We start from the raw sequence: 116,161 nt of genomic DNA on the forward strand, positions 1-116,161 counted from the left end.
TCACTCGCTCATTTACACCTAGGAACAATTTGGACCGGCCAATTCACTTAAAATGCATGTTTTTTTGGAAAGTGGGAGGAAACCGGAGTGCCCGGAGGAAACCCCCGCAAGCACGGGGAGAACATACAAACTCCGCACAGGAAGTCTGGAGCTGGATTTGAACCCACGCATGAGGTTCCCATGACATGAACTGTGCCGCACACGTGCCAACCACTGCGCCGCCGTGCTGCCCAGGTAGAATAATACATTTTCTTATTCAAATTATGAATTGATAATATACTGATTAAAGGGATAACCACCAACCTGTCTTTTTTCATTTTCTCCTTTTACACTTCCTTTTTTTCTTAACTTCTTTACACAACATCATAATTCGTAATATAATACATGAAAGCAAGGGAGCCGTCTGAGAGTTTAATGAGTTGAGCCGAAAAAGCCGGTTCTCTAAAAAGAGACGGACTTCCTTTCACTACACAACTACCACATGAAATCCCAGGCTGCAGACGCATGCGCACAGTAGCATCAAACCGCACGCTTCCTTTGCAACGAAAAAAAACGATACCGAGATAGGGGCTACTGCGGCGAACTCGTTTAACTTGATTGATTTGCCGTTTCGTGATAGTCGGTGTATACCGGATAGTACCCATCATTGACAAATTTGCATGTTTCCGTACGGATTTTCTTGTACGTCTTACACGTCTTAAAATTCAGGTTGACAGGTATGCATTAATTTTCTAGTCCGGTCCTAATGAGAAGTTCTTTTCCACCATGTGTCCTCCGAGCTACAAAGACTTTGAAACCCTGGTCTAAAATACTCTCTGCTTTACTCTATGCAGGATATTTACATTGCATGACAGCCTTTAAGTAAGCTTCATTTGCAGAGTGGTCCAAACATGTCTACCACCATGCGATAACCTTACTACCAAAAAGCAAAACACTTAGGTACCGTATATAGTTTACGTCCCCCGGGGAAGCCAACGTGGGTAATGTGTGTAATGTTGCGGGTGTGTGTGCCCAGAGCACATTCACGGAGCAGCAAGACGGGCGATTCCTGCTCAGAAGGGGAAAGATGAGGCCGGCGTCGGACAAACAAACACTGAGTCCCGTACGCCAGCTCAAAATCTGCAGGGAATGGTTTTGGAAACTGCTCCCGCACATCATGTTGTGCCTGTCGCTGGTGGTTTACGCATTGCTCGGTGCGTTTCTGTTCTCCTACGTGGAAGGGAGAGCAATCCCGGACAAACGGGAATACCGAGACTTCTTGGGAGACGTTATCCGGCTTGTGCAGAATCTCACCGGTACGTTTGATGAATTCTGTTTATCTGTTTGTTTGACCCTCTGGGTATTATTTCATAGCACTTTTTTATGCTGTAATCCCTGATACGCAATCCTTTTATAGTCATAACCCACAGAGTAGGAACTGAGGCTGCAACAACAAATCGATAACATTAATTTGAAATTAATTGATCCATTAAAATGTGGACTGAGCAATTCGGAAAAACACTGGACTATGTGTAGTGTGAAATGTAAGATCAAAACATCAAACAAACAACAACATTCCAGTTGTATCCAGCAACTCTGTTTGACCCTCACCCCCCTCATCATCATGCACCCCCCTCCCCCGGAGGAAAACAAAGCCTACTTACAACAAAGTCAGTTAGTTCTTTGTTCCTTTATCTCTTTGTTTCCTTATCCTCACTGTAAATGTGGAACTGGAGTCGTCCAATTTCGTTGTCACAGCATATTCCATGTTGTAACAATGACAATAAAGGCATATTCTATTCTATTATATTCTATTATTAAAAGTGTCATCATCAATATGTTGTATTCCAAGATTTATGCGCTGCTTAGCACGTTAGTTCAATGCAAGTAAGTATGCGTTGAATTTCATTATTATGTTGAGGGGAACATGCTTGTAGTACGATTGTGATCCAGCAGAGGGAAATTTGAGACCACATTTTGTTGAGTGACGTCCTCTTGAGCTGGTGAAGAACTTGCAGTAGCGGTTTTAAAAGGCCTTGAGACATCATCCATCCATTATCTGTTCTGCTTATCCTCAGTAGGGTCGCGGGGTTGCTGGAGCCAATCCCAGTGGGTAATGGGCAGGGGGCACCCTAAACTGGTTGCCAGCCAGTCGCGGGGCACACAGAGACAGACAACTCACTCACTCATTCATACCTAGGGACAATTTGGACCGGCCAATTTACCTGACATGCATGTTTTTGGAATGTGGGAGTGCCCGAAGGAAACTCACGCAAGCACGGGGAGAACATGCAAACTGCACTCAGGAGGTTCAATCTAATGACCTCAGAACTGTGCACAGACCACAAATTATTGGAAACCACAGAATACTATGACACCAGCCCCTGATCTAAAACCTACATGAGGGAAAGGAAAAACTCAAAAACTTTAGCATGATGAAAGTCAAATCAAGTCATGTTTATTTGTGGCGCCCTTAATCACAAGGAGTCTCAAAGGGCTGCAGAGACCACAGACTATTGCAAACTCCAGACTATTATGACACCATCCCCTGATCTAAAACCTACATGAGGACAAGGAAAAACTCAAAAACCTCAACATGAGGACAGTCAAGTCATGTTTATTTGTGACGCCCTTAATCACAAGGAGTCTCAAATGGCTGCACAGACCACAGACTATTGCAAACTCCAGACTATTATGACACCATCCCCTGATCTAAAACCTACATGAGGGAAAGGAAAAACTCAAAAACCTCAACATGAGGACAGTCAAGTCATGTTTATTTGTGACGCCCTTAATCACAAGGAGTCTCAAATGGCTGCACAGACCACAGACTATTGCAAACTACAGACTATTATGACACCATCCCCTGATCTAAAACCTACATGAGGGCAAGGAAAAACTCTAAAACCTCAACATGAGGACAGTCAAGTCATGTTTATTTGTGACGCCCTTAATCACAAGGAGTCTCAAATGGCTGCACAGACCACAGACTATTGCAAACTACAGACTATTATGACACCATCCCCTGATCTAAAACCTACATGAGGGAAAGGAAAAACTCAAAAACCTCAACATGAGGACAGTCAAGTCATGTTTATTTGTGACGCCCTTAATCACAAGGAGTCTCAAATGGCTGCACAGACCACAGACTATTGCAAACTACAGACTATTATGACACCATCCCCTGATCTAAAACCTACATGAGGGCAAGGAAAAACTCAAAAACCTCAACATGAGGACAGTCAAGTCATGTTTATTTGTGACGCCCTTAATCACAAGGAGTCTCAAATGGCTGCACAGACCACAGACTATTGCAAACTACAGACTATTATGACACCATCCCCTGATCTAAAACCTACATGAGGGCAAGGAAAAACTCAAAAACCTCAACATGAGGACAGTCAAGTCATGTTTATTTGTGACGCCCTTAATCACAAGGAGTCTCAAATGGCTGCACAGACCACAGACTATTGCAAACTACAGACTATTATGACACCATCCCCTGATCTAAAACCTACATGAGGGCAAGGAAAAACTCAAAAACCTCAACATGAGGACAGTCAAGTCATGTTTATTTGTGACGCCCTTAATCACAAGGAGTCTCAAATGGCTGCACAGACCACAGACTATTGCAAACTACAGACTATTATGACACCATCCCCTGATCTAAAACCTACATGAGGGCAAGGAAAAACTCAAAAACCTCAACATGAGGAAAATGAAGAAACCTTGAGAAGGGACTGCACATAATCCCCCTTCCAGGATCACCAGGCTGCAGCAGATGTTGCAATAACAAATAATAAACAGATATTGTCAACATAAAAGATAGGTTATCCATATGCTGTAGAATAGAAGTGTGTTTCATGAACCTCACCTAAAGGGAGCTGACATAATCTAATCATCCAACATCTTGCTGCTACGGATCTCAAAGTCTGTGCAAATAAACTTTGGTATTTTGTATTTTCCCTTGGACTTTTTAAGCACGTTTTTGGTTACACTACACCACACAGCAACTACTAGTGGTTCAAACTATACTTTTATTTTTCATTATCTAAGAACACAAAAGACATACACGCCTAATGTGTTGCGCGTCTCGAACAGCATTGCTAAACGTAAGATAAAAGCTCAATGGCGTGGTGGGGGGAAAAAAATGTAGGCTCTTTGAACTCAGCTGAGCATTGTTGATACATGAAAAATATTCTACTTTCAACTATTTAAGCACCTGTTATAACTATGTAGTTACTCTGTTATTACTATGTTATTACCAGGTTAATTATTAGAAGTAGGGTTAAATAGACTCAGTCAACCTCTAAGCAAATAATTGGTACTGGAAAATCACAATGATACAGCAATGGTGAGCTTTTATCAGAACAGGTCTGCAAGTACCTCAGCTGTCCTTAGGGGGTAGTCTGGTGCCTGCGGGCTCCACCTTGGAGACCCCTGCTTTAGAATGTGGGGAAGTCTAACTTTATGGGCCACAGAAAGAATCTTCTTTTTTGGTGCTTTTGTGGGTTCAGAGTATTTTGTTAAACATGGTAGCCTTTAGAGCAGGGATGTCAAACTCAATTGCACAAGGGGCCAAAATTCAAAACACACTTAAGGTCGCGGGCCAACCAGGATAAACATTTATTGAACACACTTAAACTGAATGTTTTTAGAACATAAATATGAATAAAACAGACAATATTAAATTCAAACCTTAAATCACTTATACAGTATTTATTATTTTGCTGTAAATAAAAATATCTTGTTAAATTATACAACTTAGAACTTAACTGAAACAACTTAACATTAAAATAACATTCAAATTCCTTTGCTCCTATGTCAAAAAAAGATTTTGCTCTCCTTAATATATCTCCTGTCAAAAGTAGAAATATGAAAATGCTACACAAATGATTTTGTAAAAACGTCACAGCATTCTGCAAACAGGGAGCCTGATGCGCTTACCTTTAGCGCAGACGGAGTAGGGCGAGAGATGGGAGGGAGTGCTTGCACTTTTTGCATAGCTCCACCCATCCCTCCCACTCACCCAATCAAATAACTTCTCTTCCGGTGTTTTGCCGTATTTACAATTTGTTCCGTGGATTCATCAAAAAGTATCTGAACACTGAACACAGATTATATAGTGAGCTTTTATATAAAGGATTCTTTAGCGTTGTACAGCCAAAACTAGGTTTTTTTTGTGTGACACCTTGACTGTAAATTGTAGTGAAAACGCGCCCTATATATTCGGAAAAGTACTACATTGTGATTCAGCTTTGGTTTGGCTTTGCATGTATCCGAACAGGATCAATGGCTCAAGTTTTGAACGAGATGGAGAAATTGTGCATGCAATTCAATTTGTCTCTGAGCCATAGGTACTCATAGAAAGACCCATATCTGGCTCGCGGGGCCATAGGTTCCCGACCCCTGGTATATAGTATAGTATACGTCATATATAAGGGAATAGGTACAGTGACTAAGTCGTCAGAATATGATGTCCAGGGACAACTACTTAGATTGCACAATTATTGACACCCAGGAAGACACAAGCAGAAAAGGGGCGGGGTGACTCTTTAGCCAATCGGGACGCAGAACACAAAGCGAGATGATAATCCGAGAAAAGTAAACCTGCAATTCAGGGATTACCGTATCAAAAACTTCACTGATTGTTTAATCCCCCCTCCCCTTACTCAATCGATCTTAACTTTAGTGTGTTTAACTCTAGATAACTCAATGCACGCCAATCGAAGCATCATTGAAGAATTGGATCTTAAAATGAAGAAGGGTTTTCAGACCATATGGCTCCAAGATCCTGGCAGCTGGACCTTCTTTGGATCTATGTTTTTTGTGTGCACGGTCTTCACGACGGTTGGTGAGTGTTTGTTGAGTGAGTCACGGCGAAATAACTTGCCTGAAATAATCCCTGAAATAATCCCTGAAATAGAAATGCGTGTTCAAGGTTAAGAGCAGTCCCTCTGATTTTGGAAAACTCCAGATCTTTATGACATAGTGTGGCATTCTACAATGTTTGAATGATTTGAAGGTATTTTTTTTCAGCTCAGTTCAAGAAAAACTATACATTTATTATAATGGTATTAGAATTATGATATTACCATAAAAGCAACAGAAGATCAACCTATATACAGTATTAGGGGAGGGAAGACGTTTTGAGTCACGCCCACATTTGGTAGAGTGGAGGAAAAAAATTGTGATTTGCTAATTCAACGACTTGATTTGATACTATGGAAATGCCTGACAAAAATTATACAAATTTATGAGTAAATGTACATGCATTGTATTTTCGATTTTGTCTTTAATAGACCATTTCATCAAATTGGTGTAGAATCTGTCACAGTTGCCATGGCGCCCAATTGGCCCCACCCGTGTGGCGCCTACTGCGACTCGTTGACAGATTGGCTTTCCATCTAGTTAAGCTCAGTGCTATAACTCTTCTTTTGTCAGTCCGTCAACGAACCTCTGCCCTGCAAGATGTGGGTTTTGACTCTGTCCTGTTTCCTGTTGGTATTTTCTGTCTAGTATAGGTTCCGGTTTACTTTGTCCTGTTTAATATCGGTTTCCAGTTTCGTTCCCGTCTAGTTTGTCCTGTTTAATTTCAATATCCTGTTTTGATATCAATCCTGTCTGTCCCGTCCTGTCCGGTATCGACCCCATCTGTCCGATATCTGCTCGGGCAATTGGTATCGATCTCATCGGCCTCTGGCTTCCTGTCATTCCACGCCAGACTGCAGCCTAACGTGCATGACTCCCCATTTCCCGTAAAATAAAAGGCTTGTGTGAGAAACGTCATGCGTTTGGGTCCTGATCCTGTTCCGGTTCTTGACAGAATCAAATCAAAGTAATATATTATATGCCAATTTTTAAGCACTAAATTTTTCTAATATGCATTAAAAAGGTCAAAATGAAAAGTTATTTACATTTGCTTGATATTTATTAAATATCTTAAATCTGTGATAAAAAAAAAACCAAGAATAAACAGGTATCAAACAGGCATGAACAGGTTTTCAACAAGGGTAAACAACAATCTGGCAAAGGGCAGTTCCAAAAGGCGCGTTTAAGTACCCATAGGAGTAATCAGAAAATGCAGGTCAGCCAGTGTCAAGGGGCGGGGCCAGCTGGGCGCCATGACAACCGTGCAGGACATGACATAATGGTAGTAATAAGAGACAATGGGTTGCAATCAACACATTAAGAAAATCTGGAGAGAGAATTTTTTTTTTTTTACACAAATACAAAGTCTAAGTCATATTTGAAAAAAACTATTCAAAAATGAGAGTAAACAGATGCAGGAATCCCCTGATGTTTTCTACAATAAACAGTTTAGTGATAATAGATACTGTTCATTGTGGAACAAGGGAGAAGCGAGCTAAGGAAATGTTATCACAAACAAAATAAATAACTAGCATAGAGCGCCTCTCATAAGTGGGAGGCAGCTGCTTTCAGATAGTTGAAATATCTGAGGAGACAAACGTGCCCTCAGCACAAGAAGCCTAATAAAGGCAATGGGAGGTGAGGCTTGGTCAGTAAAGGAAAATGAATTTCATGTCAGTGACATTTACTCCGAATGTTGCTACACTTTTAGCGCATGTATGGACAATTAATACGTTAATTAGGATTTCAATCAATGTACCGTATTTTTACGACTATAAGGCGCACCTAAAAGCCTTTATTTTTTTCAAAAGCTGACCATGCGCCTTATAATACAGTGCGCCTTATATATGGATCAATATTAAGTCGCAAAGTCTTGCAACTAAGGCAAGCAGCCGCCGACTCGATTTTCCCCCGAACGCCAAGTAGTCCGCGGTGTATGCTGGGATTTACTTACCGGCGTTTCATTTCCTAACCAATGTGTCAATCATCATTTGAATCAGTCACTATTGGCTAAAGTTATTCGGAGGTAAAGGGGGCGGATCCTTTTTATCATTTACAGGCTCGCATAGGCTAAAGGGGCGAAACAAAGCCTGCAATTGGCCGAAAAAGATGAGTGTGAATCACACGTTGGGTTGCACTACGGCATAGAGAAAACGTTTTTTACTAGTCTGTATTTGTAAATATTTTACTCTCCTGGATTTACTACACTCACGGTTGTAAGAAGACCATGGTTACGTATCATTATTGAACGTGATGGCTGCAAGAGAACTTTGGTGAGCTATGCGGCTTTATATTTTCCCGGTATCTTGTTTTAGAACGATCTTGATGTTTATGTGATGAGTCTATTTTGAAACTAAATTCAATTCAAAGTGTTTATTGTCATATGCACAATTAAGAACCCCGTTTCCCTGCACAATCAAATTCTTATTTTTCTGTCCACACAGTTGCCAGCGAAAAAGAAAATAGAAACTAAGGAATGGTTGGCATTTCTTGAATCCCAAGACTTTAACCTTCCGAATGATATTTGAAACGATGCACCGCATCCGCACGTATCCACGACACGTATTTGCTTCTTTGCAAGATTTGGAAATGTTAAGGGGGTAATCAGTTGGACTGAACTATCTGACTGTTTTGTCCACATTCCTATTGTAGCGCCTTATCATCCGGTGCGCCTTATGTATGGAAAATATAGGACCAAAAACTATTTTCAGGGGGTGCGCCCTATAACCCGGTGCGCCTTATAGTCGTGAAAATACGGTTATAGTTTAAAGAAACGTCCTCTTTCTTGCAGTTTCTGCTTCCTGTGGGATATATGAGCGCTTTAATTGTCGGAATGCCACAGGAGTCTGTTATATCTGTCGGTGGAAAAGCGATGGATTAAGTGAGCTAGCTAATGGCTAATGGTCCGCAACTCAAAGAGGAAAAGGAAAAAGCTTTTACATCGCCGCAAAATGCTTATGAGAGGTTATTAGAGGATGAAAATGTCTTTCCTTCCTGTGTCAATGTTACGGATATTATTTTGGTTTTCACGAATAACACTTGTGCAGTCAAAACCACAGATAATTGACTTCTGTTTGAAATCGGAGGAGATAAATCTATGCGTTGGAATCTTTAGGTTTCTCTCTCTCTCTCTTTCTCTATCTTTCTCTTTATCTCTCTCTCTATCTATCTATCTATACGGAAACTATATTCCCTTATTGGGAGTTGGTTAATAATAATAAATAAATACACACACACAATTACCAAATATTAATTTTCCCCTTCATCAGCAGAGGCCCAACAGTATACACTGGTTTACCCCCTCCGCATCATATATATATATATATATATATATATATATATATATATATATATATATATATATATATATATATATATATATATATATATTACAGTGGTACCTGGCTACTTCGTGGTTCGACGTTCGCGGATTCAGAGCTTCGCGGTCTGTAATGGTAAAAAAAAGTTTTTTTTTTTTTTTTTGAAGGGGTCTCGCTACTTCGCAGATTTTCACTTTTTGCGGGTGGTTTTGCTCCCCATCCAACGGGTCTAAAAAATAATAATAATAAAAAAAAATAATAATAATAATATATATATATTTTTTTTTTTGAAGGGGCGTTGCTACTTCGCAGATTTTCACTTTTTGCGGGTGGTTTTGGTCCCCATTAACCGAGGCTGAAAAAATAATAAATAAATAAATAAATAAATAAAAAAATTTTTTTGAAGGTGCGCTGCTACTTCGCGGATTTTCACTTATCGCGGGTGGTTTTGGTCCCCATTAACCGGGATAACCGAGGTCTTACTGTATTTTTATATATATATATATATATATATATATATATATATATATATATATATATATATATACATAGGACTATAGCTTCCGTAGATAGATAGATAGATAGATAGATAGATAGATAGATAGATAGATAGATAGATAGATAGATAGATAGATAGATAGATAGATAGATAGATAGATAGATAGATAAAGAGAAAGATACTAAGTACTGCTTCGTATTTCAGCTTTGGTTTGGCTTTGCGTGTATCTGAACGGGATCTATAGCTCAAATTTTGAACGAGATGGAGAAAATTTGCATGCAATTAAAATCGTCTCTGAGCCATAGGTACTCATAGAAAGAGCCATATCTGGCTCGCGAGCCATAGGTTCCCGACCCCTGGTATACAGTATAGTATACGTCATAAATGAAAATGAATGACTAAAACGGCAGAATATGATCTCCAGGGATCAGACAGCGTTGTTCATATTGACGGGCCATTAATAACAATAGTGTCAATTGGTCTTGCGGTCCGGATATGATTACCGTATTTTCCGCACTATAAGGCGCACCTAAAAGCCTTTATTTTTTTCAATAGCTGACCATGCGCCTTATAATACAGTGCGCCTTATATAGGGATCAATATTAAGTCGCAAAATCTCGCAACTAAGGCAAGTAGCCGCCGACTAGATTTTCCCCCGAACGCCAAGTAGTCCGCGGTGTATGCTGGGATTTATTTACCGGCGTTTCATTGGCTAACCAATGTGTCAATCATCATTTGAATCGATCACGATTGGCTAAAGTTATTCGGAGGTAAAGGGGGCGGATCTTTTTATCATTTACAGCAGGGGTGTCAAACTCATTTTAGCTCGGGGGCCACACGATAGAACATACATTCTCTCGGGGGCCGGACTAGTATATTAGAGAAAAAGAAAAAGAGAAAGAAATAAGACAAAAGCGAAGGAGAAAAAAAGAGAGAGGGTGGTGCAATGAAAGAGAGAAAGGGAGAAAGAGGGATAAAAGAGGGAGGGAGAATGTGAGAAACAAAAACGATATAAAGACAAATAGTGAGAGAGGGGGAAAGAAAGAGAAAAAGAATGATATCCAAAAAGAAATAGAAAGAGAGAAAGAGTAAAGGAGAGAAAAGAGAAGGAGAGAAAGAGAGAATGGGAGAAGGAGAGAAAGGGAAAGCAGGAGAGAGCAAAAGAGAGAAAAGGAAAAATGGAAATGAGAGCAAAACAAGGTAAAAAGACACAGAGAGAGAAAGAGACACAGAAAGTGAAAGAAAAAGAGACACAGAGAGTGAGAGAAAAGGGAAAGAAGTTAGAAAGAGCGAGAGAGAGAAAGCGAGAGAGAGAGAGAGAGAGAGAAAGAAATACAAGTACACCTGGCTTTGGCAACATCAAGTGGACATATTTAGACCTGCAGCTCGTTTTTCTCTTGCGCTTCTTTGAGCGTTGTCTCGCGGGCCGGATTCAATCCCTTGGCGTGCCTGATCTGGCCCCCGGGCCGCATGTTTGATACCCCTGATCTACAGGCATAGGCTAAAGGGGCGAAACAAAGCTTGCAATTGGCCGAAAAAGATGAATGTGAATAGCTTTTGGTTGTCTACGGCATAGAGTAAACATGATTTACCATTCTGTATTTGTAAATATTTTACTCTCCTGGATTTACTACACTCACGGATATAAGAGGACCATGGTTGCACATTATTATTGAACGCAACAACTTCGGTGAGCTACTCCGGCTATATATTTTCCCAGTATCTTGTTTCAGAGTGATCTCGATGTTTCTGTGATGGGTCTTTTTTTAAATTCAACTCAATTCCAAGTGTTTATTGTCATATGCACAGTAAAGTTGCGAGCGAAAAAGAAAATAGAAACTAAGGAATGGTTGGCATTTCTTGAATCCCAAGACTTTAACCTTCTGAATAATATTTGGAACGATCCTCACGTGTCTACGACACGTATTTGCTTCTTTGCAAGCTTTCGGAATGTTAAGGGGGTAAGAAGTTGGACTGAACTATCTGACTGTTTTGTCCACGTTCCCATTGTAGCGCCTTATAATCCGGTGCGCCTTATGTATGGAAGATATAGGACCAAAAGCTATTTTTTGGGGGGTGCGCCCTATAACCCGGTGCGCCCTATAGTGCGGAAAATACGGTACAAGGCGGGCCGGGAGTTTGACACATGTGCACTAAATGTCAATTTTCTATATTCTTTGCAGGCTACGGAGCCATATATCCAGTCACGCTACCAGGCAAGGTTCTCTGTGTCTTGTATGCTATGGTGGGCATTCCACTCATGCTTTTAGTGATGCTTGATATTGGAGACTTCCTTGCAACACTGCTGACGCGGGCATATGTTCATCTCCACGCGTTCTTCAAAGTACTTTACTCACACCGCTGCTCCTGGCTGAGGGCCCACAGGAGAGTCAGGGAACCCGACCATCAGACCCCGGAAGACGGAACCACCGTTTCCAGCCGCGACGTCGTCCTTCGCCGACAACTCAGCATCCGGCAAGTGTTGCAGAGTCAAGTCAACGTGATGTCCAATTCCATGACGCTCCAGAAAAATCGAGAGATATTTGAGAAGATTCTCACCAAAGAGAACTTCCTACGCAAGGGCCCTCTACTCCGGAGCGTGTCCTGCCCAGAACTGGATCAAATGCCGCCATTGCCGAAAGGATTTGCTATTTGGGACTTTACGGGAATTGGAGACACCATGGAAATGCTGAATGTACCGTTCGTGCTTATTCTTTTCATCGTGTTTGCTTATATTCTTCTGGGAGGTTTGGTTCTTCCCGTGTGGGAAACAGAAATGAAGGGATTTGACCCGTACTACTTTTGTTTTATCACACTCACCACGATTGGTTTTGGAGACATTGTGCCTCACCATCCCAAGTTCTTCATGCTCACCTCACTTTTTATCATTTCCGGCATGGCTGTCATGTCCATGGCGTTTAAGCTTAGCCAGACAAGGCTGGTCAACGGCTACCAACTCTGTATTAAGGCAATAAGCATCGGAAACAGTAATAAAGACAAAAAGTTCTAAAGTTCTATGGTGTTTAAATGTCGGGAGATAGACAGCCCTCGTTGGGTTGCACTACGGCATAGAGAAAACGTTTTTTACTAGTCTGTATTTGTAAATATATTACACGGTTGGATTTACTACACTCACGGTTGTAAGAGGACCATGGTTACGTATCATTATTGAACGTGATGGCTGCAAGAGAACTTTGGTGAGCTATGTGGCTTTATATTTTCCCGGTATCCATTTCTTTTTATCTCCTGATAAATGTTATCGCATAATATTAACATTTTGGGGGGCTTATTGAGTCTGTTGTAAGATACAGAACTGTACTTAATCACATTTTTTTGTGGAAGTAAAATGTTGGCAACAAGATTCACTTGATATCATTGGAAATGATTTGAATGCAACACAAACTTTTTCTTCTTTTTACCCTGTTTTTTTCTACTTTTTAAAAAATTCCTTTTATAAAAGTCTCATTGTGTTTATTTTTTTACTTTTTTCTTTTTGTTCTCTGGTTCGCGCCTCGGCCGAGTCATACCTAAGACTTATAACATTGGTAAAAATGGCGGCGCCCTCTGTTGGCTGCGGCTGCATCGACTCGCTACAACGGGTCAGGTGTATCGACATTTCGTTCTGTGTACATTGTTACAAAGAATGACAATACAAAGGAAATTATTATTATTATTATTATTATTTACTTTTTTTCCTACGTTTCTTTCTTTTCTTTTTTTCTGGCTTTTTTTCGAAATTTTTCCTTCTTTTTTTCTCTTCCTTTTGTTTCTTTTTTCTCAGCTTTTCACTACTTTTTCATTTTGGTATTTTTGTCTTTTTTGTTCCATTCCCCCCTTCCTTTAAGTCATTTTGTGCATAATTTTACATAATATTTGGTCATGTTGGGATTAAAGAAGCAAAAACAACCCAAAGAGCCGTTTAGGACCCGAAAGAGCCGGTTCCTTTTAGTGAGCCGAGCAGAAGAAGCCGGTTCCCCGACAAACTCTACTGACTTTACTCAACTTCGTTCTCCTTCGACTCGATTTCAAAATACCGCATTTAGGACACGGGAACCCGTGTATTTTTACCTTCGTGCACTGTAACTTTGACTTAAGTCGCTTCTTAATTTGTAATTTTGAGCCCTCATTTTTGTGCGCTGACGATCTCTTCTTAAGCGGTCAGCGTCCAGAGAAGGAGGTCAGACTGTACTTCTGTGTTCCTGTGTGTTTGGCCAGAATACCAAGTACCAAAGACTAATCTCCTGTTTTGATTCCTGCCTTCGGTTCCGACCGGTTTCTGCCCCGCGTTTACGATCTACTCTCCTGCCCTGGCCATTCGACCTGCCCGCTAAGACGTATTGATTCTGCCTACCCGTGACGGAACTGCCGTTCCGTCCAACGCTGCTAGCTACCGACTACCATCGGCTTCCAAAGCCAGCTCTGTCAGCTCAATCCAATAAAGATTCCTTTAAAACGAACGCGATTGAGTCCGAGATTCCATTCTGGGTCGTGACATTAACTCTAGAATTACGAGATCTGGCCTGTGGAGAAAAATACACTTTCATCTCTGCTGTGTTAGATTAGATTAGATTAGATTAGATTAGATTAGATTAGATTAGATTAGATTAGATTAGATTAGATTAGATTAGATTAGATTAGATTAGATTAGATTAGGTAGGTAGGTAGGTAGGTAGGTAGGTAGGTAGGTAGGTAGATAGATAGATAGATAGATAGATAGATAGATAGATAGATAGATAGATAGATAGATAGATAGATAGATAGATAGATAGATAGATAGATAGATAGATAGATAGATAGATAGATAGATAGATAGATAGATAGATAGATAGATAGATAGATAGATAGATAGATAGATAGATAGATAGATAGATAGATAGATAGATAGATAGATAGAATTCTATCTATCTATCCATCCATTTTTTTGCAGTAGGTTTTTACTCCCCTTCTGAAACAGATAATACTCATTTCCATGGTTAACAGTAGCAGGAGAAGACTCTTGGTCTTACTCAGATACAGCACCTTCATCTGGTTGCCGTTGGTTTTCGGTGAACTGCGTCATCTTGCGCTTCCGGGATAAGACGAACTTTGGCAATGACAGGCAGCAGTTTTTGTGTGACAATACTAACATTAGTTCCTAGTACAGTGGAACCTCGGTTCTCGACCATAATCCGTTCCAGAACCCTGTTCGAAAACCGATTTGTTCAATCACCGAAATCGTTTTTCCCATTAAAAGTAATGTAAAATCGTTTTAATCCGTTCCAACAACCGGAATGTTTACCACGAACGTAAACATGAAGCTAACCCAGGCTAATCGTACGTTCGCGTTAGCCTTCCGTACAAAAGATTACGCTGACATGAACGTGTAAAAATTTAAAAAATCAGGTCGTTTACACGTCATTTAGCACCCGGGTCTCCACAAAAAGTGGCTAGCGCTTCATTGGAAAGGGAGCTCCGTTCCAACACCCTGAATGTTTTACGTAAACAAAGCAAACCCAGGCTAATCGTACATTCGCGTTATCTTTCGTACGGAAGATTACGCTAACATGAATGTGTAAAAATAAAAAAAAGGATTATGAATAGGATTCAAAACTTGCGGCAGTTGCTTGATTATAGCGCTAACTTCCTTAGCCGCATCACTCGATTTCACGGCCTCCTTATTCTTTACTATCGTACCGATAGTAGATTTAGCCACGCTGTATTCACTAGCAAGATCGGAAATTCGTACACCTCTTTCATATTTAGCTATTATCTCTTTCTTAAAGGCAATAGTTACGAACAACTTGTCTTTTTTCACCTGTCCTGCTTGCACCGACCTTCTTCGGAGGCATAATTAGGGGCTAAAACACCCGTACGCCGCTCAGCATCGCACCCTAGCGTACCGGCGTTCGAACTCCGATTTTTTTGACCGAGCAGCGAAGTAAGAATTTCTCGAAATTTCTGGGTCGAACACCGATTTGTCCGAACTGAGAGGCGTTCGAAAACCGAGGTTCCACTGTATACTGTACTGCAAAAGCTTGCAGATACAGTACTTCCAATAAAGAAAAATGCAGCGGAGGCAAAATTAACCCAACAAGTGGGCACAGAGCGGAAATATCACATATGAATAATTTACATTGAATTCATATTTTTATTTTGCACCCCTGTTTTCATTGCTCGCAATTACAAATAATGCACTCCCTGGGACTTGCTCTCCCTTGAATTTCACGTTTTGTTCTTTCTGTTGTCATTTTCTGTGTTTCGGGGCTTTCATTGTCTTGAACAGGGGTGTCAAAGAGGCGGCCCGCAGGCCCGATCAGGCCCGCAAAGGGATTGAATCCGGCCCGCGAGACCGTGCTGAAGGAAGCGCAAGAGAAAAATGAGCTGCAGGTTGAAATATGTCCAGGTGCCTCTTACAAACACTGTAGTTGTATTTCTCTTTCTCTCTCTCTCTCTCTCCCTCTCTCTCATCCTCCTTTTTTCTCTCACTCTCTATCTCTCTCTTTTTCACTCTCCCTGTCTCTCTTTTTCTCTTTCTTTGTTCCTCTTTGTCTCTTTATGTCACTGTGTCTTTTTACCTTCTTTTGCTCTTTTCCTTTTTTTCCTTTTCTCTCTCTATCTCTTGGTTTCCCCTTCTTTCTTTCTGTCAGGGATAGACATTATTAAAACTATTTAGTGGCTATATTTGCACAGATAAAATACATGTATATAGTTTAATTCGACATGATGGTGGGAGCAAAGAACTCACGTCCTTCTTGGCTGAGGTCCCGAACAGAGAGAGGAAGTGTTTATTAACGTCAGAGGAATCAGTACAGACAAGAACACGATTTCAAAATAAAAGAAGATTGATAAAAGTACAAGAGATATGATTACACTCATTGTTGAAACGTTACTTTATGTGTGTGTTTGTATGAGAAACATTGTTTTTATATTTAGTAATATAAAAACAAGCTAATTACCTTGAGAAAGAAAATCAAGAGATTTACATTGAAAACCTGACACTTTCTACACTCTCACTTTCTCTCCTCATTCTCTCCTTTTCTTTTTCTATTTTTTGGGGGATTTCTTTCTTTCTCTCTCTTTCTTTTTCCCTCTCACTATTTCTCTTTTAGTCTCTTTTGTTTTTCACGTTTTTGCTCTCTCTTTCCTCTTTCTCTCTTTCCTTGTCCCACACTCTCTCTTTTTCTTTCTCCTATTTCTTTCTCTCTTTTTCTGTCTTTTTTCTTTCTCCTCAATCTAGTAGTCCGGCCCCCGAGCGAATGTTTGTTCTATCGTGTGGCCCCCGAGCTAAAATGAGTTTGACACCCCCTGGTCTTGAAGATATGATGTCATAACGAGTTCTTGGGAGTAAATAAGAGCACTCCCAACTTTTACAGCTTTGTCACATTCTTGAGACCGACAACTCACTCGTTCATTCACACCTAGGGGAGAACGGGGAGAACATGCAAACAACCTTGCTCACAACAGTATGCAATTGGGGATAATGAATCACACCCACTCGAGTGCAGTTCATTTCAGGTCGGAATAACGGGAAGAAATAGCCACTAGGCCCGACAACAATGTACTCTGTCGGTCCCTACTTACAATATGTGATCAAGACATTCTTGACAACTCACTCGCTCATTCACACCTAGGGGAGAACGGGGAGAACATGCAAACAACCTTGCTCACAACAATATGCAATTGGGGATAATGAATCACACCCACTCGAGTGCAGTTCATTTCAGGTCGGAATAACGGGAAGAAATAGCCACTAGGCCCGACAAGAATGTACTCTGTCGGTCCCTACTTACAATATGCGATCAAGACATTCTTGAGACCGACAACTCACTCGCTCATTCACACCTAGGGGAGAACGGGGAGAACATGCAAACTCCACACGGGGAGGCTAGACTTGAACCCTGGGGCCTTGCACTATGGGGCTGTGCGCTAACCACCCATCCGCCGTGCCGCCCTCTCACCAAAATAACTGATAAAAATTGTTCTTTTATTTACTTATATTCAAATTTTAACCGTGGCATTCATATTTTACAGAAATGTAATGCCAATGGTTTCCTGCAGGGACCTAATATATTATTTTGTCTTTATTCCGATATGTAAAAAATACTATGGAAATACTACTTGTTTTTACCACTTGTGAGGCTCCTTCATAAGGTTTCTTATTTTCCTCGTGCAGATGTTTTGAGTTTTTCCTTGCCCGCATGTTGGTTTAAGATCAGGGGATGGTGTCATTGTAATCCTGTGCAGTCCTCTGAGACATTTTGTGATTAAGGGCTATACAAATAAATGTGACTTGACTTGACTACAAAAATACTACTACAGTAATACTATGATACCAAAATACTACTACAGGATATTACTAGAAAAATACAACTACAGAAATAAAAATACCAAGGAATACTACAGATACTAGTATGGACATACTTCAATTATACTTCTACAGAAATGCTACAAATGCTAAGTAATACTATAATACAAAATACTGCCACTATCAGGAGACCAGAACAGACCAGGAAACCCCAGAGCATTCGTTTCAGTTCTTTATTTAAGGAAGCGTTCAGGGCTTGCGGGAGACGTGATGGCCGTCAGACGTCAGCAGCGGAGCCGGAGAGATAGCTTCGGATCAAGTGGCCAATCGGAATGCGGAAGTCAGGCAGGTCGAGTTTACCGGGGCTGGAGAGGAGATCGAAGCGTGGGACGGAAACAGGTCGGATTGGAGGCAGGCAGAAACAGGTAAGCAGAGTTCTTTGACGAACGGGAAATCAGGAGAGTCACACAGAGTTACCAAAGTACACTCTGACGAGGAGGTCTGGGCGCAGCGTGCTTAAGAGCGAAGTGCCATCCAATCAGAAGGCACCCACATGATTGCTCCAGGTAAACAGAGTTAGTAATCATGACAGCCACATAAATAATACAACAGAAACACAACAAAAACAACTCATGGTATATAGTAAGGGGTCTGCATTTATAGAGCGCTTTCCAAGTCACTGAAAAGCTTCCAAACTGCTTTACATTGTGCTTCACACTTACCCATTCACACACACACTCACACACCGATAGCGGCGTCAGCCTTGCAAGGAGACTATCTGCATATGGCGGCATTGGGGGTTCAGTGTCTTGCTCAAGGACATTTTGACATTTAACTCAGAGGAGCCGAGGCTCCGACCTCTCTTTACAGTAATACTACAAAAATACTACGAAAATTCTACTATGGAAATTGTACAGAAATACTATTACAGAAATACTGCAAAAATACTATAAAAATAGAAGTACAGTAATGTAACAAAAATACAGAAATACTACAAAAATGTGACTGCAGAATTTCTACAAAAATACTGAAAAAAAGAAAACTACTGTCATACTACAAAACTAATTTTCACAAGCGGTTCTAGGAATCAAATGAACGGCACCATTTCAAGACAGAGGAGTATTTCCGACACTTTACTCTGATTTATTTTTTATTTTTTTTAAATCTAACGTTTTTTGTTTTAAGCCCATCCTATCTTTTTTTAAGAAACATAGAAAAAATACTATAAATTCTGGGGGTGTTTAGGTTGATTTTGGGGGCTCACGTCTCGCTCCAAAACACCAAAGACGGGAAAATATTCAACACATTTGTTGCAGTAACAGTGTATTACCGCACGATGGCAGTGCAACAAATGGGAAGTGACGGGCCATAATCGACAAGTAAGGGAGAGTTACGCCATGGCGAGAAGATTCTAACAAAAATCTACAAAAGAAACAAAATCATAATGTCTGATAAATTTGCAGTCCTTAAACCCTAGGACATCCCCAGATTTTCAGTTTCATATTCTATTTAGGACACACACTCGTTGTCCTTTTTTGCCCTATTCAAGACAATTATATGACTAGTCGATGTATCATAAAAATACAACTTTTTTATTGATTAAGATTTCCTCGGAGAATCAAAATAATACGAGTATTTACAAGGAACCTCTAAAATATAAATGCTTTTTGAAAGCCCAATGTGAGTTTATAGGGCTAACTCAATTTTAACCTCCCTTAAAGCAACACTCAAACTGAAGGATTAGAATACAATGATTTTTTTTTCAGGTTACACAATTCTTTGCTCTCTGAGATACTAAATCATAAATTAAGTATATGTACTTTTATTTTTGAATGCAAGTATTCAAAAAGGCTTAAGTAATCCCCCTTTATGAAAGAAATAGTCTAAGCAACGAGGAACAAAATACTGGATGGTTTGACTTACTGTTAGCTTGCTAATGCTATCGCTAATTCTATCGTTTGGGGCTGAGGTGTGCGGCAAATCAGAGTCCTTAGTCTCACTATCGCCCTCTCTCTTGAGGCAAAATAATTGCGTGCCTCACTCTGCATCTGCTTAGCACAGTAGTGTGTTAAATACTGCTCCTTTAGAATAAAAGTATCAATAAATAGGTAATCCTCCATTTTGAAAATAAAAAGTCCAATAACCGAGAACAAATGTACTGGATGGTTTGACTAACTGTTAGCTTGCTAATGCTATGGGCTGAAGTGAACGGTCTTTTGTCAAGAAGCTGAACAGGATCAGGACCCAAACGCGTGACATTCTTACACAAGCCTTTTATTTTACGGGAAATGGGGAGTCATGCACGTTAGGCAGCGGTCTGGTGTGGAGAGACAGGAAGCCAGAGACCGACGAGATCCAATTGCCCAAGTTGATATCGGACATATGGGGTTGATACCGGACAGGACGGGACAGACAGGATAGATAATAAATTGGGATAGCGAAAATAAACAGGAGAAGCTAGACGAGAACGAAAACTGGAGAAAATGATAAATAGGACAAAAATAGACAGAAACAAAACTGGAAACCGAAATTAAACAGGACAAAATATACCGGACAGGAAAGACCAACAGGAACAGGACCGACTGGAAACCCACGTCTTGCGGGGCAGAAGTTTGTTGACGGGCTGACAGAGGAAGCGTGACAGGACTGGGTTTAAATAGCAGGGAAGCCAATCTGTCAACGAGCCGCAGCTGGTGCCACACGGGCGGGGCCAATTGGGCGCCATGGCAACCGTGACATCTTTAGTCTATCCATCGCCCTCTCTCTTGAGGCAACAGGATTGCGTGCCTCACTCTGCATCTGCTCAGCATAGTAGTATGTTAAATACTGCTCCTTTAGAATAAAAGTATCAATAAATAGCTTATCCTCCATTATGAAAAAAGTCCATTAAATAACAAATAGTTTCTTTTGTCTTTTATTAGCATATTTGGTATTGGAGTAATCCAAAAGTCATTGAAAGTAATCCAGTTAAAGTAACCCTACCCAACCCTGCGTAGAGGCAATACTTGGTCTCCTCACTATCTCTTTGTCATGTGCGCAAGGGAGGGGAGAGTTTAAGATCATGCGACTGATAATGTGACTCTATAAAAAAATCGAATCGGGCTTCTGAATTTGAGTTGGTACAGTTCATCGAGTTTTGTTCTGAATGTTTCTGTCTCACTGATGTGTGTATATCATCGTATAACCGCCATGGTTATTGGGGCACCACTTCCTGTGGTGTGTCTTGGGCAAGTACAGCCTGGTGGCGCCTATCCCTCTCCAGGCCGTTTTTTGGGAGCAGGGGCTTGTTCCACCACATGAAACAGTACTGGTTTGTATGTTTACCAGTAGTAGTAGGAGAAGTCTCCTGATCTGACTCAGATACAGCACCTTCATCCGGTCGCTGTTGTTTTTGGATGTAAAGCATCATCTCGCTCTTCAGAGATGAGCAGGACCTCGGCATGAAGGGGCAGCGTTGTGTGACGATACTGATGGTAGATCTTAAATTAAGGGTGAAAAACTATTTTGTCTGGAAATTTTGAATTTCACATCGTCCTCGTGGGGATTTTTCTAGCTTTAATTTTGAAAATCGTTAGGATTGAAACAAATTATTCTTTACTGCAATCAGTGAATGAATTTGCTTCTAGGTGTTGCTTGTGCTCCACTATACCAGTATATCTCTTTTTTCTGACTGACGCTAGAATTTTCCACACTGATAAGAAATTAAATTACGTAATTACTTTGAGTTATTTGAGTTCTGATATGAATTACTAATCCCAAGAAAATGGATTCAATGAACCAGGCCGATGGAAATAGCACACACGATTTATTAACAAAAATAATCAATGATGGGAGAAAAAGGGGAGAGGAAGGCGCAGGATTTTATGGAAGTTTTCGATTGCTGAAAGTCTGGAAGTTACTAGCACAAAAATTAATTTTCCCGCTATAATGCTAGTCGATTTAGGGAGATTCCTTTTTACAGAAAAAAAACACTCATTCCCAAGAACCAGCAAACATGGTGTTAAATCTGAAACCGTCCTTTTACTTGTTGTTGTGAAGAGATTTGGTATCGTGCACGCCTGCACGGCCTCTTTGCGCGGCCGTCGTCCGAGACGAACCAGCCAGGCAGAAGGAAAGAGGGCTAGCTATGGATCAGCTACTCCTTTTGTATGGACCAGAGAAGCTTGACCAGATCCATCTTCTTTGGGCGTGGTCTTAGATATCTGATACTCGCAGTATCGTGTGACGGTGTTTGAAATTGCTAAACTTGTTAGAAAGCCAAAAAGTGAGAAATATGCGTCACGTTCTGTCCCTCCAATCGACATAATTATGTAAGGTGACAACATTATTTAATCGATACATTTCCTTCTATGTTTAAATTACATTCAAAACTTCATGTTATCAGATTTAATTATGGTACATGGTAAATTAGTATGTCCGGGAACAGTCCAAAAGGGGACACAGTCGTATTTAGCGTTGTATCACTTCTTGCCTTTTATATTTTTGTTAAAAAATGAACTTTGTGGCAATGCTATTCCCTCATTTGCTTTCGTGACACATTTCCGGCACAGGTAGTACATGTCTTTAATTCAAGGTAATTTATTGTAAACAAATCCATTACATCCAATCTTTTAAGTCGCAGCAAAGAAAATGATAAAATAATCACCCACAAGTAAAATTAAAACTGCCAATCTTAAAACTTAAATCCTCATTAAAGCACCTGTGCATAGTGCTTGCTTGTAATATCCCTTATATTCACAAGCCAGAGACGGCGACAGGACCCAATAGCGTTCGTTTAACTCAGTTTTATCGAAAAAGAGAGCAGTGCTTGGTTTTACGATCCAATGATCGTCAGACACGGGTAGCTGAAGGCAGGAACGCGGAAGTGGCACTTCCATGTCGAGCGGGGATAGTCGGGGGTGGCAGGAAAGCTGGTCGGTAGCCGGGACAGGACAGCAAGGGCGGTAATTGAGTCGAAAACGGGTGGCCAACAGGTATCAGGCAGGAGAAAACCGGGCAGGAAAATGTCGGAAGGTATGGAGCTTGCCTAGCTGGGAGCATAGGTTTGCAAACGGTCTGACCCTGGTAACAGGGAGCCGGGGGGTTTAAAAAGTGGCAGGGAGCACCGCCAGTCTGTACTTGCCCAAGACACGCTGCAGGAAATGGTGCCTCTATGACCCTAGTGGTTGCGGGATCCAACCAACCACCCGACCAACCGACCAACCAACCAACCAACCAGAGCATCCACAATAGATTAAATCTTAGTAAAGGACAAAAGTCTCTTAATAATCATTTTATAATCATACATCATTCATGTTTTATGATCTTACATCGTCGAATCCTAAGTGGTTGTGGGATCCAACCGACAAACCAACCGACCAACCAACCGACCGACCGACCGACCTACCGACCTACCGACCTACCGACCAACCGACCAACCGACCAACCGACCGACCAACCGACCAACCGACCAACCAACCGACCAACCAACTGACCAACCGACCAACCGACCGACCAACCGACCAACCGACCGACCAACCGACCAACCAACCGACCAACCGACCAACCGACCAACCAACCAACCAACCGACCGACCGACCGACCAACCAACCGACCAACCGACCAACCGACCAACCGACCAACCGACCAACCGACCAACCAACCAACCGACCAACCGACCAACCAACCAACCAACCAACCAGAGCCTCCACAATGGATTAAATCTTAGTAAAGAAAATGCTAAATGGCAAATGGTCTTCATTTCTATAGCGCTTTTCAAGTCAACGAAGACCTCCCAAAGCGCTTCACAATGTACTTCACACTTACCCATTCACACACACACTCACACACCAATGGGGGCCATGCAGCCATGCAAGGCGCCGACCTGCTTATTGGAGGCATTAGGTATTCAGTGTCTTACCCAAGGACACCTCGACATATAACACGGAGGAGCCGGGAATCGAACCTGCGATCTCTTGATCCCAAGACGCACGCTCTAAAGTCTCTTAATAATCATTTTATAATCATACATCATTCAAGTTTTATGATCTTACATCGTCGAATCCTAATTCAACTGCGAGCCTATGAGAAGACCCTCATCCCCCCAGCTAAGGCACACATTTTAATACCATCGATTTATCAGCCTATATGTTTTCTACCATGAGTTTGACACCCCCTGATTTCAACGATGACGACTTCCAAGTCTGTTGCTGTTTTATCTAAGTCACCATCAATCCCTGGCATATCAGCCCAAGTGATTTTTCCATTCTGCCGTGCAGCCAAACCCTCACGTGCTTTTCCTCGTGACGTCATCAAGCAGTAGAAAGCTGCCTCGCATCCGCCGCCGCGCGCTCCTGCAGGAAAGCTGCAGCTGACCTCTTTGCATCTCAGGTAAGGCGAAAGGAAACTTCTTTCTCTCTTTTTCCTTCTTTAAGAGGAAAAAAATAAACGATTTCTGTGTGTGCACAGGAGCACGTGGCAGCCATTCATTGCGGTGTTTTGACGGAATTAACAGCATGGGGGGACTGGACGCCTTCCGTCAATTGAATTTCCTCAACTGGCTGAGAGAGGAGAGACAATCGAGGAAACTTATTCTCTTTATTGTTTTTGTGGCTCTTTTGTTGGATAATATGCTGCTGACTGTGGTCGGTAGGTGCAAACCTTTCTTGACACTTTTTTTTTTAATCTCTTGTTTGGTTAGTGGGTGCAACAGGTGGTCGCAGTTCCGAAAGCATTGCTTTTAGACTTTAAAATTATTTTTTTAATCACCTTATTAAGCATAAATAAATACCAAGGATACATTCAGTATTATGACTAATATTTTCCTTTTTTTCTACCGGTGAATATATTTCATTAAAATAGAATAGAATAGTCAATAAAACTACTGATTACAACGTATTGTGCATGGTTTACAACGAAATCGGGATAAACATGTAATTAAAACTTTAAAAATAGAAATAAGATAATTAAAATAAAATAGATTAGCTAAAAGGTAATATTTACAGGGTAGTGATTATAGACTGGACTAAATTAAATGTGCTTCAGAACAGAATAGAAAATAATAGAATAGAATAGAATAGAAAAGAACAGAATAGAATAGAATAGAACACAACACAACACAACAGAAAAGAAAAGAAAATAACAGAACAGAATAGAAAATAACAGAGCAGAACAGAACAGAACAAATTAGAATAGAATAGAATAGAATAGAACAGAATAGTCAATAAAACTATTGCTTACAACGTAGTGTGCATTGTTTACAACAAGATTAGACGTGGCCCTCCAGGATACACATGTAATAAAGACTTAAAATATAGAATTAAGATAATTAAAATAAGATAAATAAGGTAAAAAGGTACAAAGGTAATATTTACATGGTAGTGATTAAAGACTGGACTAAATTGAATGTGCTTCAGATTAGAATAGAAACGAATAGAATAGAAACGAATAGAATAGAAACGAATAGAATAGAATAGAATAGAATAGAATAGAATAGAATAGAATAGAATAGAATAGAATAGAATAGAACAGAACACAACAGAACAGAAAAGAAAAGGAAGTAACAGAACAGAACAGAATAGAAAATAACAGCAAAACAGAACAGAACAGAACAGAACAAATTAGAATGGAATAGAATAGAAAAGAATAGAATAGTATAGTATAGAATAGAACAGAACAGAACAGAACAGAACAGAACAGAACAGAACAGAATAGAATAGAACACAACACAATAGAACAGAAAAGAAAAGGAAATAACAGAACAGAATAGAAAATAACAGAGCAAAACAGAACAGAACAGAACAAATTAGAATAGAATAGAATAGAATAGAATAGAAAATAATAGAATAGTATAGTATAGAACAGAACAGAACAGAACAGAACAGAACAGAATAGAATAGAATACAATAGAATAGAATAGAACACAACACAACACAACACAACACAACAGAAAAGAAAAGGAAATAACAGAACAGAACAGAATAGAAAATAACAGAGCAGAACAAAACAGAACAAATTAGAATCGAATAGAATAGAATAGAATAGAATAGAACAGAACAGAACAGAACAGAATAGAATAGAGTGGAATAGAACAGAACAGAACAGAACATAATAGAATAGAATAGAATAGAACAGAAAAGAAAAGACAAGAAAATAAAAGAAAAGAAAAGAAAAGAAAAGAAGAGAACAGAATAGAATAGAATAGAATAGAATAGAAAAGAACAGAATAGTCTATAAAGCTAACAATTACAACATTGTGTCCATTGTTTACAACAAGATTAGACGTGGCCCTCCAGGATAAACATGTAAGAAAGACTTAAAAGATTAAAACAGGATAATTAAAACAAGATAGATAGGTTATTTATATAGTAGTTATTGTATACTGGCCTTAAATAGTGCAATGTAAATAATTATTTGCAAACATAACAACAGTATATTGACACTATGAAATATGTGCCATTTTTTTCCCCCTTTACGACAAAATTTAGTGTTAATTCAGCGTACGTGTAGTCGCATGCATTTGTATGCATATTTTTTGCCGTGCCTGAAACAATTCATTCGGTTGGCTATGTGTGAACGTGCATATTGATTTAGATATTACATTGATTTTGATATTTTATGTATATGAAGAGATCAATAGAAATGCCTTTTGCTGAAAACAATATATTTTGGGGACTTTTATGTATCAGACATAGTAATAAAGACTTTATTTTTGGAAATAAAATGTCTGTCCAAATTATATATAACCACCACAAAAATGAGTTGACCCGCAAACTTGATCCACGAAAAAAAATGTTCGGGGCAAGACTTTGTTAAGATAATTTAGAATTTTTTTAGAAGAATAAATCCTTTATCTGATGACATTGATTATATTAATATTTCTTCATCATGCAACATTAAAAGTATCAATTATGTTGAGAATTTTCAAATAAATTGACAGGTGATAATCTGTAATCCGTCTGTGGTCAGTAATCCCTGATGTCTCCGTTTAAAAGCAGCCCTGTTTAAAAGAAAATATTTAAAATGAGTCGGATTAGTGGACAGGCCGGGTCATTTTCTCATTTTAGGTACTATTTTTTCAGGATTTTTAAATTAAATTTTTATCATACTGTAAAATGTAAAAGCAAGTTAATGTCAAGAACCGGAACAGGATCAGGACCCAGACGCGTGATGTTCTCACACAAGCCTTTTATTTTACGGGAAATGGGGAGTCATGCACGTTAGGCAGCGGTCTGGCGTGGAAAGACAGGAAGCCAGAGGCCGACGAGATGGATACCAATTGTCCGAGCAGATATCGGACGGATGGGGTCGATACCGGACAGGACGGGGCAGACAGGAATGATAATGGAACAGCATATCGAAAAAATAGGACAAACTAGACTGGAACGAAAACCGGAGAGGATAACAAACAGGAAAAAAATAGACTGGAACGAAACTGGAAACCGATATTTAACAGGACAAAATAAACGGGAACAATACCGGACAGAAAATACCAACAAGAAAACAGGACCGAGTCAGAAACCACGTCTTGCGAGGCAGAGGTCCGTTGACGGACTGACAAATGAAAATTGAGAGCTTAAAAAGACGGAAAGCCAATCCGTCAATGAGCCGCAGCTGGCGCCACACGGGCGGGGCCAATTGGGAGCCATGGCAACCGTGACATTTAAAAGTATATAAAAATAAACAACCGGACTATAAGGTGCACTTTCAAATAGAGTCTTTAATGATATATTTTTCATATATAAGACGCACCGGAGTATTAAGGCGCATGTAATTAAAACTACTGTAAGAACCAGGGTAAAAAAGAATGGGGAAATAACTTTATAAGCCGCACCTAAATATAAGATGCACTTTTGAATTTGCCTATATTAGGTGCGCCCTGTAGCCATAGTCAATAATTCTTGAATTATAGTTTTTACTGTTATACTATGAAATGAGTCGAAAATATATTCAAAAAAGAAGGATCTTGAAACGACTACAACAATTTTTAATTTTACTGTAAAAGCAAGTTTAAATATTCAGTTAATCAGTAGGGCCGCGGGGGAGCCGGAGCCCATCACAGTATTATTGTGTGGTACTGGTACCGAGGTGACCGGGTAATACTATCAGCCACCGAGCGGTACCATTGTATTTACACATCTCTCCAACAGGGGGCGCTCGGCTCAACACAGATTATATACTGCCCGAAGATAGTTGGGATGGGCTCCAGCACCCCCGTGACCCTACTGAAGATAAGCGGTGCACATAATGGATGGATAGATGGAAAAACATCTTGTGACTTGAAGTTTTGTTATTAAAATTGATCAGCCGTTTTTGGCACGGCGGCTGTGTGTTTAGCGCGCAGCCCCGCGGTGCGGAGGCTCAGGGTTCAAGTCCAGCTCTCACAGCCTCCCCGTGTGGAGTTTGCATGTTCTCTCCGTGCCTACGTGGGTTTCCTTAGGTTATTCTGGTTTCCTCCCACATTCCCAAATACATCTGTCAGGTTAATGGTTCGGTCCAGATTTTCCCTACTTGTGTATGAGCGAGTAAATGGTTGTGTGGAGTTTGCATGTTCTCCCCATGCTTGCGTGGGCTTCCTCTCACATTCCCAAAAACATGCACGTCAGGCTAATTTGCTGGTCCAAATTGTCCCTAGTTTGCATGAGTGACTGAGTTGTCTGTCTCTGTATGCCCTGCGACTGGCTGGCAACCAGTTCAGGGTGCCCACTGCCCACTGTACAAAGATAGCTGGGATGGACTCCAGCACCCCCGGGACCCTACTGAGGATAAGCGGTGCAGATAATGGATGGATGGATGGAAAAACATCTTGTGACTTGAAGTTTTTTTATTAAAATTGATCAGTCGTTTTTGGCACGGCGGCTGTGTGTTTAGCGCGCAGCCCCACGGTGCGGAGGTTCAGAGTTCAAGTCCAGCTCTCACAACCTCCCTGTTTGGAGTTTGCATGTTCTTCCCGTGCCTGAGTTGGTTTCCTCCTGGCACTCTGGTTTCCTCCCACATTCTCCAAAACATCTGTGTCAGGTTAATTGGCCCAGATTTTCCCTAGTTGTGTATGAGAGAGTGAATGGTTGTGTGGAGTTTGCATGTTCTCCCCATGCCTGCGTAGGTTTCCTTTCACACTCCCAAAAACATGCACGTCAGGTTAATTGGGCGATCCAAATTGTCCCTAGTTTGCATGAGCGACTGAGTTGTCTGTCTCTGGAACTGGCTGGCAACCAGTTCAGGGTGCCCACTGCCTACTGCACAAAGATAGCTGGGATGGACTCCAGCACCCCCGGGACCCTACTGAGGATAAGCACTGCAGATAATGGATTGATTACCATTTAAGTCTGCAAAATAGTAGCATCCAATGCCAATATTTTGACCTGAAATGGAAGTTATTATCCTTTCTCTGGTTCTACAAAGATCACAATTCGAGTGTTTGTAGCTTTGTATCATTACGAGTGTAACAAAAAAGCACTCTTCCCCCAGAGCAAGATATCATTTATGACGTTTCCCTCCATCCATTTATGTATCTCTTTGATGTCGGCATCATCGACAACAGCCGCCTTTGTCTTGTCTGTGGTGGTCTGGTGCTGTTTGATTTCACCTTCCCTCCCCTCTCCGTCTAAATAAAGTTGCTTTTCCTGGCACTGGCATGGCCTCGGGGGGCTGAGGGTGCTGGACTGAACAACCCCGCTCCTTCGCATGTCGTTTCTCCTTCACGTCTCGTCCTGCTTCCTTGTCGATATAACATACCTGTCGCGCTCCAGGGCTCCATGCCCTTACAAACTGTCGTTTTTTCCCTTACAAAATACAAAATAATCTTACGCCATATTTTTTTTTTTCAAACGTGTTTATTTATGTAGTTTAACATTTAATATTGTACATGTGTTTCGTTATATCATCTCATCTCATCTATTCTCACCGCTTATCCTCAGTAGGGTCGCGGGGGTGGTGGAGCCCATCCCAGCAATCATCGGGCAGTGGGCAGGGGACACCCTGAACTGGTTGCCAGCCAATCGCAGGGCACACGGGGACACACAACTCGCTCGCTCATTCACACCTAGGGACAATTTGGACCGGCCAATCCACCTGAAATGCATGTTTTTGGAATGTGGGAGGAAACCGGAGTGCCTGGAGGAAACCCACAAAAGCACGGGGAGAACATACAAACTCCCCACAGGAAGTCGTAGCTGGATTTGAACCCAGACAGGAGGTTCCCAAGACCTTAGAACTGTGCCGCACACGCGCTAACCACAAACCTGTCTTTTTTAGTTTTCTCCTTTTATACTTCCTTTTTTTCTTAACTTCCTTATACAACCTAATAATTCGCAATATGGGCTCCAACCCCCCCGCGACCCTAATAAGGATAAGCGGTACGGCTAATGAGATGAGATGAGATAATGCATTAAAGCAAGTGAGCCATTTGAGAGCCGGCTCTCTTGAATGAGTTGAGCCAAAAAAGCCGGTTCTCTAAAAAGAGACGGACTTCCTTTCACTACACAACTACCACGGAATGATGCATGATGGGAAATCCCCAGGCGGCAGACGCATGCGCAACCGCTCGCTTCGTTTGCAACGGAAAAAAACGATACCGAGACAGAGGCTACCGCGGCGAACTGTTTTGACTCGATTGATTTGCCGTTTCGGGAAAGTCGGTCATAATTTACAAATTTGCGTTTTTCCGTACAGATTTTTTTCCTACACATCTTAAAATAATAATAAACGTACTTTGTACGGCAAAAACGTACAGGTTGACAGGTATGATATAAGCAAAAACACAATAAACAGAGAGACGATAGCTAATGCTTGAACGTGCTGGAAATGTCAGGTCATGAAATTACTGGATCTACCTGATCTTGTAACTCTGCATAATTGTGTCATCACCAGAACAAAAACAGGACCCACTTGGGTGTGTTTCTCTTAATTTTATCAGGAAAGGGTAGTATACACGATTCGTAGATCGTTGATCGTGGGGAGCAGGTTATGGTATTTCCGTGGCGAGCAAAGGCAGTGTCGAGAGCGGGGAAAAACAGATCGATGGCCGGGACGGGGGAGCAAAAACATAGTCGAGTTCAGAAAAGGGTTCTGGGCCGGGAATCAAACAGGAATCAGGAAAGGAAACAGTCAGGGTCGGAAGGCTTGCCTAGAGTGAGCTGAGGTTCGCAGACGGACTGACAACCGGTAACTCCCTTTCTGTGCTAATTTTTCAAAATATAAGGAAAAAACGTTATGATTGGAGTAGACGCCAATCCATGATTTCAGTTGTGCTGTGGACAAAATCCTTATATTTATTCTGGTTTCATTATTTGCTAAGTATTTCAATAAGATAACTTAATGATATATCGAAACTGTCAGGACCAGAACGAAGAGAGGACCCACTTGCCTGTCTTTTTTCATTTTCTCCTTTTATACTTCATTTTTTTCTTAACTTCTTTAGACAACAACTATAATGATTCGTAATATAATGCATCAAGGCAAGTGAGCCGTTTGAGAGCCGGCTCAAATTAATGAGTTGAGCTGAAATGGCCGGTTCTCTAAAAAGAGACGGACTTCCTTTCATTACATAACTACCCCATGAAATCTGAGGCGGCAGATGCAAGCGCACAGTAGCATCAAACTGCTCGCTTCATTTGCAAAGAAAAAAAAACATACAGAGATAGAGGCTTCCGCGGCGAACTCGTTTGACTTGATTTGCCGTTTCGTGATAGTCGGTGGATACCGAATGGTACCCATCATTGACAAATTTGCCTTTTTCTGTACAGATTTTCTCGTACGTCGTACACGTCTTAAAACGCATGATAAACGTACTTTGTACGGCAAAAACGTACAGGTTGACAGGTATGGTGACAGGTGTGCAGATATTGGGCAAATACAGTATGTGGCGCCCTCTGGGGGAAGGTGGCGTACCAAATCATGACATTGGCTTTGTTGTTGTTGTGTTTTAACATGTAAAGGATTAAGTCATGATCAAATTTATTTGCAAAAAAAATGTTTTGGGAGAATCACTACTTCAATCTACAGAGGTGGACTGTTTGTCTTTCTTTAGAACGGCATCCATCTTCATCCCCGTGAGATCCTACCTGATTCGTTTTCATCTTGTGATGCTCGTTTGTGCCCAACAGTACCCATTATCCCCAGCTACCTTTACACCATGGACGAATCTGCTGACGGGACGTCCAATATCACCTCACCCTCGCTGCAGACTCCTCCGGGATCCTTCGACACCATCGTCTCTTTGTACGACAACTCGATGAGATCGTCGGGTTCCAACGTTACGGCCACGCCTACGTGGACGGCGCCGACTTCCGGCGCCAAACTGCAAAACTCCTCGGATTGCCCGCTTTCAACCGGAAAGTTGATCAACGAGAACGTCAAAGTCGGGTTGCTGTTCGCCTCCAAGGCGACCGTGCAGCTGCTGACAAATCCATTTATCGGCCCGCTCACCAACAGGTGAGTTCTCTGGTTTGGCCTTGATGCATTTGTTGTGGTAATTCGCTATCGTGGGGCTTTGATCTTTCTGCCATCAAAGGCGTCAGCAGTGTTCATTTTACCTCTGAAAAGTGATGGGTCCCGGCGACTCGCATGCTCAAAAATCTAGGGGTCCCAACCAATGTTCCCTGTAATTTTCCAGGGGTCTGAGCGTTCACACAAAGTCGGTGAGCAACGCTTGAAACAACAGTGAGCCACCATAATCCCAAGTGTGGCAAGATAATTCATTATCAAACATGTCCAAAACTTGACTTTAAGTTACATTTTGCTGAGTTTCCGGGAATGCAAAATTATTTTTCTCTTTTGAATGAATTGACTCATGTACGATTGCAAAGGTTGTACGGCCTACAAACGTCGTTTGTTCTTACAATTCTTTCACAAGATATCCATTTCTTTTTATTTCCTGACATATTTTGTCGCATAATATTAACATTTTTGGGGGCTTATTGAGCCGGCTGTAAGATAGAGAACTGTACTTAATCACATTTTTAGTGGAAGTACAATGTTGGCATCATGATTCACTTGATATAATTGGAAATTATTTGAAAGCAACACAAACTTTTTCTACTTTTTTCTGTTTTTTTTCTCCTTTTTTTAATTCCTTTAAAAAAATCTCATTGTGTTTATTTTTTCCGAGCTGTTACTTTTTTATTTTTGTTCTCCATTTACTTTTTTCCTACGTTTCTTTCTTTTCTTTTTTTCTGTTTTTTTTTCTGAATTTTTCCTTAATTTATTCTCTTCCTTTTGTTTCTTTTTTTCTTAGCTTTTCACTACTTTTTCATTTTGGTATTTTTTTCTTTTTTGTTGTATTCCCCCCTTTCCTTGAAGTCATTTTGTGCATAATTTTACATATTTGGTCATGTTAAGATGAAAGAAGCAAAAACAACCTTTAGGACCCGAAAGAGCCGGTTCCTTTTAGTGAGCCGAGCCGAAGAAGCCGGTTCTCGACCAACTCTACTAACTTTACTTAACTTCGTTCTAGTTCGACTCGATTTCAAAATACCGCATTTAGGACACAACGTCAGGGGAACCCGTGTATTTTTACCTTCATGGACTGTAACTTTGACTTAAGTCGCTTCTTAATTTGTAATCTTGAGCCCTGATTTTTGTGCGCTGGCTAGATTTTCTTGTGCGCTGAGAATTTGCGAGCAGTGCGCAATTGCGCACCCGCGCAGCTTAGAGGGAACACTGGTCCCAACAAGTCAAGTCAAGTCAAATTTATTTATATAGCCCTTAATCACAAAAATGTCTCAAAGGACTGCACAGGATTACAGTTACAAAATTACACAATTACCTGATCTTAAACTAGCAAACCAGCATGCGGGCAAGGAAAAACTCAAAAACCTCAGTGTGAGGAGAAAAGAGAAACCTTGAGAAAGGACCTCACACGTGGTAATCCCCCTTCCAGGATTGAACAGGGTGAATTACAATTAGCATTACTGTACACAGAATAGTAAACACTAGGTAAGATGTTGAAAATGTCCGGAAAGAGCATGACATCAACGACGACGCCAGCTGGTAAATGCAGGGGTTGACATGCTGCAGGTCAGACCCCGGTCCGCTGACCCATCCCAAATCATCCTTCTCCTTCGTATCAGCCAGGCAGGCCTCAGAAAAAGACAGGACAAAACAGAATACGAGGTGGGCATCAATCATATGCTTTGGAATAGAAGTGTGTCTTAAGCCTCAATTTAAAAACTTCCGTTGAGGTTGCAGATCTTATCTCCAGAGGCAGGGCGTTCCACAACACCGGGGCCCGGATGGAGAACGCTCTCGAGCCCGCAGACTTCTTGGCTCTCGGAATCACAAGTACACCGGCATTTTCCGAGCGCAGACTCCGTGCAGGAACATAGGGGGAAATCAAATTAGAGAGATAAGAGGGTGCAAGCCCATGCAAACATTTATATGTTAATAAGAGAACCTTAAAGTCACATCTTAAGTGGACTGGGAGCCAGTGCAAGTTGGCCAATACAGGTGTAATATGCTCAAACTTTTTAGTCTTAGTCAAAAGTCTAGCTGCCGCATTCTGAACCAGCTGCAAACTTTTAATGCTAGACATCGGGAGACCAGAAAGCAATACATTACAGTAATCAAGCCGAGAAGTAATAAACGCATGAATTAAAATCTCTGCATCTGATTGGGACAGCATTGAACGAATCTTCGCAATATTACGGAGGTGGTAGAAAGCTATTCTAGTAATATTTTTCACATGTAACTGAAACGACAGATTAGGATCAAATATAACACCTAGATTTTTGACCGAGTCACTATGGGTGATATTACATTTGTCTAGGTTCAGGGTAATGTTTGAAAACAAATGACGACAGTGAGCTGGACCAATAATCAACATTTCAGTTTTTTCTGGGTTAAGGCGTAAAAAATTATTTGACATCCATCTTTGAATCTCAGTAAGGCAATCCTCCAGATTACTAAAACTTAAATGTCCAGTTTTTTCCAGTGGCACATACAGTTGAGTGTCATCTGCATAGCAATGGAAACTAATATTTTACTTGCGGATAATGTCACCAAGCGGGATCATATAAATACTAAAAAGAAGGGGGCCAAGTACAGAGCCTTGAGGAACACCACAAGGGACATTAGATTGTTTAGAGGTCATATTGCCATAGTTAACACATTGCATCCTGTCTGACAGGTAGGACCTAAACCACGACAACAGAGATCTATGGGTCCCCAAAATTTAGTGTTATCGAGGTTAAATTGTAAATCGGCAAAAAATATATAAAATAAATCTATACATTCATTCAGTTTTAATCATCACAGTTTATTGGTAATACAAATCAGTTATCACTTCAGATTTTCATTTCACAATATTGTAAATTATACAAAAAAATATTGCTGAAATATTAGTCTATATATTCATGGAGTTTTAATCATCACAGTTAATTGGTAATACAAAGCAGTTATCACTTATTTTTCAGTTCATATATTCTTCGTGGTTTGATGTCACGCCACAGTTGTAATGCCTTCTCAAGATCCAATCCATTATTATCCTCCTCATAGCGTAACCAGGAATAAAATTAAGTCCATTTTTGCAGAAAAGTCCGTATCTTGCTTAGGAGTATTATTTTGTTTATTTTCTTTCGTCGAGTCGTTCGCTTCAACACACGTGTTTTCCTTGCCTCCGCGATCTTCCGAAGAATTTCTCGGCCGTTTTTTCCTCTGAAATTAATGCCGTCGTTATCACTTTCTGCATTATGTTTCGACTTATTACTGACACCAAGAAATTACCAATTTTGTGTTGATTTTCACCTTCACTCGACGACAAGCACCACATCAATGACGTAATCTCGAAGCAACGAGATCTCGTTGGCCGAGATCGGCGTGCAGACGAAAACTTGAACCGCGAAACCAAAACAACAATGATGGATCTGCTTGACGAAAAGTTTGGAGTGCGGTAAATCTTTGTTACAAATAAAAGTAATCGGGTAATAATGGCAATTTTGTGTCGGAAAAGTTGCTTCGACACTATGAGAACACTGGGCGTCAGGCATGCTATAAAAAGAGGCTAACTGCTAGTTAGTGTGTAAAATATTTTATGGAGGAATATTTGAATTAGAATACAACAGTATTTACCATAGTATATGATGTAATCCTTTGCTACCTTGCTCATAACCCTTGTGCTCTGTTAGGGTCTCCAGTGACCCGTTTTAAGGTTATAAATTGTAATAACCGATGTGTCTCAGGGGGCATCAAATCAAATGATATGGGGATATAATATGATGTATTTACAGGAATATATGGTTATGTTTGTTGGTTGTTGGATCCTTTAACCACTAGGGCAGTAGGGCCACCATTTTCTGTGGTGTGTCTTGGGCAAGTATAGCCGGGTCACAACCATCCTTCTCCAGGCCAATATGTTTTCACCCGGTCTCGAACCTGGTACCCTTCGCATGTCAGGAGACCAGAGAGTACGATATTATTTCTCAAGGTTTCTCAATTTTCTTCATGCTGAGGTTTTTGAGTTTTTCCTTGCTCTCGTGTAGGTTTTAGATCAGGGGATGGTGTAATAATAGTCTGTAGTCTGCAATAGTCTGTGGTCTGTGCAGCCCTTTGAGACTCCTTGTGATCAAGGGCTATACAAATAAGCATGACTTGACTTGACTTGAATTTCCTCATGCTAAGGTTTTTGAGTTTTTCCTTGCTCTCGTGTAGGTTTTAGTTCAGGGGATGGTGTAATAATAGTCTGTAGTTTGCAATAGTCTGTGGTCTGTGCAGCCCTTTGAGACTCCTTGTGATAAAGGGCTGTACAAATAAGCATGACTTGACTTGACTTGAATTTCCTCATGCTAAGGTTTTTGAGTTTTTCCTTGCACTCGTGTAGGTTTCAGATCAGGGGATTGTGTAACAATAGTCTGTAGTCTGTAATAGTATGTAGTCTGCGCAGCCGTTTCAGACTCCTTGGGATTAAGGGCGTCACAATTAAACATGACTTGACTTGACTGTCCTCATGTTGAGGTTTTTGAGTTTTTCCTTGTCCTCATGTAGGTTTTAGATCAGGGGATGGTGTATTAATAGTCTGTAGTCTGCAATGGTCTGTGGTCTGTGCAGCCCTTTGAGACTCCTTGTGATAAAGGGTGTCACAAATAAGCACAACTTGACTTGACTCGAATTCCCTCATGCTAAAGTTTTTGAGTTTTTCCTTGCCTTAATGTAGGTTTCAGATCAGGGGATGGTGTAACAATAGCCTGTGGCCTCTAATAGTCTGTGATCTGTGCAGCCCTTTAAGACTCCTTGTGACTAAACATGACTTAACTTGAGGAGTGGCCAAGAACGTCTCGTTTGCCCACACGTTTCACTGTGTTCAGGTTTGTTCGAGTTCTGGTGTTTTTGTTCAAACAACGCAGCAAAAATGACTCAAATTTTCGTATTGAACACCGATTTGTTTGAATATAGTCATTGAATACTGAAGCCTCACTATAGTATTAAAAAAATAACATAGCTTAGCGTTGTTATCAATTACTGATGATTGTGTTGTGTTTTTATGTTGGTCTTGAGAAAGATGGGTGCCACCAGGCTGTTTTGCCCAAGGCACACCACAGGAATATAAGGTATCCAACCAACCAACCATGTACCAAGCAATGTGTTTCTATTCTAGATAGATAGATAGATAGATAGATAGATAGATAGATAGATAGAGCGAGAGAGAGAGAGAGAGAGAGAGAGAGAGAGAGATAGATAGATATAGATATAGATATAGATATAGATATAGAGAGAGATAGATAGATAGAGAGAGAGAGAGAGAGAGAGAGAGAGAGAGAGAGAGAGAGAGAGAGAGAGAGAGAGAGAGAGAGAGAGAGAGAGAGAGAGAGAGAGAGAGAGAGAGAGAGAGAGAGAGAGAGAGAGAGAGAGAGATAGATAGATAGATAGATAGATAGATAGATAGATAGATAGATAGATAGATAGATGGATGGATGGATGGATGGATGGATGGATAGATAGTTAGATAGATAGATACTTTATTCTATAAAATTTATTAAAAAGTGACTATATTCCAGAAAGTTGCTCAGCACCGATTGTATAAAAGATGATGGCGATTGTTTTATTTTTTTGGTAGAACACTTTTTCAAACCAGAATACTGCAAAATGTGAACAAAGGGACAAGAAAATCATAATTTCATGTGATGGAGTATGACAAAGCCCACAGTTGACAGTGACAAGCCGTCTCTGAGAACCACAGTTTCAAAAAAAAAGGGGGTCTAATCGAATCCCACGCCCAGTATGTACTCTGAGCAGTGATGTAGTGTGTTTTTATTCGTATCTGGGATCTGAAAATGTGAAAAATGTTTCTTGAATCATGTCAAACAGAGCAGAATTCCTGATTATACGCATTTAAATCGCATTATGTTTGGGTAAATCCCTTGTTTTTACGCATGGGCTGCTACACAATGGGTGGGACAACTCTAGTGGCTTGAATGTGCAAGAGTCATGAAGAAACATGGAAAGCCCAAATTTAGATTTGTACAAATCCCGGAAGAATGATCACAACCCGTTTTTTTAAACACATCCAACTAGCGATTGTGTTTTTGTGAGTACGCTAAAGTTATTGGCATGCTCCTGCAAGGTAGTATTTAGTGTCTCAGCGGCACCCTCAGAATGGGTGTAAGTGACACCAAGAACGCCGCTATTACCTGTGCATAGTCACCTTCACACATGACCAAGGACAGCAGGCCAAATCGAGCAAGTTGTCGAAAAAGAAAATGCTATGTACCAGGAATATAAACGCTTTGAGAGTGTAGCTATGCTTTAAAAAGGTTTATATTTCATCAGAATACACACACATATATATATATATATATATATATATATATATATATATATATATATATATATATATATATATATATATATATATATATATATATATATATATATATATATGTTTTAATTAGAGAGAGAGAGAGAGACATAGAGAGATGGAGAGGGACAAAGAGAGACAGAGACAAATAGTTAGAGATAAAGACATACAGAGACAGTGAGAGATAGAGAGAGACAAAGAGAGACAGAGGCAGTGAAAGATGGAGACGGAGAGGGACAGAGAGAGTGCCAGATGGAGAGAGACAGAGATTGTGAGAGGTATGGACAGAAAGAGACAGAGAGAGACCAACAGAGACAGTGAAAGATAGAGAGAGACAGAGACAGACAGAGACAGTGACAAATGGAGAAAAACAAAGAGAGACAGAGACAGTGAGAGATAGAGAGAGATAGACAGGGACAGAGAGATGGAGAGGGACAGAGACAGATAGAGAGAGATAGAGACATACAGAGACAGTGAGAGATAGAGAGAGACAAAGAGAGACAGAGGCAGTGAGATATGGAGACGGAGAGGGACAGAGAGAGTGCCAGATGGAGAGAGACAGAGATAGTGAGAGGTATGGACAGAAAGAGACAGAGAGAGACCGACAGAGACAGTGAAAGATAGAGACAGACAGAGACAGTGACAAATGGAGAAAAACAAAGAGAGACAGAGACAGTGAGAGATAGAGAGAGACAGACAGGGACAGAGAGATGGAGAGGGACAGAGACATATAGAGAGAGATAGAGACATACAGAGACAGTGAGAGATAGAGAGATACCAAGATAAAAAGAGACAGAGAAAGATGCAGAGGGACAGAGAGAGAGACAGAGACGGATAGTGAGGGATAGAGAGAGACAAAGGCAGTGAGAGATGGAGACAGAGAGGGACAGAGAGAGTGACAGATGGAGAGAGACAGAGATAGTGAAAGATAAGGACAGAAAAAGACAGAGAGAGACCAACAGAGACAGTGAAAGACAGAGACAGATGGAGGAAGACAAAGAGAGACAGAGATAGTGAGGGATAGAGACAGACAGAGAAAGTAAGAGATATAGAGAGACCGAGAGACAGAGGGAGACAGAGAAAGTTAAAGATAGAGACAGAAAGAGAGAGACAGAGACAGTGAAAGATAGAGACAGACAGAGACAGTGAAAGACAGAGACAGACAGAGACAGACAGAGACAGTGAAAGATAGAGACAGAGAGAGACAGTGATATATATAGAGAGACAGAGACAGACAGAGTCGATAAAACAAGAAATGAGAAACAAACCTGATGCGACAATGGCAACGAACCAACAACGTCCAATCAATATAAAGGAGCAGGTAAGACACAGGTGGGCGCTCTTCAGCCACTCCTCCCAGATTTGGCTTCCTCAAGTGTGGAAATGGAATGCCAGATTCTGACATATGTATTATTAGGAGCATTATTGTTAATATCATTATAATTATAATTCTTATTTTTACAAATTGAAATAATTAATATAGCCATGATAATAATGAAAGTGATAACAAATGCAGTATATTCAATTCATTATAATTTTACTAATAATAAGAAGAATGATAACAATAATTATAATAACATATACTGAAATATTGTACCATTAGTACATAAAATTACCTTCTCTCTTATAAAAAAGTTATTTTGATCGTTAAATGGCTACTAAGAGACAACTGATACTAGTTTTGGTCAGAAGTAGTTTCGATATCTTTAAAAAGGCTGGCAACAAAAAGGATACTGAAACCTGGTATCGGTTCTCACTTATGCCAAATAATAATCGTTTTTTTATTATTATGGAGTGGAGTTATTTATATGAGACATTTTATATATATATATCCATTTTTAATCCGTTTTCCCTCACACTTATTAGTTTTGAAAATCACTTAATCGACTTGATCCACTTTTAGATTATATGAAATCTTTTGTATGAATCTGAATTTAGTTCATGGATCATTTTAAATCCTTTTTAAAAATGAATACATATAGTATAGGTCTCTAATTTGAAGATTGGATTTGAAAAAAACAACAACAATTTGTATCTGTCACGGTTGCCATGGCACCCAATTGGCCCCGCCTGTGTGTCACGGTTGCCATGGGGCCCAATTAGCCCCGCCCGTGTGGCGCCAGGTGCAGCTTGTTGATGGATTGGCTCCCTGTCGGTATATAAACACTGTCCTGTCAGTCTCCTTTTGTCGGTCTGTCTGCGAATCTATGTTTTTACACGGCAAGCCCTCTTTCGCCTGTCCTGTGTTTTAGCTCTTGTTTTTCTCCCGCTACGATCTGTTTAATCTCGACCACGTCCGTTCTCACGTCCCGAATTACGACCCGTTTTGATCTCGACCACGTCTGTTCTCACGTCCCGAATAACGACCCATTTTCTGATATCGACCACGTTTTTGCTCTTCCACCCCGGCTACTGACCCGTTTTTTTCCGTTCCCGACACCGCCATCGCTCGCCACGGAAGTCTCACTTCCGCATCTGAGCAACCTACTCCCCGCGACCAGCGATCTCCAGATCGTGTGTGCGCTCCTTTCCCTTCTTCCCAATAAAACTGTGAGAAACGTTACGCGACTGGGTCCTGTCTCCATGACTGGGTCCTGACAGTATCTTTATTTCAAGTGAAGTTTTATTGTGGTTAAATTTAGTTTGTGAAGCTGGCTTGTGTACTAACAGACATTTTCAACACCTCGCTAGACCAAGCCAAAGTACCATCATGCTTCAAATTTGCCAACATCATCCCAGTGCCAAAGAAACCCCAGATCTTATCACTCAACGATTACCGGCCCGTTGCACTGACTCCTATCATAATGAAGTGCTTTGAGAGACTGGTTAAAGAGCACATCACCTCCAGTCTCCCCTCCTCATTCGACCCCTTTCAGTTTGCCTACAGGACAAACCGCTCCACCAGGGATGCCATCTCCTCTGCGCTTCACCTGAGCCTGACACATCTAGAGGAGAAGAACACCCATGTGCGGATGCTGTTCCTGGACTTCAGTTCAGCATTCAACACCATCATCCCACAACATCTGGTAGGCAAAATGAGGTTTCAACACCCCCCTGCGGAACTGGCTGCTGGACTTCCTCTGTGACAGACCCCAATCAGTGCGGATAGGTCAGAACAGTTCAGATGTCATCTACCTCAGCACGGGCTCCCCCCAAGGCTGCGTCCTAAGCCCCTTGCTGTTCACCTTGATGACACACGACTGCGTCCCTAGGTCCGCCACAAACCACATCGTGAAGTATGCTGACGACACAACAGTGGTGGGCCTCATCAGGGATGACAACGACCTAGCCTACAGAGAGGAGGTGGAGCAGTTGGTGGGCTGGTGCAGGGACAACAGCCTGGTCCTGAATGTTGACAAAACTAAAGAGATCATTGTCGACTTTAGGAAAAACCAGCCCAACCATGCCCCACTTTGCATCAACAACAAGGCTGTGGAGGTTGTCAGCAGTATCAAGTTCCTAGGGGTGCACATTACTAACAAACTCACCTGGTCCGTGAACACTGCATCACTGGTTAAGAGGGCACAGCAGCGCCTGTACTTCCTGCGGAGGATGAGGAGAGCCCACCTGCCCCCACCCTCCCTCATCACATTCTACAGGGGCACCATAGAGAGTATCCTGACCAGCTGTATCTCTGTGTGGTGTGGAGGCTGCAGCGCTACCGACTGGGGTAGTGTGAGGAGGGTAACGAGGACAGCAGAGAAAATAATCGGGACTACACTTCCCTCCATTCAGGACATTGGCCAGAAGCGCTGCCTATCCCATGCTAAGAACATTACCGGGGACCCCTCTCACCCCCATCATGGACTGTTCACTCTGCTAGCCTCTGGGAAGAGGTTCTGCAGTGTGCGGTGCAGGACCACCAGGCTCCGCAATAGTCTAGTCCCCCTGGCCATTAGACTGTTAAATGGTCAATCTAACATATAGTTAACTTAAATCTAAACGGCTGCTAATCTGACTTTTTGCACTACTGGCAGTTTTTTATAGCTTGCCACTCATTGCACATTGCTCTCTGCACTATGGTAATTACAGCGTTATTGTTACAGTGTTAATGACTGACTTGTTAACCTGACTGCCCATTTTGCACATCTGGTTAGCTACTCTTCTTGCACTATCGGCACTATGGTAAAATACTATACGTAGCCAAAATACAATACAACTTTATTTATATCTGTACATTCAAGGAAACTGTGGGGGTCAGATGCATCGACATTTCGTTCTGTATACACGTGTACTAGAATGACAATAAAGTAGATCTGAATCTGAATCTGAATTATAGTTTTGTGTTGTTTATATTATCTAAGGTATTAAAACTACTTTTCTCTTGCTCTCTAGGATCGGATACCAGCTCCCCATTTTCATTGGCTTCTGTATCATGTTCCTCTCTACAATTAGTAAGTCCCACCACGCACGTCTTACTTTCATTATCCCGAGACAATAACGTTCCTGATTGGTGCCTGATAAGTCCTTTCCCATATTCATTTTATTCTTATTGTCGTGAAGTGTTCGCCTTCTCATCGAGCTACGCTCTGCTGTTTCTGGCCAGATCCCTTCAAGGCGTTGGCTCTTCCTGCTCCTCCGTTGCAGGTAGCTACTTATTTATGTCGTCTGCTTCTCATTTTCAGTCATCTATTTATGTATTTGCGATATTTTGCTCGATGTTGGGTAATGGCCCTTTACCATAGTAGTTTAATCTTCGAAAATGAATATAGTATTCTCAATTTCTCATGGCCACATAATTGAAAAGTTGATTGACCAGTAGATTGGCTCCCTGTCCCTATTTTTACCCACTCCTATCTGTCCCCTTTTGTCAGTCCGTCTGCGAATCTCAGTTAACCCTTGGCAAGCCTTTTTCGACCCTGACTCCCACCTGTTTTTCGCTCCCGTCTGTCCCCCGGCTTCGACCCGTTTTTGATCCTGACCACGTCTACTCTCCCGTCCCGGCTTTCGACCTCTTTTTGTCCCCGACCACGTCTACTCTCCTTTCCTGGCTCACGACTCGCTTCCGACCCTCGCCTGTCCCGGCTTCTGACCCGTTTTTACCGTTCTCTATACCGCCATCGCTCGCCACGGAAGATCCAATTCCGCGTTTAGAGCGACCAGCAATCCCTGGATCGTGGGCGCAACCCTTTCTCTTTCTTCCAATAAAGCAACGCAAGAGGGTCATGTCTCCGTTCTGGTCCTGACACCTTCCCTTTCTCTAAATACCGTAAAATCCGGACTATAGAGCGCACCTAATTATAAGCCGCACCCGCCAGTTTTTAAGTGATTTGCCACTTTTGTACTTACACAAGCCGCACCTCTGTACAAGCCGCGTGCACACACATTAAAATTTGTGACACAATCACATGTTTAACCTAGACCAGGCAGTAAGTTCCATGAGTGTAACTAAATAATTATTAGACAATCTTAGAACCACAATCGGCATCATGAATGGAAAATGAACACGTAATTAACGTATGATGCAGACTTGTAAAGTCTGGGTCCCGTTGAAAGTAATCCAAGGGAACAATGTTTATTTCCAAAGTTAAGGGTGGGGAAAAATATATATCCACTATTGTCTGCTGCGACAACAGACAGATCTACCGGTAAACTCAGCTTTACCCCACTTCCCATTAGCCCGCGTTTGCTCCGCCAATTCTTTTTGATTCGTCCGTAGAACACTTAACAAAATAAATCTCTAAAATAAATACATTACAAAAATATACAGTTGCAAATACATATTATACATGGTCACACATATTTACGAAGAAAGACAGTACACCGAGAGAGTTTTCAAAGCTTTAATAATAATAATAAATAACTTTCATCCCAAACCGTTCCTTTGAAAGGTACCAACACGCTAGTAGGATCACGCTCGCAATGGATCAAACGTGTCTGTCAAAAGAAAGCATCCCGTAATTGTGAAATTCACGGTAGATCGTCCTCAACTTCCTCCTCATAACTATAGCCATCAAGGGCGTCTCCCTCATTATCGGAACGTACCTTTCCTTTACAGACAATGTATGCATAAACTTAGAGGTTGCAGTCTTTCTTGGCGCACATATTCTACTGTTCTTAATCTTACCTTTTATACTCCAACGCCGCTGGTGGGCGTTAGAAAAATGACATAAATTGGCCCCTTCACTGAATAAGCCGCAGGGCTGAACATTTGGGAAAAAAGTAGCGGCTTATAGTCCGGAATTTACGGTAAGTCATATTTAGAAATTTATTTCACTGGAATGTTCACTAACCTGTAAATCCATTGATCCGCATCCTTATAACTTGTCTATGTTCCTTCTTTACAGACAGGATCGTCCAATATGCCCATTTAATGTATTTGTATATATTTCCAGGGATGGGAATGCTTGCAAGTGTGTACACGGATGATGAGGAGAGGGGTCGCGCCATCGGGATTGCCCTTGGTGGTCTGGCGATGGGAGTTTTAGGTATTGTAAGGTTTTAACATTTCTAAACTATAATCTGACTCCGAAGACACTTCACGTGTCTTGTCCAAACCCTTACAGGTGGAGCATGTCCAGAACCCGGAGAAGTTATTGAGCCGAGTATAGTCCACATATTGATTTATTTAGCCTAATCAAAGAGTTAAACACATCGGATCTTTCTTTCTTGCAATCGTGGCGATCAAATGTCCACGCCCCATGATCAAGCCTCTGGCTGATTGGTCCGCGCCGTGTTGATGCAATTCTCCCAATCGTCCTTAGAAGCTTTGGGAGAAGGTTGATAGGCATCGCACATTCTAACCCCCCCAGGAAGTGACAAATCATTGTTATCTGCACAAACAGAAACCATTCCACAGCACAGGCGTTTTACGACATCCTTCTCTCAGAGTTTGCCCTCAAACACTGAAGTCAGATTTTAGAACAAGTATTTTTGAGTATAAGTGGAATAAAACAGTGTGTAAAATAGTATATAATTTCAGTATGCAATCATTTGGGGCAGGTCAAAATGTCAATAGTGATTGTGCATATCCACTTCAATGTTTGTTATAACCAAGAAAGACAATAAGGCTCGTCTTCTTTCTTTACACCAGTCATGGAAAAAATAATTCTTGGCACTATCATTCGACTAAAACGATAGCGAAAGCATTCTGCGCACGTGGTTGAATCTAGTTGAATTCCGTTTGCAGTCGGACCGCCGTTTGGCAGCGTCATGTACGAGTTTGTCGGAAAGACCGCCCCTTTTCTTGTCCTGGCTTTTCTGGCGCTCTTTGATGGAGGTAAGCACCGTTTGCAAAAGTTGAATAGTTAATTCTCTCTTTGCACTTAGTAACGGGAACGTGAATTGTCATAAACTCAATGTTTCGGACAGCTTTACAGCTTTTTATACTCCGGCCTACGAAAGTAGAACCAGAGGTGAGTAGATTATAACTCATTATTTTTTTTCAAATGAAATGGGAAAATGTTCTTGATCATGCAAAGGTTTATATTTCAATGAGTGGATTATTGTGTTGAACAGAGTCAGAAGGGGACACCGCTGTTGACCCTCATGAGAGATCCGTACATTGTTATAGCAGCAGGTGAGATTTCAATCGAAATAATTGTACATTAAGTCCATCAGAATCAAAATGGGTTATTAACCCATGATTTATTTTCATAGGTGCTATTTGTTTTGGCAATATGGCCATTGCCATGCTGGAGCCAACCCTGCCAATTTGGATGATGGAGACTATGTGTGCCAGGAAATGGCAGCTAGGTATTGATAAGAAACAAATACTCTTTAAAAACTGAACAGTTAGGCCTAATCCCTTCACAAGTAACACCCGATTTATGACTGGTCGGTCAGAATGTCAGGACCAGAACGGAGACAGAACCCACTTGCGTTACGTTTCTCTCAGTTTTATTGGAAGAAAGGAAAGGGTTGCACCCACGATCCAGTGAACGCTGGGCGCGGGAAGCAGGTCGCTCTGAACGCGGAAGTGGGACTTCCGTGGCGAGCGATGGCGGTGTCGGGAACGGAAAAACGGGTCAGTAGCCAGGACAGGAGAGCAAGAACGTGGTCGGGGTCCGAAACTAGTCGTGAGCCAGGAGAGGAGAGTAGACGTGGTCAGGATCAAAAACGGGTTGAAGCCGGGGAACAGACAGGAGCAAAAAACAGGTTGGAGTCAGGGTCAAAAAGCTTGCCTAGCATTAACTGAGGTTTGCAGACGGACTGACAACAGGTGAAGAGCAAAAACGTGGTCGGGGTCGGAAACGAGTCGTAAGCCAGGAGAGGAGAGTAGACGTGGTCAGGATCAAAAACGGGTTGAAGCCGGGGAACAGACAGAAGCAAAAAACAGGTTGGAGTCAGGGTCGAAAAGCTTTCCTGGCATTAATTGAGGTTTGCAGACGGACTGGCAACAAGTGACAGAAAGGAATGGGTTTGAATAGGGACAGGGTCGTAGCCGGAGACAAACGGGGAAATCAGGAACAGACGGGTGGAAAACGGGTGAAAAACGGGACAGACGGGAGTCAGAGTCAAAAATGCTTGCCTTGTGAAAACAGAGGTTCGCTGACAGACTGACACAAGGCGAGTGAAAGGACTGAGCTTAAGTAGGACGGGGAACCAATCAAGAAGCCAGCAGCGGCTGGCGCCAAACGAGCGGGCACAGGTGAAATTAATCAGTCATCATGACAATTTTGTAATTATAAACAAATGTGAGGTATCGTAGCTGCGCGCGGATTGTTGAGGCAGAACTCATGTCAAGTCATGTTAATTTGTGACGCCCTTAATCACAAGTAGTCTCAAAGGGCTGCACAGACCACAAACTATTGTAAACCCCAGACTATTATTACACCACGCCCAGATCTAAAACCTACATGAGGGCAATGAAAAACTCCAAACCTTAGCATGAAGAGAAGAGAGAAAGAGAGACAGAGAGTGAAAGAGACAGAGACAGAGAGTAGGAGAAAAGGGATAGAAAAGAGAGAGAGAAAGACAGAAATACAAGTACAGTATCTTTGTTCGAGGCACCTGGCTTTGGCAACATCGACATATTCCAACCTGCCCCTTGTTTTTCTCTTGCGCTTCTCTAGTTGATATTGCTTTCTTCCTCTGGTGCTTTGTATGAAATCCTTGGCAGATAAAAAGAACAAACAGGAAATTACGGTGTGAGGCGCTGGCAGGTGGAAGGCGCAGGGCTTCATGACGCACAATAGATGTACAGCAGCTTTGATGATGAAGCCCCGATAGAATCTGCTTATCTCCAGAAGCTCTGCCACACCTTCCCTATTCTAACACCGTTTGTGTGTCCCTGTCTTTTCTAGGTGTGGCTTTCTTACCAGCCTCCATCTCCTACCTTATTGGAACCTACATCTTTGGAACGTTAGCGCACAAGATGGGGAGGTAAGAGCCAAATAAGCCTTATCTCTTCTCAGTCGCTCCCCTCGGGTGGGCGCCGTATCTCTTTTCCGTTTCTGGAAATTAGATTCGGCGTTTTTTAATGTCCCTGACGACACCGTGCGTCATAACGTGGCGTTGATTGTCTCCCGCTTAGAACCATCAGTGTTCTGGTTTGCCCGCGTCCCCGCGTCCTGGACGCATCATTTTTGCTGGGGACGCATAGTGTCGAATCAATGTGCGTCCCCGGGACGCAACTTTTTTGACACTAAAATTGTCATTATTACCCGATTACCGCATTTTCCGCACTATAAGGCGCACCGGGTTATAAGGCGCAACCCCAAAAAATTGTTTTTGGTCCTATATTTTCCATACATAAGGCGCACCGGATTATAAGGCGCTACAATGGGAACGTCGACAAAACAGTCAGATAGTCCAACTGATTACCCCCTTAACATTCCCAAAACTAGCAAAGAAGCAAATACGTGTCTCAGACATGTACGGAAACAGTGTCTGTACGAAGACACCAAACAAACATTTCTTAGTTTCCATTTTATTTTTTGCTGGCAACTGTGTGGACAGCAAAGTAAGAATTTTATTGTGCAGGAAAACAGGGTTCTTTTCTGTGCATATGACAATAAACACTCTGAATTGAATTTAGCTCAAAAATAGAGTCATCAAAGAAACATCAAGATCGTTCTAAAACAAGATACCGGGAAAATATAAATCCGCATAGCTCACCTAAGTTCTCTTGCAGCCTTCACGTTCATTAATGATACGTAACCATGGTCTTCTTACAACCGTGAGTGTAGTAAATCCAGGAGAATACAATATTTACAAATACAGAATAGAAAAAAATGTTTTCTCTATGCCGTAGTGCAACCCAACGTGTGATTCACATTCAGCTTTTTCGGCCAATTGCAGGCTTTGTTTCGCCCCTTTAGCCTATGCGAGCCTGTAAATGATAAAAAGGATCCGCCCCCTTTACTTCCGAATAACTTTAGCCAATAGTGATCGATTCAAATGATGATTGACACATTGGCTGGGAAATGAAACACCGGTATATAAATCCCAGCATAAACCGCGGACGACTTCGCCTTCGGAGGAAAATCTAGTCGGCGGCTGCTTGCCTTAGTTGCAAGTCTTTGCGACTTAACATTGATCCATATATAAGGCGCGCTGTATTATAAGGCGCATGGTCAGCTTTTGAAAAAAAATAAAGGCTTTTAGGTGCGCCTGCCTTATAGTGCGGAAAATACGGTACTTTTTTTTTTTTAACAGAGATTGACCGCACTCCAAACTTTTCGTCAGGCAGATCCGCCATTGTTGTTTTGGTCTCGCGACGTCATTGTTTTGGTGGTTGTCAAGTGAAAGAGAAGTATGCCTCTGTAAAAACAGTTGGTATCATCTCATTAGCTACACCACTTATCCTCAGTAGGGTCGCGGGGGTGCTGGAGCCCATCCCAGCAATCATTGGGCAGTGGGCAGGGGACACCCTGAACTGGTTGCCAGCCAATCGCAGGGCACACGGGGACAGACAACTCACTCGCTCATTCACCCCTAGGGACAATTTGGACCGGCCAATCCACCTGAAATGCATGTCTTTGGAATGTGGGAGGAAACCGGAGTGCCCGGAGGAAACCCACGCAAGCACGGGGAGAACATACAAACTCCGCACAGGAAGTCTGTATACCAAAACAGTTGGTATTAGGAGCAAATCAACAAAAAATTGGTGTGTATTATGCAGTGCTCCCAATGGTACATAAAAATCCTCATTCATAAGAATGCTAATTAATAGAAACACGCATTTTACTTAAAAAAATAGAAATAGAGCCTTACCTAGAAAGCAGTAGCCATCTTGCTGCTACGGGTACCCAAAAATCTTGCGTAGGGCAGGGAAAAAAAGAAGAATAACGGTGTGATTTGTTCACTTTAAGTCTTCGTAGTTCTTTCTTTGTGCTTTTAATTCCTTTGTTCCGGTCACACTACACAATACAGTGACATCTAGTGGTCAAATAATTCAAAGTGGCCGTCACAATAGAAATTTCAACCTTGTTTTCTGTTCTTAAAGAAAATTTTCTGGTTCAAAGTTGCTGGATTTATGAGCGCTGTCCTCAGGCACCGGTTTACTCGTACCGGTATTAATTTTCCTAATAAAAAAAAATCCATTTTCAACAGATGGCTTTGTGCCCTTATTGGGATGGTGACTGTGGGAATCTGTGTCATAGGGGTAAGTTTATATCCAGTTTAACCCATTATCATTATAACTATTATTATTAATATCCGCATTACTGTGGTAATACCTAATCCTTGGTATTTTGTGACTTGCTGTCCACTTCTTGCAGGTTCCGTTTGCAAGAAGTATCTACGGTCTTATTCTCCCAAACTTTGGTGTTGGGTTTGCCATCGGTAAGTATGCTATTAAAACACTTTGAAATAACCCAAAATGTGGTCAAATTTGGCTGATCTAGTACTTAAATCAATGTGGTCCAATGTCATGGTTAAGGCGCAAGAAGTTGAGTGACATCCATTCTTTTATCTCAGTGAGGCAGGCCTCCAAATTTCCACAGTTTAGTGTGGCAGATTCCTCCATCTGAAGATATAGTTGAGTCTCATCTGCGTAGCAATGGAAACTGATATTATACTTGTGAATAATATCACCTCATGGAAGCATGTCAATGCTGAAAAGAAGGGGGCTTAGTACTGAACCCTGGGGAACACCACAGGTAACACTAAAGGGCACAGACGTCATTTCACCATATTTAACACAGTGCGTCCTATCTGAGAGGTAGGATCTGAACCATAAGAGGACGATTCCTGAGATACCAATCCATTTACCGTATTTTCCGCACTATAAGGCGCACCGGGTTATAGGGCGCACCCCGAAAAAATAGTTTTTGGTCCTATTTTTGACATACATAAGACGCACCAGATTATAAGGCGCTACAATGGGACCGTCGACAAAACAGTCAGATAGTTCAGTCCAACTGATTACCCCCTTAACATTCCGAAAGCTTGCAAATACGTGTCGAGAACACGTGTGGATGCGGTGTCCGTACGATGTCACTCAAATGCATCGTTCCATCATTCGGAAGGTTAAAGTCTTGGGATTCAAGAAATGCCAACCATTCCTTAGTTTCTATTTTCTTTTTCGCTCGCAACTTTACTGTATATATGACAATAAACACTTGGAGTTGAGTTTAATTTAAAAATAGACACTCCATTCCATCCATTATCTGCACCGCTTATCACAGAAACATCGAGTTCAGTCTGAAACAAGATACAGGGATAATATATATAGCCAGAGTAGCTCACCGAAGTCGTTGTGTTCATAATATTGTGCAGCCGTGGTCCTCTTATATCCGTGAGTTTAGTAAATCCAGGAGAATAAAATATTTACAAATACGAAATAGTAAAAAAATGCTTTCTGTATGTCGTCAACCACGTGCTATACGCATTCATCTTTTTTGGCCAATTGCAGGCTTTGTTTTGCCGTTTAAGCCAATGCCAGCCTGTAAATGAGAAAAAGGATCCGCCCCTTGACCTCTGAATAACTTTAGCCAATAGTTATCGATTCAAATGATGATTGACACATTGGTTAGCCAATGAAACGCCGGTAAATAAACCTCGGACTACTTGGCGTTCGGGGGAAAATCTAATTGGCGGCTGCAAGTTAGTTGCAAGACTTTGCGACTTAATATTGATCCATATATAAGGCGCACTGTATTATAAGGCGCATGGTCAGCTTTTGAAAAAAAAAAGGCTTTTAGGTGAGCCTTATAGTGCTAAATCTGTCTTTTTTTTTTTTACAGGTATGGTGGACTCTTCCATGATGCCTATTATGGGATATTTGGTGGACTTGCGGCACGTGTCGGTTTACGGAAGCGTATACGCCATCGCCGATGTGGCTTTTTGCATGGGATTCGCTTTAGGTAAGCAGGAAAGAAAACTGTGCTGTGGAGGTCTAATTAGATGAGACTGAACCAACCCAGAGGGCTCTGTTTCTATTCTGCAGCACTTTAGAAAACAGATGGACGATAGCTGGAAAGGATACATTTGCTTCTCTGTGGATGAATTACTGAGTGGGCTGTATCGCATTTTGTATGTTAATACGGTATTAGGGAATCTAATTACCGGGAATGTCCAACGGACGCTGAAACAAGCGAAACACCTTCGACAAATTTTGAATTCTGGAGATAATGTCTCTGTAATGAGGTTACACGCCGAGCTAATGTGTGAATCGGAGAGAGGGTCTGCAGAGACGATTTTTTGTTTTAAAACCAGGAAACCGTTATGTTTTCCTTTTTTAGGTCCATCGATTGGAGGATCCATTGCTGAAAGTATTGGCTTCCCCTGGTTGATGACCATAATTGGAATAGTGGACATTTTATTTGCTCCTCTTTGCCTGTTCCTCAGGAACCCTCCAGGACAAGAGGAAAAAATAGTAAGATTTATATTTCTTTGTTTTTTGCTTGTAAGTGTCTATCTATTGTTGGAATTTAAGTATCAAAATGTAGCGTTTACCAAATTGTTCGAATTAGTTATCTGACTCCATTAACCAAACACAACCTGCATTCATTCAACAATTATGCGCTCAAATGTTTATTTTTCCCAATAGAAGAGCTAAGTGTACTCCATCAGAGACGGTTGGAATGTTTGGGAAGCCTTCATCTGAAGTTCTTTAGCTTTATTTTATTGGCCCTTGTCTCCCCGCGAGATGGCGTCTCGGCTCCTCCCATGGGCGTGCCAAGCAAAGTGTTTGCGCCCAATGTTCTCACAACACAGCGCCTTGATGTCTCCTTTTCCCAAAACAGCAAATCCACGAGTCCTGTTATCAAAATTTCCTGGACCAAATATTATGCATTTCGAACAGCCTGCACTGTCATTGAACTAAAGCCCAGTCAGTGAATATCTTTATTGCATCAAACTGAGTCAATCGTATAAAATCCTTTATAGTCAAATGTATAAAATCCTTTATCATCCATCTATCTACCCTGTTCATATCCCTCGAGAGGGGTGACCGACAGCAAGAAAAACACCTACAAAAACAAGGAAAATAAAAAGGGAAAAAGTAGCAAAAAACTCACACAAAATTTTTTGGACCATGGCCAACCCAAATGCCCAAACACTCAAACAAGTTAAGCACCTCGGCACCCAAGTTGGTCATGGTTTGGTCCCTCCAGATGAAATGGGACACAAGAAAGCGGCCATGTCACCCGGGTCAGGGTGACACAACACACTCTTCTCTTCAACAGCAGGGCCCGACAGCTTTCACTGGTTTACCCCTGCCGTATCATAGAACAAACATCCCACTATCCTTTCACAACACCTCTCCACTCATTCCTATCACCAACAAGAGCTCTAGCTTCCATTATATTTAGACCTCTTTCCTGCAGAGCACTCATAACACCATCCATCCACGTCAATCGCGGCGTTCCTCTTAGTCTCCTTCCATTGACTTCTGCTCTGTAGATCCTCTTCAACATTTGCTCCTCATCCATCCTCTCCATGTGTCCAAACCATCCAAGTACTCTCTCATCCACACGCTTGCTCAGTTCCACTACTACTCCAGTTCTGTCTCTCACAATTTCATTTCTCAATCTATCCAATCTTGTCACTCCTAACATACTCCTCAAAAACATTGAATAAGTGTATTGTCATTAAAACTATTTTGAATATTTGAAAGAAGCTTCAGGTAACCATCACTGTCGAAAAGCTAACTTATTAATTATAGTAAAGAATTCCCTATTTTAACTCGCTTATATTATTTAATTGAGTAAATAAATTAGAAATGCAATATTTCGGAGTCACATACACAAAAAAACATGCTAATCAGTTTAACAATTGACATCGGATTTACCCAAATATACACGTCGAGTTTAATTAAGTAATCTGCTGTTATTTGTTATTTGTCAGGTTCGATGACAAGCTCTCAACTGCACATCTGTTAGCATTTCAGTTCTATTTCGTCTCTCCCGTTCGGGACTCAGAACCATAGTTACGATTTGATTTTAAAATGTTCATTTTAAGGGCAGCACGGCGGCGCAGTGGTTAGCGCGTGTGCGGCACAGTTCTGAGGTCATGAGATCGAACTTTCCTGTGTGGAGTTTGCATGTTCTCCCCGTGCTTGCATGGGTTTCCTCCGGGCACTCCGGTTTCCTCCCACATTCCAAAAACATGCAGGTTAGGTTAATATGCCGGTCCAAATTGTCCCTAGGAGTGAATGAGCGAGTGAGTTGTCTTTCCCTGGCTAGCCATCAGTTCATGGTGTCCCCTGCCCACTGCCCAAAGATGTCTGGGATGGGCTCCAGCCCCCCCGCGACCCTACTGAGGATAAGCGGTGCAGATGGATGTTCATTTTAAATATTTTTCGAGGTCAATCACCACCAAATGTCCCAAAAAAAAGAGCTGTCCATTTTTCTTTTAGCTTTGATCATTATCATCATCAGCTACACCGCTTATCCTCAGTAGGGTCGCGGGGGTGCTGGAGCCCATCCCAGCAATCATCGGGCAGTGGGCAGGGGACACCCTGAACTGGTTGCCAGCCAATCGCAGGGCACACGGGGACAGACAACTCACTCGCTCAGTCACACCTAGGGACAATTTAGACCGGCCAATTCACCTGAAATGCATGTCTTCGGAATGTGGGAGGAAACCGGAGTGCCCGGAGGAAACCCACGCATGGGGAGAACATACAAACTCTGCACAGGAAGTCTGGAGCTGGATTTGAACCCACGCAGGAGGTTCCCAAGACATGAACTATGCCGCACATGTGCTAACCACTGCGCCGCCGTGCTGCCCGCTTTGATCATCAACTTGTGTTTTCCTTTTCAAATAGTAGAGCCTGGTCTTAATAGCTACCAAAATATATCTCCTATCTTGGAATGAGTGGAGAGGTTTTGTGAAAGGATAGTGGGATGTTTGGACGTGTTCTATGATACGGCAGGGGTAAACCAGTGAAAGCTGTCGGGCCCTGCTGTTGAACAGAAGAGTATTAGGGGTTCAGTGTATTACCCAAGGACACTTCGACATGTAACACGGACGAGCCGGGATTCGAACTGGGATCCCTTGACGAGCGCTCTACCTCCTGAGCTACTGCCGCCCCCGAATTAAACTCTTTACTATCTGTAAAGAGAAAGTCCAGCCCAGTTTTCCTTCCAGGAATTGTGCATGACCAGTCAACTAACATTCCACTGACAAGTCCTCGTTGAATTCATTCTTCCATTTTATCAGCTTATTATTTTAGCAAGTTTTAAAAACACTTAAAAGCCTTGAAGGATTAGTTTATGATTTAAATAAGCTTTTTTTGCAGTAGCATTAAAGCTCTAACTCAGGGGTCGGGAACGCAAAGGGCCTTAAAAGCAAATTATTTTGATAGTTTTGGGGGAGAGCCTCACCATATATTCATTCATTATCTGCACCGCTTATCCTCAGTAGGGTCGCGGGGGTGCTGGAGCCCATCCCAGCCATCCTCGGGCAGTGGGCAGGGGACACCCTGAACTGGTTGCCAGCCAGTCGCAGGGCACACAGGGAGAGACAATTCGCTCGCTCATTCACACCTAGGGACAATGAATCTGACATGCATGTTTTTGGAATATGAGAGGAAACCGGAGTGCCCGGAGGAAACCCACGCAAGCACGGGGAGAACATGCAAACTCCACACAGGAGGTTTGATCTCATGACCTCAGAACTGTGCCGCACACGCGCTTACCACTGCGCCGCCGTGCTGCCCCCTCACCATATATCTTAACACAAAATTCAACAAAACCACTTAACCCGCTCTCGCATTTTGTTTTACTGTTTTGATCAATTTTATGAGATAGTAATAGTTCCAGACCCTGTCCCGTAATAACAAATATAAAACTTAAAATGTGTCTCCTGTAGTTACTTTAGAGTGGTAAGTCTCATTTTGGTCGTTGTTTCAAGGTGCAAGCAAAGTTCTCTTGCGAAAATGTGACAAAATTCTGCAAACGAGGATACCGAAGTATTTACTTTAAGAGCAGGCGGCACTGGACGAAAGACAGAAGGGATTACTCGCCCTGTGTACATAGCCACGACCATCCCTACCACTCTCCCAATCAAATTTCTCTGTACGCTTCGTTTTGAGGTGCTTACACTTTTTTTGAGGTTTTTGATCATAGTGTGTCTCAACAGTGAACATCAATGATTTAATGAGCTTCCATTAAAATAACCCTTCTACGATGTACAGCCAAAACTGTGTCCATTGATGTATACCAGGAGAAAAAAATATATTTTGTTTTTAATAATTTTCAAAACAAACGTTTGCTTTATTCCGATTTCAAAATCTACGTTCAGTTTGGAGATTTCGGAATTTCAGTTCGTTATGCAATCTGCATACTCGGCAGCCAATCAGAAGCCTGCATCGAATAACTTCGTGCCTCCGTACTTTCCTGAGCGGTATAGGGGCGTGCATTTTTATATCATTTTCCAAAGTAGACGCACAGAGAACACAAACAAATGAATAAGTGGTTAGCAATCAAGCCAAAACCTCAGCTCCAGAAGAAAGATTCAAAAGAAGCTAACAAAATTTATGACGCTACAAAATGTAAAGCATCGTGCAAAGAGGAGTTCACGTGGCTTGTAGCAGACGACGCGATGCAAACATTGCGTGAATGAAGATGAGTCAATACAGGTACATAATCATGGCAGATGGAAAACAGCGAAGAATGTTACAAGTCGATTTATAATAAACTTAATTCGAAAGTGTTGTTCTGTTATATATTCTGATTAAACATGTTAATAAGTAAATACTACTCATGCGTATTATAACTAAATATACATGTAAAGGAAGTAGATTTATTTAACGTTAGGATGATATGAATTGGGGCAGCACGGCGGCGCAGTGGTTAGCGCGTGTGCGGCACAGTTCATGTCTTGGGAACCTCCTGTGTGGGTTCAAATCCAGCTCCAGACTTCCTGTGCGGAGTTTGTATGTTCTCCCCGTGCTTGCGTGGGTTTCCTCCGGGCACTCCGATTTCCTCCCACGTTCCAAAAACATGCATTTCAGGTGAATTGGCCGGTCCAAATTGTCCATAGGTGTGAATGAGCGAGTGAGTTGTCTGTCCCCGTGTGCCCTGCGATTGGCTGGCAACCAGTTGAGGGTGTCCCCTGCCCACTGCCCGATGATTGCTGGGATGGGCTCCAGCACCCCCGCGACCCTACTGAGGATAAGCGGTGTAGCTAATGAGATGAGATGATATGAATTGAACTCAATGAAGAGGAGAAAGACATTGTGGGAGGTAGTTTAACTGAATGCATATTGGCAGTTTCATGAATTTGTGACACAAACCAATAGCAGACTGTCATGTTCTTTGTTCCTTTATCTCTTTGTTTCATTATCCTCACTGTGAAATGTGGAACTGGAGTTTCAGACACTGGTATAACGGCCATTTTGTCTTTCAGGCTATTTTAATGGACTCCAACTGTTCGATGAAAACGAGGTCCTACTCCACGCAGGGAAATTACTATCAAGGCGATAACATGGATCCCGACGACGACGAATACGACTAAGAAGCGACTGACCACGCAGGGTAACTCGAACAAGTGTTCAGAGGATCTATTTTGTTGTATAAAACTAAGGAACGCGGGCAAAAAAAACCATCACCGAGATGAGAAAATCTTGCGTTCGGTCTTCGTCGTCTTTTCAGCGCTTGTGCCAACAGAAAACCAAAGTCCATCGCAGATTCGTAAGCGCACCGCCGACAGCCTTATTTGGTATTGACTGCTTTTTTTCCAAAAGCACTTTGTAAAAAGTAGAAAAGGTGCTAGGAAAAAAACGTCGACTAAACATTCCAAAATGGCCACCGAGCTCATGTCTGTTTGATGTCATTGAAGGCCCTATTTGTTGGGTCCCGTGTTTCCGATACAGTGGCTTGTGAAACTTTCGGCCCCCTCGAACTTTTTGCCACATTTCAGACTTCGAACATAAAGATATAAAACTGTCATTTCTTGTGAAGCATCAACAATAAGTGGGACACAATCATGAAGCAGAACACACTTTATTGGCTATTTTAAACTTTTTTAACAAAAAAAAAAACGAAAAAGTGGGTGTGCAAAATGATTCAGCCCCTTTACTTTCAGTGCAGCAAACTCTGTCCAGAAGTTCACTTTGGATCTCTGAATGATTCAACGTTGATCTAAATGACTTAACGATGATAAATGGAATCCACCTGTGTGTAATCAAGTCTCTGTATAAATGCACCTGCACTGTGATGGTCTCAGAAGTCTGTTTAAAGCGCAGAGAGCACCATGAAGAACGAGGAACACACCAGGCAGGTCCGAGATACTGCTGTGGAGAAGTTTAAAGCTGGATTTGGATACAAAAGGATTTTCCAAGCTTTAAACATCCCAGGGAGCACTGTGCAAGCAATAATATTGAAATGGAAGGAGTATCAGACCACTGCAAATCCACCATGATCGGGCCGTCCCACTAAACTTTCAGCTCAACAAAGATGGTTAAAATTGATGGGAAGATGGATCGACCCAAATACAGGACCATTCTGGAAGAAAACCTGATGGAGTCCGCAAAAGACCTGAGACTGGGACGGAGATTTGTCTTGCAACAAGACAATGATCCAAAACATAAAGCCAAAGCTACAAATGGAATGGTTCACCCAAAAATATATCAAGGTGTTAGAATGGCCAAGTCAAATCCAATTGAAAATCTGTGGAAAGAACTGAAAACTGCTGTTCACAAACGCTTGCCATCCAACCTCGCGGAACATCGTGATGTTTTGCAAGGAGGAATGGGCCAAAATTTCAGTTTCTCGATGTGCAAAACTGATTGAAACATACCCCAAGCGACTTGCAGCTGTAACCGCAGCAAAAGGTGGCGCTACAAAGTATTGACTCAATGTGGCTGAGTCATTTTGCACACCCACTTTTTCGTTTTTTATTTGTTACAAAAGTTTAAAATATCCAATTAAGTGTGTCCCATTTATTGTTTATGCTTCACAATAAATTACAGTTTTATATCTTGATGTTTGAAGTCTGAAATGAGGCAAAAGCTCGCAATGTTCAAGGGGGCCAAATAGTTTTGCAAGCCACTGTACATTGAACTTGTGCTTGATGTTTTTCCCCTTTGCCTAAATTGCTTAAACTTGTGGTTGGCGGATTCAGTGCGAGTTTTCTGACCTAGTAAATGAGTCCAGTGAACGTTGAGTGGGGGTCAAACTCAACACTTGAATTTGTTACTGTTTGAAATGTGTGCGCAAAATACAGTTTATGGGAATAAAAGTCAAACAAAACAAAGAGATTAGTGTTGTCATATTTTGGGTTACTTCTGCTGCCACCTTCTGGACTACTTTGAAGATATTTTCATGAATGTGGGTATTTTGAAGTCATAAAAAAACTAAACAAGTCACTTAATCACCTCGCCTGGGGGCAAGGGCGATGCCCTATCACCCTTCTCTCAATGCTTAAAATTGCATCAACACGGCGGGGACCAATCAGCCAGAGGCTAGATGATGGGGTGTGGACAGTCCATCCCAAGAGGCATTAAAGGGGCAACCCGGAAGCCCCCCTCGTCGCCTGCACACGATTGTAATTGGCACAGACAGAGACCTGATTTATTTTCTTTTTTTCAGCCCGTGTTGTGCTAGCCTGTGGATAGTAATATTAAATAACTAGAAAATTAAAAAGAAAATACCGGTAGGTGGTTGATTCGTTAGTTAAATTAATTAATTTACTGTTGTCTTGCGTTGCCAATTGACACTTTTGCGATCCCTAAAACGTTCAAAATTCAAACTTTGCAGTGTTAGTGCGTATGACTTTAAGATACGCCTCTAAGATTCCTGTCTGCGATTGGTCAAGATCATATAAATATAGTCTGTGTCAGAACCAGAACAGGATCAGGACCCAATCACGTGTTGGTGTGGAAAAACGGGAAGCCAGAGACCGACGAGATCGATTCAAATTGCCCGAGTTGATACCGGACAGATGGGGTTGATATCACACAGAACGGGACAGAAAAGATAGATAACAAGTCAGGATATCGAAAACAAACAGGAGAAACTAGACGGGAACAAAAACTGGAGAAAATAACAAGACAAATCAAAACTAGAACTCGAAATTAAACAGGACAAAAATAAACAGGAACAATACCGGACCAGAAATATCAACAGGAAAACAGGAGTCAGAACCCACGTCTTGTGGGGCAGGAGTTCGTTTGACGGGCCGACAAAGGAAGCAAGAGAGCTTAATATAGACAGAAAGCCAATCTCTCAACGAGCCGCAGCTGGCGCCACACGGGCAGGGCCAATTGGGCACCATGGCAACCGTGACACACACGGGTGCGGCCAATTGGGCGCCATGGCAACCATGCCAGTCCGCTATTGGTTTGTGTCACAGATTCATGAAAATGCCGACATGCATTCGGTTAAACTACCTCCCACGATGTCTTTCTCCTCCTCATGTATTTCAAAACACATCACCCTAACGTTATATACATTTATTTCCTTTACACAGGGATCAGAATGGAGATTTTCATTTTCAGCTAAAATAGCCAGCGTCCAGGAATAAACCAGGGCGGAGACCCCCCCCCCCCCACCGCCCCCCCCCCCAAAAAAACCTGGGTTTTAGGCAATTTACTTGTCCAAAACCATGCTTATATTTATCATTTAAGTAACATTTTTAGAAGATTAAAATAATTTGCCCACATAACTGATTTTTTTGTAAATACTGCAAGATAAGTTCAAATGCAGTTCAGTCCCTGCAGCTTGTGCGACAATGCGGCCAATTTTTCTAACGGCCGCCAGGGTGCGCCAGAGCAATAAAGGAAAGAGTGAGACAGTCGGATTTTGAATTTGTTTGCAACGCAAGAGAAAAAGTGAAAAAGTCGGAATGCCTTTGGGGTTCAAAAACAGCGGAAATCCGCGGATCCGCGGAAAATTCTGATCCCTGTTTACATGTATATTTCAGTATAATACGCATGAGTAGTATTTATTAAATACTTTCTTATGCATTAGCTAATTACCCTAGGTTTTTATTATATAGCAATTTCACTTTACAATCGCCAACACAGAACTTATTAATGTTGTATCCCGGGGGTTTACTGTATCTGACTATATTGTAGAAATCTGAACAGATTTGTTAGTTGGGTGTCTAAAAATGTTAACGAATTGATAAAGGGTAAAAATAACACACACAAAAATCGAGAGTTACTCTGACAAGATAATGTAGGAGCGAACGCAACAATCAACCTGTCCATCTTACCACTGCTCCTTCATTACTTTACAGATGCTTATACAATACACTCCCACCATGCTTTGCAGATTAGAACAGAAAATAATTTCGGAAATATAATCAGACATGAGAGTATGTATACACAACCCCCAAAAAATTTGGGGTGAAAAAATATCTCCATTTGAGGCTTTATGTATTATGTAAACAAAATATTAAAAAGTATCAACTCCAAAACTAGTACAAACTAAAATTCAAAAGCCTCCTTAAGCTCTCCCATCCCTTGCTATAACAGAAAAACAATCCTTAAACATACAAGTCGGAATCTTTCTAACAAGTTAGTGAAGGCTGCAGGGTTGGGTTACTTTAACTGGATTACTTTCAATGACTTTTGGATGACTCCAATACCCAATATGCTAATAAAAGACAAAAGAAACTAAATATGAATACAATGATGACTCACAGCACGTGGTAAGGTTTCTCTCCTGGCTTTGATCTCCTTGATCTCCGGCAAAACTAACATAAAATGTAGGGTTGGGTAGGGTTACTTTAACTGGATTACTTTCAATGACTTTTGGATTACTCCAATACCAAATATGCTAATAAAAGACAAAAGAAACTAAATATAAATACAATTATGACTCGCAGCACGTGGTAAGGTTTCTCTCCTGGCTTTGATCTCCTTGATCTCCGGCAAAACTAACATAAAATGTAGGGTTGGGTAGGGTTACTTTAACTGGATTACTCCAATACCAAATATGCTAATAAAAGACAAAATAAACTAAATATGAATAAAATGATGACTCACAGCACGTGGTAAGCTTTCTCTCCTGGCTTTGATCTCTTTGATCTCTGGCAAAACTAACATAAAATGCAGGGTTGGGTAGGGTTACTTTAACTGGATTACTTTCAATGACTTTTGGATTACTGCAATACCAAATATGCTAATAAAAGACAAAAGAAAGTAAATATGAATAAAATGATGATTCACAACACGTGGTAAGCTTTCTCTCCTGGCTTTGATCCCTCTGATCTCCGGCAAAACTAACATAAAATGCAGGGCTGGGTAGGGTTACTTTAACTGGATTACTTTCAATGACTTTTGGATGACTCCAATACCAAATATGCTCATAAAAGTAAATATGAATAAAATGATGACTCACAAGACGTGGTAAGCTTTCTCTCCTGGCTTTGATCTCTTTGATCTCCGGCAAAACGAACATAAAATGCGACAGAAACAAAATGAAAATAAATCCAAACAGCTTGCCAACATCATTTTTGCCGTTCCATGTGTTCCGTTACTCCCCAAGACTGCACAAAATTGAGTCATTTTATTCATATTTACTTTCTTTAGTCTTTTATTAAGATATTTGGAATTGGAGTCATCCAAATGTAATTGAAAGTAATCAAGTTAAAGTAAGCCTACCCAACCCTGGTAGGCTGAATGAGTATTTCAGTGTGATAGCAGGTGACTATCTGGTATATTTTTCCTATCGGGGAGAAAACTGTGAGGTTGCATTACCAGTCCGATAACCGTCAGCTCGATAATTATCACGTACCCCTGCTTAATTAGTTAGTTAATTAGTGTCAGCATGCAAAATTATCTTTTTAATGTAGTAAGTAGAAGCGATACTCGGTCTCCTATCTATTACGTTGTCATGCGTGCAAGGGATGGGAGAGCTTAAGATCAGTTAATGGGCATTGCGACAAGATTCAAGAGAAGGGATTCTCCAAAGTCGTCGCCCATAAAAAGAGATCGCATTGTATTATAAGCCGTAGTGGTTTAAATGTTAAAAAAATGATTGGATTGTTGTCTGGAATTTACAGTATTTCATGATTGAATTCGAACTAGGTTGACAAAAACTACAAGGCACGGCAAATAAATTCAAGCTGGTTTATTTAGGGTGAGTACATTAAAGCTTTAGAAAACGAACCTTCTGGAAAGGTGTGCACAACGTCCCCACCGTATGAAAACAGAATCTTCTGAAAAGTCAAGCTGAGGAAAAAAATAATCGAAATTTTACTAAGAACTCAAGTTTTTAATGGAAGGCTTTGATAAGAGGTGGGAAAAGTAAAGCCCGAGGGCCACCTACAGGCTTTTTCATTCGGCCTGCAAAAAAATGTAATATGAAATATATAAATAGGTCAAGAAAATACTACCACCAAAAAAATATTTTGTCCCCAGTGTCCCTTCTGTTTGCCCCCATTAAGAACTACAGTTTTCATAAAACATCATTGTGTACTGAGCTCAAGGCTAACATTCAGATAGCTTTTCTTTTCTACTATCTAATAATAATAATAATAATTTCCTTTGTATTGTCATTCTTTGTAACAATGTACACAGAACGAAATGTCGATACACCTGACCCGTTGTAGCGAGCCGATGCAGCCGCTGCCAACAGAGGGCGCCGCCATTTTTACCAATGTTATAAGTCTTAGGTATGACTCGGCCGAGGCGCGAACCAGCGACCTCCCAGTCTCAAAGCGGGCGCCCTACCATCTAGGCTACTACAGTGACTTGCTCAATTATTTGGCCCCCTTGGACTTTGTAACCTTTTGCCACATTTCGGACTTGGAACCAATGTTCCCTCTAAGCGCACTGCCCGCACATTCTCAGCGCACAAGAAAATCTAGCCAGCGCAGTTTTTCAAGAACCGGCTTCTTCGGCTCGGCTCACTAAAAGGAACCGGCTCTTTCGGGTCCTAAACGGCTCTTCAGGTTGTTTTTGCTTCTTTCATCCCTATACGACCAAATATTATGTAAGATTATGCACAAAATGACTTAAAGGAAGGGGGAATAGAACAAAAAAGAAAAAAAATACCAAAATGAAAAAGGAGAGAAAAGATGAGAAAAAAAAGAAACAAAAGGAAGAGAAAAAAGAAGGAAAAAAAAGCCAGAAAAATGGAAAAGAAAGAAACAACGGAAAAAAAGGAAACGGAGAACAAAAAGAAAAAAGTCAACACAATGAGATTTTTTAAAAGGAATTTAAAAAAAGGAAAAGCAGGGAAAAAGAAGAAAAAGTTTGTGTTGCATTCAAATTATACGAAGTCAATCTTGTTGCCAACATTGTACTTCCACTAAAAAATGTGATTAAATACAGTTATGTATCGTGCAACCGACTAAATAATCCCCCAAAAAGTTAGTATTATGCGACAAAAGATACCAGGAAAAAAAAAGAAATGGAAATCTTGTGAAAGAATTGTAAGAACAAACGATGTTTGTAGGCCGTACAACCTTTGCAATCGTACATGAGTCAATTCATTCAAAAGTGAAACTTTTTTTTGCATTGCCGGAAACTCTGCAAAATGTAAGTTGGTGTCAAGTTTTGGACATGTTTGATAATGAATTATCTTGCCACACTTAGGATTACGGTTGCTCACTGTTGTTTCAAGCGTTGCTCACCGACTTTGTGTGAATGCTCAGACCCGTAAGGAAAATTAGAGGGAACATAAAGATATAAAACAGTAATTTCATGTGAAGCATCAACAATAAGTCGGACACAATCATGAAGTGGAACACACTTTATTGGATATTTTAATCTTTTTTAACAAATAGAAAACGAAAAAGTGGGTGTGCAAAAGGATTCGGCCCCTTTACTTTCAGTGCAACAAACTCTGTATGATTCAATGTTGATCTAAATGACTAACGACGATAAATGGAATCCACCTGTGTGTAATCAAGTCACTGTGATAGACTCAGAGGTCTGTTTAAAGCGCAGAGAGCATCATGAAGAACGAGGAACACACCAGGCAGGTCCGAGATACTGTTGTGGAGAAGTTTAAATCTGGATTTGGATACAAAAAGATTTCCCGCGCTTTAAACATCCCGAGGAGCACTGTGCAAGCAATAATATTAAAATGGAAGTAGTATCAGACCACTGCAAATCTACCAAAATCGGGCTGTCCTTCTAAACTTTCAGCTCATACAAGGAGAAAATGAACTGTAGAGGTCTACAGCTGAGGTGGGAGAATCTCTACCATATGATCGTGTCCTATTTATTGTTGATGCTTCACAAGAAATTACCGTTTTATAGCTTTGTGTTTGAAGTCTGAAATGTGGCAAAATGTCACAAAGTTCAAGGGGGCCAAATAGTTTCGCAAACCACTGTATATTTTAATCATGTACAAATATATTTTATTGATCTAATTTTGTGCAAAAAACACTTTCTTTGCATTTTGAGTTTTTCAATGCGTATTAATTGTCGTGTCCCTGCTACTTGGGACACTGGAATGCCCAAAAAGGGACTTAAAATGTTACTTTTATTTAATTTCTCGTGTATTGGCGAGTTATCCGATTTAAGACAATCAGTAGATACCGAAAAAAGAATGAAATTAATCATTTTGTCCCCCCCCCGGGACTTATTTTTCAACCCAATGTGACCCGCGACTGAAAAAGACTGACATAGATACACGAATCACAGGGGGACGAAATACAAAATGAATTTTGAACATAATATTGCACAAAATCTGAATTTTCGGTTACAGCGATAGACAAATAAAATATGCAAATATACACTTAAAACATGGGAAAACAAACGCGGTTAGCAAAGCTGGAGAAACAAACGAAAAATATGAAGTTATAAGCAATAAGTTTCATAATATTTTGTAATTTGAAATCTGTCTAAAACAGAGGACTTAAAAAATGTGATTTTTAACAAATATTCAGTAACATAAATCAAGGACTTCACATATTTTGAGGGAAATTTTCTTCACTTTTTAAAAATTGTCGTTTTAATTCTTGCAGTATGATCATTTTAGGTAGCCTTGCTCTTTTGTGCTCAATTCAAAATGTATGTCAATTTCCTTGAGGAAATGGTTTTTAATTATCTAGCAAAATGTGATTGTCTGTATATTATTAAGTCAACAGAAAGGAGTAATATATTGTGTAGGCAGTCGCTTTTGTTTTTAGAATATGAGTTTCGTATCCAAATCTTCCTGCTGTTTTCCATCTCAGTGGGAAGCCATTTAAAGTCTTTTCAGCTGACGACCAATCACAGTTCACCTTTCTGAATAAGAGCTGTGATTGGTTATTAACTGAACTGTGACAGTTGGGTCAAAATTCCGAGATTGATTTAAAAACTGTTATTTTTTTCTTCTGAATTTACAGACGCTTCCCTACTTACGAACATTCAAGTTACGAAAAACGGTAGAACATTTTTTTCGGGATATCCAAAACTATCCGGACATTGCTGTAAGTTAGATTTTGTATTGTTTGCACATTTTTCAGAGTACAGGACATTACTGTAGTGATTCTTTCTGCCACTACCGAGGTGTGGCGCTGTGAGAGCTCACCCAGCATTCACTCAGAAGAAGAAATCCGGCTTCCTCTTCCTAGTTCTTGTGTAAACATTCTATACTGTATCTCCAGCGCGCTAAGAACTTTGACGTTTTCATTGTTTAATATCTCGTGCATCCATTTAAATATGGTTGGTGTAAAGTGTAAAGAAAAGGCGAGCCGTTTCTTTTGAAGTTCAGGTGGAATAAGAAAGCATAATGCGGTTGAAAAAAAATGGATGGATCGCTTTTTTTTCGGCCACTTTTTACCATTTAGGACGTCTTGGAGCGCATCTTCCAAAAGTAAGTTAAACGTAACTTTATTTATAGAGCATATTATTTTATGAAATGTTTATTTTATTAGTACAAAACAATACAGGTTACTTATACAAGCCTTAAACATACTTATATAAACTTTAAACATACAAAATATAGCATCGAGGCAACTTACGAACAAATTCAACTTACAAACAATCGTCCGAAACCTATTTAGTTCGTAAGTAGGGCAGCGTCTGTATATTTTACTGACACAAAATCAAGATTTGTACACTTTTTTGTGGTCAAATTCAAGCACTTTAAAAGCCATTTTCTCTAGTAACCGACATCTTAGTCTCTTCACCTGTCCTCTTGGGCACTATATGCGTAGGGTAGATGACGCTTCACATGACAACGCCACACACACCAATACCAGCTGCCGTTAGTCGCGAGGAAAGAAGAAATGCAATGCCATAACGAAGCCACCAGAGCAGACAATTTGACGCCCATTTTAAGCAGACTTGATGTTATTTTTCTTCATTTAATGCGTGTCCTTTCGAGTCAGACTTTCGGGAAACATGGCAACAACTTCAAGCATTTACAAGCACTTCACCTAAAATTCAAGCACTTGTCAAACCTTGAAAACACATTAAAATTCAAGCATTTACAGGGATTTCAGGCACCTATAGAACCCTGAAAAACGTTATATTTGGACTTCTAGGGCTCCGACAGCCATACTGTAATGGAAATCCTTTATTAGGTAGTTTTTCCGGATTTTAACCAAAATGTAGTCGTTATTAAACAGTGTATGAAGGTTTTCTTCCTTTTTTTTATGGTCTAGGCCAGATCAACGACCTGCAATTATTGACCTACTTCCCGGTGCAGTTCAACTCAACTTGACAAAGATTGAAACGAGCGGCTTAGTCAAGCAGCTCAGAAAATAAAAACAAGCAGTTCCATCTTCCAGCATTATGCTTTTACTGGTTCTCGACTCACACGCCAGTTCTTTTTTTCAGCTTGTGGTTACGCAATGTCGAGTTTGTCGTTTTATTTTGGTGCATTTCGTATTGACTTTGGCGATAATCGTTTAGAAACAGCTTGAATGTGGCACTAAGTTGGTAATAGTTAAATGATGGGGAGCTTTGAGAAACAATATTCAGTGGCTCTCCAGGAGCTTTAAGAAATGTGAACTGAAATTTGTAAAAAAAAAATAATTGGGCATTTACACCGTTCATGAAGATGGATGGCGTGTCATTTTTTTTTAAAAAGTACTATTTTTGTTTATCAAGTACTAATCGATTTGCAAAATCATTCATTTGGTAGGATCACCCATCAGCTTCCTCCTCTTCTGCTCAGGGGACTAATCAGCTTTTAAGGTAAAAATAACATAGGTTTATATAAATGACAAAACAAAATCAGAGGACCAGAGCTGTGGAGTGTTTGGAAAAATCCGGTAGGGCAGCCTTTCTAAAAGCTGAAAAATTGCAATGGGTGCACCCATCAATGCAAAAAAAGCTAGAAATCAGATCAAATCAAATTCAAAAACGCATTCACATCATAAAACAAACATTGAAAGAGTTTATTTAAAAACAAACACAAAAAAACAGGACAATTTGATCTATAAATAGAATTAAAACATGTCTAATTGATATGGCCTACGGGAGGTTTGGCTGAGGTGATGCAACTACAAAGCAAACCCAAAAATCGATGCAAACGTTTTGCGTTTAAAAGTGCTTCAAACAAAAAAAGGAAGAAATCTTGAATGCAGTTATGGTGGCCTCCATGTGATCTGCTGAAATCAATCTTTCAAATAAAATCAGTACTGCACAAAAATTAGCGCTGTGAGAAAGCAGGTCAAGTTTTACGAAGCCTTTTTTGAATCCTGGGAAAAACAAAGAGGCAACACTACGTTGTTCCAGTTCCCTTTGAAACCTAAAACGTGAACACGGTGCAAAATAAAAGCGGGTGCAACCACAAATCACTAGGAGGACAAATTTTGTTCACGTATTTGGTGAGATGTGATAAAATATCATGGACGGCACATACCTCTTTTAAAGAGTGACGAACCCCCTGCGGTCCCGCACCCCACCCCATACAAAACCCCCAAACAAATGTTTCGTCTTCTGCTTCGCAGTCCCTTTTAGTGAAGAGCCTCCACGCAGATCTGTTCCTCTGTGATGTCATCTAGCAAATGTAAGTCCACCGGGCTGCACGTGTCGCTGTCGTAGACCTCGGCCCCCATCAGGGCTTCGTCCTCCAACCCTTCCCCTTTGCCCTTGAAACACTGCTGCTCCGACGGGGAGGTGCTCTCCACAGACTCCAAGTCCTCGATGCCGGCTCGGTAGTGGATCATGAGCAAGGTGAGCGCCTGGAGTCTTTCGCCAGACTTGGAAAGGGCAGAACTGAGGAGTAGCTTGCGCCTGGGGTCGCTGGTCTCCCTCTCCTCCATGAGGAGAGTGTTGTTGTGCTCCAACTCTTGATCGATTTCCTGCTGCAGTTTGTCCAACATCAGCTCCAGTTTTTGCGAACGCTCGTCCGTGGGCAGACCTCGGTACAAGTCGCGGCCGATCTCCTTTACCGCGATGAAAACGCTGTCGTCCAGACCGCCTTCTTTGCGGACCAGTTTGGTGCTCCCCCCGGTGCCGGAGGGTTGCTTGGAGGGGCTTGCGCCACTGGTGTAGGTCTCGGTATCACTGCTCTCGTTGTCAGAGGTGTTGGGCGTGTGTTTGGGCGAAGGGTCCACAGTTCCGGGTACGGCGTCTGTTACCTGCTCCACCAGCCGGGTCTTTGGACCCTGGCGCAAGTTGAGCAGTCGGGAGCTAGTGTTGATAATATGGCGAGTTAAGCCAGTGGTGGCCCGGTTGATAGTGGACTTGGCTTCAGGGTCGGCTCCTCGACGTTCGTTCGCTGCGACGCATAAGGGGTTTTCAGTCAGGCATTTTTCCTGGCATTTCTTGTGGCAAACATAAGCACAGATCATACACTGCGAGGCCGCCTTTGTCCAGACTTTCTTCTTGCAGTATTCACACCAGGTGGGGTTTTGGAACTGGGTGTCCTGGAAGTTGTGGCGCACCTCGACGAGCTGCATGGCACCGTAAACCAATTCGTCGCGTGATGCGGCAGAGATATGCTCCCTCTCCCGCTCCCTTAGGTCTTCATCGTGGAAACTTCCCTCGCGTTCTCTTTCTGCCAGTCCAGGATAATCCACCTCGTCACCAGATAGGTAACAGAAATTAAGAGTAACGTCTCCATAACACAACTTCTCATTGAAACCTTTGTGCGTGCTGAGGCTGCGGAGTGCAGTGCGACTGACATTAGCTCTCGGCTCCGGCGGCCCGAGCCGAAATGTGCTCTGATATATTGCCGAAGATGTTGCCATACATTCGAGGGATACGTGCTCCAGCTGGAGACTGACGTGACCTAGGCACAACAAACTGCCCAACTTAAATGGATCTTTGCACCAAAGGGCCACGTTAAGGTACTTATGGTTGCTGTCTACCTCAAAGACAACAGAGGCCTTGGGCCAACGTGCCGTCTGGTTCCGCAACATTATTTCGGGGGATTCCCAAAAAGAATGCTCGTCTAGACTTTCTCGTGTGCTGCAAGAACTCTCAGACACTTTGTCCTTTGCCTGGTCTGCCTTGCTAGAAGTGAAGGACAAAATTGAAATATCTTCGCTGGGTTCTGCCGGTTTTGTGGACTTGCCTTCGCTTAGTTTGAGACTCGTCTTCTCACCTCCGGCTGTGTCTTCGTTGGTTCCAGTCGATGGAGCTTTTTCCGGGGATTTCTCAAAAGCATTTCCAGTGGCTGCCGTGGTAGGTACTACATGAATTATATTCGCAGTAGAGTCAGTGCTCTCGGGAGAAACGATATCTGAACTAGCAGAGGACAAGCGTATTTGAGGCCTTGGTGGCACCGGGGGACGAGACGGCGGTGGTGGAGGTGGAACTGTAGGGCGCTGCAAACCTTCTCCAGATTCATTGCCGGTCTTCAGCCGTGTAGGTTTCGGGGACTCTTTAGGAAGGGGCTTCAATGGTGATTGAAGACCTGCCAGGTTAAGTTTACGGTTGAGGATGGGTGAGATTGTTCCCAGTGGTTTTGAGGCTAAGTTAGCCACTGTTTTTTTAGGGCTTTGGTTTACCGTAAGTAAAAAGTCCTCCTTATTATCAGCGGTACCGATTGTGCCGACATTTTGGGTGGGTTTAGACTCGACGAGCAACTCTTCAAATTCGGAATCCATATCCTTACTGTCATTCATGTCAGACAATGTGCTGATGGGGGCCGGGTCTTCTTCGTAACCTCCGGGATGAGAGATAAAACCCGGTTCTTCGAGAGGCCCGAATCCTTCCTGAAGAGTTCCCAGGTTTCCGACGGAGGGCGTCTGGTGGCGGACCGGCCTCTCATACAGCACCACTACCCGTTCTCCAGCCTGCTTCAGAAGTTTGGGCACTTGAACTGACGATGTCACCTTGACACCTACATAAAAAAATGGACAAAAGATTGAATATTCGGAGAAACTGAACCATTTGATTAAATGATTCTCACCACATCAAATTGAAACATGACTTCTGCATAGACCAAAGTTGAATAATCCTTCTCTTACCCCCAATTGCAATGAGGCGATCACCTCGCTGCAAATCTGCCAAGGCTGCAGGAGAGTTAGGCGTCACTGTCTCGATGCTAACGTGGACTGCATCTCCCTCGCTGGCCGGCACATGTCTGAACGTCATTCCCACGCTGCCACATGGACCCTTAATGACCTCAGTCTGTTATGAAAAGTAAAACAAAGGATATAATTGGTATGGTAAATGGTTTGAAATCATGTGGCGCTTTCCATGTCATGTAACTGTACTTATTGTGAATTCTGGGCATGAATTATTGAAGACAAATCAGCTCTATTTGCGGGGAAAATGACTTTATTCAGAAGTTGAGGGTCCTAGTCTTTAAAAAACAAAGTTGTTCTTGTTTTTACCATAGCTGGGACTCATCACCAAACTCTGTAGAAGTCTGATAACAATTTTGCTCATCAGACCAGCAGGAAGACAGTGGTGCGTTTACACACAGGCAATTGCCCGAATGAAAAAAGAACATTACTAGAATTCTGATTATTTAAAGCCTTTACAAGCACCCAAAATCCAATCAAGGTCTCAGTCTAAATGCGAGTATTCCAACTGCAATGGCTAGGTAAGTCCTGTAATTTTTCAATTTCTCGTGCGTGCATAAGCATTAGAGTAATTTGATTGCTCGTTCACACGCGCAGCTCTCCATCCAGGATATATTTATGCTGCAAAGTATTTCTGTTTTAATTCTTCCCCGACAATAAAAATGCTACTCCATTCATAGTGGATGCCACTGTTGTATCCATCAATATATAGTGTTAGTCTTTGCTTTTGGCGAGACGTGTACGAGCACACGTTTATTTGCTAAAAGACGTCGCTCTCGGTTTGCCCTTGTCATCAGAATAATCGCAAACGCCATGTATGCAGGTTTATTTGTTTATTTCCAGGCATCTAAACATTTCAGATGACTGCAAAAATATGCAGTCATTCAAAACAAGCCAGACTATGGCTCTTAAGGACCAGGGTTACCTATGACTACTGACTGTTGTATAAAGGGTAACAGATAAATACAGACAAGGGTTGTGCTTTTTGACATTCCATTAAAAGCAGTAAAATGTCCTTTCAAAATGTCATCTCATCTCATTAGCTACACCGCTTATCCTCAGTAGGGTCGCAGGGGTGCTGGAGCCCATCCCAGCAATCATCGGGCAGGGGACACCCTGAACTGGTTGCCAGCCAATTGCAGGGCACACGGGGACAGACAACTCACTCGCTCATTTACACCTAGGGACAATTTGGACCGACCAATTCACCTGAAATGCATGTTTTTGGAACGTGGGAGGAAACCGGAGTGCCCGGAGGAAACCCACGCAAGCACGGGGAGAACATACAAACTCCGCACAGGAAGTCTGGAGCTGGATTTGAACCCACGCAGGAGGTTCCCAAGACATGAACTGTGCCGCACATGCGCTAACCACTGCGCTGCCGTGCTGCCCTCCTTCCAAAATAAACACTTCTATTAAAAAATTGTCTTTTCAGAGTTTTTGTGTTTAAGGAACTTTCACACCCATTTTTGCCAAAATCTGAAATATTGAATGTTGTGTTTTATATTATTCTTAATAAAAAACACGTAGCTTCATCATCAGGAAGTCTCAACAGAAACTGGTCAACTTGAGAAAGCGGAACAAAGAGAAGACAAGAGCATGGTGGACATCTAAAGTTGGATCTATATGGCCAATGACAGGAAGGCCTTCTAGCATGTCAACACATGTGTGAATTTGCCTCATGCTACATACTGTAATACTACAGTGAGCCAATCGACTCAATGCTCCTGAACAAACGACGTGACAATATGTCAACCACACTGAACAATTCTTTTGAGATGTCGCAATACTTTATTTTGAACATGTATACAAAAACTTAGAAATCTTGGGAAAATAAAAATGCTTAGTATATATTCGCACTAACTAAAAAATTGCAACTGTAGAACTGCAGTCTTTAACGGGAAAAAAACACTTGTTTGCTATGTCTGTCCTGCTGCTTTTTTGTCTTTTGAACAAACTATTTTTGTAATTTATCATTGTAGCTATCATATGCATGTATGCATAAAGTTTTCTTCAGCAGCACTTTTTCTGTTTGATTCCCAAAGACTGAAGTAAATTTTCTCAGATCACCCTCATTCTGTCATGTGTTAAATTTGTCAAATTGTGAAAGACAAATACAAGAGAAACTGTGGAAGAATAAAAAAACGGCAATCAAATACAAAATTATTATCTCCGGATTTACAGTTCTTGGATCCCCTGACCGCCTGGGTCGTCGGGGCACCACTCAGGACGCAACTCTCGACAGGGTTCTCCTACTATGAACAAGCGTTTGAGTCATTAATGGAAAGATTTTTTTTTTTAAATAATTATCTTCAAATGGCTAAAACGATTCATTTAAGTGAATTGATGGCGGAACTGTAACTTAAAAGATGTAATATGATAGGATTAATACACATTTGTTTGAAAGTAAAATATCTTCACTTATTACAAATTCGCCCTATGCTGTCAATCGGATGCGGGGATTATAATTCATCCGTTTGTTACCTCCCGTCTCGATGACTGTAATGCACTACTCTCCGGTCTCCCGAAGTCCAAAATCAAGAGCCTTCAGCTAGTACAAAATGCTGCAGCGAGGCTTTTAACTAAGACAACAAAGTTTGATCACATTACCCCGATTTTAGCTGACCTGCATTGGCTCCCTGTTAGCCTAAGATGTGATTTTAAGGTTCTGTTGGTAGTACACAAAATCATGCAGGGACTTTCAGATTTAATTTCCCCCATGTTCCAGTCCAGAGACATCTCTCTGAAAATGCTGGTTCACTAGTGATCCCAAGAGCCAAAAAGAGATCCGCAGGTTCCAGAGTTTTCTTCATTCGGGCCCCGATGCTGTGGAATGCGCTTCCCCCTGAGATTCGATCTGCAACCTCAGAGGAAATGTAAATCCAAGCTTAAAACACACTTCTATTCTATAGCAAATGAAAAACCTATATTTCACGTTGACAATATAAGGGGATGGTGTCATAATAGTCTGTAGTTTGCAATAGTCTTTGATCTGTGCAGCTCTTTGAGACTAAGATTAAGGGCGTCACAAATAAGCATGACTTGACTACAAATACACACTGGCCTAATCTTCAGCCAAAAACGCTCACTTTTGAGCAGCGGCGAAATGCTTGCAGCCGACATCTTCGCCTCCTCTGACACAAAGTGAAAGTGGCAATTCAGTGTGAGATGAAAGAGGTACAATTAATCCCCACCCCCGCCTGCCTTAATGACAGCCACAGCTCACAAGTCACACATTTCACATTACAACTGTTGCGCTGCAGAGGTGACCTGCCTCAAAACCTAAAAGGGTTGACCAGCGAGACTCAACACCACAGAGAAGACGCAAACAAATCCGTCGGACGACGGTCTGTGCCGAGTTACTGTACTTAAATAGCCGACGAAATGCGGTTGAGAAATCAGAGGACGCGAATGGCTACAGGTGCTCTGGTCTGGAATAAAAAAAGACTGCAAAGGAGAGCCAATAAGAGGTGGTTGGACGGAGACAAATGACAGTAATTTCCCCTGCAGTAATTCTTTATGCTTCTGGTGGAAGTCGGTGATTGAGTTAAGCTTGGCATGAATAAGCGGAGGATCTACGCAAAATGGCAAGGGGGAGGGGAAAGAAGGGCGCACTGGATGATGGACAGTCTCCATCCTGATGCATGCTCAAGATGGCTGATAACAAAAGAGGAACATGGCTTCACGACATAACATGGATCATGTAGAAATAAACAACCGCACAAGGTTTGAAAAGAGTAATTTCCACACGATAAGTCAGGCGTCTCAAACTCAATTTAAGCATTTCCTTGGGGGCCAACAGAGTTAGGGTTCAGGCAAAGCGGAGCCAGGTCGTGTTTTCCGCAAGATAAAAATATTCCTATATTCTCCATTTTTTTTGGGACACAAGTTCTAAAAGTAAAAAAATGAAACCATGATAAGAATTGATTAAAAAAACAAATATTAATGTGGAACATAAGACCAAAAAAAGTCGACTTGGTCTCTCTCTTGCTCTCCCTCTCTTGACTTACTAACAGTTAAGTCAAGTCATGTTTATTCGCATAGCCCTTAATCACAAGGAGTCTCAAAGGGCTGCAGAGACCAAAGATTATTACAAACCACAGACTATTATTACACCATCCCCTGATCTAAAACCTACATGAGGGCAAGGAAAAACTCAAAACACTTCAAATAATACCGTGTTTAATGCACATCGGAGCTGGAAGTCACGTTTTGCGAGCAAATGGGTTTTTTATCCTGCATGCACAGTAATTCCTGACAGTCCGGCCAAACTCATTAGCATGGAAATAGCATCTCTATCAACGTGGGCTGCAAATAGCCTCCTCTCCGCGAGTTTGAAACCCCTGCTCGAAGTCCTTCTGGAGTTGTTGGTTAGTTTCTGGGTTGGATCCCTTTCCCACTAGGGGTTGTAGGGACACCATTTCCTGTGTCTTGGGCAAGTACAGCCTGGTGGCACCTTATCCCTCTTCAAGCCAACATGCGTTTCCACCCGGTCTCGAACCGGGGACCTTTCGCTTGTTAGGCGAATGTGCTTACGACCATTCGACTTATAGAAAAAAATATTTCGGGATGTCGAAAAATATCCGGACATTGCTGTAAGTTGGGTTTTGTATTGTGTGCACCTTTTTCCAAGTACAGGACATTATTGTCGTGCTTCTTTCCGCCGCGTGGTGGCGCTGTGAGAGGTCACCCAGTATCCACCCCGAAGAGGAAATCCGGCTTCTACTTCCTAGTTTGTGTGTAAACATACTGTACTGTATCTCCAGCGTGAAAAAACTGACGATTTTATTGTTTTATATCTCGTGCACCCATTCGATATGGTTGGTGTAAAGTGTGAAGCCGAGGCGAGCCGTTTCTTTTGAAATGAAAGTGGAATAAGAAAGCTTGATGCGGTTGAGAAGATGTTTTTTCGCCCACATTCCACCACGGAGGAGGAACTCTTGAAGCTCATCTTCCAAAAGTAAGTTAAACTTCACTTTATTTATCTTTATAGAGCATATTATTTTATGAAATGATTATTTTTAGTACAAAAAAATACAGGTACTTAAACATACCTATACAAACCTTAAACATACATTCCATACAAAATATAGCGCAGAACCAACTTCATTTGTAAGTGGCGCAGCGTCTGTACATGTTGCACAACAGGTTGATTGATGTCATGTCGACAATCTTAAAATTACAGATGCAATTTAGTGTAGAGTTAAAGAAAACCTTGATGACTTCTGCCTAGCTTCAGAATGCCCTTCGCTCGCATGTATGCTTTTTGTTTGCACGTGGTTGAGCGTGTTTGACTCCAGGTCATGTCTAATGTGATCTGGCTTTGTTACTGCTCGTCCATAAAGACTTTTAACATCGTTGTGGAGAGAATGGAAAAGCTCAAGGCCTCCCAAGCTTTACATTGCACGCACCTCAGAGTGTGCCGCAAAAGCAAACATTCGGATCCTCACAATCTGGATCGAACAAAAATGAATAATAAATCTCTAACGGTGGCCCCAAAATCGCTTTACATGAATTAGCATGTTAGCTTTGTGGCTCCCAAACGTTTATGATTTCGTTTTGTCTACATGTATTGATCACTCAATCTTGCTCTGTTGTTGCCATTGTCAATGTTTGCCCAGGTTAAAACTGTAATCATGAAAAAACACAAATATAATTAAAAAAAACAAAACAACGTACTGTAATTAAACAAAATCAATCAGAAAGATAAAATACAAATGTGATAAATTATAATAAAAATGTTATATAAATGGACATTTTGGCACTATTAACATCAACAAGTTAATTTTGTTGCTCTCAAATCCTTCGGTTTCATTGAATTAAATCAATCACTCAATCTTGCTCTTTTAATGCTGTTGTAAGAGTTTGCCTACTTTACACTGTAATGATACAAAATCAACTACAATCATTATAAAAATATGAATCTATTAAAATATAATGGAATATGTTGTAAAAAATAGCCATTCAGTACCTCATTCCCACACTGTTAGCATTAACATGTTAGCTTTGTTCAAATAAAATCTTTCCATGTTTTCTCTCTCTCTAAATTACTCAGCCTATCATTAATGTTTTCCCACGTTAACACTGTAACGTCTCAAAGTTAATTAAATTATAAAAACACATAAATACAATATAAATCCATTTAAAAAATAGCCATTCATTACTTCATTTAAGCATCCTTAACATTAGCATGTTAGCTTTGAGGCTGAAAAAACAATCCCCTAGTGTTTCTTTCTGGTTTAGTATTTATTAGAAAAATCGATTTTTTTTTTCTTTTAACGCCATTGTAAATGATTGACAACTTACAGTAAAAACTATTATTTGAGGTTGTCTGAGTCTATTAACCCTTACTTCCAATAACAGAGTAACACGATTGTCATAACATGATCAGTTGTGATTTTAGAAATGCATTTAAAACAGGGTTCCCTTTGCGCCAATTACCGTATTTTCCGCACTATAAAGGCGCACCGGGTTATAGGGCGCAACTCCAAAAAATAGGTTTTGGTCCTATATTTTCCATACATAAGGCGCACCAGATTATAAGGCGCTAAAATGGGAACGTCGACAAAGCAGTCAGATAGTTCAGTCAAACTTATTACCCCCTTAACATTCCGAAAGCTTGCAAAGAAGCAAATACGTGTCTCAGACATGTACGGAAACAGTGTCTGTACGATGTCACCAATCACTCAAATGCATCGTTCCAAATATCATTCGGAAAGTTAAAGTCTTGGGATTCAAGAAATGCCAAACATTTCTTAGTTTCCATTTTATTTTTTGCTGGCCACTGTGTAGACAGCAAAGTAAGAATTTGATTGATAGATAGATAGATAGATAGATACTTTGTTCATCCCCGAAGGGAAATTCACATTGTGCAGGGAAACGGGGTTCTTTACTGTGCATATGACAATAAACACTTTGAATTGAATTTAGTTTCAAAATAGACTCATCACAGAAACATCAAGATCGTTCTAAAACAAGATACCGGGAAAATATAAAGCCGCATAGCTCACCTAAGTTCTCTTGCAGCCATCACGTTCAATAATGATTTGTAACCATGGTCTTCTTACAACCGTGAGTGTAGTAATTCCAGGAGAGTAAAATATTTACAAATACAGAATAGTAAAAAAATGTTTTCTCTATGCCGTAGTGCAACCCAACGTGTGATTCACATTCATCTTTTTAGGCCAATTGCAGGCTTTGTTTCGCCCCTTTAGCCTATGCGAGCCTGTAAATGATAAAAAGGATCCGCCCCCTTTACCTCCGAATAACTTTAGCCAATAGTGACCGATTCAAATGATGATTGACACATTGGTTAGGAAATGAAACGCCGGTATATAAATCCCAGCATACACCGCGGACTAATTCGCCTTCGAGGGAAAATCTAGTCGGCGGCTGCTGTAGGAGAAAATGCAGGTTCGATAATCTTTTAAGTCTTCTTACGTGATTTAATAAAGTACACCAAAGCCTGCCATGAGGGGGAGCTCTTTATTTCGTCATCCCAAAGAAACTCAGAGAACTCCAGACATAACAACGCTTTTATAGCTTCAGTTTGAGTACAACCCAAAAGGAGGCCCTAGTCCTCAGTAACAACAAGGAAGATGCTGTCGTACCCTTATTAGGACATGTTGTTCGCCTCAGTTTGCTCAGAGAGTCCTTGAAGGTCCCAAGGACCTTTCCGAAATGATGTCAACATTCTGTCACACTGTAAGCAAGTCTTTCTACATTTCTTTCTAAATGTATGCAACTCTATTCTACAAATGCAAGTCTATTTTCCACAACACTGCTTGCCTTAGTTGCAAGACTTTGCGACTTAATATTGATCCATATATAAGGCGCACTGTATTATAAGGCGCATGGTCAGCTTTTGAAAAAAAAAATAAAGGCTTTTAGGTGCGCCTTATAGTGCGGAAAATACAGTAATCTCCAAAAGTAACTCTCGGCTTGAAAAAGGTAGAAGAACCTGGTACTATAGGGTGTCAAAGCCATCAAACTAATAAAGCACCTTGAACACTTGAGGATATCCGCCAGGGAAAATTTCCTTTGCATTTTGTATAAACAGCTGCCATCAGTCCGTAGGTGCTGAGCACTGTTCATTAGCACGCTAGTTTAGCTGTGTGTGCAGCTGTTCAACTGGCAGCAGCTATTGTGCCTTTATCTGGGTGCAGGTCGATTTGATCATGTTGCGATAGATCATGTTCCTAAAATCAAGACTACTACATTTACAGTTTTCTTCTTGGATTTTAATATGTATAACTTGAAAAGAAAGGAAATATAACAGAAAAAATAATGATAATCATGATGAGATGCAGGATCATTTTTACCAATAACCGATAAAAATCCTGCTGCTGGAGACCAGTACAGGTAACTAATTTTGTTGTTGTTGTTTGTTTTAGAGTAAAATAATCCAGTTTGTTCTATGTGTGTCCTGTTTGCCGTATTTTCACAACTATGAAGCACACCGGGTTATAAGGCGCACCACAAAAATTAGTTTTTTGTCCTATATTTAAGTACTGTCGGCTAGTTGGATATTATAGCACAGCTCCTAGTTACCATTTATTGGGTCCTTTTTTCCTACCGGGGTCGATAACTGTGATGCCATATTTGGCTGTAATTGGTCTAACATCTTTCAACCAGATAATTATCGGGCGTCTCTAATAATAACATGCAGCCCATAATTTGTATGTGTAAAAAATTATATTTTTGGAGGCTGTACAGTTGCAGCAGCTAGCTAACCGCAATAACATTGACATTTGACACAGGCAACAAGCGGATACTTATTTTTGGTGTCAAAGGAGAATGAAAAAAACTGAGAAACACTTTCCGTCTGGATGTAAAAGAAAAACAATTTTTCAATCATATCAGTAAATTTTTTTGCACTACTGGCAGTTTTTTTTTATAGCTTGCCACTCCTTGCACATTGCTCTCTGCACTATTGTAATTACAGCGTTATTGTTACAGTGTTAATGTTACTGTGTACCTGACTTGTTAACCTGACTGCCCATTTTGCACATCTGGTTAGCTACTCTTCTTGCACTATCGGCACTATGGTAAAATACTATACGTAGCCAAAATACAATACAACATTATTTATATCTGTACATTCAAGGAAACTGTGGGGGTCAGATGCATCGACATTTCGTTCTGTATACACGTGTACTAGAATGACAATAAAGTAGATCTGAATCTGAATCTGAATCTGAAATACAGCTTCTCTTTCATCTTCACTGCCACTGAGAGCAAATGAAAGGTTAATATGCTCAAATGGCAGCCAACGACTACATTGGAGTTGTCTTATTTTAGGGCCAGGACATCCAGTAGTATGGCTTTAATCCTAATTACGACTCGATTTATTGCTAAAAATGAACCTATGTCATTTGTAATTAGAGAAAAATGTTATTTGTAAATTGATAAATGGTAATTATCTGTCGTTGATTTCATGAAAATAACTCATTGTTTTGGTGCTTGGAATAAGGGATCACTCAGGACTTTAGAACTCAGATCTTCATGAAATAATGAAGAATTTGATTTATGCATATATTCTTTATTCAAATATAAAATAATGCAAGTGAAAGAATGTTTAATAGCCTCCATTTTCCTTTTATTGTGAGTAGGGATAGGTGTATACCAACACCAGGTATCGGTATGTGTTGGTGCCAATATCAGCCTTTTTTAATGTATTGGTACCCGTGATGGTAGCCAATTTTATGTACAGTGGTACCTCTTTATATGAGCACCTCTAAACATAAGAATTTCGATAAACAAGTATTTTAAAAAATAAATCTTACTCACGATACAAAGGGAAAATGCAGGTAACGGCCAGTCCCAGAGGCTACCGATAGATCGCTCACCGCATGTGCCTGCTCACTGCCAGCATCAGCTTTTTCAGTTTGAGCATAAAAACTACTACAGAAAAAAATTATAATCGTGCTTTAAAAATGTTTGTGGGTGTGTTTATTTAAAGGTACATCGACTTTAATATTGAGTATACAATAATTGCTTATGCATCATCAACAGTCTCTCGATGTCATATCTTTCAACCTCTATCGAATGCTCCCATTGCAAATGGGAAATCCTACTTATTAAGCGATAATAAACCTTACTAACACAACGTGACACTTATTCACTCACAGCATGACAGATAATGTAGGATACCGTGACAATATTAGCAATCTACAAGGACGGTGTAGTATTCTACCAGTGACCTAAATGATCAGATTTGAGCTGAATAGAGTGAGATGAGAACGGTCTTTATTTATTATTTACTGGATAAAAAAAGTTATACGGTATACACAATTTGGAATGATCAAAAAAAAAAAAATACGGGGAACACTAACAAGTTGACAAGTATGGTATCTTTGTCACTCTTCTTTGCAAGCGCTTCTGCCCTGTCCTCTGCACCACACGAAAACCTTTGTTGAGGTGACTGCCTCCGGGGTAAGTGCTCATAATAAACTCACATTTTATGAAGTCAATATCATCTTATTTATCTAATTTTTGTGATTTTTGTTTGATTACTATTTGAATGTGTTTTTAATGATCACAAAGATGTGTTTTATATCTATTTTGGGTCCACGTTGATGCTTTTGGGAGGTCGGGAACTAGCCGATTAGTTTTTAATTATTTCACATCGGGACACCTCCCTCTTTACATGAGAAATTCAAGCTATGAGCTTGATTCTGGAAAGAATTAAGCAGATATGAAGCGGTACCACTGTGCTGATTATAATAATAGGTGGTACAGGTTTCCGATGACTACTCAATATTTTGGTATCAGGTTAGAATCTGTCCGAAATAATGTGGTGTTGAGCTTTTTGGTGCTTTGAAGAAGTTTAAAGTATCCAGGGTAGGAACCTTTTAATAAACTAAGTAACAAATCCTCCTGGCAACATTGTGGCAGATAGTAGATAGGCAGCAGTTAATATTGCAATCAGCTCAGGGGCGTTGAGGTTGTGTGTCCACGCCAAAAATGCGAGGTCAGGGGTTGAGTCATACCAAAGACTTAAGAAAAATGCTACCCATTGAAAAAGGAAAAACAAAGCTAATGATCCCTCGAAAATGAATAACTGCATTTCAAGAAAAAAAAACCCTCAATGTTTAATGAAATATCCTTTTTGTGTTAAAACAGATTGTTCCAGGTAAATAAGAGTATCAACAATGCCTGGAACCATAGCATTGTGTTCAAGGTGGAAACGCAACATCACTTGAATCCGAATCACGTCATGTTGGTCGGCTGAACACCACCCCGCTTCTCCAGCCATTTTGGGAAGATGCGTGTAAGATATAGTGATGGAGCACATCTTTTTTCCCTGTCACTGCGCTGCTTGGTAATTTAATCGAATACCACACGTCAGATCGATTTGTGTATGGTTATAGGGTAGGAGTCGCTGCGAGGCAAGTACACAGCAATTCCCTGCCATGTCCAATTAGCAACCCTTGTGCTGATGAGGGGGTTAAGGGGGTAGGAACTGCCCAAGCGTTTACGTCAGCGCCTATTATACCGCGTAACCGTGATGTCACGTACTGTAATGTGGAATATGTGGAATAATACGGACAAGTGTCAATCCACGACAAAGCGATCAGCCCTATTTGTTCTATGAAATGAACTTGAGTGGAACCGATGAAGTTGATACGAGTCTACTCCATGGTCATCTCCATATAGCCATATCAATCAAAACAGAAACATGCATGTGTTGAGTCTTACATACGTTCTGCCATTGACAGCTATAGACGTCCAAGATACATTTAACAGGGCTGGAAGTTAACGGCTTCTCAACTTAATTTATAGTGCTGGAGGAGTGATAAAATCCAGAGCAACAAAATAACACAAACTAGAGTTAATAAGATCATTAGGTCTGTAAATTCAACTAATTATAATAAAAATATAAACATTAACGGCGGCGCAGTGGTTAGCGCGTGTGCGGCACAGTTCTGAGGTCATGAGATCGAACCTTCCTGTGTGGAGTTTGCATGTTCTCCCCGTGCTTGCGTGGGTTTCCTCCGGGCACTCCGGTTTCCTCCCACATTCCAAAAACATGCATGTCAGGTTAATTGGCCGCTCCAAATTGTCCCTAGGTGTGACTGAGCGAGCAAATTGTCTGTCCCTTTGTGCCCTGCAACTGGCTGGCAACCAGTTCAGGGTGTCCCCTGCCCACTGCCCGAAGATAGCTGGGATGGACTCCAGCACCCCCTGCGACCCTACTGAGGATAAGCGGTCCAGATAATGGATGGATGGATAGTAATAAAACTTATGAATAACTTTCTCTTATCCAGATCAAGTTCACCAAAAACGCAAACATTGACATCAAAAAGGTTAAAATAGCTAAAAATGTACCTAGTAAGAAAATAAACAATAATGACGGTTGTTTATATTTGCAGATTCCTTAGTATCGCGTTAAAGATTTGGTTATAGTATATTCATTCATTTTTTGAAAAGCTTTTACCTTTAATAGCTCACTTTTATACGCCATACATATTTCTGGTGCACCATTGTTTTAGACTCATACCCTATTTTTGTTTTTTTCCCTTTTGTTTTAATGTCATTTTATGTCTTTGTCTGCACCTGTTCTAGTCACCCCACCCCTTTCTTTATACACTAAGAAGCTGTCTTGTAGCTTGCCTGTCATCCAGGTAAGACTAATTATTGCCGATGAAACGTAATTATATTTCATTCGATTGCTCTCCAGGTTTTACAGTGTCACTTGTCCTGTCATCAATATGCAGTTATTCAAGTCACTGCACTGTTGCATTATAGGAATCAGGAAGACTTTACCAATAAAATTGACAGCACTAGCTTCAAACAAAATTGCGATACATTCGAACAAAACTGTCCATCTAAGACAAAGACTGTGTTTACATGCAGGAAATGGTCTGACTGGGATCAGAATTTGTAATTTTTGAGTAATCCGAACAAATTGATCCGAGGGAAATATCACCGGTGACGTAATTACGCAAATACTTAAGTCCTCATTTCCGCATTTAACTTTGGGAATTAAATCAAGGGTGCCATCATTCATGTCACTCACCAAAAATAAATCAAGTACTATGCCTGTTTGCTCCTCAAGTGTGATGCATTGCAGCTTCCTGACTTACACTATATATGGATGGATAGATACAACTGTTATTTTTCCCGTGGGGGAAGAAAATAAAATGGTTCCTGAGAAATCAACCAATACAGATAAGGATTGTTCAGTGAATAAGCTGGAGTTTGCCTGGATCAGTCGTCATTGTACTACAAGTCCACAGTTGTTTGTGGCATTAAAATATCCCGGATAAGGGGAAACTGACTTAACGCGTACAGGTAAACTGCACTATTTGAATGGTTCTAAATGGAGGAGTGATGTGAAAATTATAGGCCTACGCCAAACATTTCAATCCGACGACGTGCAGTTGGACTTTGAACTTAGGCAGATTCCTGTTTGCATGGCATTACATAAAATATCTGCATGTAAATGTAGTCAATTGTACTTTTGCTTCTATATGACCATTCTATAAGTATCCTCCTGAAAACTAAACATTAAAAAACACAATTAATGAAATCCAAAACAAATAAAGCAGTCTTCTAAATAAGATTTCGTATTTGGGGAGGGTGTTATAGACGGCATTAAATAACACCACAAGAAACAAATATTTCTAATGATCTATTTTACTTATTTACAATGTATATCACCCCAACAAATTATTAATACTTATTGAGCACTAACAACGCGGTTTTGGTCCCATTTCTTTGAACTCATCGCAAACTTGAGGAGACCTACATCGCACTTTTTTGCCATGAGGCTCAACCTGAATTTGAATTTCCCGTTTTAGCATAGCAAATAGATTTCAAACACATTCGGGACAAACGGGTGGTCATGGAGACACATGCAAACAAAAACGACAGCGTTTATTTATATATTTATTCATTTAAAGGACCTCATTTGCACTTTTATGAAAAGCAACGTTTGGTCGCCCACATGGTCCCTTTTTTGTCGTTGCCATCCTTGTCTCTGTAGTGGCAAATAATTATCAGTCACGGATGCGGCCGTGAACGCTTAAAAAAAAAAGAGGTATGACTATCAGTAGTCAGTATTATTTTCGAGGAAGTATAAAGGAGACCCGTTTCCACGGTTATCGACTTGACATTTGAGTGCTTACAAACGTTTTGAAAGCCAAGGCTTGTCACTCATACTGAACCTTTTACCCAAAGCCTGAATGACAAGCCCGGATGGTGAAGTTTTTCATTTAAGCAATCTGACCACATCCGCCACATTATTTCATTCAACCACTATAAAAAATTCCCTTGTTTGTAAACCACTTTGTAACCAAAACTGTCAATCTCAACTGAGCTGTTAAAAGGAAAACAAACAAAAGTGAAACCACTTAAACTGCATTATTTACCTGGGTTAATTAATATGAACTCTACATTTCATGTCATAGCAAATTTAGTTCAAGAGGGCTAAAAATGAGGTATTGTCTACAGTCCTTGTGGATCATTATTCAAGACTGAAGACTGCAATATCTAAAAATAAGACAACGGCTTACGTCAAGAGAGCAGCCCCGAGGCTTTAAAATCAAATTGATTTCAAGATCCTGTTTGCCAATCACTCAAATAACAGTTCAACCCGACTTGGAAGTCATCCAAGTTACACAGACCAGGGGACAGAGAATGGTTAAATAAATAAAAAACAAAAAGGTCAAGTGATACTAAAACAGGATGCCAGTTGAAACGACGAAAAGGTTTATAGTAAGCTGGGTTGCTGTTCGGAAATGAAAAGAGCAAAGAGTGATGAAATAAAGACTGTGTTGTTTAGCGCTTGCAGCCAAGTATGCAAGTAATGATTCATCTGTGCCGGTATTAAGAGTTCAAGTTAACAGCCAACATGTAATTTCCTGACCAATGAGACGACATGCTATAGAATCAACAAAAGCTTTCTGAATGAATATAGCTGGAAACCTGTAATGTGGTCAGGCCCCTCTCCGTCATGTACAAAGCGCTCGCTCAATTTACTCCCACCTAGAGGAGAATTGATCAGGGAAACAAGCGATTAGAAGCAAACAAAAACAAGACGTCGGAAAAATCTCTCAGCTTTAATCCAATTTTCACTATCCAGCTACCTATTGTCAAGCAGAATTAGAATAGGGCCAATAATGTGCACGAAAAACGGGATCGCGTGATCGATATGTCGTCTGTCAATCGACGCGAAATGGAAAATTACCAGAGGTGAAGGGATCCGTGGGGTGAGACAAACAATGCTGTTCAATTCTTGGCTTTTGTTTTAGAATGGTTGTGTGTTTAATATAAAATGTAACAGATAATTAAGTGATCATTACCCGATCTAGTCCAAAGACTGAAGAAGCGTTAGCTTATTAAATCTAAGCTTAAAACGCACTTCTATTCTATAGCATATGAATAACCTATATTTTATGTTGACAATATCTCTTTATTATTTGTTATTGCAACATCCATTGCAGCCTAGTCATCCTGGAAGGGGGATTATGTCATGTGCAGTCCTTTCTGCATTTTTCTCATGTTGAAGTTTTTGAGTTTTTCCTTGCCCTCATGTTGGTTTTAGATCAGGGGATGGTGTAAGAATAGTCTTTGGTTTGCAATCATCTGTGGTCTGTGCAGCCCTTTGAGACTCCTTGGGATTAAGGGCTATACAAATAAACATGACTTGACTTATCTCTTCACTCTTGACAAATCTTGGGTCCTATATGAATACTTTACTATAGTAACAAAAAGATGGTACAATATTGTCTATATCTAATTACTAATTAACGCAAAGGGAAGCCAGTATGATATTCTAAAATAACATCTTAGCATGTTATTGATATGTTATTACCAGGTTAATTATTAGAAGAGGGGTTAAATAGCTTCAGTCAACTACAAAAAAAGTAATTTTACTAGAAGATCATAATGACCCAGGCCTTATGAGCTATTTTCATAACAGGTCTGCGGGCACCTCAACTGTCCTTAGATGGCACCCATGTTGTAGACCGCTGGTCTCCATAATCCTTTTTTTCAACAAAGGTAAAATGACAGTCAACACTATTCACAAAATATATGATATTATTTAACATCATGTTGAATAAGATTGTTTTAGCTATCACCATTTTATGAAGGTTTCTTTTGGAATCCACATTTGATCAGTTATGTGGGACCTTACCATCAGTGTTGTTGGTTTTTTTTCTGTTTTGTGTTTTTCTGAAGTACTAGGGATGGAAATCAACTTGTAGCTAAATCTAGTTTGTGCAACTAGTGCATTGTTTCTGTTAAATAAAGAAATCCAAATCACCTAAAATATATCATTTTGCATCAGTTAGGCTATAAATATAACAATGTCTCTTGTTAATCGGGCTGGGAAAGCCACAAGGTTGTTTTTTTTTAATTCAATTGTAGTATAGGGTTGTTTTCCGATATACAATTTGTATATTTTGAATTAATTCAAGTCCATTCATATTTATTCGTTCAGCCCTTCATCAGAAATAGTCTCAAAGGGCTCCACAGACCACCATCACAAAATCCCCTGATCTGAACCTTACATACAGGCAAGGAAAAACATCAAAAACGTGAAGCGTGAATACTCATTCATATCTGACTAGAAAAGTATGATTTAAATTATTATCAAGGATTAAACAAATTCACTATGCAACATTGTACCAAGAGCGTCCAATTTAAGATGTAAATTACACGCAGGTGAAAAATGTATCCAAAAGTGAATAGAAAGTAACCTTGTTCCTTTTATGATTACTCATTGTGTGCCTGTGTGCTTGCATGCTTGCATCTCTCATCAAGTGTCAGAAGCAGATTAAAGGTACAAAGACATCCTAAGTGGAACATCAAACAAATGCCTGAAAGCAAAAGGTTATGTTTACGTGTGCATAATGTTGTTCCTTGGGGGGGAGGGTTCTTTACCGTAAAATAACCTATAATAATGTGCGGTGGATATATATAACTATTTTTAAATAAAAAGAGAGAGGTAGACTCTAATGAGGGTTGTAACCAGGTTCCATTTCCAAAAACATATCACCCAAATTTCATTGATGTTGGTGATGACCAAGCCTGCCTGGATGTTTTACATTTATTATCACCATGATCATCCTCAAACAGCAAAAAATTCAATTGATTTGAGGATAGATATATATATATATATATATATATATATATATATATACATATACATATGGTGTCGGTGCCACTCTCTACATTTGTATCCTTATCCATCACAAGCCAGTAAACCTCACCCGGTTATTAGGCTTTTTCGTGAAACAAGAAGGTAATTGCCCCCTTTTAACACCCACAAGCCCAAATGTTCCTTTGTAAAAAAATGTATAAATGTCACATAAGGTATATGAAAAAAGACTCAAAGATATGGCTTCAGAATCGAACATTCAAAATATACATAGTGCAAAAAGCGGGTGATCGACCGAATATAGCATTTGACAATACCAATGCACAATGACTTGTGTAAAAAGACGGTAAGGTTCAACAATAAAGGCTGCCCAACGGAAATTTGATGGATAAAATCTAGCTGCACCTGAATTGCGGCTTTTATATTTCTCGCAAGCACATGGATCAAACTGGATGGATGGAAAAATCAAGTGTACCACAAAATGAAGTGATGAGTTCTACAAATGATGATTATTTGAAGGTTTTCCTTAAAAATTAACTATTAATGGCGCTGCATATTGGTGCTTATTTAATAGGTTTGTATGTAAAGAAATGATCCAACCCAAACTTTTTGTGTCTCGTGCAGCATTGAATTAACAAGATTAATTATTGTTTTTTTTTTGTATCTGCCAATACAGATTAGCAATTTAATTTCCTGGTAATGCACGAGGAAAATGAGATATCCATTTTTTTTTTAAATGCATAAATAAACATACTGACTTTTGTATGTACTTTTTATTATTAAATGTATATTTGTTTTAGATAGACCACTTCATCAAATTGATTTAGGTTCGATTCCCGGCTCGTCCGTGTTATATGTCGAAGTGTCCTTGGGGAAAACACTGAATCCGTAATGCCCCCAATAAGCAGGTCCGCGCCTTGCATGGCTGCATGGCCACTATTGGTGTGTGCATGTGTGTGTGAATGGGTAAGTGTGAAGCACATTGTAAAGAGCTTTGGGAGATCTTCCTTGACTTGAAAAGCGCTGTAGAAATGCAGACCATTTACTATTTTGAAGCACTAAGAATCAAATAAATGTACCATTAATATGAATTGCCCACTTTTAAGCACTAAATGTCTTAATGCATACAGACGCTCCCCTACTTACGACCATTAAAATTATGAAAAACGGTAGATACGGATAGTTTTTTTCGGGATGTCGAAAAGTATCCGGATATTGCTGTAAGTTAGCTTTTGTATTATGTGCACTTTTTTCCGAAAACAGGACAGTACTGTAGTGCTTCATTCCGCCGCTACCAGCGTGTGGCGCTGTGAGAGGTCACACAGCATCCACCCTGAAGAAGAAATTTGCTTTCTCTTCATAGTTCATGTGTAAACATTCTAAACTGTATCTCCAGTGCGCTAAGAACTTTGCCATTTTTATTGTTAAATATCTCATGCATACACTCAATATGGTTGTTGTAAAGTGTGAAGAAGCGGCGAGCAGTTTCTTTAGAAATGAATGTGGAATAAGAAAGCCTTATGCGGTTGAGAAAATAGTTGGATCGCTTTTTTTTTGCCCACTTTCTACCAGAGAGGAGGAACTCTTGAAGCTCATCTTCCAAAAGTAAGTTAAGTTTAACTTTATTTATCTTTATAGAGCACGTTATTTTATGAAATGTTTATTTTTTTAGTACAAAACCATAAAGGTTACTTATACAAGCCTTAAACATAAAAACTATAGCGCTGAAGCAATTTATGAACAAATTCAACTTACAAGCGAACGTTCGTAAGTAGGGCAGCGTCTGTATTAAAAAAAACTCTTAATACAAACGTGTTTTTTTCTGCATGACATTTAAAAAAGTTCTTAATAAATAAGACAAGGATGAAAAAATGCAAATACAGAAAAATACTTGGTTTAAAAAAAGGATTAAAAAAAGATGACATTTACATTGCTTGCAGTACATAATGTTTTACGAAAAATATATTTTTATGGAGAATAGGGGTGGCACCAAAACAAATAGTTTTCGTTTTTTTGTCCTTTTTTCAAACCTTTTGATTGGCGGGCCGATTAAAAGCTGGCCATAGTTTGACTAACCTGATCCAACCATTAAAATTCCAGCCCATCCCGACTGATTCAAGTGTAGTTTTGCTTTTGTTTGTTTGTTTATAAAGTAGTTCTTGGATGGTTTATTTTTTTGTTAAGTGTTTTAAGTGTACGATTTTTTTTTCATCATACTGTATTTTAAAAAGTAATCGCTTAGAAACAGACACAAGTCTGACAGTTTCAGTGAATAAGGGACGGCAGAAGAATATGACCAATGTTTAACACCTAAAAAAAGCTGAACATATTAATAGTGCTTGAAATGGATCTCCAAGAGCTTCAAATGGAATATTTTTTAACAATAAAACCATCGGCACCCCCTAGTACACCATTTTTCATAAGAAATGGCAAAGGAAGCGTATATAAGCAATCATGAGTAAAAAGGAAAAAGCTAGATAAGATGTTGATGTGACCTTTTCCAGATGGCGAACCCCTTGATCTTGACCAAGTTCTCCTGCCGAGAACACGCACTCTGCAGCCGCTTGATAATTCAAACTCAAATGCCAGCCTCGGTTGGCTTCCCCCATATATTTATCAACAGAAAAAAACAATACCGGTACTTGGAACTGACACAGTTTGAGAGTTCTCTGCTGATACTGTTCGAAAATGTACTATACACAAGTCGCACTAGTAAAATAAAGATGATAAACAAGGGGCAGGGGTAGTGTGTGAGTGTGATTGTGTTATTCACGGAATTTAATTATTTTGTCACTTTTCTTTTGTTTGTATCCATTATTTGATTAATCGTGTTATATTATTGTCAAAATTATATTTCCAGTAGTGTTTTGTTCAAAATACCACATTCTTACAATCAAAATGCAGTTCGAAAAGAGGGGGAGCCTACTTTAAAGATGCTGTCTGGAATTCGGAAATGTTCTACTGGCTGACGCCATCTTCTGGCTATGTCATCATCACAGCCTATGACAAAGTCCTAAATTGGCAGTTGCCATGTATGTGCATTTCTGAGATGTGCTCAAAAATTTTTTTTTTTTTGTTTAAATATTATCAAGGGTTTGGGTTGCTGTTATCTTTAGGCTACACTAACAAAACCCGCAAAGATGAGCATGAAATCACAAAATCATGTCAGTTTCTCAACAATTAGCTTCTAAAGTATTGTGTGCCCTCACAAAGAAACAAAATAAGGGATCCTTTATCACTTGGTTAGTTATCACTTTTGTAAACAGCCGAACAAATAAGCGTATAATAACAGCACAACTATGTAAACAAAACTGTGTAAACAATGCCATAAATTCCAAATGAGGCGCCCATGGCAAAAACTCTTATTTTGGCTGTCCAGTAAACAATCATGAATTAACATTTGCTTATCGACTGAGTGAGATAAAGTGTTAAACCTGTTTTTATCCATCTTATTTGGCAGCCGTTTTGCCACTTGCAGGGATATGAAAAAAATGAACCCTCGTTGCTTGGGGTGCCTTAAAAACAATAACAGCTTACATGTAAATTTGGGGTATTGAAGTTTTTCAAGAAAGCATTTAAGGGAGGTAAAATTATAAAAGGCTATAAAAGATAATTTATGATTATGCGCACTTTCATTTTACTTTTTATTACACGAGTCGGGAGACCATTTAAAGCAAATAGATTTTACATATGAAACATAAAAGTAAAACACACCTTTCTCAAGGAGAGTATTTTTTTGTTTTTACCTACTAAATCTATCTATCCATCTATCTATAGGACATTTCCAACAAAAAATCTCACAAATTAGGTAAAAGACATGATGTATTTATTTTTTATATGTTTTTAAAAAAAAAGGTCTAGCATGAGACCTTCGATTGATTTCAAGAGTTGTTTTCCCAATAAATAGGGAACCTAATCTCAGACCAGTAATGTCTAACAGAGATAGCAAATGAGCGCCTGTATTTTACTGCCACCTACTGGACACCAGAAATAGTACTGTACCGTCCAGACTTAAATCATCCTTAAACACACTGATGTAAATGTCACTTTTGCATGTGTATGTGTACATTCTAAAGGTTTGCTGGAGCCGCAGCCAGTAGTTAATGTTGGCATTTCACACTAAAACGGTCATCAGTCAAGCCTGGAGCGATAACTGTGCCTCCTCTAAATTGCGCCAATTATAAAAGGTTTGCTTCGCTCAAAATGTCCTTTGCCACTCCAAATGTCAGCAATGGGATAATCTCATGAATGGAAGATGAAAATACGCTTATATGAATGTGTCAATAAGACGGGTGCCGGCAAGCAGGGGAGGAAGGCGGTAATTGTGTTAGGCCAAAATGAGCGTTCATCTGTCTCCTTTTATTTAGCAATGGATATTTAATGGAGGATTTACTTTTAAAACTTAATGTTGCTCTTTTTTAGTGGAATCTTGACAAATTATTCATTACTAACATGCATAACCCTACATAAAATATATCCAAACTTATGAGGAAGAACTTATGTTTATCATGACTCACTCGTTTGATGGAGCTACGGGTCTTCTCCTTCCATTGGTGGCTGCTCAGCTCCAGGGTGCAGTGAACGTAGGTTTCTCGGTCATATGAGCCCAAAATGAAGAGTCTGCGAGCCGAAAAACAGAATGCGTCACACGAGTTCTCAAACTTGCTGTAAAATATCTCAAGTACAACTCGAAAAAATAAAGCTATATGTGGCCTCAAACCTTTGTTATAAATGTATTGCATTTTCATCATTTTGGTGTTCGTCAGGACGTTACATTCAACGATTTATTTTACGCAAAAACTTGAAAGTCATACAAGGTCAGCTCTATTAACCGAAATTGATGGTGCAATCTGATGTACTGCGATTGTGTCATCGCAAGACACAGCGGTTTAAGCCTTGTGTGAGCAGACAGCAACTGTAACAAAGCTCCCCAGAAGAGGGCTCTGCTTTATGAAGATTAACGTGTGTCAATATGATTAACCCTTGTGTTGTCTTCATTTTAAGGACAATGTTTGTCCTTTTTTTAGTACAACGTGCATGGAAATGTGAATAAAAACAACATTGCTTTTTTTTCAACTGTTGGAACCAATCTAGGAAAAGTCATATAAAATTTAAAGTTAAATGCAATATTATTCAAGGGGATTTTGGGTTTTTTTTAACAACACAGTGGTGGGCCGTTCTGACCTGAGGACAACAGGAGGATTAATTTCTCTCAAAAACATAACTAGCGCAGAAAATAGTATTGAAATTGCAATACTAGTATGAAAAATTATTTTCATTGTTTTCCAAAACTGTGCAGCCCCAAGTCTGTGGAGTTTGCATGTTTTCCCCGTGCTTGCGTGGGTTGACTCCGGTTTCCTCCCACATCCCAAAAACATGTCATGTCAGGCGAATTGGCCGATCCAAATTGTCCCTACGTGTGAATGAGCGAACGAATTGTCCGTCTCTGTGTGCCCTGCGACTGGCTGGCAACCAGTTCAGGGTGTCCCCTGCCCACTGCCCGAAGATAGCTGGGATGGGCTCCAGCATCGCTGCAACCCTACTGAGGATAAGCGGTGCAGATAATGGATGGATGGATGTTCAGAACATGTTTGTGAAAACGTTGAAATGATGCAGACAACAAAACAAAGCAATAGAATAATTGCATAAGTCTTAAAGACAGGGGTAACCAACCTTTTAGAAGTTGAGAGATACTTTTTTGCTTCTGATCCGTACAAGGTGCAATCAGTTAGATAAGTATTTTAAAATAAAAAGGTTATTACAATGTTGTTACTATGTTACTACTATGCTATTACACGGTTGTCATTATTAAAAGCAGGCTTAACATAAGCTCATGTCAAGGATTTCTCATGCCAGTTAGTAATCAAATTTCCTTGAAAATCACGATGACACATCACTGGTGATTTATTTTCAGAGCACCACGTCAGTGGCGCCTGCGTTACAGTTTTTGAGTTGCTATTTCAATCTGAAACAATGCAAGACTAAATTGTTGTTTTTATAAGGTTTTATTTTATGTTTTTTTCCTGGGAGGAATTGTCATCATAAAATATGTAGACAGACCAAAGAGAAAATATGGGCCCTTTATATAAAATGTGTAATATTTCGTAATGCAAAGCTAAACAAATATAAGATAATAAGAATGAAAAATACAGGAAAGATGAAAAACATATACTTCCATTTTTAATTAAACTCTGAGCAGAAAATTGCGAACTTAGGTCATCATTTTGGTAAGAAAATAACAGAACCTCACTTAATCTATGACAAGGTTTTGTATCATCCACAGAAACCAAGAAAATGAAAATGCTGCCCTCTGTTGTTCTAATAATGTAATTGCAACGTCTGACAATGAAAAACAGGAAGAAGTCGACCAAGAAACATTAAAAAAAAGCTCAGAGAGCTTTCACTACTTCATTTTGGATGTATACAAAAGCAACATCTAATATGTGAATAAGAGTCACTTTGAATATTTGAAGTTTTTGTTTGACCTCTTCAATCATCCCTATTCTACACTAACAAAAAAAAACTAGTGACAAGAGATTATCATAAGGCACTTGATTTATGGTACAGGCCTTCAACCTGCCCCATTACAGAAAACCAACAGAATATTACACAAGTATTGATTCAGGCGTTTGAAGTGACAAAAAAAACAACAATTGCCCTCCCTGCAAGGTTTTCTAAATCTATCTCCAAGCAGATCTTTTGCAAACTGAGTTCAGTGATTTAAAAGGGCAAGGCAACTGGGTTGTAATGGACATGAATAATTTAAATACCATCACGATCTAATCTTTCCATTCCCCGTCCACCACAACGAAGAAAGGTTCACACGTTCAGTAAATCGAGCACATTAGAAAGGGTGTGTGCAAATATGTTTTCACGAAACAGGTTCAATGACTTGCTGCATCACTGTCTTGTGATACTTGCTGAACTGAGCTCTATTGTGGAAAGCAGAACAGGGGTTGAAATTATGGGATGATCTTGATTTTATCATGGTTCTTTTTTTAAGCATGTTTTTCTTTTGCTAATTTCCGACCATTTTCCTATAACTTTTCCTATGGACAGATTCTCCCACCTCAGCTGTAGACCTCTGCAGTTCATCCAGAGTGATCATGGGGCCTCTTGGCTGCATCTCTGATCAGTTTTCTCCTTGTATGAGCTGAAAGTTTAGTAGATTTGCAGTGGTCTGATACTCCTTAAATTTCAATATTATTGCTTGCACAGTGCTTCTTGTGATGTTTAAAACTTGGGAAATCTTTTTGTATCCAAATCCAGCTTTAAACTTCTCCACAACAGTATCTTGGACCTGCCTGGTGTGTTCCTCGTTCTTCATGATGCTCTCTGCGCTTTAAACAGACCTCTGGGACTATCACTGTGCAGGTGCATTCATACAGAGACTTGATTACACACAGGTGGATTCCATTTATCATCGTGAGTCATTTAGATCAACGTTGAATCATTCAGAGATCCGCACTGAACTTCTGGACAAAGTTTGCTGCACTGAAAGTAAAGGGGCTGAGTCATTTTGCACACCCACTTTTTCGTTTTTTATTTGTTAAAGGTTAAAATATACAAGAAAGTGTGTTCCACTTCATGATTGTGTCCCGCTTATTGTTGATGCTTCACAAGAAATTCCAGTTTTATATCTTGATGTTTGAAGTCTGATACGTGGCAAGAGGTGACAAAGTGCAAGGGGGCCAAATAGTTTCGCAAGCCACTGTCTATACATATATTAAACCAACTCTGTCCTCTTAAGGTGTTTAATTTGAATAGTGCAGACATATTAAACTGTTAAGGAATAACTACTAAATTGAACAAAAGCACACTATATCGACTAACTGCACTAAAGCACACACTGCCTTCAATCTACAAAGGGGTTTCTTTCGTATGCTTATCGGCCTGGGGGTCGGCAACCGGTTGTGCCCTAGCTCTTTATCAAAAATATTTTAAAATGAAAAAAGATATGGTTTCTGTCGGATGACAAACATGACACAGACATCCCAATGAATATAAATTCAGTACGTGTTCCCCTTTCTTATAGGGATTATATATAGATATTGGGGGCTGCTGCAGATATATTTTTGGGGGTCCAAAAAGGCTGACCCCTAAGCTATGCATTGTGATGTAGGATTTTAACAATAGTGTAGTCCTGCTCAACTTCGTACTTTGTAGTTCATGGCCTCAGTACATTGCTGATGTAAAAATATTCCCCAATCCATTATTCCCAATCACATATTGCTGTGACCGGTGGCCAGCTGATCACATTTTTGTTGGGCTTGACAGCTTTTCTATTCCCGTTATCTCCTAAAATGAACAGTTGTGAGGCCGCGATCCATATTCCCCATTTCATATTGCAGCTAGCAGGGGCCGGCAGATGGTACTTTTTTCGGGAAGCAAGTCAGTCTCGCCGCAATCCATTATCACCGGGTAATTGCTGCTGAAAGCAGTGACACAGAGCGTTTTTTTAAATTCATAGTTAAGACCGCAGAAGCATGCCATTGTGACCCACCTAAAAAGAATGGCACTGCTTTGGCCGCAATCCATTATCCCTAGTCAACTATTGCTTGGTAGCGCGGGTCAAGAGAGCACATTTGTGTGGCAGCCCCCCCCCCCCCCCCCCTTTCCTAAAATGAACAGCACCCATGCAGCTGCATTCCTTTATCCCCACTATACTATTGCTGTGAGCGGGGGCAGGCGGAGCGGATGTTAAAAATAGGGATGGGGGTTACTTTGCGGACTTTCACATATCGCGGGGGGTCTGGTCCCCATTAACAGCAATAAAAGAGGGATTAAAGCATTCTGTTGTCATTTTATGATTCCTTATTGTTTTTATTTTAAAAACAATGTTGCAGTGACCAGCAGCACGGCGGCGCAGTGGTTAGCGCATGTGCGGCACAGTTCTGAGGTTGTGGGAACCTCCTGCGTGGGTTCAAATCCAGCTCCCGGCCTAGCTGTGCGGAGTTTGTATGTTCTCCCCGTGCTTGCGTGGGTTTCACGCCGGTTTCCTCCCACATTCCAAAGACATGCATTTCAGGTGAATTGACCGGTCCAAATTGTCCCTAGGTGTGAATGAGCGAGTGAGTTGTTTGTCCCTGTGTGCCCTGCGATTGGCTAGCAACCAGTTCAGGGTGTCCCCTGCCCACTGCCCGATGATTGCTGGGATGGGCTCCAGCACCCCCGCGACCCTACTGAGGATAAGCGGTGCAGCTAATGAGATGAGATGAGATGAGGTTGCAGTGACCTGACTTCTCTGACATTCTATTTAGTGATCCGTAAGCTATGCCTATATATAAACTTAAGGATGTTGTGAGCACTCAACAAGCAATTAGAAACAATAAAGATTGGACACACTCAGTTGCTCTACCAAAGTCAGTCAAGCGAAGTTAATGCTTTGGTGTTGACTTCATTTTTGTGGAAATGACGTAATAAGTGTGAAAGTGTGTAAGCACAAAGGTCATTTGTCATACGGAGCCACAGCTTACGGAGCAATTTTCTATATCTATGATTAAATAAAACCTCAATACAAGGAAATAAGTGAATGAATTAATCACAGAATTCTGGAAACTTGCCGGAATATAATGGGCCTCAAAAAAAGAACAAAAAAATAGACGATCTAATGACGTTGCAATTTCTTGAAGATCGCAATCTCATTAAATTCGCAAACAATCTAATATTGTCACATCACCCGGCCGTTATTAAAATGGACTAACGTTATCTGGACAGACGATTTACCCGCACTGCAGAGGGGTATAAGGAAAAAAAGAATTCAATCAGCTGACTCACCTGCTACATTCAATCAGCGTAACTTTGAGACGGCCTTCCACAAGTCGGCTGTCCTGGATGGACAATTCTAAATCTGATGTTGATCCCACAGGTGGCTGCACTTGGAAAGGGAAAAAAGGCTTGTATCTGTAAATAAATAAAACACGTTTGTTATAAAAAAAATATAAATACAAATATTATCACTCTTAAAGTAAATGTATTGGAATAGAGGTGCGACACAGTACTTGGTTTGCCTGCAAGAAAAATGATCATTCTTAGAACGATATTATTCAAGTTAGCTTAGATATAAACCAAATGGGTCTAAAATAGGTTATTCTACTTTTTGATAACACACAAAACTACATTTCTTCTAACAAGACTTGCTACTATTTCATTTATGCATCTCTTGCTCATCCACTCTAAAAACTCAAAACGAAAAAGACACAATAAAGTCAGTATAAACCAAAACATCAGATTGGGTAACATTTTTGGGTTACTCATTTTACCCAAAACATGACTTAAAATGGAAAAACACGCCCCAAAAAGTTTGTTTTGTTTAAAATAAACCCTTCATTAAAAGAGTTTAGACCTGTTTTCTTCTTACAGCTTTTCTTCTTCAAAAACAAACAAAAAAAACAACTACAGGTTCACCTTTTAGACAATTTTCGAATTGAAAATATCAAGTAGTAGATCTTCATAAAGGTTCTTACATTTAACACAATTTAACAGGTAACTTTCTGGCAAAACTAACTTAAGTGTTTTGTCAGAATGGGTTGGAACCTTCCCCTGCCCACAGACTGAAGATAGCTGGGATGGGCTCCATCAACCCCGCGACCCTACTGAGGATAAGCGGTGCAGATAATGGGTGGATGGATGAGTTGGAACTTAAAATGAGATACTTGAGCTGACACGTGGCTATTGTGATTTTTGTCCCTATTGACTCCTTCAAGTTACATTTTGGAATACACATTTGCGTCTTTACTATGAAATGAAAGATTATTGACTCAATTTCTGGGGGAAATTATTGATATACCCTTTATTTTTAAACCAAATGCATATTGCACAAACCCTTACGATACCAACCGTATGTAACATCCTACATGCCATCATTTCTTTGTGTAAATATTGTGTAAATTATAACTATAACATTATCCTCCTTGTTTTATTACCTTATCTTCTCTGTTCCTTATCTTCTTGGTTTCTTTACCTCACTGTGAATGTGTGAAACTAAAGTGTCATGCCCAATTTCGTTGTCACAATATGTTAACCCATTTTGTAACAATGACAATAAAGGTATATTCTATTCTATTTTTTTTGTTTTTCTTCATTGTTTACCTTTCTTTTTTACCTTTGAACCTTGGCCTACTATAATTGTCTTGAAAATTGCTCTCGCTCCCGTTCCTAATACAACAAGGATTTTGAAACTCAAAAATTCAAAATGAGCTGCAACGTTTGGATGGCCTGATGTGGGCAGCAATCCCGACCCCGCCCCCCCTCCACACGATTACCATCTGTGACAGCATAGAAAATCCCCAGGTCCAATTCTGGTTCACTCAGGCCGCACACCATTACATCATCTTCCCACACTCACTGCATGATTGAAGCTGATTCACAGCCTCACACCGTCACGATAGCCAGCTCAGAATTTACATATATTTTTAATGAAGTAATTTGATATACGTTAAAGAATGAAATTTGCAGACAAACTACCAATAGTTGTGAAATTTTGTGTCTGTCTTTGTTAAATTTGTCAGTTGATGATCTTGAAAAGTAGAAAGTACTTATAATATTCAACTGCAACCTCAGTGGAAATGTTTAAATCTAAGCTTAAAACACCCTTCTACTCTATGGCATATGAATAACCTATATTTTAGGTTGATAATATGTGTATTATTTGCCCTATGTAGGTTTTAGATGAGGCGATGGTGTCATAATAGTCTGTAGTTTGCAATAGTCTTTGATCTGTGCAGCCCTTTGAGACTCTTTGTGATTAAGGGCTATACAGATAAACATTAGTTGACTTGACTTAACTAAACCAATAACTCAAAAGCTAGCCAAAATGTTGACATTTAATAGTAATAGCTGGGGCATGGGTCACTAACTGGCATGAGAAATTGACATGGACAGTGACTGTAAATGCATGATAGAATATTATTTAAAACATTTTTTAATAAACTAACCTGTGATTTAAATATGTAAATCACTCATTGACCTAATGCAAGGCTGACGTTTTTGTGCTCGACCTAGACAAGTTTAACTCTACTTCTAAAAGATACAGCATGGTGAAAACATAATAACATAGAAATGCATAGAAAACTGTAAAGTCAAGTCCAGTCATGTTTATTTGTATAGCCCTTAATCACAAAGAGTCTCAAAGGGCTGCACAGAACAAAAATATCATATTATACAAAATATATGTAAAAGAAGGTTCAAAAAAATAAAAAATAAGTTGAATTGGGGCAAGTTTTGTCCCCAATGTGCCTTTGTGCACGCCATAAAAAATATACATTTCTCATCAAGTAATACATGTTAAGGCTAACATTTAAATCGCTGGCTAAATGTTTTTGTATTTGCAATATCTCTTATAGTTTCTGAGCTGGCCTTATTAGCCTTTTGATTTTTGTAATGCATAATATCTAGTTCAGTGCTTAAAAACTATTTACATTACCTGGCAATAATTGAGAGTGTTTTAAAACCAATGTGATGAGTTCATCGATCGATTAACCCATATAAAATTAAATATAACGTGCCCATGTAGATGTCCTGTAGGCCCTTTGTCCCGATATGTAACAAAAAGTAAATCATAGCTTCAAAAATAATTGATCTAAGGGTTCCTGCAGATTGTCAGATTTCAAATTTTGGCAAAGGAAAGTTATTCATAATGAGAAATGATTGTCATTGAGGGCACACAAATTGTGGGGTGAAAAATGTGAACACTGTTCTGAAAATAAACAGGTGTACTTCCAACAATGTATTAATAATAATAATAATAATAATTTCCTTGTATTGTCATTCTGTGTAACAATGTACACAGAACGAAATGTCGATTGCACCTGACCCGTTGTAGCGAGCCAATGCAGCCGCAGCCAACAGAGGGCGCCGCCGACCACTTTTTAAGTCTTAGGAATGACTCGGCCGGGGCGCGAACCACCGACCTCCCAGTCTCAAAGCGGGCATTAGGAAATAGAGGTGCAATACATAATCGATTAATTGCAAACTTATTGTTACAATAATCAACAACTATTTTTCTAGCATTTTCAGGCATTCGGTGGATGTGCCCAGACTATACGATCTGCAACTCAAGGCCCCCGTGTGCAATATTTGCCCACTAGAGGGAGCGCCAGTGCCACAGAGCACAGCATAGCGGCATGATGCCGGAAAAACATGGCGGCGACTCAAGTAGTGATTCCACTGTGTAAAGGAACTATACAATTCTCTAGCTAAGATTTTTTGTGGTTCAAGTATTTTTGCTAGGTATACAGATTAATGTTTTTTTTTTACTGAACGAAAGTTTGTCGTACCACTAGGAGGCACTAGATATTACACACTGTCCCTTTAAGAATCAAGTCTTATTTTTAGAGCTTCAAGTTGATTATTTAGGTTAGGCTGAAGGTCTGGGAATCATTTGTGACTGGTGTTCAGGGGCTTTGCTTTATTTCAATAGATGTCGATGTTTCAGCCTGGTCATCCTGGAAGGGGTAGTATTACCTCATGCACGGCCCCTTCTCAGGGTTTCTTAATTTCCTCATTTTGAGGTTTTTGAGTTTTTCCTTGCCCTCATGTAGGTTTAAGATCAGGGGATGGTGTAATCATAGTAGTCTGTGCAGCCCTTTGAGACTTCTTGTGATTAAGGGCTATACAAACAAACATGACTTGACTTAATAATGCAATTATTTAGATACCGTATGATTATTGTTAGGTTTCTAACGGTCCCCAAAATTTTAGATACCCTAAAGTAAATATTTGCTGATTATTTAGTCCGATTTTTCTCATTCTATTCGTTAAATTGAAACCAAACAATGCACTGATGTAACATTATTTGGTCACAGGCAACTTTAATGTTTCAACTCACACCTTGGGTGTTGTTTTTTTTAAATTACTGACCAAATTCGGGGTTGGGTCTCTTTAAAAGAAAGAACTATGGGTTTGGCCTGACTCCAGCAATTTAATTTGACTTTGGAATATACCAACATTTGTTCCCATTTTGTGACATTAACTTATCCTGAATGTATATATTTTTACTCCATTCATAAAGACTAAATTATTAGTTTATATATCTACCTGAGAACAGGTTCATCGATTATTAGCATGATAAATTGTCGCACCTTTCCAGGAATACCATAAAAACTTTCAGATTAAAGAGAGTCAACAACAAACAGGGCAGCACGGCGGAGCAGTGGTTAGCGCGTGTGCGGCACAGTTCTAAGGTCTTGGGAACCTCCTGTGTGGGTTCAAATCCAGCTACCGGACTTACTGTGCGGAGTTTGTATATTCTCCCCGTGCTTGCGTGGGTTTCCTCCGAGCACTCCGGTTTCCTCCCACATTCCAAAGACATGCATTTCAGGTGGATTGGCCGCTCCAAATTGTCCCTAGGTGTGAATGAGCGAGCAAGTTGTCTGTCCCTGTGTGCCCTGCGTTTGGCTGGCAACCAGTTCAGAGTGTCCCCTGCCCACTGCCTGATAATTGCTGGGATGGACTCCAGCACCCCCGCGACCCTACTGAGGATAAGCGGTGTAGCTAATGAGATGAGATGAGAACAACTAACAGTAAGACAGAGCCAAGAGGGACAATCTGGAGCTACAATGGGAGACTATACTGCGGCAAATGTTTCCTCGTTGCTAAACAAACTGCTTTATGGCAACAAGTGGGGAAAAAAGAAAAGAAAGCCACTGGGGAAACACATCAACCACATGACATTCTCAACTGCAGATTCGTAAGTGCAACTGTGAAGCATTTGAGGGAAGCATCGGTTAAAAATAAAAACGTGCTGTAGTGAGGAGGTCGGATGATTAAACTGGCAGCTACAACGAATTCCAAGTCCTCCAACAGTACTTTTCAAACTTCAAGTTGGCTATTTTAAGTGAATCGGGGGGATCTATTTTAATTCAATATGTTGTTTTTTTGCTGATGAAAATTCTGAGTTTTTTCTTGCAATCTTTCACTTTTTATATTAGCTTCTTCAGCTAACCGGTAAAGTATGTCACTCAAACAAGCTCTGACCATCTCCAGCTATTTATTCTTTTCAGACGCTTCAGGTGTATCCAGAGGCGTGTTCAGGAGAGTAATCAGACATGTAGTCGCTTGTTAATCGCTTGCCGCGCACTGCTGAACGTTTTGTAATCGCTCACTGTGATTGCCTTACTGATCCAAAATGGCCGACGACAGTACAATGGATTTCGTTCTACAGCTTGCTTTGAGCGAGTTGGCTGATATGAGCGACAGTTCGCATATTGACACAGTTAAGGTTATCCTAAACGCAGTGGAAGGGTCATACCTGTCTTGCATTGTTCACAAACATTACCAGGCAATGTAAGACGATATATTACATCGCCAACAGCACTCGTCAGGGTGAGATCCTCCATCTTCTGCACTGTCGACGCCATGTTGGAAATCAAAGTAAGCGGTCTTTCTCCCGTGATTACTCGGGCACGCGAGCGCTCAATAATCATTGGCCGTTCAGAAGCTAGCGATAGCTAGCGATAGCAATCGCTCACTCTCCTGAACACGCCTCAGCTTAGTTGTAACTCAAATGAACACCAGCTTCCAAAAGTAGGCTACTGAATTTTGCTTAGTGGTGTCCTCCAGGCTTCTGTAGTGTCTCTTTTTCTAATTTACACATTCCAGCTTAATTCTAAGCTACAACAACTTATAGTGGGTAACTACTAAACACAGTCACTTTAGGTTAGGGTGTTTACTTTCTATTTCAAGACTCTTGCCCTTTGCAATACATTTTGCAGTTCCTCTTTGGCCTCTTCCTCTTTTTTTCGTTCACTTTTCTTTATTTTATTGACTTACTCTTCTCATTTGTTCAACTACATTCTCATCACCGGCAACTTGTGTTTTATTTCTTTTGGGCCAAATTCGGAATCAGATATATCTTCAACTGGATAATTAACTTGTGGTCTGTGGTCCTAAATAGCTGAAAAAAACTGCATCATATTCAACTTTTTTGACTTCGACAGAAAATGTATATGTTTCTGTCAACTAACTCCTCTAAAAGGGCAAAATTAACAACTAAAAATAATAATCGAAAATGATGGCAGCGCTCATGAGTTGAAACACACTTATATTCTATATCAATGGTTCCCAAATTTTTGCAGGCTGAGGAATTTCATGCTGAGGTTTTGATTTTCCTTGCCCTCATGTAGGTTTTAGATCAGGGGATGGTGTAATAATAATCTGTAGTTTGCAATATTCTGTGGTCTGTGTAGCTCTTTGAGACACGTTGTGATAAAGGGCTATACAAATAAACATGACTTGACATTCCTCATGCTAAAGTTTTTGAGTTTTCCTTACCCTCATGTAGGTTTTAGATCAGGGGATAGTGTCATACTAATCTGTAGTCTGTAATAATCTGTGGTATGTGCAGCCCTTTGAGACCCTTTGTGATTAAGGGTGTCACAAATACACATGACTTAAACATGACTTAGATAAGGATAAGTAAAAACTTTCCCCACTCTCTCGAACAGGCATAAATGCATTATTTGGTTTATGTAAGAGGATTGACTTTCCTCTTTTTGCCTTTCCTCTTCTGAACTTTTTGGTTGGGTTGACAGTCTGCTTTGTCATTCTCCTTATGTGAGATCAAACTGGAACCAATTTGGTCTTATTGTTCTTTGAAATTGGCAAGCAAACTCTTTCTCTAGAATCAGGCTTTGTTCATTTGGCTTGTTAACGTCACATGATAGAAGATTAATGACTCCAGAAAAAGCTAAGCAAACCCAAGACGTGACATTGAAAGCAGTGTGTTCCTCAAATGGGTTTCACCCGTCTCAACAGCAGATCTTTTATTTTCTTTGCATCTATTTGAGGGAAGTGCAACTTTGACTTGAATCGAGTGAGGAAACAAATAATCATACATTTAAAAGAAGTAGTCTACAATTGATCTCCTGTTTTAATATACATGTACAAATCTTTCTGATTAATAGAGAGAAAATAAAATATTATTTAAACAATTGTTTGTTTCAGACCTAATCCAGAAACAATTTTAATTGGTTAATTGATTTTATTGATTGTGGCATTTTCGATTGATATTTTCACATGACTAAGATGTGAGACAACGAGAGGGAGGGGAAAACAGATAGAAATAGAGAAAGAGAGTTACAGAGAAATGAAGTGGGAAGAAAGAGTAAACCGTGAAAGAGGGAAAATGAAAAAAAACAGGAAGAAAAAGAAAAGATATTGAGAAAAAGAGAAGAAAAAATGAGAGGAAAAGGGAGAGAAATGGGGAAATAGAAAAAGAGATAGAGCAAATGAGAGATCAAGAGTAGGAAAGAGAGAGAAGAGAAAAAAGAATGCGAGAAGAGAAGATAAAAAGGCAAATAGAGAAAGAAAAAGAGAGAAAAATAGAGAAAGGGTAAGAGAGGAAATGGAAAAGGGACAGGAAGAGGCAAAGAAAAGGAGAGGGGAAGGGAGAGAAAAAAAGGAAAAAAGTAGTTTTCAATAATCTGTGCTATGTGCAGCCCTTTGAGACTCCTTGTGATAAAGGGCTATACAAATAAACATGACTTGGCTAAAAATATCCAAATGGCCTTAACAGTCTTTGATTTTATCTGAATAGGGAAAGGTTTGGACACACGTCCTCATACTTGTCAAACAACTGGATTTTATTGCATTTTATATGAATTTTTGACAAGGGGGAAAGAGTCCCTCAAATCAGGTGTGCACTGCAAATGGACAGTTTCACGCATTTTGGTGACATGGAGCGAACGAAAAGTAAAACTGACTGAAATGGCACTGAAAATAAAAATCATATTCTGCAGATTACAAGCTGCAAATAGTAAATGATTTGGCCAAAAAGCAGAAAGAAAGTTTGTAAAACATTTAAGCGACTGGCAAGAAGCGGAAATGACGTCTGACATAAGGGAGGTGGAAGGAAGAAGCGGCGCGTCTTATACCCCAAAAATTCTTTGGATTTAGAAATCGAGTTAATATTTTGGAAAGCATTTTCTTTGTCTAAATTATTACTTGAGTAAAAGTGCATGCTGTGCAGATCCTCCACGAAGGGGAAAAAAGAAAAACAAAAACGTGACAAGGAGAGAGAGACAGAAAGAGAGAAAAGCCTAGCCCTCTGCTTAATGATTGACATTTTAAGCCCGAACCTGGCCCGATTTTCGGGCCCAAGATCTTACCTCTGATACTCAGTGTCCCCAAAAAACACATTGTAGGCTTGTACAAAACACTGCAGCGAGGCTTTTTACTAAGACAAGAAAGTTTGATCACATTACCCTGATTTTAGCTAACCTGCATTGGCTCCCTGTTAGCTTAAGATGTGATTTTAAGGTTCTGTTGGTAGTATACAAAATCATGCATTGACTTGCTCCCTCACAGCTTTCAGATTTAATTCCCCCCTATGTTACGGTCTGGAGCCTTTGCTTTGAAAATGCTGGTCTACTAATGATCCCAAGAGCCAAGAAGAGAAACGCAAGTTCGAGAGCATTCTCCATTCGGGCCCCGGTGCTGTGGAATACTCTTCCCCCTGAGATTCCATCTGCAACCTTAGTAGAAATGTAAATCTAAGCTTAAAACACACATCTATTCTATACCACAGGGGTGGCGAACACGTGGCTCTGGAGTCGCATGCGGCTCTTGGCCAATAAGAATGCGTCTTTTTGCCTCATCATACTTTTTATATACTGAGGCTCTTTGCCTTGTTTCATGTTTAGTTTTTTTGTGTGTGTGGACAAGTCCCTTGAAATCAACACAAGAACAATACTTGTTGTATTGTAAGGAGAGGAGTGTGTTATGGGAAATAATATATTTTTAATTGTGTGTGTTTGTGTCTGTCTGTCATGGCAGGTCAGTGCATGGTGTGGCTCTTTGACTCTCACAGTTAAAATTTTCGGTTCTTTGTGTTAAACTTGTTCGCCACCCCTGCTTTGGCATATGAATAACCTATATTTTATGGTGACAATATCTGTGTATTATTTGCTCTCATGTAGGTTTTAGATCAGGGGATGGTGTCAAAATACAGTGGAACCTCGGTTTTCGAACAAATCGGTGTTCGACCAAAAATTTAGAGAAATTCTTGCTCCGGTGTTCGGTCAAAAATTCGGAGTTCGAACGCCGGTAATGCGTGAGTGCGTACGTTAGAGTGCGATGCTGAGCGGCGTACGGGTGTAGATCGTGTAGATCGCCCCCACCCCTCGTGCCCAACTGTTATCACGTGCGCACTTCCCTTCTTGCTTTCGCTTTAAATAGGAGTGTTTTAGCCCCTAACTATGCCTCCGAAGAAGGTCGTTGCAAGTAGAAAAAAGAAAAGTTGTTCGTACAACTATTGCCTTAAAGAAAGACATAATAGCTAAATATGAAAGAGGTGTGCGAGTTTCCGATCTTGCTTACGCCTTCTGCTGACCACCACAAAGGTAAGAAATCCTATTCATAATTCTTTTATCTTTTTTTTACACGTTCGTGTTAGCGTAATCCTTCGTACGGAAGATTACGATAACGCGAACGTACGATTAGCCTGGGTTAGCGTTATGATTCGAGGTAAATATTCAGGGTGTTGGAACTGAGCCCAAAATTCAGGGTGTTGGAACGGAGCCCCCTTTCCAATGAAGCGCTAGCCACTTGTGGTGCTAAATGACTTGTAAACGACCTGATTTTTTTATTTTTACAGGTTCATGTTAGCGTAATCTTTCGTACGGAAGATTACGATGACGCGAACGTACGATTAGCCTGGGTTAGCTTCATGTTTACGTTCATTCATGGTAAACATTCAGGGTGTTGGAACGGATTAAAACGATTTACATTATTCTTAATGGGAAAAATGATTTCGGTGATCGAACAAATCGGTTCTCGAACAGGGTTCTGGAACGGATTATGGTCGAGAAACGAGGTTCCACTGTAGTCTGTAGTTTGCATTAGTCTTTGATCTGTGCAGCCCTTTGAGACTCTTTGTGATTAAGGCCTATACAAATAAACATGACTTGACTAGTAAAGCCAGCTTACTTCTACTCACCTGATTTTATAGTTAGGTAGCGTATGTTTCTTCTTGATGACCCTTTTGAGTTGGTTGACGATAATGGACGTGAGTTGAGGAAGAGGCCTCCCTTCAAACTGAGACTTGACCTCAAAATCCACCAGCGGGTCCTCCAAAAACGAAAAGGACCAATGCGTATAGGGCACCCGGGTAAACTGCAGCCTGAGCTTGCCCACCACTCGCCTCATCTTCACGAACAAGTAAGCAGACTTCCAAAACACCAACTCCACATCAATAGCTAAATGGAAACCTCCATTGTACTCGATGTCCACCTCAAAGTTGAGTTCCTCCGGCATGCCGTCCTCGTTCATATGCACCGGCTTCAGAAGTTTGGCCGTCTTCAAAACAGGAAGAGAATTACCTAGAGAAATATCTCGCAGGCTTAGTCCTTCCAGCAGGCGACCTGCAGTTTTGGTTTGCAGCAGCTCCTCAAATTCCACCTTTATTTTCTTAGTGAGCCAGTGTCTCACCACGGGGGTGTCCCTCAGCTCCCTAAATAGGAACAAAAAAATGGCATTAAGGAAATGACATGTTTCGGGTTTCTCGGAGTCCACGGAGTCGCCGTGCGGAGGCGGTTGTTGTTGTTTGGGGCTGCCGCCGGTTCCCGTCGCTTCTTTCGTCGAAGCGGCCTCCGTTTGCCTAGTGGCGGTGCCTTCTTGTGGTTGAAGCTGGTTGGTGTCGACATGTTGGGAATTAAAGTAATCCTTCAAGGCGTTATCAGGCACTACTTTGGCGTACTGTTCCGTCCTTTCGACGGGTTCCGGGCTTCTCCGGTAGATGAAAAGGAACTGTAGAATTAACGTGACGACTGCTCCGGAAAATGCAGAAATGAGGATTAAGTAAATCATTTCGAGTAGCTGCCAGAAAAGGGGGTTACATTGTACTCGTGGTCGTTGTTTTATTCGTGTTCCACCTGGTCGCTTTAGAAGCTGCCATATCATCTGCTTCTTTCCGGAGATCGGGGATCTCCTTCTGATTGGTCGAACGCAGTGACGTCAGGGGACGTCATGACGGAAGTTTGACGTTTTTCACTTGTGGCGTTCACGGTGAAACGGATTTGTTGCAGTCTCGGGTGAGGGGAAACCCTTTTCGAATGGTTATTTATGACCCGAACTTGACAGTTAAAAAGCGTTTAGCGATATTGTATTATAAAAAAAACTATTGTTATGAATTTAAAAAAAGGAAATCATTTTGTGGAACTTTTCCCCCCAGGTAAAACATAATTATTTACAGGGTTACTTTAACTTGATTACTTTCAATTACTTTTGGATTACTCCAATACCAAATATGCTAATAAAAGACAAAAGAAACTCATCTCTCATCTCATCAGCTGCACCGCTTATCCTCAGTAGGGTCGCGGGGGTGCTGGAGCCCATCCCAGCAATCATCGGGCAGTGGGCAGGGGACACCCTGAATTGGTTGCCAGCCAATCGCAGGGCACACAGGGACAGACAACTCGCTCTAAATATGAATAAAATGACTAAATTTTGTGCAGGCTTGGGGAGTAACGGAATACATAAAACGGCAAAAATGATGTTGGCAAGCTCATTCATCTCATTAGCTGTACCGCTTATCCTTATTAGGGTCGCGGGGGGGGCTGGAGTCCATCCCAGCCATCTCCGGGCAATGGGCAGGGGACACCCTGAACTGGTTGCCACCCAATCGCAGGGCACACGGGGACAGACAACTCACTCGCTCAGTCACACCTAGGGACAATTTGGACCGGCCAATTCACCTGAAATGCGTGTCTTTGGAATGTGGGAGGAAACCGGAGTGCCCGGAGGAAACCCACGCAAGCACGGGGAGAACATACAAACTCCGCACAGTAAGGGCGGTAGCTGGATTTGAACCCACGCAGGAGGTTCCCACGACCTCAGAACTGTTGCCTGTTGGCTAGCTGTTTGAATTTATTTTCATTTTGTTTCTGTCGCATTTTATGTTAGTTTGGCCGGGGATCAAAGAGATCAAAGCCAGGAGAGAAAGCTTACCACGTGTTGTGAGTCATCATTTTATTCATATTTAGTTTCTTTTGTCTTTTATTAGCATATTTGATATGGGAGTAGTCCAAAAGTAATTAAGTTAAAGTAACCCTACCCAACCCAATTTATTTATAGCCAATCAATCCATCCATCATTTATCTGCACCACTTATCCTCAGTAGGGTCGTGGGGGTGCAGGAGCGCATCTTAGCTGTCTTCAAGCAGTGGGCAGGGGACATCCTTAACTGGTTGCCAGCCAGTCGCAGGGCACACAGGGACAGACGATTTGCTCTCTCATTCACACCTAGGGACAATTTGGACCAGCCAATTAACCTCACATGCATGTTTTGGGAATGTGGGAGGTAACCGGATTGCCCGGAGAAAACCCACACAAGCACGGAGAGAACATGCAAACTCCACACCGGAAGGTTCGATCTCATGACCTCAGAACTGTGCCGCACATGCGCTATCCACTGCTCTGCCGTGCTGGCCTATCTACAGTATAGCCTACTCTTTTGTTTTGTTTTGTTTAAGATTTAGGACCTTTTTCACCTGCTCATCTTACTACTTCAGTTTCAACGCCTTTTTCCGCTCAATTTCTGATCAGATTTATTTGTTTTGTTTTGTTCCATTTTTTCTTCAGTTTCGGGTTACAATTTTGGGCCCTGATGTTACATGGGGGCGTGGTCTCAGTTGGACCTTTTACTTGTGGCGTTCAAGGAAAAACGGATTTGTTGCAGTCCCGGGTGAGTGGAAACCCTTTTCGAATGGTGATTTACGACCCAAACCTGATAGTTAAAAAGCGTTTAGCGATGTTTTATTATGAAAAACAATTGTCATGAATTTAAAAAAGTAAATAATTTTGCGGAACTTTTCCCCACAGGTAACATATAATCATTTATAGCCTACTCTTTAGTTATTTTAAGATTTAGGACCCTTTTCACCTCCTCATCTTACTACTTCGATTTCAACGCGAACCCCTTCAATTTCATTTTTGAGACACACCACCTTCCCCCACAGCGTGGTTTGGAACTGGAGACACATGTGCCTATCACCACACACCTGTCTCGATTCCGGCTTTGCTGCATTTGGGTCCACCTGTGCAAACATGACTATAGTTCATGTATTCTTGCTTATTATTTAAATAAAAGTTATTTTTTTCAATTATTGAAAGTTTTATAATAACACTACAAGGCATTTAACAGTAGAGACATTGTTCCTTTAATGCTATAACTCGTTTTTGATGGAGGTTGAAATGTTAAGACCAGAACAGATGGAGGACCCAGATGCAAAACGTTTCTCACAAGTGTATTGAAATATAGAGGAAAGGCAGCGCCAGCGATCCGGTGCTCGGGATCGGAGCCTGTTCTAAATGCCGAACTGGATCTTCTGGACCGGGAGATTGTAGCATAGTTAAACGGAAAAACAGGTCGTTAGCCAGGACGGGAGATCAGAACGTGGTTGGGGTCAAAAAACGGGTCGTTAGCCGGGACGGGAGATCAAAACGTGGTCGGGGTCAAAAAACGGGTCGTAGCAGGAGACAAACGGGGAAATCAGGAACGGACGAGTGGAAAACGGGTGACAAAACGGGACAGACGGGAGTCAGAGTCAAAAATGCTTGGCTTGTGAAAACAAAGGTTCCCTAACGGATTGACCCAGAGCGAGTGAGAGCACTGAGCTTAAATAGGAGGGGGAACCAATGACCAATGGCGCCAAACAAGCGGGCACAGGTGAGTGTAATGAGTAATCATGACATGAAATTGAACTGTTTCCTATTTCATTTTATGCAAAAAGTTGAATGTCGATTTTATATACATTAGGTTTGAAAGTGGGCGGAAGGGTGGTTAGCGCACAGCCCCACGGCGCAGAGGTTCAGGGTTTAAGCACAGCTACCACACCCTTCCCGTGTGGAGTTTGCATGTTCTTCCTGTGCCTGGGTGGGTTTCCTCTGGGTACTCCGGTTTCCTCCCACATTCCAAAAACATGCATTTCACGTTGATTGGCTGGTTCAAATTGTCCCTAGGTGTGAATGAACGAGTGAGTTGTTGCACTGTGATTGTGTCCCCTGCCCACTTGCCCGAAGATAGCTGGGATGGGCTCCAGCACCCCCGCGACCCTACTGAGGATAAGCGGTGCAGATGATGGATGGAGGTTTGAAAGTGAAAAGAAGTACGAAAATACTATCTCAAGGAACTCCAACATGTACCCACATGCGAGGAATGTGCGGCTTCCGCACTTCCCTCAAGCAGTTCACCTGTGAGTGAGTTTCCTTGCCTTCTTCCTCTGTCCTCAGAAAAGTGCACCTTTGCAAAATCTTGTATCCCCGGTTTACGTTTGAACGTTAAAAAGTGGGGAGGGGGGCTGATTCCATAAATGTAGGATGCATAGAAAGGCATGCTCAGTGACCACATGACAGTCCTCACACATTTCATTTGATTCCTTTAGATTTATGGCCCCAATGTGGTTTTCATGTATTCATTACTGGAAACACAATCAATGGAGGATCCTTTTTAAATGTAGATCCTAATTAACTCCACTCATGAGATAATGCATTCACTTTTGGATTTAATGCTAGTGTTTTCAGTTATAAGCATGACGCAGAGAGTAACAACATAGAGTTTTTGAAAATAACACCGATTTTGGCTAACTTGCACTGGCTCCCAGTTAGCCAAAGATGTGACTTCAAGGTTCTCTTAGTATTGTACAAAATCATACATGGACTTGCTCCCTCTTATCTTTCAGATCTGATCTGCCCCTATGTCCCAGTCCGAAGCCTACGATCTGAGAGTGCCGGTCTTCTGGTGATCCCGAGAGCAAAGAAGTGTTCTGCTGGTTCGAGAGCGTTCTCCATTCGGGCACCGGTGCTGTGGAATGCTCTTCCCCCTGAGATCCGATCTGCAACCTCAGTGGAAATGTTTAAATCTAAACTTAAAACTCACTTCTACTCCATTGCATATGAATAATAACCTACTCTTCTTGTCGGCTGAAAAATAGTCTGTGTAACATAGTGTACTAATCTGTGAAGCCCTTAGAGACTTATTGTGATTAAGGGCTATACAAATAAAAATGACTTGACTTGACTTGACTTGACTTCATTTTTATTAGTTTAACTTTCTCTTTGTGTTAGGGTCACCACCGACCGATCTATTTTGGATTTTATGTACATTTGTGGGGGCACGGCGGCTGGGTGGTTATCTTGCAGCCTCACGGTGCTGAGGTTCAGGGTTCAAGTCCAGCTACCTTCCTGAGTGGAGTTTGCATGGTCTTCCCACGCCTGGGTGGGTTTACTCCCACATTCCAAAAACATGCATGTCAGGTTATTTGGCTGGTCCGAAGTGGTCCCCAGGTGGGAATGAGCGAGCGAATTGTCTGGTCTCTGTGTGCAACCAGTTCAAGGTGTCCCCTACCCACTACCTGGAGATAGCTGGGATGGGCTCCAGCACCCCGCGACCCTACTGAGGATAATTGGTGCAGATAATGGATGTACATTTGTTTATTGCATCAAGGCCTCCTGAATTAGGAAGGTCTGTTTAAACTAAATCCAGTTAAAATCACTGCATTATAAAATGCTATCATTGAAATTGTTACATTTTGATTGTAAGGGTCATTTTGACCCAGCTATAAAAACAAGAATAAAAAAAAACACTAGCTACAGCTAAAACTGAAATCATAACTTAGCTGGACATATTGTGCATCAAGTGCAAGTTATATATCTGCATAAAATGCACTAAAAATGCCACTTTTTTCTACACAAGCATCTTAACACATACTTACATACATATTACACAAATGCAGGTTCTTGCACATGAGACTTTTACTCTAATTTTGTTATTTATTTAGAACGTGTTATCAATATTGGCACTTCTTTGTTGTTGTTTGTTTGGTCTTGCAAATTCACATTCTATATTTTCAAATGTTGTGCTTTTTATTCTATATTTGTATTACAGTTTGATTACTGGGAAAAAAACATTTGATTATCTACTGTTTAATTATCGTTTTATTGTATTGTATTGTATTGTATTGTACAGCAGTTTGTGAGAAAATAATGTATTGTTTTCTTTTATCATGATTGATGCTGTTTATGTGTCGGACAAATGCTCAAGTAGACATACGCTACTGTACTTTAAGTATGTTCACACATCAAAAGTGTAACATTATGAGCTATTAGACGTTTTACAATCCAATGCATATCTAAATTATTGTAATAATCGATATTGATTAACATATTTGGCATTTCAATACTATGTTCCATACTTAGCCTAAAATATTCCTGTTCCCACAAAAATGTATATAGCTGATGTTATATTTTACTAGTTATTTTGTTGTAGTTTCTGTGCTCTGTACAGCCCTTTGAGACTTTTTGTGATGAATAAATACGACTTGACTTGACTTGTGCTGTGCCTTGATAACATAGACACAAACACAATCCATACCCCAAATATTATTTCCCCTGCTCACTGCCCGATGATTGCTGGGATGGGCTCCAGCACCCCCGCGACCCTACTGAGGATAAGCGGTGCAGCTAATGAGATATATATAGCAGGTGTGGTGTAATACCAATTAGACCTAAGATTTATGGCCCGAGCCCGAACCCGAACCCGAACCCGAGGCAATTTCGGGCCGGGTCGGGCCTGAAATGTCAGTCATACGGTCGGGTCGGGTCGGGTTCGGTCCTGCTTTTTTTTTTTTTTTTTTTTTTTTTTTTTTTTTTTTTAAATTAATTAATTAATAATTATAAATATATGTTCATTAAAAATATATACTTAAACTATGTATGGATACTAGACCAAGGAATATAGTAAATCAAATAAATATTATTTGTGTACAATTAGTTGTGATTGCGGAAATCATAGCGTACAGTGACGTTGGTGACTTTTCCATCCGCATTAACAAACGCATTTTGTAAAATACGATCGCGCTTTATTGTTTAAATAAACGCGTTATATAGACTAGAATCTCCCAATTATTATAATTAGCTCGCTTTATTTTGTTTTAAAGCGTATTATATAGAATACGATCGCTTTTGTCGGAAGCGTACATTGACGTTGGTGACATTTTCATCCGCGTTAAAAAACGCAATTTGTAGAATACGATCGCGCTTTATTGTTTAAATAAACGCGTTATATAGACTAGGATCTCCCAATTGTTATAATTAGATCGCTTTATTGTTTTAATAAGCGTTTTATATAGAATACGATCGCTTTTGTCGGAAGCGTACATTGACGTTGGTGACATTTTCATCCGCGTTAAAAAACGCAATTTGCAGAATAAAATCACGCTTTATTGTTTAAATAAACGCGTTATATAGACTAGGATCTCCCAATTATTATAATTTGCTCGCTTTATTGTTTTAATAAGCGTTTTATATAGAATACGATCAGGGGGGGGGGGAATTTGCGTAGGAGTCGGAAAAGGGCACAACACGTCAACACCCGCTCAATGAAAGTGCTGCGCTAAAATCTTAAGGACGTACTACTACTGCTGCTGTGGATTATGGCCCAATGATCAAGTCGTCAAAATGACGGACGCCCTTAAATGTTTTCGCTACCTCAAAAAAAAAAACGTCAATGACAGATTGTCGCTTAATGTAACATCTGCAGTGCAGACACAGAAATATAAAAGATGTAAATGTTTATACAGTTTTATTTAACTTAGGCCTAGATGTTGTAACAAAAGGCAGAGTTTAATTT

The 116,161-nt window shown here is 40.6% G+C and overlaps 3 protein-coding genes across 5 annotated transcripts in view; 2 read left to right on the plus strand and 1 right to left on the minus strand.

The window, feature by feature from the left end:
- Positions 1 to 13,034, plus strand: part of kcnk18 (potassium channel, subfamily K, member 18) — a 16,172-nt gene extending 3,138 nt beyond the window's left edge. The window contains exons 2-5 of one of the 3 annotated variants that reach the window (XM_088351255.1): positions 834 to 939; positions 1,016 to 1,295; positions 5,687 to 5,833; positions 11,853 to 13,034. In XM_088351255.1, the coding sequence (XP_088207381.1) occupies positions 1,067 to 1,295; positions 5,687 to 5,833; positions 11,853 to 12,679 (1,203 nt within the window). In that variant the 5' untranslated portion in view covers positions 834 to 939; positions 1,016 to 1,066 and the 3' untranslated portion in view covers positions 12,680 to 13,034. The remainder of the gene's footprint in view (positions 1 to 833; positions 940 to 1,015; positions 1,296 to 5,686; positions 5,834 to 11,852) is intronic. The other 2 variants (XM_088351256.1, XM_088351257.1) reach the window with 2 other exon arrangements.
- Positions 13,035 to 24,209: 11,175 nt separating this feature from the next.
- Positions 24,210 to 59,308, plus strand: slc18a2 (solute carrier family 18 member 2). Its single transcript, XM_088351832.1, has 16 exons — positions 24,210 to 24,322; positions 24,401 to 24,580; positions 32,035 to 32,362; positions 43,053 to 43,111; positions 43,221 to 43,304; positions 45,053 to 45,145; positions 45,847 to 45,936; positions 46,029 to 46,072; positions 46,176 to 46,236; positions 46,317 to 46,412; positions 47,963 to 48,041; positions 50,214 to 50,265; positions 50,381 to 50,444; positions 51,848 to 51,967; positions 52,346 to 52,479; positions 57,459 to 59,308. The coding sequence occupies exons 2-16, from the start codon at positions 24,448 to 24,450 to the stop codon at positions 57,564 to 57,566; spliced, it is 1,545 nt and encodes a 514-aa protein (XP_088207958.1). The 5' UTR covers positions 24,210 to 24,322; positions 24,401 to 24,447; the 3' UTR covers positions 57,567 to 59,308.
- A 9,013-nt stretch (positions 59,309 to 68,321) lies between these two features.
- On the minus strand, positions 68,322 to 109,492 carry pdzd8 (PDZ domain containing 8). Its single transcript, XM_088351413.1, has 5 exons — positions 108,473 to 109,492; positions 98,314 to 98,439; positions 93,054 to 93,156; positions 71,367 to 71,529; positions 68,322 to 71,239 (listed from the first exon to the last, which is right to left on the minus strand). The coding sequence occupies exons 1-5, from the start codon at positions 109,432 to 109,434 to the stop codon at positions 68,904 to 68,906; spliced, it is 3,690 nt and encodes a 1,229-aa protein (XP_088207539.1). The 5' UTR covers positions 109,435 to 109,492; the 3' UTR covers positions 68,322 to 68,903.
- Between the last annotated feature and the right edge of the window lie 6,669 nt (positions 109,493 to 116,161).

Source organism: Urocampus carinirostris, chromosome 13 (genome assembly GCF_059441175.1).
Source record: "Urocampus carinirostris isolate Australia breed hairy pipefish chromosome 13, RoL_Ucar_1.0, whole genome shotgun sequence".
Taxonomy (NCBI): domain Eukaryota; kingdom Metazoa; phylum Chordata; class Actinopteri; order Syngnathiformes; family Syngnathidae; genus Urocampus; species Urocampus carinirostris.

Excerpts from the sequence above, each read along its gene's own strand:
- slc18a2 (XM_088351832.1), top strand. The coding sequence starts at position 24,448 with ATGGGGGGACTGGACGCCTTCCGTCAATTGAATTTCCTCAACTGGCTG. Across the intron at positions 24,581-32,034 it reads TATGCTGCTGACTGTGGTCG|TACCCATTATCCCCAGCTAC; the intron begins GTAGGTGCAAAC and ends TGTGCCCAACAG. Across the intron at positions 50,445-51,847 it reads TGGTGTTGGGTTTGCCATCG|GTATGGTGGACTCTTCCATG; the intron begins GTAAGTATGCTA and ends TTTTTTTTACAG.
- pdzd8 (XM_088351413.1), bottom strand. The coding sequence starts at position 109,434 with ATGATATGGCAGCTTCTAAAGCGACCAGGTGGAACACGAATAAAACAA. Across the intron at positions 98,440-108,472 it reads CTACCTAACTATAAAATCAG|ATACAAGCCTTTTTTCCCTT; the intron begins GTGAGTAGAAGT and ends ATTTATTTACAG. Across the intron at positions 71,530-93,053 it reads CCCGTAGCTCCATCAAACGA|ACTGAGGTCATTAAGGGTCC; the intron begins GTGAGTCATGAT and ends TTTTCATAACAG.